Source organism: Urocitellus parryii, chromosome 13 (genome assembly GCF_045843805.1).
Source record: "Urocitellus parryii isolate mUroPar1 chromosome 13, mUroPar1.hap1, whole genome shotgun sequence".
Lineage (NCBI taxonomy): Eukaryota > Metazoa > Chordata > Mammalia > Rodentia > Sciuridae > Urocitellus > Urocitellus parryii.
Window position 1 is genome coordinate 45,426,261 of NC_135543.1, and position 144,179 is coordinate 45,570,439.

Genomic DNA, 144,179 nt, shown 5'->3' on the forward strand with positions numbered 1-144,179 from the left:
TACTTGTCATCACAGGTGTCCTTATAAGAGGGAGCAAAGGGAGATTTGACTACAGAAGAGGAGGGAAATGTAATCACAAGAACAGAGATCAGAGTGATACAGCCAGGAGCCAAGGAGCACAGCCTTTGGAAGAAGCTATTGAGGCAAGCAACAGAGCCCTGGGGAGGAACCAGCCCTCCTGACACCTCTACAGCAACCTAGTGAAACTGTTTCCATGTATCTGGCCTCCAGAACGATGAGAGAATATATTTGGCTTGTTTTACACCACTTAGGTTGTTGTCTTATGTCAGAGATGCCTTAGGAAAATTAATAAACCATTTCACACCAACAGCCTACGTTCCTTCCAGATGAAGCCTCAGCTATGAAAGTGTCATCCCATTTTTTTTAAAAATCGCAGTATATATTTTTAATTGAGATGGCTATGTGGATGGCTCTCCATCAGATGTACACCATTATAAAAATGAATACACTCCATTTGGCTTGCGTCAAGTTTTTCAAAGGAACCATTGGCAAATGAGCCTCTTGAGATTTAGGAATTCCTATCTGTGCTAGAGTTCCAGTCAGCCTCTCCTGGAGCTTTTGGATAATCAGGATGGACTGCACTGGGCCCCTGGAACTGCTGCAGTGAGCCAGCACTGGGAGTAATTCAGAGACCCCTGAGGACCTGTGCTGCTGGGTGGAGAGTCTCTCAGCTCCCCACGCTGCCCACCTGAGTCCCAATGGGATGTCCCCCTTTCCTGCCACCACACACATTCCTTAGACTTCTCATTTGGGGGATATTTTCATCTTCAACTCAAAACTGCCCTCAGAGTTCTCTTAAATCTGACTGCATCTTTGTAAACATGTTGGGAGTGGGACACTCAGTGTGATTTTCCTCAGGCCCCATGGACCCTAGGGATACTCTTGGATCCTTCTACTCTTGGACTACACATAATTGTTTGAGTTACGTAGCAGCAGGAGAATTTGCAAAGTTATCAACAAAAGCATAGGGTCAGGGAGGAAGAATGCAGCAAAGACGGGGAACTTGGGAAATATAATCTCCCTTGATCCTTACAATATCCATACGTTGAGGATAATATCTCAAATTTGCAGATAACTAGGACCGGGGAAGATGAAAGCTTCGTGCTCAAAGTTACCCACGGAAGTGGCAGAGTTGGGCTCCCAAAGCACACTGGATCCATTCCAAGGCTCTTGTTTTTCACTACATAATTCTGAAGTCAGCACAGGTTCCTGAACAAAATGTTCTGGGCAAATCCAGCCTCACCAAAGAGGAGGGACATCCATTTAGGACACTATTCTCTAGTGACCGGCAGGCAGAGTCCTTTTGGAGGATAAAGCTTTTCTTCAAAGCTATGCTCTCCACCCAGTTCATTCCTGAAGAATGGCCCTTGGCACATGGGATGCTGGAGGGTGTCCACATGGTGTTGTCCCAGTAATGACACTGACACAGAGACATGCCATCTCTAGCAGCTGTCAGAAAGCTTCACCTCTGTTTCATTTCTCCTTTCTATATCAAGTTCTGTCCTCCATCTCTGTCTCACCCTTCCCTGTTCCAGACAGAGAATGACAGAGCTCAGAGGTACAGAAGAGGGGAACAGAATGAATTCTGTCTCTCTGGGTGTATGTGTGTGTGTGTGTGTGGGGGGGGCACACGGGTGTTTTCCATCACATTGATCATAATGATCACACCAGAATGAATGACTCAAGATGAATATCCAAAGATGTATCAAAAGTTGGTCAGCAGTGGTGGGGGGAAAGCAAGCCAGCCTGAGCTGAGTTTATGAAAGTTTTCCACTAAAGTCAGCAACAGCTTAAATTCAAACCAGGCACAAGATGCTTGAATCTCCATATGAGTTGCTCATCAAAGGACTCAAAGAAAAGAAATCTGAGCCCAGAGCAGGGTCTGGCCTAAAAGCTTTCAAGTGATTCCTTTCGGTAAGGAAACTATTTCCTTTGTCTGTGCATGCTCAGGAAAACTGCCTTTTTGGAATCTGGTTCTCTCTTAATTCAGGTCACAGTTCTTTTGACCAATTTTCAAAAAAAAAAAATCAGTCTGGAAAAATCTACTGTTCACACTCGTGCATATGCACGCGCGCGCGCGCGCACACACACACACACACACACACACTCACAGTTATAAACAGAGGAACTCTGTTTACTCATGCTGGAATAGTATGACTTAGACGTTTAATCTGGGCTGGTTTAAGTTGGGTTTAGTAAAGTCGATGAGGGCAGGGGTGTAGCTTGGTGATAGCTTGGCAAGCATGTGATGCGTGAGGCCCTGGGTCACATCTTCAACACTGTCCCCCAAAGAAAAGTAAGCAGGCAAGTGAAGCTTCTGGCACAATAGCTGTTTGAATTATCTATGTCTGTGCATGCTAAAAATCAGAGAAGTTGCAAGTTGCAATATTTCCAATACTTCTTTAAAAAAATTAAAAAAGCAAGCTCAGAGCTGAAATGCAGACTTATCTGTTAAAGAAAGCCGGCTGTTGAGACAGAATTGCATTGAGTTAAAGGCGGTGTAGCCACGCTCCAGAGGAAATGGATCTTAGCTGCCACGCTGCCTCAGGATGCCTTTCTTTCAGCACTTTGTTCAGACAGGCGGTTCTCAAGTTCTCAGGGTTGTTCAGACTAAACTGAGAAGGGGTCTCACCTCTGCCCACCTGGTTCTCCACTCCTTTTCCTGTGTTCTCTTAAGAAACCCACCCTTCCAGGGCAGTGGGGATGGGTCGGTGGCCAGATAACAATTAGGGACTTACCAGTGTTTTCTAATTTTGTGCCTTAACCTTATTTTCTCTCTTGGCATTTGTTTCCTTCCTTTCTTCATTTCTTTTTTTCCTGTTCCAAATTTTTTTCTCTTTATTTCCCTTTGCAGTCTAATCAGATTCTTAGAAATTAGAGTTGGAAAGACCTCTTAAACTTGTTTCCTCTGTCCCCTGCCAGGGCACAACGGTTTCCTATGGTTAATTTTCCATTGCTCCAGCCAGGCCTCCTTCTACAAGGTTCTAATGTGGGGTTCCCACCACTTATCTGGGGAGCCTGTTCCGGAGCCTCAGAGACTTGAATGTGAGGAATACTTTTTGATAGCCAGTCATGAAATCTCTCTTCCATATTTTCATGCTGCTACTAAAGGTCTTCTGTCCTGAAAGTGGATTGGGTTCCTGTGTCCATTGAACCCTCTTCAGGAGACACTGGATTGACATCCTGGTAGGGCGATGGCTATTTTTAAGTGGCTTCTTTTCTGGGGCGATCCAAGTCTGATTCTGGATCATCCATCAGCTGAGCAAAAATTATAAGGTACTCACTTCAGGAAACTCTTTTACATTTATACTCAAAGTAGGGAAACTCTACAAATGAAATCAAGTAGTAATTTTGCGTATTAACTCATTCTCTTTTGAATAAGTTAGTGGAAAACCAATAACATTTGTAGTCATCCTTTCTGTTTATTCACAAGATGGTTGGATTTTTCAGTTCATTCAGTACATGTTTCTCTCTGTTTCTAGGAACTAGTCCTAGTGATGTGGGTGGGAGGGATGGGGATGTTTATCCCTGGTTGTCTGCAGAGACAATCCCACTGTCCATTTTAGACAAGGTAGAATGTTCTGACTGGTGGCCTGTACTCAGACACCACCAAACCATCAGTGGAATTTGGCTTCAAGTCAGCTTTTCTCCATGAAACTTGAGACTCAGGAAACTTTCAAATAGCTCCTGGAATTTTGGAATCAAGAAAACCACCCAAAATGAATTAATAATAAATATAAAAAGGAGATTTAAGGCTATTTCTGAAATCTTACTGGAGTAATGTAGGAAACAAGTCAGGGTTTGCCCAGAGTGCAACAAATTGTCTTTGCAAAGTTATCAACAACCTGGTTGGGAAGAAATCCTGGTTTTCCATTCTTGGAAAATTTACAAGAGATCTGCCTGATTACAAATTTACAATTTCCTTCCTCATTGCGTTCAATAAAAAAATATTTTAATTAAAGAAAAACTTCTGTGAGATTTCCTGTATTTTTGTCACACAGTGCATATCAACGGTGTAACTATTCCCTGTCTTTCTTTGGGTTTCATGGAATAATTGCAGAACCTAATAAAGTTTGGGGAGCCCAGAAAATTACCCAGCGGAATAGAAATGTCATTTCAAGGGAAACAGTTTGACTCAACAGACTTTTCTTCTCTTATAAGCCACCAGGCTTCCCGTTTTGTCCTGTGTCTCAGTTTTGCACATTTTTCTTTAACAGTTACTCTCATTTAAAAACATCCTTTCTCCAGTGCTAGGCCCTGACCTACCCATGTGGGAAAAAATTCTTGCTTTTAAATATCTTGCTACACCAACAGTTCTTTTCCCCCTAGCAATAATTTTCATCTTCAAACTCATTTTGGGCATGAGAGTGATTCCCAGTAAGGGGTCTCCAAACACCTAGAGGTCCTGAAGGTGGTAATGGGAGTCTATATATTTTACATATTTCAAAAAGCCTAATGGAAATCACATATTTACTCAGAATAAGGCTGCAGAAGAAATTGGTAAAATGTCTTTGATTTGGCTAGAAACAGAGCAGGTCTGTGTGTTAACAAAGGATAATTTATGTGGATGAGAAAGATGTCACCATCATCACAGGGATCCACGGGTATGACCAGTAGATCTCAAGCTGTTGGTAGATTTAAAAACCTTTGGAGTAAGTCACCTGAGCCAGGAGGTAATGAGAGCCAATTTCTACAAGGAAGTTTGAGTCTAAGGAGGTCAAGAATCATTACTCTGCAGCCATTCTTGAGGGACCCCCTCAAGCCCCTGTGAGCCAGTGCCTGGCTTCTGCTGCCTTCCAGCCAGAAAGGGGGTGGAGGGGGACCCCGATGGCCATGGGGTTTGTTAGGACATCTTGTCTGACTTTCCTGGATTCTGCCTTCCGACAGAGCAGAAATATGGTACAAATTCCAGGGAATGGCTGGTTCTTGTTCATACACATCACTGTCTTCTTTGGTGCCTGTTTTTCACTTTCCACAAGGACTTCTGAATGTGTTCCTAGAAATGTAGCATCATTTCTTTCTTTTTTCACTGCAGAAGAGAGAGAATAAACTGAATATTTCCAGTGTTCAAATTCTTGGAGTATGATGCTCTGTAAATACAAGTTATTATTATCCTACTAGTCTCAGAAAACCAAAAATGCAAAATAGATAATAGATAGATAGATGACAGATGTCTACACACATACATATGAAGATACCGTCAAAATGGGCTGTGTGTATTTATACACATAAATAGATGCATATCATGCATAGGCACATACATGTCTAATGCATATGTCTATTTACATGCACATATGTACATACACATATAAGCACATACACATTTTTCCTTTATTTGGTCTGATTTATTAATAATTAGTGTTTTATTAGAAAATGAATTGCATGTAAATCACACACATACTCCTGAAATTGCAGATCATATTTTACCACTGGGGTTTCAGAAGTCGCTGCAGAGCACAACGCCATCTCCATATTCATATTTCAGATCTGTCAAGACACCCGGATAGTTCATCTGATCACATGGATTTCCATTCTAGGCGTTGAGAGACAAGAAATCCGGCCATCACAGAGAGCCAGGGCAATTAAACTGAATCAGTGCTCCGGGTCTCAGCGGATGTCTTCTGGGTTACCATGGGGGACACGGGTTGGTATGAGGTTTAATCAGGCACTAACAGCACCTTGCTGGGAACTTCATGGTTGATAAAGGCAGCCACATCAGACCAAGTAGCTCCTACTTTTTAAAGAGAAAGCAGCCTCTTTTGAAATGTAAAAAAGGCAGCCTTTGTTGCAAGGTGCAGTAGGCAGAGCATCTGAGAAGAGTTGCAGTTGATTTCTTTCTGCTTCCAGCCTTCTTCCTGGGTTCTAATCAAGTGAAAGACACCCTTAAGGCTACATTTTTAAAAGACCCTCTATGAGCTCAGGGCCTGCTTGCCCTGTGGGTCCCATTGCCGGGCCTGCTATTATGTGGGGTTTCTGCTATGACACTTGTCCTTGTCACGCTGCTTTGTGAATGACATTGGTCACAAACAGGTTCTTGTGCCATTGAATAGCTGGATTCATGCACCACTGAGAGAGAGAGAGAGAGAGAGAGAGAGAGAGAGGAAGAGAAACAGAGAGAGAGAGAGAGAGAGAGAGAGAGAGAAAGGAAGAGAGAGAGAGAGAGAGAGAGAGAGAGAGAGAGAGAGAGAGAGAGAGAGAGAGGCTGCCTAAATGCATGAAAGGGGCCTCTTCTGAGATCCAACTGCTGTCTCTGCAGAAGAGAAGTGATCTTGGAGGAGCTCTTGGACTTGGAGTTTCATTTTGCACTAACTCTTTTTAGATAGCTGCTCTCAAAAGGGGTCGGGGTGAGGGCTAAAAGTTCTATTTTTTTTAAAAAAGGCTTTCCTTTGCCCATCTGACTATGTAATTTCTCATTAAAACTAGAACAGGACACTCTAAAGAGTGCAAGGATTACTAAACCAGGATTACTGCAGACAAATGGCAGCTCGGCTCCTAGGGTGGTCTTGCAGGTCCTGGCAGAAGAATGCAGGCATCCTCACAGATGACCCCATCCTAACCTTGGAGGCATATCTTCGAGAAGCACTAGCTAAGAGAATAAAATGACATGGGGAAACCCAAGCAGGGAAACAAAGACCTTTTTGTTGTTGTTTTGTTTTAAGACATCTAAGAATGTATGATTTAAGAGGGAGAGAGAGAGAGAGAGAGAGAGAGAGAGAGATTTTGAGAGAGAGAGAGAGAGCACAAATTGCATTAACTGTGTACTCTTTTCCAGAATTCCTGACTAACTGTGGTGTTATTTTTAAGCCCATTTCCTCTTCTTCCTCATCTCCCTTTCCTAGCACTGAAATATTCAGCAATGTCCATGTCTCTTGGTGGCCACAGCAATCTACGGTTACACGTGTGTTTCTTTGCCTGTCACTGCCTGGAGCCTTCAGAAATACACATTGAATCTCTTCTGGCATCTGGGTGGGAGGCTCAGCCCTTGCCCTTCTCATCAGACTCTTCTGCAGTGGCTTAATCGCAGGGTCATGGCTGGGACCCTCGACAGCAAAACTCACTCTTCCACCAGCCAATCATCCTGAAATACATTTTGGGGCTGGTGGGGGTCAAGGAGTGGTAGGGGGGCAAATCACCAACAAAACCCACTTTCGCTATTTACATAAATCTATCCATCCTTGCCAGGGTCTTTAGCTCTGTCCCAGAGCAGAGGAAGATGCCAATGTTCCCTCTCAACTGGGCTTGGTATGGTCCCAGGGTTTGTGTTTTCTTCCCCCACATTGCAATTCCATTTAGGTATTATATGCCACTTCAAAGAGCACAAAGAGGAACCAGAAAAGTGAAGAAAGAAGGGGACCATGAAGTGCTTCTAGGGAATAGTCCTGGGGTAGAGTGGCACAGGGTGACCGTTATTTCGAGGCAAAGGGGAGAGGGCACAGGCAACGAGGGATCTGATCAGGATAATGAAATGTTGGTGACAAAAGGTCCAGGAATGTAGTCAAGTGTCAAAGGGCCCTTGAAGGAAAGAATTCCCTCTTTACCCCTCACAAGTCTTTTTTTTTTTTTAAAGCCAGTTCTTAAAAACTGAAACAAAACTTTGTATCTGTTGTCACACTTTCTCTCCAGCGAGAAACATGACAGTATTTAAACCTTCATTGACACATCCGTAATGCCCCAAAGAGATAGAGGTTAATTGAAAAGGTTGCAAACCTTCCAGTGAAGCGGATGTACGTGTGCGTGTTCGTGTGGATGTGTGTGCATTCATTCTGGGCTTTTCTTTCCAGAAGGTTTTGACGGTGGCTGCACTGTATCTTAACTGTCAAGCTATTTTTTCCTTGCTAGCTTTCATTTGTGTTTTTCCTCACCTTTCCGAGACCCCTTACCTCTCCTCTCTTAAATCTACACTCACCACAGAGAAGACATAATCCCAGATTTTCAGTAAATCAACACTATATGCTCCCCACTGACTGAGAGAATTTGATACTGACAGACTGTTATACCTAAAAGAAAAATACTGCCACGGTTTCTCACATTCTTCGCCTGCAAAAGAGGGCAGGGAGGAGTGTGTGTGGGATCCATTATAAATTAGGTAACATGGAGCCCGTTATTCTTAATGTGTATTTCATAAAAGTGGGTGCATATGTTACCCTAGCCTGGCCCACGTCTTTGACCAAACGAACCCCAGTTCCTGGAGTATTTCCAAATGCAATTGATTCCCTTAGGTATGAGGGTCCTGGTGATTTATCCCAATTACAGCAAGGGTAGAGACCACTGTCTCAGAGATTGCAGGCTCTGCGTGTGAGACAGAGGCAGAAATGTGGAGACTTTGAATGGAACACATTGACCATTCTGGCCTCTGTCTTATGAAGGCACATTCTAACCTTGGGGTTGGAAAAGCAATTGTCTTTTGTTATTCAACCACTGGGTCAATGATGAGCATGGTGGCAGGATTCAGACTTTACGTTGCTGGGTCAGAATTACTGAGAGTGGAATTGGCTTCCAAGTTTGGATTGTATCTTGACTTTAGATATCAGGTCACCAGCTCACACCCAGACTTAGAACGGACTGCCTCTGGGATGATTGGGTCTTCCACCAATATGTTGCAGGCTGCCCAGGGGAGGAAATCCAATCAGTACACACTAGAGGCTGATGAGGTAACAAGTATGCACTCGGCAGGGTCTGTATGGGCAAAGATGCATTGGGATAAAATAACTGATAGGCATAATTTTACAGGGATCCAAATGACTCTCTCAGGCTGATTAGCATGGAAGACTGAGTTATTGCTTGGTAGATCTTGCATGGAAGTGACCATCAGGAGACTGGGAGTTGCTCAAGGGCAGGAGCCATGCTTTTTCCAAGGAACACATCCAATAAATGATCAATTCATGTGTGAAGGACGGGGAGAGGGTTTTCATTACCAGGTATTCTCAGGAAAGGATGCAAAACTCTCCCCTCCTTGGAAATTCACAAACCACACTCAGAGAAATCCTTCTGAAATAAAGCTAATTTTAGCATTTCCCATATTTATTTGGTCAAAGAACTTCCTTTGACCTATCCCTTCCGAACACTGATTAGTATTTCACAGAACTGCTTTGGGAAGGGCTGATCTATACATCTCTCTGTTCCCAAGCCTGTCACCATGCCCAGCATGGAGGAGAATGTGGCGATATATGATCTCTTCTTTTATCCCACAAATATGGATTGGGCCCCAGACATTGTTCTAGGTCCTGGGGCAAAAGTAGAGGGAACCAATATACCATTCCCATTCCAATGACTCTGTGTTTGAGTCTGTTCTTGTCACCTCACTTTGATTGATGAGGTTCAACATCACCTCAATCCTTCAGAGTCACCTGGGCCAGGCAGGTGAACAAACACTGACTCAGCCTCACTTACAGGCCATCCTTAGCCTGTGCCATGTGCACATGGGGTTGTTGCATTCAGCAGTCTGCACCCGGCCCCCTTACCCCAAGCCTGCTGGTGACTCTCTTCTTTGCAGAGCATCAGGCTTTGGTCTGTCAATCCCAGCACTGTGGCTGCCACAGCGTGTGGATCTGGAGGTAAAATCACTCATTTTCACTTTTCCTCAGTTTCTTAACATGTAGCAAATAGAGATGATTCATAATATCCATCTCCCATTTCATACCCCCTTTGGGAGATACCAACCTCTCTGTAACACATGATATAGTGCCTAGGCCCTCTGGGCATTCAGGACTGCTTAAATTATTTCATAAAAGCAGAATTCCATTCCCCTTCTTTCCTCCTTTTCAGCCTTTATATGTATTTTTTTCCATAGGCAATGTTTCTCTTCTGGTTTCTGTTTTGTTTTCTGAGGGCAACGGCTGATGAAAGAAACCCGTCACCCCATCCTTTGTGAAGTTGAAAATCCCCCAACTTCTCCTTTGGTGCCCAGCAATACCACTGAGTGTCAGCATGCATCTGTCTCCTCCACTCATTTTCCATGGACCCTCTCTGTGTTTTTAGTAATTGATTAGGGACCCTGCAGAGGTCTCCTGCACCCCCTGTGGTCTGTTTCATTTGTGATGGCCACACCTCCCCCACAACCCACTGAGATGTCAAAAGCTGCTATTCAGAGGCTGGCTGATCCATTGAAGTAGGTTTTGGCTGAGAAGACTCCCCATCCCCCTCCACTCCCCACCCCCTCCTCTCTCTGAGATCCCGGATTCCAGGGAGCTTGGCAAGCAAGGAGCTCCAACTCCACTTTTGTGGGAGCAATGATGCCGGGTTTGTCCTGGCTCCTGACCTTGGGACCCAGGACATCTGACCTTGCTGGGAAATATTAAGCATGTCTCACTCACGGAACGAGCTTCTCATGACTCTGTGTTGCTGTACTGTTTGGGAATGTAGGTTTTTCTCAGCCTCTGGGTTGAAGCTTATTTGCTTTGCAGGGTTCCCACCCGTCTCCCCACTCACACTGGGTCCAATCACAGGTCATCCAGAGCATAGTACCGAACCTCTGATCCCCTTCACGCTGCTCATATCGGAACTTCATTGACCTGTGCTCTTGAGTGATGAGTAGACACACACACACACACACACACACACACACACACACACACACTGAATGAATAAATGCTGATTATCAGATTCTCAGATCTGGAGAAATATAAGCACTTCAGAAGCTACCATGAATGGACCCTTGGGAGAAAGGTATTCATCTAAAAGTGTTAAGTAGGCTAAGATGCCAGATAGTCTTATGCCATGTATCAAATGCCAGTTTATTGGAAAATATATGATGACACAAATGAGATCTGACATTGACATTGGCACCACCTCCTGGTTTAGGGCCTTTCTGTATTATTATTATGAGTTCTTATGAATCTATAATGACTTCAAAATAAGCAGTTTTAGATTTTGTATAGTCGTGAGACTAAGCAAACATTTCACTCTCAAAAAAAGGAGTTTAGAACTTGGGGCTCCTTCTGTATCCTATCCACTTTCAAGCTACATAAAACTGCAACACCCAAGTTCTCCTTGATAGACAATTATTGTGGGCCTGCTTAGGAGCAGGTACTGAGGATGTGTTTTCACACACATGGTACAGGTTGGATGAGTGATTGGAGGGATGTAAGAATGAATGAAGAACTTCCACACCTACTTGGTAACAGGAGAATCACACTTGCCCCTCTAATAGCAAAATGGCTTAAAGGTTTGAAATGGAAAGGAGACCCTAAATGTATAGTATGGGTGGTACATTTGATGATAAAAATTTGGGTCATAACAATACACCAACCATGATAATAGTGATTGTGAGATATCCAGTGCTGAGATCCTGAGAGTATTTTTTATCTCTGTATCTCCACTCTAAAGGGCAGGTGGGTAGTTTGGAAATGAAGGGGAGGGAGGCCACCAGATCTGTACATAAAGCCTCTTTGAGCCTTTGTGGGCATGGGGCTGTCTCTGGGAACTGACACAGGCCTACAAGAATAGATCTTTGGTGCCAAGAATAGAATAATTCTACTGGAGTAAAGAACATCAGACTGAGAAATTTAATTATCAAGAGGACTCATCCATAGGAGCTCTTTCTAGAAGGTGATTTCCATACTTCTACAACCTCCAACCTCCTCCAAATGGCAGACAGACCTGCCTGCCCCAACCAGGCTCACCAACCCAGCCTGCAGAGGTGGGGAGGACTTTTGCTCACCCTTGACAGTGTTGGGAGGGGCAAGCCATGGTGGATGAAGTGACTCTCTCCTCTCTGCTCAGGAATGAAACATGGCACTGTGGCCCTCACAATATCACTAAAGAATTTAAGATCAGTCATATGGAAGAGTGGTTAAGCTCCCTCTGTGTGGATCCAAAAAAATTCATAAGAAAATGGTGAAAATCAACAGAGGCTTCTCCAGAAAGATCCTTAATAATATTAAGGATGCCCTAATCATTAAATCTCCCATGAAAGGAGGGAATGTGTTTCCTATCCTGAGCACATCTCTGCTGAAACTAGATGGTCATTTAAATGATGTGGAGTGAGACTCAGAATACAGACTTGAGTTAGAAGTATAGTCCATCCTGACCATCCCAAATCTGAGACCACATTCTTCAGTTAAGGCTGGTAAGGACTCCTGAGGAAAGTGTAAGACTTGAGCCAAGGCCAGAATTATGTGAAATGGGCAATGAGTTGTTAAGGTTTAGATGTGAGATGTCCCTAAAAAAATGCATGTGTGAGACCATGCAAGAAAGTTTGGGGGTACAATGATTGGCTTATGAGAGCCTTATTCTAATCAGTGCATTAATCTCTTGATAAGGATTCACTGGATGGTAACTGTAGGCAGGTAGGGTGTGACTGGAGGAGATGGGTCCTTGTGGACGTGCCTTTGGGATATATATTTAGCCCCAAGTGAGCAGAACTCTTTCTCTGCTTCCTGGTGCCCTATCTGGAGGTGCTTTCCTCTACCACACTCTTCCACCATGATGTTCTGCCCTACCTTGTGCAACAAGGAATAGAGATGGCTGTTCATGAGATCTCTGAAACTGTGAGGTCCCCCTTAACCCCCAAACTTTTGCTTCTTAAAATTGTTCTTTTCAGATCGTTGGTCACAGCAGCGAAGTGGATGACTAAAACACAAGTGTTCCCCTATCATCTCCATCCTTCTTTTCCCAACAGAATTTGGGACATGGCCCACTTATGCAGTGATGAGAGGGAGGCAGTAGAAAAGGGTAGACTCCCTGCGTAACCCCCAGGGATGACAGTGTGCACCCAGAGTCTGGTGAATAGGAAATCACACACACAGAGATCAGCATTTGGTCCAAAATGTTGACTGAATTCCTTGACACAACAAAAGCACTTATAATTTTCTCTGGAAAAGGATGACAAACTCTTTCCAAAAATTTAATTCATGATATCATGAAAACTTTGGAAACTATATCAGAGTCTAAATTTAAAAAGCACTCGGTTTCTGAGCACCTACTGTGTGCCCCAGGGTGGTGCTTGGTGGCTTTACATCCTCGTTACTGTGATAGGTATACGTACTGTATTGTCTAACAGTAACAACACTTTTTTTTTTTTTTGCAGATTTTATTCAATATAATAACTTCAGTATTGTGCAGTAGCTCCAGTGGAATGATTGTTTCTGGATCTATGACTTTTCTTTCTTCCACGAGCAGATAAAGATTTAAGAGGGAAATGACTGGGAAACTTGTGTGGGGGTTCATGTAAATAAGACACAAGGTTTTCATGCCCTTCTGCTTTCACTGGGGACTCATTTCCCTAATACAGTCTTGTTGTAAAACAATCCACTCCCGAGGAGGTCAACAGTGAAAAGTTTGTCTTCTGAAATTAGTAATCAAAGAGTGAAAATAATTAATAGAGAAAACAGCGCAGTTCCACACTGCGTTCCCATGTAGATGTCTATAGAACAATAAATCAGTAGGGGAAAGAAACAATATAGGCATTTACAATTAGGCCTCATGCATAATGCCCTGGAAGGAGAATTTGTGTTAAAAAAGACAACATCTGCTGCAAGTTGGTTTATAAATAATACAGTTAGATATTCAGGTAATGACATGACAGACGGTCTCTTGTGTCTTTGTCCTTTTGTGTCTGGTGCTGAATGTGTTTACATCCCGCAGCTTATGACATACATGCCCGGTCTGTTTGTGCTTGGGCCAGGAGCTTCTCTCTTCTCCAGTTAAATGCTCCTTTGCCCAAACCATAGCATTCCACATCCCCGACCCAGATATCCAGAGAAATCTGCTCCATTTGGTTTTAATTGATCCCTTACTGTGAGAAGGTAACTGCCTGAAAGAAGTGTGATCAGATGCACATTCAGTACTTTCATCCATGAACCAATTTCTTTTGTGTTGACACCCAGGCTTGACAAAAAGAGTGATGGTTAAGGTCAAGTGCATGAGAGCTAATTCTAAACGGTGATGGATGAGCCAAGGCGCGAACTCTCTCTTATCTAGGATGTTCCGCTAAAAGGTTGGGTATGTTCCCCCCATTTTTAAAAAAGTCTCCTAATTCTGAAATTAATGAAGTTATCACAGATCCCGTATTTGTAGGGGCTCTTTTTCTTTTCTTTTATTATTCAGCCCTTCGCCACTCTGCTGACAGCAGCGTGAGTGATGGCCTTCAAGCAGATGATTCTTCTTTGCCATGAAGGAACTGATAAATATTGCCTGTCCCTGCAATAAATTGTGCATGAAATAGTCCACTCTGGTAATCTACAGAGTTATGGTAAGGAAATGGCATTGTGAAGAAATACAGCAGCCCTGCAATTAACCAAAGCCCAAATGAGCAGAATTCTCAAATAACTTGAACGATATTTTTGTTTATTTGCTACTGTTCATTTCTATTTACACTCTAATTCAGGGGAACATGTCACAGCAAAATAAGGTGCTATCTGGGGCATAAGCAGAAAGTTCATTTTCAGGGTATTTAAAGTATTTAGTAGAGATTTATTCTAGCCTCTGATACCTCTGTCTTCAGTCCTGTACTATGAGATTTCCCATTTGCAACAATGGCCCAAACACAAAGCAGCACTCAGAATTCGCAAGTAAAAATAAGCTTACTATTTTCCCATCCCTAGGGGAAAGAGAATTTAGGTATTATACATGGTTTTCAATAGGAAAGACTCAATTCAACGTTTGAAAATTTACAGATTTTATGTTATGTATCTCAAGCTCCAGTTATAGTATATAGTTTTTTCACCATGATTATAAATATACAATGCAGATATAAAAAATTTTAAATACGTTGTTGGGCCAATTTTTTTTTAGTTTATTTGGATGCATATAGTTTTTTTTAGCTTATTTGGCATTAAAAGTGGTTAAAATACTTTCTCTGTAATATACACATATTCTTGGATGTCTTTCTCTAGGACTATTATCAATTCATAAATATTGCCTGGCTTGCAGACCAACTAGATGTCTTCTCTTTCATATCCACACATTGACCCAATATGTGTAGGAACCTGTTCATAGACCTAAATACTTTGTGTTCTTTCTACGGATTTCTGTTAAAATGTTCTCTGTTGTTAAACCGAGTATAAATTTAAATCAATGTGATTATCCCAGTGTGAGGGTTATCTCAAATAATGAAATAAAAATGTTTTTACTTATTAAGCAAGCATCAGTAAATATGCATATTATCTCAAATAGTGAAATAAAAATGTTTGTCATTATTAAACAAGCATTAGTAAGTATGCATTGTTGTGGAGGACAAGAATCTCTTAAACCGTGCTATTCTTGAGTTAGAATGAACCTTGGAAATTATCCAGTAGTCCATTCGAATGATTTAAGTTTGGCTTATATTGAAGCCCTTCTGTATGTCAGACAGCATACTGTTTTCTGAAATCATATTATCTCCTTTCATCTTAAAAAAGTACATATGAAATTGGGATGATTATTGTTATTTCATAGGTATGGTAACTGAGACCCAGAGAATATGAATTTATGGGCTCAAGTTCATTTCTATACCTAGGATATGCCAGAGCTGGTATTTAAAACCAGGTTTTCTGGCTTCCAAACTAGAGGTTTGTCAGCCATAAGTCTAATTGGGAAGCCTATTAAAAAGAACAGAAAATATAGGACTTGCCACTGGTGTTCATAATGACATTCTTTGGAGAAGGGAAAAAAGAAAAGAGCAAGAGAAAGAAAACAAACCTCGGTATCATTAGCTTTGTAATGCGGTAACAAACATCCCCAAACCCAGGGGAACAGAACAACCATTGGGTACCTGTGGACCCACGAGGAGTGGGATAATCAGGGCTGGGCTCAGATGGGCTTAGCTTCAGGCTGTAGTTTGGGACCAGGTCTGCTCTACGTGTCTCTCATCTTTTTGGCCCACTGGCCCATTTCTTATCACAGTAATGTCAGAAGCACAGGAGAATAAGATAAGCACATAAGAACATTTCACACCCCTGTGTCACTTCTATTGACTGTAGGGGAAGAATACCCTCATAGCTTCTTAGTCAGGAACAGAATCCTATAACAAAAGAGAGATTAACAAGAGAAAAATGAACAAATTTATTAGCATGTATATTTTATATACACAGGGGAAATACCTAGGGAATGGATAGTTTTCAAAGAGGTGGTTTTGAATTCCAGTTTATATAGCATCTTTATTTATAGTAAAATTTTTAGAGAAGTGATAAGACAGTGGATAAGGTCTTCAAGTCTCTAGGTTAGCAACTTAGAGGAAGGCAAATGAATGGCAAATTAAGGCTAGTTAGTAAAGTGTGTTCACATGGACTCCTCCAAGACCATCTTCAGGCCAAGTAGAGTCTAAAGTGGTCTTGAGTGGTAAATCTTTGTTCTCCCTGGTAGAAGGAGGGAGGGGGCAAAGAGTGCTTCTTGCTTTGTAAATCCATGTCCTGCTTTTAGGCAAATAGAGGGAGGGCAGGAGCTATCCTGCAACTGCTCCTGAATTGCTCTCAGCTCAACAATGCTTTATGTTTTGAGTTGCATATTCTGGTTCACCATATGATTTAAGCAGATGGAAAGGTCAAATCCAATCCCAAAGTTAAATATGCTATTACTGGGAAGAACATCCTTCTGAGACCCTCAAAAGCCTCATCTGCTCATGTCATTGAGCTCAAAGCCACTTAGAATGAGGTTCTTGGTTAGACTACATCCAGTCAGAATTTAGCTGATCTGGAATTAAAGATCAAAGATCTAAAAAGGCAAGTTATATGTTCCCTTGTAGAACACGGATGGGCACACTTCCCTTTGAAACAGGAAGAATGGGAGACCTATAGATGACACTAATTCATAGCAACTCTGGAAGTCTACCAGGCAAGTGGTGATGTGTCCCTTCCCTGGAGGTCAGGAATGTTCCTTGATTAGACTGCAGTTCTGCTCCTATGGGTCCATCTTGTGTCTGTTGTTCTACATCACGCTTGGCTTCATCCTCCATGAGATTCTTCCTTTTCCAACGTCCACTCTGGCTACTTCTGATGAGCCTAATAGAAAATATACTGCCTTTAAAAACTGGGCCACTTGCATAGATTGTTTCATAGCTCTAGAAACTTGGGGGAATCCAAGGGCTATTTATAGATCAAACAATCAACAGTGCTTTTGCCAATATAGTTTTCTCAAAAACTATGTGGATTTTCTACATATGATTTTAGAAAACTTCATGTAGCCCAAAAGGTACTCATAACTATTGCCAATCCTCTCTCTCTAGACTCAATTATAAATATTTTGACCTCATCAGATATTTGTGGGACTATGTCCTAATCTTTATCCAAGCTTTTTTTTTTCCCAGCTGAGAAGGCACAATCATACTCCTTTCATAGGTCAAAAAAGAGTGTGTTAAGTCCATCCCATTAATTCGATATTTATATGGAGAATGTATCTTTCAAATGGCACCATGGATTTTATTTTTCCACAGGTATCTATAGTAATGGCCACATCTTGGATTTGGTATAAATCAGATTTTTTTCTCTAACATGATATTTCTGAATTTTCTACTTTGCCTCAAAATTCTGATTGCAAAAATAGCCAGTTATCTTCTAAGTTCTCTTTCTCAGAGTTTATCAAAATGCAGGTAGTAGCGACAGCTCAAGCTTTCAACAGTTTGCCCCATGTCCCCTACCTCAGTTCTACAAATTCATTAGGTACATAATCTACATCCCAGATTATTCCAGGCAATAGTTTACCAATGTTCACCACAGTGATAACCTGAACACACTGTGCCATATGTTGTTTATCAGTTTTTCAGTTTCCTCTAACAGGTATTGGTTCATTTCATTTCATTTTTTTTTGTTTTATTTTAACTTTGGCTACTTTTTTCTAGCTACCTGGAGTTGTTTTTATACCATTTTCTCTCTTGTTCTCAAATAACTGCCACATATTTTAAGTTTTTGATATGGGAGTAATCTATTTCCAGTACCAATGTTTGTTTCCATCATTTATCCACCATATTGTTCTATAGCAAATCATCTCAAAATTCAGTGGTCTTAAAAGGTAATCATGTTAATATTTATACAACTATGGAGTACCTGTGGGTTGGCTGGACTCATATAAGCTCAACTCAAAGTTGCAGATTGGGTTCAGGTCTGTTATCTGTGCCTCTCATACTTTTCAGACTGGCATGTTAACTGGTAATGACCTTATGATTGTAATAATAGGAATCTAGGCACACTTAATGCCTTTACTTAAATCTTGTCTCTTAACATTCCATTGGTAAAAACAAGGAAGACCCAGTATTAACTTTCTATGACTGCCATCACAATTTCCCACAAATTTAGCAAATTAAAACACTGATTTATTTTATTTTACTTCACTGTTCTATGGGTCAAAGTCCAAGTCCAAAATAAGTTTCCTTGAGCTAAAATCAAGATGTCAGCCAAGCTCTGCTCCTTACTGGAGGATTGGGGAGCTCCCTGCTTCAAAGTTCATTCAAGTTGTTGGCCAAATTTAGTTCCTTGAATTGCAGGCCTGAGGTCCCTGTTTCCCATCTTTGCCTCTAGAGTATGCTCATATTCCTTCTCATGTGCCCTCCCATCCCTCTATCTTCAAAATAATCAAGGACATAATAAGTCCTTCTCAAATTCCTCCAACTTCTCCTTGGGCTGTATCTCTTTTGCCTGCCTCTTCTGCCCCATTTTCCAATTGACCACAACAAGAGATATTTCTCCATAGGAAGGGCTCTTTGATTAAACTGTGTCTTCCTGGATAATCTAGGCTATTCTCCATGCTTTAAGATCTGTAGCTTGGATGCATTGGCACAGTCCTGTCATATACCTACTCATCATCAACCTTGAGTTGGGTCCACCACAGCTCCCAGATCAAGAGGCATGGACATGCACTCTGCCTACTATGAGGCTAAAACAAGTTGCACTGCAAACCAATGTCAGTAGGAGAGGTGAGAGAAAGCATAGTCCTATCAGAGAGAAAGCAGGAAGAAAGCTAACATTCAAAAAATTTAGAATTCAAAAATTCAAAAAAAAAAAAAGTAGAGAGTGGCAAACTTTTTCTACAAATGGCCAGATAGCAAATATTTTCATTCTTGTGAAATGTATGTTCTCCACCACTATATAACTCTGCCATGGTAGCTGAGAACAGCCGTAGACCACACAGAAATGAATGGGCATCACTGTGTTACAGTATAACCTTATTTACAAAAACAGGTGGGGAGCTGGACTTGGACCACAGGCCAAAGTTTTCAGATCCCCACAGCCCCTCTGCCCCTGAGTTCCTTCCCATAACTACAAGAGGCTTTAATGATAGATTATATCTTGTAATATCAAGTGAACCTGGAAGTGAACAAAACAACAGGAACTGATTCTACTCTGGGCAACCTTTATCCTTCAAGTTGGTATGGTCTACCATTTAAGGGGAGACTTATAGACTGAATTATTCCATTCATCATCTGTCAATAGACCACACTGAGTGACTTTGCACCATGCTTTTATAGGCAAATAACACAAATTCTCTGGCTGTCTGCTATGCATAATGCCTACCTTTGTGGCTGAGGTAGGTTTAACCTAAGGTAACAACCACATCACTTGTTGCCATATGGCGGTAGTTTCCCTATGTAAGAATTGCTCCCTACTCTCCACAGGTATGATGCAGTAGGTATATATTGATCTTATTGAGAATTTTTATCATACTCCCTCAGGAATGGAAAAGGCCCTCTGAAATCTAGAAAAACTTGCCTTGTGGAGAGATACCTGTCTAGAACCTTAAGAGTCTTTCCAGGGTTCAGTTCAGTCCAGCCTGGCAAACACTGAACATCTACTGTGTCCAACATGAGACTGATAAAATACAAATGACCATTGGGTCCATTGCCTGTAACGGCAGCCTTGCTGGGTCCCATCAGATGTGCTTGGGCCAGATGAACTGGGCCTCTATGTATTGATCTCACTAAACAATTTGACTTTCTTGAGCGTTTGCTTATGGAGTATTAAGCATTTTCTTTGTAACAGCTGATTAAAAGATTGTCATTACTGAAGAAAACAAAGATTTAAAAACAAAAGCAGTTAGTAGCTTTTATCCATCATCAAGGAATTAACCAATTGGCAACAAGTGAGACAGCTCAATTTCTTTAGATATCTGAGACCTACACAGCTTAATTGGGGATGCATGTTAAAAGGAATGGAATGACATTCATTATGGATTAAGTTAATACATTTCAGACCCATCACATGGCTTAATTTAACAAATTCCACATCTAACTGTTTGGCAGGAAATGGCATCTCATGAACATCATTACCAGTCGTTCTGACTTGAATCAGTTGAAAAGATTGACTCCATCTGAAAACTGTTAATCTTAATAACACTGTGCCTTGCCTTGGCAAAATTCCCTGTGTGCTTGGGAAATTTAGGACTTGATATTGTAATGCCAGCCGCCCCAAGGTTCTACCCTCTGCAGTGTTACTCCAAGTAAGGAAAGGAGGGATGCTCTTTACACATTCCAGTTAAACCCATCTGAGTGGTGTCCGTCTATTATTGGGAAAACCAGATGTATGCTTCCCACTAGATTTTTTTTAAACAGAAATAATTGAATTATAATATGTTCGTATTTTACGTCATCAGATCAATTATGAGATCTTTTCATGTGGGAAAGGGACAATGAGAAAAATTGGTGAAAATAGTACAGATTGTTATTTTTTAATTATTGACCATCTACCCTGAACTAGAGAATCCGCATGCATCGTTTCATTTACTCTGCAAAATAACTGTGCAAGATTGCTATTGCAACCCAAGTTTGCTGATGAGGAATTTCTCTCAACAGAGTTAAATGATATACCTGTCGTCATACCTGGTGGAGGAAGGATTCCAACCAAATCATATTGATTCCAGTCCTTCAGATTTATACCTTCCAGACCACTACATTGCCTCTGGAGAATTGGACTTCATTCACAATGGCTGAAGCAATCCATTTCCCTTCCTGACCCCAACCAAAAATTGTCACTTTTAACTTGCATGAATAGTACTTGGTTGAGATATCTTAAATGTTACATATCATTGAGAAGAAATCCCAGCCATTCTCCTTTCCTTTGTGAAAATACATGCAGGAGGAATTCTGCAAGCTTCATTTGCAAATAGAGGTAGGCTGCACCTTCCTCTTTCCTACAGGTTGAGGGCACAGGAAATTTCTGATCATCTCTTGGAGCAGCTCTCACAAAAGTATAAAAAGGTAAAATTAGCCTAATTCAGCATCTCCAACTCTTCTTTAATTACCCATTTATTTATTCAATTGTGCTACATTAAAACAGCCACAGAACCTCGTTGGTGGCAGCAACAATAAGCACTTATTTTGTGTTTATTTATCTAGTCTTTTTGCCTTGCTCTGTTCCGGGGAATGGGTCTAGGTTTTGGCTGCAACTAAAGTGAGCTGGGCTGGTCTCTGGGACCTGGTGTGGATCAGGGGATTGGCTGGATTTTGCTGATCACAGTTTACTTTAAGTAGATTTCCAGTCGGCCTCTCATTATTCTGGTGCCAAAGGGGGTCTTTCAACTCATGGAGATGAACTCAATACCAGAAAGGCAAGAGAAAGAAGCAGATGCACTGTCACTTCTACCCATAATCTGTGGGCCAAATCAAGTCACAAGGACAAGACCATTTCAGTGGAGGAGGGGTGCAGGAATGAATAGTTTCTGAAAACAGATCTAGTGTACGCCATCTTTTGTTTAAATAAGCGTCGACTAAAATAATTTGCCCTATGGTAAACATGATTGATAAAGATTGATATTTTACTTTCTTAAGTACCATTATATTACAACAGGGTCAGGGAGCCTTGAAACAAAAAATAGAGTTCAAACTGTGTAATTTTAGATGTTAGTGGAGCTAGTAAGGGGGATTTAGGGAAGGGGAATATATTAATTAGAATTTGTTTAGATGCAAATAAAAGAACAATCCTCCCAAAGTGACTTAAACTAGGTGTGAGAAATGAGGAAGTGTGATGGTTCATTTTCAACACCTAGAATTCAGCCTTGATTGGATCCAATTGTAGCCCTTCCTTTTTGCCCGCCCTAATTCTAAAATTAGCCAATCGCGTAGACCGTAACCCGACACTCCTCCAATCAGAGTGAAGGGCGGGGCTGTTTCCGGTTAGGGATGTAACCTAGCGAGCTACCCATACTTGCTAGCCAGGTTCCCATCCTTCTTCCTGAAGTGAAGGTTGTCTTGCCCATCTACCTTGGAGCACATGTTTGATTTCTTGAGGTAAATCTTTACTTCCGGCAGAAGGGTGCACCATGGGAACCTGGCTAGCAAGCGTCCCTGGGTTGGCAGTCCCAGAGTTTAGATCACTAAGCCAAAGCTGCCCTTGACTCTGATTGGAGGATTTCCTGGTTACAACCTATGCGATTGGTTAGTTTTGGAATTAGGGCGGGCAAAAGGGAGGGGTTACAATTGGAACCAAATAAGAACCAGCTGACTTTCTAAGTGCTTGTGTCAGTACCCATCTTTATAAATAAAGTTTTATTGGAAGAGAGTCACAGCCATTCATTTATTTACTGTAGAGCTGCTTTTACACGAAAATGGTAGAGTTGAACAACAGCCACGAGGACCTACAGTGAACAAGCTGAAAATATTTACTTTCTGTCCTGTTAAGAAAATATTTACTAACCTCAGGCTTAAACCACCATAAGGTAAGGACTCTCAGGCCTGCCTCTTAGATTTGTAACTCCACAATGTCATCAAGGATTCAAGTTCTTTCTATCACTGTGCCTTCTCTTCCTTTGTGTGTTAGGTTTTTTGTCGTTATGTTTGTAGTCTCACAGTTGCAGTATGGCTGCTACAGCTCCTTAAGTATACTTAAGAAAGGGAGGAAAGTGGTGCTAAAGAAGTATCTTGCACCTCTGTTCCTAACAAGAAAGCAAAAACTTTCTTAGAAGTCCCCATCCAGGAGACTTCCTCTTGCACTTCATTAGATATAGCTGATCATAAGGCCATTAGTCATACAGGAAACTGGAAAAGTGATTATTTTACCCGGGAAAAAGGAATATCTTGGGAGTGAGCATATCACAGACCTGAAAGTGAAATTACAGTTCTATTGGCAGTGAAGGGGAGAACGGAGATCTGCACAATCACCTTTTCCACTTACTATGACACTTGTACTAGTAAGGCAGAGGCAAGCTCTCCTTCCCCAATCCCCCAATACAAACTTGAGTTATTTACACCTATTAAATATACTCAGGTTAGTACAGCCAGGTGTGTTGGAGCACGCCTGTAATCCTTGGGAGGCTGAGCAGGAGGACTGCAAGTTATTAAGACTCTATCTCAAGAAAGGGGCTAGGAGAGCTGGGGGTGTGGTTCAATGGTTAAGCACCCCTGGGTTCAATCCCAAAATAAATAAATAAATAGATAGATAAATAAATAAATAAATAAATAAATGCCTTGGTAAGTACAATAAGCACAGAGTAACAGCAGAGGGCTATCTTCCCAAGTTGCCTTGTTTTGTTTTGGAGTAGCTTTGGGTTTCAACACTTACTCATGATGGAGATTGCATCTTGGTGGGCTCAGAAGGATATTCCCCAGATGTGACACTAGTCTAGCTTCAGGACTGTGGACCTTTTCCAGAATAACTGGCCTGGAGTAGGTCACTTAACCAGAGTCACCAAGGTAAAAACAGAGGAAATAGCTTCTAGCAAGAGTTTTCTACAATGTTCAAATCACTCACAGACAGTACCACAAATGTTATTTTAACACCACAGTCAATGCTTACCTTTATTTTTTTGCCTTAGGATTTGCAGAACTTCAACTATTCTTTAATACTTCTCTAGAACTTGGAAGTAGAACAACGCCAACTTCACAAGTCAAGCCATTTGGATAGCACCATCTACTTGTTAAGACAGACATGTAAAAGAATAATGATTTTTTAAATGAACATTTATTAATCATCGGTTACATGCTATACATTATCCCAAGTATTGGTTTTCACCTGTCAACTTATTGAATCATCAGAACAACCTATGACTTAGGTACCTTTCTTTCTGCTTTTAACAGATGAGGAACTGAAGCAGAAAGAGAAGAAGTCACTTGCCCCAGATCACACACCCAGTAAGTGGGAGAGCCCTGATTTGAACCCAGGGAGTTGAAACCACAGCCTTTGTGCTTAATCACCGTGACGAGTTCCCATCAAACTGTGGTAAGTGCTAACAGATCTTCAAACCTGGTGCCTGTGGGAGCCGAGAGATGGAAGAACATCTAACTCTGCCTGCAGAGAGTTTTACAAAGAAAACAGTTCTTGGACGGGGTCACGAAGGACAGAGTTTGCACATGTAGGTAATTGAGAGGACAGCACTTCCATCAGAGAAAGTGAAGGCCAAGTATGGAATCAGGAAAAGGCGGAAGCCAGAGCTCAGTGTGGGAGCAGTTGAGAGTAACTGAGCCACTTCTTCTTGGCAACATGCACTGCCTTCAGATGCATCTCCTTTCCTTTACCCTTCTAATAAGTTAGGGAGAACCTCAAATGCTAGAGAGCTGGAGGAAGAAGGAAATGAAGATATACAGTTGATATTCCAGCGGAAGAGTCCACTCATAAATATAAGGATTGAATACATGGGTTCTTCCCTTCTGTGGAGAAGTGCCCGAATGCAGCCTGTCTTGTTATGGTTATATGGGTCTTAGCCAAGAGTGGGTCTTTGCCAACCATTTAGGTGCAATCGAATGCAAATTTATCTGTGATTGAGCAAAACAGAATAAATAAAATAACCAAACCCATTAGAAGGTACTTTCAAGAGATTGAGTCATCACAGAACAGTGCTGAGTTGACTAAAAAGTAGAAACAGTCATCCAAAATTAGTTTCCACTTAGAGACTGGCTAAATAATTTAGCTTTCTTGGAGGTGACTTCATTCATTCATCCATTTAACAAATATATTTTTTAAATGTTGGCAAGGATATGGAGAAAGGGCAACTCATAGATACTGTTGGTAGGAATGTAAATCAATAAAAACATTATGGGAAACAATAGGGAGGGTCTCAAAAAATGGAAAATAGAATCCCACATTATTCAATAACCCCACTACTAGACAGGCTTCCAAAGAAATTGAAAACATTATATCGAACTGAGAGCAGTTCTCCCATGTTTATTGCAGCACTATTACAATACCCAAGATATGGAATCAACCAAGACGTCCACTGACAGGTGCATAGACCAAAATGGTAAATATACACCATGGAATATTATTCAGCCTGGAAAAGATAAACTCTTATCATATGCAGCAATACAGCTGGAACAGGAGGACGTTGTATTAAATGAAATAGACCAGACACAGAAAAACAAGTACCACGTGTTTACAACTTTTTTAGTGGAAGCTAACAAAGTTGATCACACAGGAGCAGAAAGTAGAACTGAGGTAAATAAAGAGTAAAAAGGAAACAAGTGAGAAGGGTCATGATTATGGATTGTGTACCAAAGGACAGTCAGACTGGGGAGGTAGTTCCAATATTCTATATTACAGTTGGGTAACTATAGTCTACATTGATAATTATACATTTCAAAATACCTGGAGAAGAGTTTGGAGGTACCTAGAAATGGTACTCTTTGATGAGAAAGAAATGCTAATTACAGATTTGATCATTACACGTTGTATCCATCAAATGATAAGACGATAACTCATAAATAAGTACAAATATCATATGTCAGTTAAAAAATAAAACAACTGACAAACCTATAGCAAAATGTACTCAAAAAAGCAAGCAGGGTAAATCTTAAGAATGAACAGTGCTCCTGGTGTTAGACAATGAAAGGTGGTATGAACAACCACAGAAGTTGGTCAGCATTTACTCTGATTCAGTCACTCCTTCCAGGCTCTGGGCACAAGGGCCAACACAGTGGGACCAGCCCTGCTCCCCTGGAGTTTACATGTAGTAGCAGGGATGGACTATGCCAGGGAACCCTTGGTGGGATGGACATCCATCAGTAAATGGACTGGGTTCAAAATACAGGCGAGTAAAGTGATGTCTCTCAAAGGGACAGATCTCTCGAGCCATTGCATGATGGAGTTTGTGTGAGTGCTTCCCATGGCCTTTGAGGATTTTTGAAGGAAGGGGGACCCAGTGCTAAGAAGTATCCTGTTCACTCTTTCTCTCCGTGGCATGCACGAGACCTGGACTAATGAGAGAGGTTCACGAAGCCATTGGCCAGCTGTGGCCATCAGCAAAGCCATCCCAGAGTGTGAGAGGCTCAAGGTTCTTTTCCCTGAGGTCCCTCTCTTAAGGTTTGGACCTACCAGGAGATAAACACAGAACTTAGGTGGACAGAGAGCAGCAGATCAGCTTTGTCTCTGAAAAGGCTGTTTGGGGGATCCAGAGTACTCTGAGGTGTGGGCAATATTAGATTTCTTCATCTTTTTCCTCTGAACAGAACTTACTCAAGATGCAAAACACCCCACCCCACCCCCACACACTAACTAGTTCAGGTGGGGGAGGGCCCACTTGGTGAGCATGGTACAAAGAGAAACAAAGAATGTGTGCCACAGGCCTCTTCAAGAGAGGGAGGGATCCCAGAAAGAACTGAAACAGGACTACCTAGTTTCTTCTCCCATCCAAGCCTCTGGCAGTTAGAAGGAGAGTGTGTGTGTGTGTGTGTGTGTGTGTGTGTGTGTGTGTGTGTGTGTTTATTTAACCTAATAGATAGTTTTGTCCTCCCTTGAAAATCGTCCAGAGTTAGAGCTGCAGGGCCATGGGTCCTTTTACCTTTCTACTCCATCTTCCTTAGTGTGTTCTTGTCCTCATGGGCACAAAATGGCTGCTAGCCCTCTTATTATCATGCCCAGTTCTAGGCAGGAGAAAAGGAGAACAAAGAGCAAAAGCCCATGGAGTGGGTCTCCTTTAACAAGCTTTAACCCAAGCACCATCCGGTGACTGCCTTTTATAGCCCAGTAGCCAGAACCCAATTAAATGGCTACTTACCCTTGGCTGCCAGGAAGTCTAAGAAGGGGGAGATATTTTACTAGGCATATTGACCTCCACCCCCAAATCAGTGTTCTCCTACTAACAAGGAAGAAGAGAACATATATTATAACAGGCAACTAACCACATCTGGAAGCCTCAAGGAATTCCTGAAGCTATTTTGCCAGTGTTTTCTCTTTGAAGACTGTACATTCCCTCCATGAATGGAAAGTTCAGGAATGTGGGATATGGTTCCCTCCCTCCCCCAACAGACTGGAAAAACCTTCTCTCTCTCTCTAGCAGTGTCAGTTCAGGCTCCATTTATCAACCACCTCCCCCCAATCCTTTCCCTTCCATTTTATCTTACTTCTGTGGCTGCCTTCCCCATACATCTCATCTCTGGGAAACTGCCCAACCCTCACTCCTTTAAGCTCTCCCTGTGTCCTGTCTGACCACATGGAGGCCTGTTCTCCTTCAAGGTGACTGGCTAAAGAAGCTGGTCAACTAGACCTCGTGAAGTGGGGCATGTCTGGGGTTCAGTTAGTGAAGTGCACCTTCCAGAGAAGACATTTGAACAGGAGAATGCTCCAGGCCAAAGCAGGAGTTAGTAGTAGGATTTCAGGCAGTGAGTTAGGCAAGTAGTAGGCGAGAATTTTGAGCAGGGGCACCTTAAAACACTCCACTTACATGATTCATATAGGGCTCTAAAAGCATTTATATAACTAGAAAATAAGACCATAGCCTCTGACCTTGTTAAAAAAAAAAAAAAAAAAAAAAAAAAAAAAAAAAACCTTTGTTATTTTTGCAGAGCTCAAGACAGTAGGAGAATCGTTCTCATGAACCAGAAGCTCTTGCGCAGTGGGAGACGGTTCTTCATGCAGCTCCCTTGAGTCCTGGATACCCCACGTCATCCTCCCCTGTGGTTCTTCCATGGGATCCCACACTGGGGCTATTGGAGTCTGCTCTCTGTATTTGTGAGAGACTGAAGCACCTAAAGGTTCCATCCTCCCTGGGGCATTTCTCAGCCATGACTGATGGGGGTGGAAGTAGGAAAGCCCCTGGCTCAGAGCAGCACAGTTCTGAGGCATAACGGAGGCTCCAGAATTCCCAAGAGATCCGCTTGAAGTCATTCTCTGTGGGCCTTTGGTCCAGATCACCTGCGGCTTGGTTTCCTTCCCTTCCCTAACTTTTCTCTTACTAGGTTCACTGGGAGCACCTAGAATATCAATTTTACCTAAATTTTTATCACAGGGTCTGCATCTAGGCATTGGGTAACATGAATATATCCTTTTACTCACTAATTTCAGACTTTTTTTTTTTCTTTTTGGTACCAAGGATTGAACCCAATGGCCATTCATGACTAAGCCACACCCTTTTAAAATTTTTATTTGTTTATTTTTGAGACAGGGTCTCCCTAAGTTGCTTTAGGACTGGCTGAATTGCTGTGGCTGGCCTTGAACTTGAGATCCTCCTGCCTCAGTCTCCCGAGCTGCTGGGATTGCAGACATGCTCCATTGCACCCAGCTCAGACTTTTTTTTTTTTTTTTTAATACTCTAGTATGACTCAAGACTTCTACAAATTGCCTTCAGGTCAACAGAAACAGGAAGCTGTCTGATTCCCAAGTGAAGAAATGGGGAGTCTTGCAATACCCAGAGAAGAAATTTTTGTAACAAAGGAAGACCCCAGAGACCTATTAGTAATAAAGTAACTAACTCAAGTGTGTTTTAAAAGGTGCTAATAATGAGATAACACAGTATTCCAGCAGTCAAACAGTATCAGTTAGAATGAAGTCACTCTCTGTCCCAGTAGTTAACTATAAGTGAAGCTTACATGTAGAGGCTGATCTACAACAGTAGATGAGGTCCTGGTTTATGACAGGAGATTTGATCCTGGTTACTTTTAGTAGTGTGGACATTCAGATGGTGAGTCTCAAGGGTCCCTAGTTGGTTACAGATTTGCATTCAGCACTTATTCTGGTCTAGGTGCTCTTCTGGGCTCTGAGCACACCATGGTGAACAAGTGTACACCAAACCTGCCCTTGCAGAGCATCTCATGGGACCTAAATGGTCCTCTCTCAGATGCCTCCTTCTGTCCTGCTAGTGGGGTGAATAGGGAGTTATGCTGGCTAAAACAGTGGTGACACAGGGACAAGAGAGCACATGAGCAGCCGGAGGAAGAATGGAGGGGACAGGCGCCTTGAGTCCTGCATTGCTTCTCAACCAGATCTACACGGTGAACTCGTGTTAACTGCAGAGCCGTTTGGAGATGAACAACACAAACCACAGGTCAGCCAGGCAGAGCCACTGAAGGTAAATGGCACTCACTGGACTCAAAGGCACAGCAAGAAAGCAAGTCACGTGCTGCCCCCTCTCTGGAGGATAGTGCTGTATTTCTTAGTTTTACGAGAAAACTCCCTGTGATTCTGGGCTCCACAGCCTCATGGTACTACTTATTCCTTCAAAGCTGCTCTTTCCTCCTCTAAAAGGGAGCTGGCTCTGCAGCTGTCTGGTACTGTACAGCCATGTGTGATTGCAAACAGACAGCTACCTGGTCCCTATCACCAGGTCTAAGAGGGCTCATGGGCTCAAGCATGGGATTATACATCAGCCTTAGCATTCTGGGTAATTTGTAAGGGAGACACCACTTGACTTCCAGCCTGCCTGGGATGTGTCACAGGAAAACCTCAACCTGCAGAAATCAGGGTTTGGTAAAAAGATCATCCTGAGATTGAGCAACTTTTGCAGAAACCGTGTTATTGGAGCCTAAAAAGCACTGGATTGTGACACATCCTCTCAAGCATCTGATTGTTTTCTCAGGACTCTGGAATGAGACAAGAATAAGCGATCCTGTCAACCAGTGACCTGGCTTGATGCTGCCTGAACAAAGTGGCCTGAGGCCTGGTGGTGCACACTTGGGCTGTGGCAAGGGCCTCTCAGGGTTTTTACCACCCTCAGAGCGGGGAGGAGCTTTCAGTGGAAATAATGAAGTCTTTGTGCCTTGAGTCAAGAAGCTCTGTAAAAACAAGGCTCCAGGAATCCCAGAGGCCCCAGAAGTGCCTTTGAAACCCCAGGGCTAGCAGTACCCTATGCCTAATGGAATCCATACCCCTTCCCAACCCTCCCAATCCATTGCTCCTCCATCATCGTAGTTCATAGGATGCCTTTCGGTTCTCAAAACACATGAAAATGAACTTCCCCTCCTAATCACTCTAAATGTGGGCAAGTTGGGAGGTTAGGAAAAATTAATAGAAGTAACTGCTGTTATTGCTATTAATAACATTTATTAGGCACCAACAGTTCACAATCATTGTTCTAAATGCTTTTCATGTATTATGTCATTCCATCAACATATCTAAAAGGGAGAGAGGTATTAGTATTGCCTTCATTTGATGGAGGAGGAGACTGACTAGGTCACATGGGATGTACTTATTTGGGACACCTGCAGCCTGCTCGAAGTGACATCTTTTCTACATTTCCTCCCCTTCCCAAGGTATAACACTCTCATAGAAATACATTGGGAATTCTCCACCTTTGTTTGAATTTAAGTTCTCTCTTCCAAGACCAATGCCTTTCCTTTATTAAGGATGTACCAGATCTCAGTGAGGATGGGAGGCCTTTCAGAAAAGGAATCTATCTACTCTAGCCCCTGGAAATCCCAATGCTGAGAGACTGCTCCTCTGCCTTTACTGAAGCAACTGCTTGAATCCCATTCCCTAGGATGCAGTTCCAGCATTGGCAGGAAGTTGGCTAATTGTGGCTGGGAAATAGGGTTTTTGATGCTGGACTGGATCATGGAACACAAACACCAACTCCCCATTAAGGGGCATGTTTTATAGGATGAAGATGAAGAGAGGTGGGGTTCACAGCCCCCAAATTCAGAACAGGACTAAGTAGGTGGTACCTCCGTGAAGATAACCGTTAGTTTCTAGGGTTATTTTACAGCTCTAGGAACATCCCACATTCTGACATAATCTTGCCTGAGAACTGGCTTCTCCCAGAAGCAGTAAGGTATGATGGTTGAAGGCACAGCCTTTGGAATTAGACCTAAATTGAAATCCCAGCTCTATCACTTAGGAGGCATGTAGATTCATTTCCCTTTTTGAACCTCAACTTCCCATACAAGGGCAAAGACTAAATGAGATAAACACAAGTGAAAACATGTAGCAGAGTGCTGGGCAGATTTTAAGCACTTAAAAGAATAATAGCTATTACTATTTATAATTGTTGTGAAGTACAACACATTGCAATGTCCTATAACAAGTGCTCAAGAATAATAACTTATTTAAGTCATAATCATTTATTTAAGATTCATAGCCATGTATTTACCTCTTTACTAAGCTATTAAAAGTAACAGGATTTCATTATGGGTTTTACAGCTCGGCTACACCTAGCTAATAGTTTGGGAGCTCACAAACTTCTTTTTTAAATTTTTTTTAGTTGTAGATGAACACAGTACCTTTACTTTACTTATTTATGTTGTGCTGAGGATTGAACCGAGTGCCTAATATGTGCTAGGCAAATGCTTAACACTGAGCTCTACAACCCCAGCCCCTCATCAACTTCTTAATTGATAGTTTAGAAAATAACATGGGATCAGGCATCATGCACTCGGTAACCTCTGCTCTATAATATTGACCAAGCTACCATGAAGAGGGGGAAATAAGTGGAATCAAGAGGCTAGGTCTTAGGAATCCATGATAGGTTTGGATATGAGCTGAAAACTCCTATGTTAACACAAGGATGTTTGGAGGTAAAATTATTGGGTTGTGAGAGCTAAAACACAGTTAGTCCACCCTAGCATAAATGAACTAACTGGGTGGTAACTGTATATAAGTGGGGCATGATTGGAAGGGCTCATCTTCCCAATGACCCCTTCCCCCTTTCTCTTCCTGCTTCTTGGGTGCCAAGAACAGAGCTGCAATCCTCCATGACACCTTTCCATCATGACTTTCTACCTCACCTTCCATCCAGTGCAATGGAATCAACCCACCAAGAACTGAATTTCTCAAACTATAAGCCAAAACAAACCTTTTTCTCTTCTAAGTTGTTCTGGTCAGGTAATTTGGTACAGTACGCAGAGCTGACTAACATAGTCCAATTAGATGAGTGGTTCTGCTCTGGAACAAGAACATCAAGGATACTATTATTTGTTGTATTCACCAAGTACCATGTTTTGCATAGGTTTGCTCATTCAATCCTCCAGGTAACCCTGAAGAGAAGTAACACAATATTTATTCTTCAAGAATCTTGGGTAATCTTGGAGAAAGTAACAAGTTTGTCTAAGGTGGGACAAATATTTGAAGGGTAAAGCTGGGATTAGATCCTAGGACTGTATGCCTCCTTTCCGTTATCCTGAGCTACAGGATTATAGTACAAATAGTGAAGGACATGTGCATGGAAAAGACAAATTCAATGGTGAAAAATTTCTCATGCCCTCTTGAGGTTTTCCAAAGATGATTTCCTTGTGTGTTGGGTGAAGCATCAGTAGATTGTCTCACTTCCATTGAATTCTCCCAAGTGGTTTGACAATGGGATAACTTGGAAAACCCTAATCCTGTTTCCTCCCAACATTCTTGCCCATTCCCAGGATATAGAACCAGTATTTGGACAACAAGGAAGGGTTGTGGATTTTTTTATGATCTTTAGCTGTCAAAGGCCATGGCAACGAAACAGACAATGTCTCTATTGTCTCTTTGAATTTTCCTTCTTTTGGAAAATTTTCATACATGTCTCCCTTTGAATTGAAAAATGAATGTCAGAGCATTTGGGGGAAATTGGCCCAAATGCTAATATTTTTATCTGACAGTGCAAACTGTCCTGTGCTCCTCTTCATTAAAAAATAAAAAGAGAAAAGTAACAGAGATATGTGAACACAGACCTTATCCAAAAAGAATCCTGGATTTCTTTCTCCTCTTCCTCTTCTTCAAAAGTATATTCAACACAGTTCTGAAGCCAGCCAAAAACTACTTCTTCCATTTTTTTTCTGTGCTATTATTTTTTTTCATGATTTGGGTTTGGTTTCTTCTCTACCATCATTTTGAAGGAGATTTTCTTTTTCAGGCCCCAATTCTCTGGCATAGACTCAACTTCTCCTGGAATCTATATATCCTTGGCTTCACAGAAAACCTACTCACACTTCCTAAGGCCTTAAAGATTTTCAGATCCCTTTGACTTCCCCCAGGAGAGCAAGAGCATTATTCCTCCACATCTGCAGAGGGTTAGGCTGTCTGTCAGCAGGGGCTGGGGGATTCGCCTATTGTCATCTGCAGTCCAGTCATTCTTTTTAGAAGCCATCATTTGCCTTTCTTCATTTCAGAATTCATTCATCAATTTGGCAAGAGAAAGATGGTGTTTACTAATGAACTTCAGCCTTCTTGGGGTCAAGAGCCCAATAAAGCAATTTCCTGGAATTGAGAAAGTAAGGACCAATTTCTTCTAGGCTGAATTCTGAGGTATAAGGTGGTCCTTAACCTGCCCTTTGTTAAGTCTCATCTTCCCTCCTTCCCCTGTACTCTTGGGTGACCACTGCCACTTTTACCAATTGTATTTCCCACTCAAACAAGACACTAATCCTACTGAATTCTTTCATTGAACTGATTTTTAAAAATTATTATTATTATTATTATTATTATTATTATTATTATTTAGTATATACTACATGCCAGTATCTTTGATAGGACCTGAGGATTTCAATAAGAGTAAGATACAATCTGCACTTTCAAGATACTCCAGACTGGATCTAGCTGAAGAGGAATACATACACAGAGATTAATTATAAAGGCTTAATAATGCCATATGAAAGGTGCAGCAAAGCTTGATTTCATTTGGGCTTAGTGAGTAAGAAAGTCTCAACGAAGAAATTCTAAGTAATTAATCACTCAAGAATTACTCTTTCAAGTGTTAGCGACCTAACACTTTGTAATAAACTTAATTAAGGTGGTAAAAAGATATGTACACTGAAGATCATTTAAAAATTGATTAAAAATAATTGAAGATACAAATAAATGGAAAGATATTCCATATTCATGAATTGGAGGAATCAATCTTGTTAAAATGCTATAATACTTAAAGGGGTCTATAGATTCAGTGCAATTCCCATCAAAATCAAATGACATTTCACACACACACGCACACACACACACACACACACACACACACATACACAAAATAACCAAAGTAATCTTGAGTAAAAAAGAACAAAACTGGAGGCAACATATTATCTGACTTCAAAATATACTACAAAGCAATAGTCATCAAAACAGCATGTGACTGATATAAAAAGAGACACACAGACCAATGGAACAGAATAGAGAGCCCAGAAATAAATCTACACATTTATAGTTAATTGATTTTCAACAAAGCTGCCAAGAATATCTTGGAGGAAAAGATACTCTGTTCAATAAATTGTGTTGAAACAAATAGCCATGGGCAGAATAAAATTACATCTAACTTTGCACCATATACAAAAATCAGCTCAAAATTATTAAACAATTAAATCTAAGGTTTGAAATTGTGATTCTTTTAGAGGTCAAAATAAGACAAAACCTCCATAATATTAGTCAGTGTTTCATAACATTGGTCTTCCCCCAAATATAGGCAACAAAAGCAAAAATGGACAAATGGGACATATCATACTAAGAAAACAAAACAGTCAAAAGAAAAAAAAGATAACCTATGGAATAGGAGAAAATCTTTGTAACTCATATATCTGATGAGGGATTAATATTCAAAATATATAAAGAAATCAAAAAATGTATAGCAGGGAAACAAATAACCTGATTAAAAAGTAGATAAAAGACTGAGAGATATATTTCAAAAGAAGACATACAAATGGCCAATATGTTTATGAAAAAATGTTCACCATCATTAATCAGGGAAATGAAAATCAAAAATTTACACATATCACCACCGTCAAGTGTTGGCTAAGATATGGAGAAAAAGGAACATTTAAACACTATTGGTGGCAGTAGCATTAACACCACCATTATGGAAAACAGTGTGGAGGTTCCTAAGGAAAAAAAAAAAAAGAAGAAGTCAAAGTGGAAGTATTTATGATCCAGGCATTCTGTTACTGGGTCCAGAGGAAATTAAACCAATATGTTGATAAGATACTTGCACTCCCATGTTCACTGCAACAATATTTACAATAGCCAACACTGGAATCAACCTAAGTATCAATGAATGCACAAATTTTAAAAGGCAGTATATATACACAATGGATAAAAAAAATGTGGTATATGTAAACAGTGAAAAAACATTCAGTTTTTAGAAAGAGGAAAATCCTGTCATTTACAACAATATGGATGAAACTGGAGGGTATTATGTCAGGTGAAATCAGTCAGGCACAAAAATACAAATAGTGCATGATCTTATTTACATGTGAAATGTAAAAAAGGTGAACCCATAGAAGTAGAGAGTAGAATTGTGATCATTGGGAGTTGGAGAGGAGATGTTTAAAGCACATGAAAATTCAGTCAGAATGAGAGTTTTAGAGCCCTTATATACTATATGGTGACTATAGCTAAAAACACTGTTATATTTTTGAAAATCACTAAGAGAGTAGACATTTAGGGTTCTCAACACAGAGAATGGTAAGTATGTGAGGCAATATTTACAATAATTTGCTAGAGTTAGCCATTCCATGATGTGTATGTGTATTTTTTGGCAAAACATGTTGCACATGATAAATAGATACAATATTTATGTCAATTAAAATACAATTTTAAAAATTTAAAAAGGGTTAGGAGCAAAATCCATGCTAGGTCTCTTGAGTTCACCCAGGTATATGATTGCATGGGTATTTAGCATTTCTGGGAATCATTACAATGTAGAAATGATCTTGTTAGAAATTTGCTGTCAAGAATACTAACTAATAAAACATTCTGTAACGGATACACTGAGAAACTAGTAAGTAGATTGCATGTCTATAGAGAATATCTGTGCAACTTGAGTTTACAGAAGCCTCATTAGTTACACTTGCAACCACTGACCCTTTATTACTTTACTTGAGTGGAGATTTGATGTTTTGGTGTCTACTTGTTTCTATGTTGAATATTTGAGGCTGTATCTAGGATTCTATGGAAAAAAATTTTTTATCTCTTTGATAGTCACATGATTCTTCTTTCAGGAAAATACAACATTATCTTATAAGTTCAGGGTGTTTATTTCACAGATGCTGTTTATACCAGATTGCAACTATGAAAATTAATACCTGATTCTTAGCAAAGGTGACTTTTTTCTTCTCTGGATTACGCTATATAATTAACATGTTGTAAGCATACTTTGTGTCCCTGAATGGTGTCTTTCTATAGAATATTTCATGTATTACTTCCTGGGTTCCTATCAAGTAGGCTTTAGTGTCCTTGTTTTTGAGGTAGGAAGACCAAAGCTCCTAAGGGTGGAGTCTCTTGTTTGAGGCTCTCAAGTGAAAAATGGCAGAGTTGCAACTGGAGCCCAAGTGTGCTACACTCTGCCACCCCAACAGTATTGTGCTAACCTTGGAGTTTCCATAGAAACATTACAGGAAAACCTATAGCTCCTCTTGTTGTGTGATAGCCTAAGTCTAGCCCTGAGTAGTGGCACCTCCTACTGAATCATTAATTCCAACAGTACATTCAGGAAGAGGTTTCTTGAAGGAATTTAAGGCTTTCTTGCTCTGTCTTCCTTTATTTGAAAATGACTTTTTCTAGTAGTTGGCTTTCAAGTAGCACACTGGACTTATAACTTCTTGAGCCCAGATATGCTCTCTTGAGGACATGTTCTTTATTTTAATTGAAGTCTTCATCATTGGCTGGCTTCCAAGTGGTCTACCAGATGTCTTTTTCTTTGCTGTAGCTGAAGCAGATTATGATGTTCCAGTTCATTTTTCCAATTTGCTGAACTGTGCTGGCAGCCTGATTTCTGTAGCAAACTACAGTTGAAAGGCCAAAATCATGGAGAAGGCAGCAACAAGTGCATCTTCAGGGACTCCAGGGCAAACTGCGCGCGGGTGCGTGCGCACACACACACATACACACACACACACACACACACACATTCTTTCTCTCTCTCACCTTTTATTTCAGTGGTTAAGCTTGTGTTTTTCTAAATTTTTCACATACATGGAACTTTCTCAGGATATTCAGCCCCCAGATTGATTCTCAGGGGACTAAAGAATTCCCCATCTGGGACCTAAAGAAATCTCTTTTCATGAAGATTTCCCATTCTCTTGGAAGCTTGTAGAAAAATGCCCATTGCTTTTCTTGATTCTTCTCTTCAGTGCTGGTTTGCTTGGACCCTTGAAATGAGTGTATATATATATATATATATGTGGTATAGGAAAAGGGGATTGCCTTAAATTTTATTTCAACTTTTGAAACAAATGCAGACTTCATTTTTATGTGTGACAGCATCTATTGCTTCTAGAACAGTTTCTAGGACTTAATAGAGGCTAAAACAAATATCTATTGAATCCACTAACTTAACAGTCAGGCATCAACTGATTGGCTGAGGCAATTTGCGGAATTTAGTCTTTTCTTATTTTTCACACTGACTTTTAGTGTCCATGTGACCTTTGCCCCTAACTTAAGTGGCACATGATGAGGGGTTTCATTTTACTTTCCTGTTCCATAGAGAAGCAAACCAATTAAACATATAATAAAACAGATGGGAATTTTGAGTTTATAGGAATCTGGGAGGGTCTGAGGGCCTCCTGGGACTTGTCAGTGGAGTGAGGACTAGAAATCTCCATCTCTTAGCCAAGTTTTGTTAGCCTCAGGTGACGGTGTTAACACAGTGTTAGGCTGCCTTTTCAACAAAATACAAACAAAACCAAACAGAAGAAAAACAATCAAACCAACCCCCCACTGGCCACTGGCTGGCTGAAGCAGCAGGGTTGTTGTGTGGAGGAAGGGGCCAGAACAGGAGGAGGTGGCAGTTTTCTAACAAACTGTATTGTTTGAACAGGTTTTTTTTTTAGTGTGGAAAAAAAAAAAAGGTCCTCATACTGGAGATTTATTTAGAAGTTCTGGGCAGATTAACTTTTGGTAAGAGTTGGAACTAAAAAACTTTATTGGGAATGCTACATACACTCCAAAGACCAACAAGAGAATTTAAGTTAGATGTGATTAGTATGAAGAAAGTTACATTTATTGTACTCTTATGTATAATTGATCACATGAAAGGCCTTTTGTAACTATAAAAGAGACAGCCCATTAAATTGTTTTACCCCGAGGATTATACAAATTTGCAGATATCGGATTGGATCACCAGCCTATTGGTTTCACAGCAATGGTAAATCATTAAGATGCTTATTTTTATTCATACATCTTTCTCGTAATTTATTATTAACCAAATAGCTCCTCCCAGTTTTAGCTTTGGTTTCAGACATCTGAGCCAATCATTCTGCCTCTTCGCCATCAGCAAATGATGGAGTTGTTGCTGGTAGCTGTCTAGGTCACCTTTGAGCGAGCTTAAAACAGAAAAAGAACATATTTGGCAAGAACATACCCATGTTATTAGTGACCAGCAGAGAATTTATAGAAAAAGCCAGAGGACATCTTTTCTCTTGACTTGAGTAGAGGGGCCCTGACATTCTTGGCATTGTTCTGTGCAAATTAGTTGAGCTCATATCCCACTCTTCCATTATCCAAATAAGACTGTCTACAGAGAGTTAAAGGTTATGTTATAAATATTACCTAACATATGGGGAAAAGCAAATTGGCTCCTATGTTTATGCCAGAAAAAGTGGTTGAAGTTGGTTGCCATTCTTTATTTATTTCCAAAGGCCCAGAGAAAATACAAATCGAACTCTCCCTGTAGATGGTTTGGGAGGGTATAGCCGTAAACCACAGCCTGTACCACACTATGACGGAACCCAATTCGTCATTGTCTGTTCCTTTGATTTAAATTCTTTTCATTTGGAGAAACACATGGCAGATATCAATCACTAGCAATGGAGGTACTTGGAATCAGACGATTGTGTTGACATATAGAACTTCTCCATTTCAGCATTTTACATTTCTTCCAGGCTGCATAATGTGTAGTAAACATTCATGAGTTTCAGGCACTGCAGAAACTTTGGGATGTACCTGCTATCAAGGACACCACCACTGTCTACCGTTTCCTTTATCCCCAAAGCAATCCATGTACTGTTCTGACTTTTGCTTTGCACCAGATCAATTACACTTAGAATTTTAACTGGGAAGGTCAGAAGGTGTATGTGTATCTATAAATCTAAGGTTCTGTCAGCCTATTGCAATTTAACGGGCGGGGCGGGGGAGGGGCTCTGAATAAATGGTATTCAGTTTTAAATGAAGTCTCTCAATTAGTTTCAAACATTTTTCTTAAACAATCAAGATATTAAAGCTAGAAAGAAGTTAATGAGCCTATGGAGAAAGTAACTTCTAAAGATCATTTTATGCTTGGGATGGTAATTGCTTTATGACATTTTGATGTCATTACAACATGAAATTAGGAGGGCAAAATGTTTCCAGAGTGTTTCTTTGGATACCCTGTTAGGAAGCTATTAAAAGGCAAGATTATGCTGGCAAAATGATTTCAGTGTGTGCCTTTGGATACCTGCTTAGGCAAACATCATGAACTGAGGCTACAATGCAAAATGATTCCAGTGTGTGTCTCTGAGAACGCACCCACTCTGATGATGTTATATCCAAATTACAGTGGAAGATGAAACTTGCAAGCAAAATTGTAAGGGAAAAAAATAGGTGGAGATTAGTCTCAATTATGATGTCAAAATGAAATGAGACAATCACAAGCATCAAAATTGAACCCACCTCCCCAAACCCAGCACCATCTGAATGATGATGTTCCTGAGATGCTAAGACATTCTCATTTTGCTCACTGGAGTCCTTTATCAAAGCACCAAAGTAATTTTATGTTTTAAGAAGTTGCAAAACAATATGGTCTGAGGGAAGGAAGAAGGTCAATTTGCAGCTAGAATTCTAAACCTGCACAATGCAAGAAAAATCTCTTTTCTCTCGAAAATTGAAAATTCGAAGATTAAAACCTCAAGAAGAAATATTGACATACTCTTTTGCTTATTGAACCCAGAAATTATAAATGATAATCTACAATGGAAGCTGCATGTAAAAGAAAAAAAAAATTCTGAAACATATCCAAGAATCACAACCAGGCACACACTAATATTTTAAGGCTCTCTCACCATCTCTCCTATTTCCCCCAGATGTTGCCTCCTGCTGTGCAATCTTCTTGTCCAAAGAGGCCCTAAGAAGCACAACATCTGGGAAGCTCCATTATAGGTGTCGGTACTCAGAAGAAAAGAGGGTGAAAATAACTAATGTTCCTTTCTGTCAGTCCATAAAACAATGCTTACTTTTCAGATGATGTTTGCCAGTAGGTTGGTGTTTTGCAAAATTAAAAATATTTTAAAAATCTCTCAGCTGTATTTTCTTAAGTATTAGTAGGTTGATTTGAACTCCTAGTTGTGTTTTGCATGTGTTGCTTGTGTATTTGTGTATGCCTATGTGTGTGTGCATGTTTCTGTGAATTTGTGCTACGATGGCTTCAAAACCATGGTGGCTGTTAATATGGTTGTTGTGGTATGAAACTGTGTAATTCTATTAGCCCATACTCAGATATAAAGAAATTAGAAATTGGTTGAGATTAATATCTCCCATCACAAACACAGTGGGGAAGTTGGTTCTCATCGGCTCCCAACAGCAGAGTGCCAAAAGAACCATTAGGCACCATGCCACCTTCTCCTCTCATGGTACCACATACATTTTCCTCAAGTCCTCTCTTTCTGTCATAATTATGTGACAAGGTGTGGAATCTACATTTTTTGTCAAATGTGAGATGACCTGCAGGTAGAATGAGTGGGCTGTGGCCCGCCCTTCTTTATCAATGATACGGGGGACACGGTGACCTGCATGGATACCTGCTGTCTTGTTCCCCAACAGCCCTGCTTTCCTCCAAATATGTTTTGTTTAAAACCAAATGATTGTGGTTTTAGGAAATCTGAACATGAATCCCCATAAAGAAAGAGAAGGAGCCCTATTCAATTTCAATCCAGTTATAGTCAAGCACCACATACCAACATTTTGGTCAAAGATGGACCACATCTACAAAGGTGATCCCAGAAGATTATATGGCCTAGGGATGTGGTAGTTGTCTTAGCTTGTGCAAGCACACTCCGTGATGTTTACCCAATGATGAATTCAACCAATGGCTCATTTCTCAAAGCATATCCCTGTGGTTAAGTGACGCACAGCTGTGCATATTTGGTGTATCTCCTAACTCTAGGGCTGTGGGTAGCTGCTTTGAGATTCACTTGAATTTTAGGGGAAATGCCCCTGTTGGAATATTTATGAGGTTTTTCTGACTGCATAAATGGCTTCAACCTTGCTTAATGATGCTATCAAAGCCCTTGATGAAATTTGAGTTTCAGTTATTGGCTATTTATGTAGTTTATAAACTCCTCAGAGAAAGTGGTGTTATAACTGTTCAGTGTTATTATTAAGGTTATTATATGCATATGCACTGCCACTTACTTTTGAAGAGTAAATATTTGTGCTAATTATATCAGTGTCATCCACTGTGCTAATTATATCAATATCAACATGTTGATATTGATATAATTAATTAGCACAAAGATTTACTCTTCAAAAAGTACATGGCGGTATCTCTGATTCATTTGCCGTGAGGGGTGCATGAGTGAAGTGCAGTTCTATAGCACTATATTTAGGCTCTGATATGCAATCAGCTTTAATAATTACCTAATACTGTAGGTGGCCTTAGTCAAGTAAAATGGTTTTTTCCCAGGTTTCCTGGGAATTGGATGCTAAGATGAAAAGCATTTGAGTAGCTTTCTTCCAACCGTCTACATAGTGATTAACCAACTCTGCGAATACAAAGCTGCTCCTAATTAACCCTGAAGACCCCAATAGAAAGGTAGGTAGAATGAATTAAAGTGTTAAAAAAATAGGAAATATTTTTCCTGAACTAACTGTTCTTTTTAAAAATTATATTTAGCTCATTAGATTTTTAAAAGGAAGAAAAAAAAACTACCCAGCAGTAAGAATCAGAGAGAGAAGGGAAAAAAATATTGGAATTCTAAACAATCAGAGCAGAGAGCCCAATTTAATTTGAGGCTATGTAATAAGGATCTTGGAATTGTATTAGTGACAGTGACATTATAATAAGAGTTCACATGCATTGTTTTCACTCCTGTAAGATATTGAGCTAAGGGTTTTCTGTGTATTATTTAATGGTCACAACTCTACCATACACAACTATTATTCTTGTTTCATAGATGAGAAAACTGAAAAGCTCAAGAATTCCAAAACCTCTGCCCCTGACACACATCTGGTATGCAGGAGGGCCTAGCCTGGCTGAGCCAGTCTTAGCTCCACCACCCTATGCCCCACACTGCCTTCCCAGTGGGTGTGGCAGGTGCCCCAGAAACTCAGGAAGAAGTGACCTAGAGGCACTTGAGAAGTTCCCTTACTTTAGTAGGACCTTACTTTAGAAGGACCTAAAAGGAGGGTGCCTTGAAGCATTCTTCAAGGAGACTATTTTGGGGTTTCCTAGAAAGAAGCTTAAATCTCAGTCATGTTTTCACCAGGAAATTACCAAAAGCAAGATTATTTTAGTCAGTGTTGCTTTGCTGTGACCAAAAGAACCGACAAGAACAAGGTAGAAGATGAAAGCTTATTTGGGCTCACAGAGTTCAAGGTTCAGTCCATGGTTGGCCAACTCCATCCCTCTGGGCACAAGGTGACACAAGCAGGACATCATGGTAGAAGGGTGTGGCAGAGGAAAGCAGCTCAAGACATGGCACCAGGAAGCAGAGAGAGCGAGCTCCACTCACCTGGGACAAGATATATACTCCAAAGACACATTTCTAGTGACCTCCTCCAGCCACCCTACCTGCCGACAGTTACCACCCAGTTAAACCGTATCCGTGGATTAATCCACTGATTCGGTTACAACTCTTAAAATGTAAACATTCCACCTCTGAATGTTCTTGCATTGTCCCCATGAGCTTTTGGTGGGGGCACTTCATATCTAAACCATAACAAAGCTTAATTTCACCTGGTTCTTTTTCTCCTGGATTCATAAGCTATAAAAGGAAAGAAGCTTTTTGAAATAATAATCACAAGAAAAGGAAAAAGTCCAAACTCCAAAATTTCACTAGAAAGTTGTGATAGGCTGAATTAGAAAAATGAATGTTTAGAACAAAAATGAAGAAAATGGAAACCCAGAGTCTAGTGAGAGACCACAGCTGAATCTCTAAGGAAGAGGGAGGAGGAGGGAATAAAAGAAGCTGAAGCTTTGGTCTCCCACTTCCACGTCCTTTCAGCCATGCCACATGGCCTCTTCGTGGCTCCTTCTGTCAACTTTATAAGTAAACCTGAGACCCATCCTTATGTTCTTGAATCAGTGAGTTGAAAGAAGGATTTCTCTGAACTGCAAGAATGCAGTCCCTGCCTTTTATCCAGTGGTTTGGTCACAATCTTCTAAGTCTTTGAATGTTTCTACTGTCACCTTAGAAATCTCCCTAAGTGAAAAAGGAAGAAACACCCATGGATCCCTGTAAATAGGTTTCTACGGTTGTTTCATTTGGAACGCCATTTTTTGTCCATCTCACCCCGCGCCCCCATCTTTGACTATGACCCATTGCCTTTCAGCTAACTTTGGTCAGAGTCAGAGACATGGTGGAAACCCAGAGAGACCCAAGAGACAAAGACATGGAGAGCATGTGGGTGTACCCGTGGCAATCTGTCTTTCTAGAACTGCTCAGTCACTTCTTCTTTCATTGCTCTGAGAAGTCAATAATAAAGACTTAGTGCTTGATACCTTTAAATGTGAGTAATGTCCCTTCTCTACAAAATTAATGAATTATGCTTCCGCATGATGGGATTCTTTTCTCTTCAAGTGGTCTGATCTCAGAGCAGCTGTGGTTTGCTCTTCTCAGAAGCTTACACATGACATTTCACCTTCTGCCCTTTCGGTCTCTCCCCATGCCCAGCACCTCCTGCATGAAGGTATCTGTCCCATCCCACCCAGTGGTCCTGCCTGTCCCTCCCATCTCCCTCCACCCCTTCAGACTTCTCTTCATTTCCTTATACATGCCTATCTGTATTTAGAGGACACTGTCTTCAAAAAGACACTCATAAGTATTATAACACATTTAATATATGTTTTTATTTCTTTCCCTGTGGAGTTAACAGCATTCATGGTCATCGTCAGAGTCAGGACTTAAAAGTGCTTTTCATCTTCAAAGAACTCCTGAATTAGATGAGCCCCTAAGGTGGGCTTAAGTCTGAAGCTCCTTTGGTCAGGTAGCTAAATGCATTAATTAAGCTACACATGCTTTGTTTCAGGCAAGGGGTCACAGGCAGATTTATCACTTCCTTTGATTCGCTTTGACCAGTTTTTTCCTTCTCCTTTCTACAAAAGCTATAGTCCACGACATACCTTTTTGGGGAGAGACACTTCAAAGACTGTACATCCTTCTGGTGGGAAGTCCTCCATTTTAAGCCTTTGACACCTACAACACTCTTTAATTTGGTCCTACAGGGAAGCCATTCAGAGCTTTGGCTCACCCGACATTTTCCTTTTCTTCCCATGTCTTTCTTGTCACTGAATTTCTCAGGAACAAATTCAGCTCTTGCTCTGCCCTTTTCCTGTAGGAAGTCTCACTTAGACCCTTCCTCCTTTTATTTGCTCCTATTTCAAACTTTCTCCTTCTTGAAGCAGGGTCCTGGTCTTCTGCTGGGATCATGGATTAGAGAAAATGTGCTTTAGAAAGCTGTCCCACCTGTCCCGGGACCTGTGGTGACTTAGCCCTGCCCTCCCATTCACCCACCATCCAGCTCCTCCATTTCTCCACTTTCCTCTTTTCCCCAAAACTTAATCTTTCACTTAGCCCAATGGGGAAAGAAGGAAAAACATACAGCTTCATTTATATTCCAATAAGTAGTATCTCTTAACCCTCCTTGTATAAAGTAACCGAAGGCAAGGGGAATATTTTGGAGCTAGAATCTTCCCATGCTTCACAAATAATGCTTATAGGCAGTTACCAAAGGGACCCTGTTCATAATGTCCTTCCCTGGAAAAACATCCAAGTTTGCACCACTTCCACAAATAGGACCAGGAAAATTCCCATGGTGCTGAAGCACTTCTTTCCAGGGGGTTAGGGGGTCAACTACTGCTCCCTTTTCCCAGTGGAGAAGTGCGAGTTATCCCATGGGCCACAGGGCTAAAGGAGAGCTGATGTAGTGTGTGGGAAAGAACATAGGAGTCGATGGTCAGACCTGGACTCCCCTCCCAGTTCCACACCAGCCTGTTGGGATCCTGGGAAAATCATTCCACCTGCCTGTGATCAAGTCATTCAGCGCCAGCCCTCCCACCCCCCTGACGTGCATCAGAATCACCTGGGGAATGAAAAAAAAAATGGAGTGGGGCCCAGACATTAGTCATTTTTAAAAGCTTGCCAGGGGATTCTAACATGCAGCCAGCATGGAAAACCCTTTGGTTAGATGAGATTCCATAATCTTCTAGGTTAATCTAACTCTGTTTTTCTCTAAATATAGGATTGAAAACTAAACCTGAACCAAGATACTAGGCTATAATGGGATATTCTTTTTCATAAGCTACTTGCCAACTCTTCTTTGGTGGAGAATTAGTACTGATTCGTGGATCTGAGAAGTCGCTACCATGTGCCAACTATGTGCAGACTGCTTGAAGATGCCCACAAACAGCTTGATTCACGAGGGCTCAGTTGCCTCGAAGAGCAAAAGTCTCCCCTCATCAAATTCACTTTATCCTCTGGGAAATGGTCAGAAGCTCGAAGTACTTTTCCATCTGGAAAAGTCACTGGGGAGGACTCCTTTGCCGCTGAAGCAGATGAGGAATTTGGCTGACCTCCCTGTCTTAGCTGATAACTGCCCAGGGACTGGGTGAGAATCACCCTTCTTTGCACCCCCAGCTTTATCCTTTCTCCTCCAAATCACCCCACAGTTCCAGAAGGTGAGGGGAGCCATAGCAGAGCAATAAGCGAGGTACAATAACACTAGACATTTGCTTTGGTGTTGACTCCAGAGAGGAAAAAACACTCTTAGGAACTCAAAAGATTTGCATCTGAATAAGAGGTAATGTTTTATTTTTCAGAGATGTTTAAACTAATTCCTCCTAAATCCAAATATTTATTCATAGCCCCTCACTTTCCACAAAAGAATTAAGACAAAGGATCAAAATTTGGCTAGATACCAAAGCAGATCTCGTTTAGACAGAGGCCCCTTTGCTGAGCCACTCCCCAGAACTTTCTAGAAGAACAGCCTTCCTGTTTCCATCTGCTTAACGTCGGTGTTCTTTTCTAGACTTTGCTTACAATGCTGATTTTCCCTTCAGGCACTCTTTCCCTCCCACCCCCTCTTCAAACAGCCACGCAATTTTTGAGATCTACTGAACATTATGGTAGGAGAATGACTTATATTCTGGGAACCAGGAACAGGAAGGTGTGGTAAAACAGAAACACAGACATAAAACATGGAATCGGTGAGGAGGGGGCATTGTCAGAGAACCTTCTAGTCCTTGACCCCAGGATAAAGGAGCCCTCCCTAGCAAGACGACATTCACTGATGGTAAGACATTATTTCCATATTAAAACAGATACAGATGTATTATCAACATTATATTAATTGATGATATATGATATTAATATATCTTTAATGTAGACGTCACACAAATTGTTAAGACAGATGATTTTCAACACTTGAAGAACATTTCTTGCTTGCAGAGGTCCATACCGCCAAACTCCAACCAGAGTTAACATCCTCTCTGCTCTGCTCCGAAGGCTACCTTGGTGAAATGTCGAGAGCATTGGAAAAGTCTAGTTACCTCACTTTACAGATGAGGAACCTGGAATCCAGAGATGTTTTGTGACTTGCCCAAATGCATGTGGCTAGTCAGCGGCAAACCTGGGGACAGAACGTGTATCTTCTATCACACATCCCAGGGCTCTGCCAGCATGTAGGGGGACATCACCAGTGGAAGCTGAGAAGAAAATACTATAAACTAAAAACATGAATGGGAGCTCTGGAATTGGAATCAGGAAACGTGGGCTTGAGCCCAGCTCCGTCACCTAGAAGCCCTGCAACCTTGAGTTTGCCTGTGATCTTCTCTGGCCCCGGCACACCTAGCTGAGGATGCAGATGATCCATGTCCAAGGGTCTTTCCAGGATTATCATTCTGGTGCTTGACACTTTTCTGTGTTTGATTGTCCTAGGTGCTATTACTGCTAGAAGTGACCAGCCTGGTGCTGAATAACAAAGTCAATAACAATTTGACTTGCCGTTGGCTGGTAAAGTGTGGAAAAGTCTAGCAATATCAGTCTTTTTGTGTGTATTGGTCTGATTTCCCCAACTGAACTAATTGTTCCCCGAGAACAAAATCTATGACTTGTTTGCCTGTATGTCCTTGATAGCAGCTATGAGTATTTGTTCTGTGAATGAATTCTTGGTCTTGCTGACCCTCTAGGGGAGGGCAAAGAGGAGCCACAGGGAGCACTATTTTATTCATTCATCAGTAGTAGTAGTAGTAGTAGTAGTAGTAGTATCCATTTGGTCAGACTGTACCAAGGATACAGTCAGTCCTCAGTAACTACTCATTCCAAATTTGTGGATTCAACCAATTGTACTTCTAAAAAAAAAAATCGCATTTGTATGGAACATATACAGACTCATTTCCTTGTCATGATCCCCTAAACAATACAGTATAACCACAATTTACATAGAATTTACATTTTCTTAGGTATTATAAGGAATCCAGAGATGATTTAAAGTCTAGGAAGGATATGGGTAGGTTTATGCAAATGCTGTGTCATTTTACATAGGGGACTTGAGCATCCTCAAATTGTGATATCCACAGGGGTCTTGGAACCAATTCCCCAGGAACACCAAGGAATGACTTTATTTCAATGCTGGTACACTTAAATCTCTTTTGCTTCAGATTGAAAGCTGAAAATATTTAGAGGCATTTATCTGGATAATGAATGAGGGAGATGGCTCAAACTTACAACATTAGAGGAAGAGAATATTTTTGAAAGACTTGCTGTGGTTTTTTTTTTAGGTAGACACCTACCAAATATTTTCTGTGTTAAGTAATGCTGAATGTTTTTATAATTCTTTTTTTTTTAATTTAGAAAAGGAGCTATCCCCACCCATCAGAGAATAAATAATGTCTTTTCATTGTTTTTTTGTTTTTCTGAAGTCCCAGGAAAATTCTTTTGAAAAAGACTGAAAATAATCGATAAAGAAAAAGCTCTGCTCCTGTTGTAAACCTAATCCAAATCTTGTTACTACATTTTCCCACCGATGAAATTGTTCTGTTCTGTGGAAATCCTTCCTCTAGCTCTCAGCTGCATTTCTCCCTTCCCTTTTTGGTGGATCAGGAATCAAATCGTGCATCCAGCATTTGCCACATTCTTCCTACCAAAGATTGAAGGAGGTGGAGGCTTTAAGGAGTAGAAATGCTTCACTTTGCATTTCTGCTCTTTATCTCAAGATCACTGAAGGTCACAGCTTCCGAGTGTAGGGGAAAGCATGTCTCAGGCTGCTCTGGATACCTCCTCCTTCCACCTTTGGTTTTAAGCTTCTTACATTCAGTGATGTGTGATGTCTCCATCTGATTAACCAAACTGAATGTCTCCAAATCTTTTCACTTGGCCAGGCCTGCCTGAGCTGATCTCACCATCTTTGGAGTCCAGGAGAAAAGATCACCATGGTTTGCTGACACTGTGCTCTGTCTCGGGAGCTCCTCTGTGTCCTGACAGAATGTTCTGTGACTGCAGTAAACCCCCTTTTAGCCCTTCCCTCCATATGTCTGCAAAGATCTGCCCCATTCTTGACCTCCTGAGTACAAACTTGACATTCAGAAAGGAAATGAAACCCCCTCCTGATGAGGGCAGGCTTAGCAAGCTAACTGCCCTACAAGGATCAGCAAACATAGCCGGGCTAAGGAGCAGCTAAGGAAGGGCCACTGGAAGTGGGGGGAAGGGGCACCAGCCTTCCTGCCTCAAACCTTGTCTGAGTCAGCTGACGGGGCTCTCAGCCAATGCCAGATGAAGGGGAGTTCTATGACAGTGACTCTTGGCAACTAAAAACAGACTGAGCTTGTCAGTTCATTGCACTGACACTAAACCTCAAGCAAAAGAATCATAACTTTAGGTCTTTATGGCTGCCTTGCAAATGGCATCCACTGCAAAGGAGGCCTCCTGGGAGCATGGAGCAGCAGGTCAACTAACTGACAGTTTAGATCATCCCTGCGTCATTTTTCTTCTGGGTTGAAGTGTCCTGTTGTGATTTCAATGAAATGTCATGATTGTGGGAATCCACCATGTTTTAAACTAAATAATGAAATTGGGCTTTGAATAACTTCAGGAGAGACTAGAGTGCTGGCCGAGTTTCCTCCCCCACCTCTCTGTGCAGAATGTCCCTTGCTGTGCCCACTGGGTACAGTCAGCAGGCTCAAAGCACCACTCTCCAGGAGACATGAGATAGGGAGCCCATTAGGTATCTGAGTTAAAAGGCCTCCCTTTCCATCCACCTTCTGATTCAAGTTTCCTTAACCTCAACAAAAGGGTTAATTCAGTTTGGTTAATCAGATTTGGTAAAAAAAAAAAAAAAAAAAATGGACAAACTAATCTACTTTTCCTGGAAGCAATCCCTATCACTTCAGATCTTAGAATTTGAAGAAAGTATTTGTGAGTCTCCATCAAGTTATAGAATGGAGTTTCCACCCAAGCACATACAGATCCTAAATGAGATCAGTCTTTTCTCCAAGTGGGTATCAGAAGACTAGGTACAAACAGCTGAAAAGTCTCTGGGCATGTGTACATTGCTCCCAGGACAGTCCTTTGAAAATACGCCTTATGTGTATCTTGTCATATCATGCGCAGGGTTGTTAATCTGAAATAAGAATCTGTGTCAAAATAGCATCATTCCCAAATGTTACCTTAGCAAGATGCTCGTTGACCCCCCAGACCTGCCCAGGCTTCTCAGAACAGGCTATGTTGGGCTCTGTGTGCCAAGCAGAAGCTCACATTTTAAGCTGTGATAATTGGAAGTGAACATCTTATAAATAATCCATGCCTACAATCTTTGACGTACAGACACATTCAGCAAACCAAACCCAATAGATTATGTTTGGAGTGGTTCAACAGGAAGGCCAGTGACATCTGTGACCTTTTATGCCTAGGAAGACAAAGGGATGCAGGTGTAAGCTGGACCATGTTTTCCTCGCCTCCTATTCTGGTTAGGTTGAGTTCCAATAAATATGTAGATTTTAGGTATAGCACTTTTCCCTCTTCTCTCCCTTCATTTCATTTCATTTCTTTTCTTTCTTCCTTTTCTATATTTCTTTCCTCTTCTTTCCTTTTCTTTCTCTGGAAAAAGTGAATAGGATGAGGAAAAAAAAAAGAACTTGGCTTTCATGTGTTTGGGGGGCCAAAGTAGGTTTGAGTAATTGGAACCAATTAACTTAAGTGAAAATTTCTGAAGCTGTATTTCATTTGAGTGTTTGGCTTTTTCAGGAGAAGGCTGTAATTATGTTGCTTAGAAAAAATAATTGGTGGTTTGGAGCCACACAGATGTACAGTACCCCTGAAAATCTATGCGTTTTCTGAGAGTGATAGGAAATGTGGTGATTCTTAGGACCCATTCCCCAAATTCCTTTTATACTTATTTTGTCTCTTGCATCTGTTCTTGCAAAACCACGAGAGCTTAGCACAAGTTCTGCAGTGCTGTTCAGGGAGTGTGTGTGTGTGGGGTGGGGAACTGGAGTTGAATTTTCCATATTCATGCCCTCAAATAGACCCTCAGAGGTCCCCTGTGGGAGGGAAAGAGAAACTCAAGCCCAGTACAATAACATACGCTTCTGGGGTCTCCATGCTCCTCAAATCTATTTTTAAAAGCATGCTTTAGTAAATTATATATAACATATAGCACATCATGAATGTATGTGTACAAAATGATGAAATGGAATCACTTCGGGCTGTGAATGTCATTCATTTCCTTCCTTCATATGAGTTTGCATCAAGAGTGAAGCACACATCCTTGCCTTGAAAGATTGATCTCCTCTGCTTTGTGGGTCACTGCTGCCTGTCTCCTTGCTGGCTTTTATGGAGAGCCATGGTATGGACCATCAGGTACCCTGGAGACCACCATGTTAGGCTGACAGATGCTGCTACTGTATTAGTTGTCATGGAAGAGCTATGGCATGTGGAAACCACCTTGGTCAGCCTACTTTACTTCGCCATCATCCCCATGATATGGTGTGGGGGTTGATGGTGAAGTAAAGATCTGACTTCTCCACCCCAAATCTTGAGGGTGAGGAATATAAGAGACGGGCTAAAACTGAATTTTCCCAAGTCACACTGGAGCAAAGTAAAACAAAACAAAATACAACATGAGAAGATGACAGATGCAATGTCTAGCTTCTCAGTACCTTAGCTAGGTACCTATATTTATTGTATCCTCCTGAAGATGTAGTAGTGTCCTCCCTGGAATCTCCTTTTGCATAGAGCTACCACCTCTTTTAGAGCAGCTGATTAGTTGAAGGCATCTGTATTGATGGAATTACAGTTTCATTCATCCAGTTCTTTTTGACCAGGCCACAACCCAACCCAAGTCCATGTGGTTCATCCAAGTCATGGAATAGCAAGAAGGGAGTAAAGTGAGATTTTCATGGTTGGATATTTGCTGGTAACTGAATGAAGACACTGGCCCCAAGATGATGTGATGAGTCAGGAATGAGTCTTTAAAAACCCTCAAGACCTAGAAATCTCTCAAACAGATCCCAGGTTGAAAAATCAGCTTAAATCGATAGAAATGTTAGATAGGAAGAGGACATCTCTGTCCTCCTTTCTTGCACAAATTGTTTCAAAGATGAAGGAAAGGATTGCACAGTAGAGGGGAGTGATGTCCAGAGTGATGATTGGGCTCATTGAAGTGTACAGAACATCAGCACCATTCCTGGTTCAGTCTCTCTGCTGGAGCAGCCAGAATCCATGCAGGTTATGTTTCACTAGCCACAAGGCACATAAGTGAATCAGGAGAGCCAAGCAGGCAGCGCATTGGAACTCAAAAAGGCTATTGACATTGGTCTGCTATCCTTTAGACAACAAAATGCTGTGAGACTATAGTATCAAGAAGTTTTCTTAAAAAAAGTATGCATTTTAAAACCAAATAAAATGCTCTGGCTTAATTCCAGAACATATTCTTATATTCTTCTTTTTTGGGGAAAGAGGGACCTAAATTTCATTAGCTAAAATCTTTCAAAGCATCATTTATATTCAGCTTTTGGAAATAAAGAATTTGTCATTTAATGACAAATCTGCATTTCATCATGAAGATAGGACATGACATCCTTGGCTCGGTTTTCTCCTGAGAGGGAGGCCCTCCGTTGGTGTAGTATGCTTAAGATACAGTAGAGGCAAAGATGATAGCAAATTTATTTCAAGCACAAGACTATGGTGCATATAAATCTAAGAATCTAGAGCCATGAACAATGTAGCCTCTATTCCAAGTAGTTCAAACTTCATTTCACAATATTTTTGGAGTAAAATTTCATCGTTCTATTGTTTTCCACCACAGTTCTATAAATAGGACAATCCATAAATATAAGAAATGTTTCAGAATGACTGAAAAAAAATTGATTAACATTTTTGACAATGTTATGTAAGAATTATTGTATTAGGAACAGATATATCAAAATCAAGTTGAAGTACTTAAATAGCAGACAATGAGCAAGAATTGGGTATTGCATGCTTTTCTAAATTCAGAAGACAACACCTTTGAAACTATAATAAAATAATATAATAAAAATTGTATTTTAGGAAAAGTAGCAGAATACAACAATTACTAATTGGGCATTATGTAAAATTGTGGATGTGTAACCGACGTGATTCTGCAATCTGCATTTGGGGTAAAATTGGGAGTTCATAACCCACTTCAATCTAATGTATGAAATATGATATGTCATGAGCTTTGTAATGTTGTGAACAACCAATAAAAAAATAAAATAAAATAAACTGAAAAAAAATTGTATTTATATAAAATTAGTATAAATAAATTAGCAAAGACTAATATTTGCAAATATTTGCATTTACTATTATATGTCTATTATAAATTAGTATTTGTAATATATCATTAGTATAATAAAATACTCATAGTATATTTTTGATAATGCCTTTTTTAAGATTCTGAATGAAAAAACTTTTGCTACTGTAAAGAATAACTAAGCCAAACTAAAGTGATAGGAATTGACTGAAAAACACGTAAGACATGGGTGTGGCCATGACTTAATTACATCAGCTCCATCCATAAAAACTCATCCCAAGGCCATCTCCCCTGTACATGGCACTGGATTAGAACCCATGAAGAAAAACCCCAGGAAAGGACCTTCTGCAAGACAGGGTAACAATGAGCTAGAACTGGAACTGGCTATTTTCACATAAAGTACCCAGGTAATAGAGGCAAAGTTATCAGTGGCGTACCCTGGACTGGCCCCAGATTATGTTTCCTAGCCCTTTGGCATTGAAAAGGGTTTTGATATTCAAACAGACAAAAGCAGGTATACACATACTCCACACTCTCTTCCTTTGTTTTCTGTGGTGACCTTGGAGATCACATGGTCAATATGGTGGTGACAAAAGGTGGAAGGAGCCTGGATCCCTGAATGACTCTATGGTTCAGTCTCATGTTATCATCCCAGTCATGTTAGAAATACAAGTGGAGGAAATATGCGACTTTATTCCGTTAAGGGCGCTGAACTTGTGTTGCTGTTCATTTGAGCCATGAGAGTTACTTATCCTAATACAGTACCCTCACCCTGAATCCTTGAGATAATTAGTTCAAATAACCTCTTGTCTAAAACTGTGGACAGAGTCGAAGTGATTCTTAATCCAAGTCAAGGTATATTTATCAAGTGCCTCTCTATGCACAGCTCAGCTATTTGTGGCTATCATTCCCCAGTTATTTTCCATCTGCTGCTAGGATTCCTTACAGGGAATGAAATTCATGAACAACCAAGGCACAAAATAATACATAAGACTATATTGAGAGAAGTCTGATTTCTCTCCAAATGAAGTAGAACATGTGCGTGCGTGTGTGTGTGTGTGTGTGTGTGTGTGAGTGTGTGTGTGTGTATGTGTGATTTTAGTTACAATTCAAAGAGTTTTTGCTTTAGAACAAAGGTTCATACTTTTATTTAAGGTCTGATTCAAAAGTTTTAGGGGGTTCTTTGAGATGCATTCTCCTGAATTTAAATTTAGGACTTGACTATAAGCCTCTCTGTACAAAAATCATAAAGGATATCAAAGCTAGATTTTCCTACTCTTCCAGGAAGGAATCTCATCAAAATTATTTTCCTGTATAGTCAAGTTCACAGCTGGACAGTCAGCTGATAGATGCCTTTTCCACAGCAAAAAATAAGCAGTAAAAACTCCACTCTCACTCCAAAACCATCCCTGGTCCCCAAACCAGAACAATCTTGCACTTGAACCATTCAAAATGCTATGTACATTAAATCCTGTGCCTGGGCCAGACGGCTCCCAAGACAGATGGTGCACAGTATTCGAAAACTCGGTATTATTTAAATGAAACAAACATTCCATTGCTCTCCATCACACTGAACAATGAAGACTTTACACCCAGAGATTCCATCCAGAGGAGCTCTCTCTGTCTCCATTTGCAGTATTGGACAGATAAATAAATACTCTTTAGATCAAGTTATCTGCCTGATGTTGCTTAGAGAAACAGAGACTCTAATGATCAAGTTGGTGTAGCACTGGGCCATTACCATCTTCCTCTGAGACCCACCGTTGGAGGGAGAAGTGTGCAATATGCAGGCAATATGACTTTAAGAAAGTATTAACATGCCTAAGATGACTTGGAATTGCCAGCCTTCTGGGTTGTTGTGGGGGACATTGGAAGGAATCAACGAACATTTCCAGGAGATTACAGATATCACAGGGGAAATTGTTAGTTAGCACTGTGCACACAGAGCTGACTTTAGACACCTGCAAAAATCAGAATCACTGCAAAAAGAAAAAAAAAAAAAGGAAAAGAAAGAAAAAAGAAAGCCAGGATGCTGTAATAGCAACAGTGCTTTCCCCTTCTGATGCCTCTATACCCTTTTCCAAATCTGAAACCCCCACGAGCCAGGTTCCCCTACAAACTGGATGTTTTCATTTCATCTGGTTTATACTGAGTTGCCATATTGGCTGGACCTCAGGAATGGCCTGCAAGTGGCTTGGTTTCTGTGCTTAAGAAAAAGGCAGCAAAGAACAGGGCGGAGGGCAGCCACTGGGCACTGTCTCCAGAAATCATTCCCACTTCTTCTTGGGACAAATATTGAATTTATTATTCCTTCCATGGTACTCCCTACCCCTTGGGAGGTGGGATTAAGAAGCTCTGCACTTTTGCTCATTCCTGGGAGGAAGGTATTTATTAGGACAAAAGAGGAGCCTGTGCTCCCAAAGGCTTCCATGGGCAGGCATCACATGGGCTTGCTCTCTGTTCTGGAAACCGTGACTTCTGGATGGCTTGGGCAGAAGTGACAGGAGCCTACGAGAACCAGGCTGTGACAGCCGGGAAGCTAAAGTATGTTACCACGGAATCCACCAAGGGGAAAAACTTTGAAACATTTTAAAAATGCAGGTGCACAAATTACTCATGCCAGAAGCGGCAGTGGCACTTTGTAATAAAATCTTATGTTTATTTTCCACTGTTGAATACACATACCTTAGTGTTCCCAGAGAGAGAAGCCTACAATGCTATCCAATGAACAGTTTGCAGATGGATTAAATACATGTACCAATGAAATAAAACGTGCAGATTTGGGGCTTTTTGCCTCCTACCTTTGCTCTGGGCCCAGAGCTCCCCAATGATGACACGGGAGGTTTGTGCAAAGATCTGAAGTCGAGAAGGATTAGTTTAAAGAGTCAGATGGAAAAGGACACAAATGAAAATGCCTTCTGCAAGAGCCTGAAAACCAAAACTTAGCAATGAGCGATTCTAGCTTCGGAGGCTGTGACAAGTGATTGCAAAGGAGGGAAGTTTCCAGTCGCTTCACAGCAGGCAGGGCAGTGGCTGGAGAAGCACTGTGGGATTTCTTACTCAACAGGACTTCCTGGTTCTTGAGGAAGCTTTGGAAGCGGGGGAGTGTGGGATATATGTAAGGGTCTTTGTTGCATATATATATATATATATATATATTTGAGATTTGGAGTTTGCAGGGGCAAATCTTCCAGATGCTGCTTCCTTCTAAGTCATTTATTTTGGTGACAATGTATTTCAAGGCTAATAGTTGAATAGCACTATTATTGACAAAGTATAGGACACCAAAATGTGCAAGACAGGGTACCAGAGCTCCACTGGTGGAGTTCACAAGCCATACAGGGTACAGCAGAAGTATGAAATATTCAGAAAGAAAAGTCCCTTGAGGGAAAAGACAGATCCTTCTGGCTAAGGTCAAGGGAGAGATAATAAAGGGAGGGTAGGTTGGTCTCTAGCCTTTAGATACAACGCATGAGCTGGTGCTTAGGGAGAGGGGAGGAGAGAAGAGTTTGGGAAGGACAAGTTTGAGAAGGCTTCCATTGTTGCTATAGGCTTTGGTTAGGAGAATCTTATAAATGCATGGAGTGTGCCCTGCTGGCACAGGAACATATCCCAAGACTCCCAGGTCCTCTCTATTCCACATACGGCCATTTGGACCCTGGGACTTTTCTTATTTGCTGGGTCCAGCCAGTTCTCCCTGGAATCCCCCCTCAGACAGCTATTAGAACTGATCATGTAAAAGACACATTGATTCATATACACGCACACACACGCGAGGACTAAGCTGGCCACTGTCCCACCCCACCGTCCCCGAGTCTGGATGGGGCTGGGCTGCCCATGGACAGTGGATTCCAGCCTGCTGTGCAGGGAGCTAACTTCCTGCAATGTCTATTATCTCAAGGAGGAAGGAAAAAGAGGGCACAAAATGAATCTCTCTCCGTGTCAGAAATCCTAACAAGGATGCACAATGGCCTGCTTTCCCCCAGCCTGGTGACAGAATTTGCATCTGCCACAAAGGGGAACGGGATCTCCTGTCTATCCAAAGCTTCCAATCTGTTCTGGTTCTTTCTTTTCTCCTTGGAGGCGGGCAGAGGTGGCACTACACATCATCTTCCTGGGAGTTGCATACAAGGTGGTGCAGGAGGGGAGGAATGGCCCTCCCTGTCCCCTGGCTGTCTCCTATGGGCGGGGGGGGGGGGACAAAGAGAAGAGAGGGGCATGGGGAAGCCCCCCAAGAGCTGCTCCTCCCTGCACCGAGTCTCTCATCTCTGTGTGCCACCCCCAGCCCCCTCTAAATCAAGTAATTGGCATGTACAGATTGATCAGTAGCAGCGTGTGGCACGCTCAACAGACGGATCAGCTGTGGCATATGTACAGCTGGGCAAACCTGGCACGTAGGTGTTTCAGCCGGTGTTCGGGAGCTAGCCATCCATCAGCAGCCATCTTGATGTGTTTGTTCATTTAAGCATCCGCAGATGAGAAGAGAGAGAGAGAGAGAGAGAGAGAGAGAGAGAGAGAGAATTTCAACATCCTCTCCCCTTACAGATCTGCCCTGAGGGTTACAATCTTCTTTCCCACTCTAAGCACTCTCGGCCATATTAGGTTCTATTTTTGCACCCCCTCTTCAACTGCGATGAGGATTGCTTTGGCATCAGAGGTACCACCTGCCGTATGCTCTTTAGTTCCTGTTTGCTGTAAAGCTTGCTTTGGGTCTTGGGTACCTTCACAGCTCATTCTCTGCAAGGGAAAGCAGCATTTCGGTCTTGAGGTAACTCCCCATAGGTCACCAGCTTCTTCCAGATGGAACTCTGCCCTGTTGGAGCCTCTGTGAGGATCTGCTGCTGCCTCTAGCTTTAGCATTTCTCTGTGCCTAACAGGCAACAGCCTTGAGAACACCGATCCTGGAGGAGGGAGAAGAGTCTAGCTGAACATTGCCATGGGGGGGGAAGGGGGAACCATTTTCAAGTCTTCCTGAATGTTCGGTTGCAAACTCGAGATTCTGATTGTGGTGAAGCTTCAAGCAGGTGAAAACATGAGATGAAAGGAAATGAAGTGACTACTGACAGACCAGACTGCTGAATGACTTAATCAGGAGAAAAATCAATGCGTCCAAGGCGGCCGCCCCCAGCAAAAATCAATGGGGGAGAGGGCTGCTGGCCTCCATCCCTCCTATGTTTGTATCTGCCCCCAGACCACCCAGAACTCTTCCTGCCCTACCCACGCCTTGTCCAAAATGCTAACTTCGTCTGTCGTTTAGCTACTCCTTGAATATTTTATGGAAATCTAGCCTCTTACCCTGAATTAATAAAGACAGGACAACTATGATATCGAACAACCTCAAATTGCATAGGATTAACGTAGCTAAAAGTTGAACTCTCCCCTCTACTGAGACGAGTATGGATATTTCTCTTCTGGCAGGTTTTGTGGGTGGCTCTGCTCCAAGTCATGACTCAGGGATCCAGGCTTCTCTCATCTTGAGATGTCTCCAACTTTAGCCCAGAAGCCTCCCCGGTGATGACTGTAGAATAGAATCGAATGGAGAAGGCTCATTAGGTACTCAATCATCTTGGCCTGAAAGCAACACTTACTACTTCTGTTCACATTTCTTCGGCCTGTGTTCAGCACTTGGCCCCATGTAGATGTGAGGAGTTTGGAAAATCAAACCCTTGGTAGATATCTTCAGAGTCTAGATGGTTGGTTCTGCCACATCTCCCCTCCCCTAAATAATATCCTCATCCTCTGATGAACCAAACAGACTCCTAGATCCTCCACCTAGAAATGCTTCTACATTTCTACCTACTCTGAGACTTGTTCTTTTTGAATAAGACTAATTTCTACTTGCCCTTATCTGGTATAGCCATTCCACTATTTCTTTCTTCTTATTGTCTTTAAACGTTTTAGGACCTATTTTCCTGTGTCTTTGTTCTCTTTGGTTTTTCTCTACAACTTTTCCAGTTTCTATGCTTAGTACTATTGTTTCTTGCCCTTAAGGCAAATCATATGCCTAAGTTGTTCAGGACCATATCCTATTATGGGCAGATTTAAGTTCTAATTAAATAAGATTTTGGAGATTAAAGCTACAGGTGTTATTAAAGTTATTCTTATTTTTTTAATTTATTCTGCTCTTCTAGGACTTCGAGGGTACCTGCAATGTTTTGTACCTGAAATCTCAGGGACGAGCAGGTGACCTGGCCAAGGCATGGTACATGACAGTGCTCAGCTCAGATCTCACCCATGATCTTCCTCTGTAGATGCTCATTGGATTTAAAGTGGTAGGATGCTGGGGATTATTATAGAAGTAAGAGGTTTTATTCCTTTAGAGAGAGGCTATAGCCTTCCTACCTGTTCAACAAATCATCTTTATTTTTCATTAATTCTTTCTTTATAAATTACTTTAAATGAGATCATGATACCCCCCTATCCCCCTATTGAAGCTGTATGGGTCTCATGAATAGCATCACAACAGCCATACTCCTCTGATGTTTAGGGACCTTCAAAAGCTAAAAATTCTCTGCCTGTGAATCATTCAATCATCTACTGAAGAAATGTGTCCACTAACCACTCCTATGTGTACCCTTGTAGGAACCAAAGAAATGAAGGTGGTTAAACAGGGTCTTTGACTCAAAGAGGCCATCATCTCATGAAGGCAATAGATAGAAGTGAAGAGATACAGTTTTGATAAAATGTAAGCTCTATCTTTTTCCTTTGTTCAAAGATACCAGCATGGTGCAAAATGAAAATTGCTTAGTTCTATTTAGAAGGGAGGAGATTGGAGAACAATTTGCTTTGTGGGGAATTTGATGCTTCAGTTGGGTCTTTGGGAAATGAGAATTTTTCTGTATAAACAAGATGATATGAAAAGAACAATCTAGTCCATAAGAATAGCATTTGCAAAGAAAGACAGGCATAAATTAGTACTGAATAATACAAAAATAATTTTAAAAAATCTCCATGGAGTAGAAGTTTACGGAGTAGATGTGGCCCCAAATGTGGAAGGCTGGGTAGTGACAAAACCAGATTAGGCAGAAAGAAAGAGTCCTGATTGCCATGGGTTAGGATCCAAGGAAGCTTGACAAAGGGGCGGAGAAAGCAAGCCACTCTTCGCAGTAGCTCTTACTATGAAGGGAAAGCCCAGTGTGACCCTCCAGACTGTTCTCATGCTTTCTATTGTCTGCCCATACCTGCATCCCTTTTGATCCAAAAGCCCTTTCCTATTTTATGCCTTTGCAAGTGTCTGTGGTATCTTCTCTGCGTCCCAAACCTTGCTGACTCTTTCCCACACATTCCATCCCATGCTGATCACAGTTAAGGAGCCCACAACCTACCTGGTTACCATGCACTCAAACTCTAGCTCATGGAGAACAGGCCTGCAGACCACCTGCTCCTGACTTGTTGCTAATTGTTTTGTTTGAAGAACTTTTTTCTCCCCAACTATATGAACATTCTTCAGTGCAGTGGAGTGAGTCATCCTCCACAAATTGTGTCTCCCACCAGACTTAGCAGAGTGCTGACCACTTAGGAAATTTCAAGTACATAGTTATTGATTAATTTCAAAGGAATACTTGGAAGGTCATCTTGGGCTTACCTACATTAGAATTGGCTTTGGTGGTTGTTAGAATGCAGATACCAGGGGCCCTGTCCAAGGACTACTATGTCAGCTTTCTTAAGGGACATTTATATATATATATATATATATATATATATAAATTTATTTTTTAGTTGTGGTTAGACACAGTACCTTTATTTATTTATTTATTTATTTATTTATTTATTATTATTTTTTAGTTGTAGTTGGACAGAATACCTTTGTTTTGTTTATTTATTTTTATGTGGTGCTGAGGATTGAACCCAGGGCCTCGCATGCGCTAGGCAAGCACTCTACCACTGAGCCCCAACCCCAACCCACATCTGCATATATTTAATAGGGGACCTAGTTGATTTTTTTTAACATGGCAATTTGAGAATCAGTGACCTATAGTAGGGGTTGGCAAACTCTTCCTGTAAAGGGCCATATAGTCAATAATCTCAACTTTTGGGGTCAAATATAGTCTGTGTTGCAGATTCTTCTTTCTTTTACAACTTTTTTAAAAAATGTAAAAACCACTCTTAGTTTTTTAGGCTGTATAAAATGGGCCACAGGTTGGATTTGTCCCATGGGCTATAGTTTATTGAACTCTGGCCCCAAAGAGGGGCTCGTTCACCTCCAGAGACTTCAGAGACATGGGAATTCTGGTGGCTTCAGGTGTGGACCATCCAGAGAGAAAGCTCCCCATTGGTTCTCTGCAGGGTGCAGCACCTCCTGACTCTAGAATTTCCCCCTTGTATCCTGGCATCATGGGAATGAGCCTAGCCTTCCTGGGGGATGTCCCCTCATGGACATTTGGTTCTTTCTGCCCGTTCCTGGGACCCACACCCCTTGGCTTGCTTGTGTTAGGTCTTTAACAGGCTCTCCCAGTAGGGCACTAATATGGGTTGGTAAGGCACTGAGGCTGGATCGAAGGCTGGGGAGCTGTCATCTCCCAGCCTGCACAGTGAGCAGATTGCTTTCTGCAGAGGTCTAAATGTCTGCTTCTTAATGGCTCAGGTCTACCTGTCCAGTCCCCCCTCCACCTGTCCCTGTTTTAGGTTCACCCTGGGCCTTTTTTTAGGTGAAATTAGAAGCCCCACCACACCTCCTCACTCCCAGGAAGAGGTTGACAGTGGTGAAGAGATCCTTCTCCTCATCTGGCTCCTTGGTGAGGTGTGAATTTGCACAAGATGATTCAATATCTTTTCCTGTGTGTTCTTCAGTACATTCCTGCTGCCCAGTGCATTTCTGACATTTCCGTGTGCTGCTCTAAGCTGCCCGTGACCCTGACCCCGACTGTGGCTTTTAAGCCAGGAGAGCCAGAATAAACACATACAAATCGTCCTTTGCAGAGCACGTCTGTGCCCGGGCAGCCCTCGGTTGTGGGTCGTGTTCCGTCCTCCCCAGGCTGTGATGAAAGACTCACCGGCTGTCCTTCCAAGTTGGTTTATAAGTCCTGCCTGCAGGCAGGGGTGGACAGGATGACCCCTCCAGTCCCATCCGGTCTTGGGATCCTGTGATTCTCTCACGTGAGTCCACTTGGTGCTCGGGGGCTCATGCACATCAATTAAAAACACAACAGTGTATGCTTCTACAGGAGGGAGGAAAATGAACCATAACAGTCTTCCTATCTGAACCAGACCTCATTTTTCCAAGTCACCACCTTACTCTCATCTGTAAAGCGCTAAATAGCCTGAGACCCAGTTATCTTTGTGACAATCTCTCCCCAGGTGCCCTATCCTGGTAATTATGCTCAGCGGGAATGCTCTAGCTGCCCATCTCTGGAGTTAAACTCATTAAGACAGGAGGCTGAGAAATCTCCACAGAGGGTCCCCACCTTGAAATGATGGGCGCGTTCTCCTTCCTAGGCTACCGGGATTGGGGTTTGGAGTTTGGGGTCCGGATTGCCACAGAGCTTGCTTTAACCTGGATTTGCTGCCCTGAATTGTGCTTTGGGGAAGATGCTTACTACGGGGTCAGGAGAGAGGAAGAGCAGAAAGGAGGCCACAAAGAGTTGCCATATTATGAAATGAAATGCAGATGGGAACAAAGCCAATATGTTGCTTTTTCCAAGTTGTGAATACAACAACCATGTTGATTTTTCTCAACTTAAAAGCCAATTCCCCTCTACAACACATCAAAAGATGGGATAGTTTCCCTTTGTGCTGAGAAAGTATACATCTTAAGACATGGGTAGGTACTGATGGGGCTGGAGGCAGAAGGTCACTTGAGACCTGGAGAAGGGACATGGCTCTGCATCAGAGAAGGGCAGGGAAGGGAAGATTCTTACAGAGATGGCCCTGACTGGAGGTCATGGAGCAGAGGACAAGGATAGGGAACAAGGATAGGGGCTGGGAGGGAAAAGGAGAGCAGGAAGGAGTGCAAACAATATCCAGGGCCAAAGCTCTCAATGGAACAGTAGGATTGGTATGGTTAACGGGAGATATTCCCTTCTAATTAATTAGTGAAAAGGAAAGGAAGTTGCTAGAAGAAAAGCAGTGTTAGTTAGCTTTCCATGACTGTAATTGAAAACCTGAGATCAATTAAGTTGGTGACTTAATAAAAGAAAAGGTTTATTTTTGGCTCACAGTTTTTGAGTCTTCAATCTATGGGCAGTTGGCTGTGTAGTTTTTTTGGGCCAGGCAGACCATTGGCCCAAAAGGGGACAGCATGGTGGAGCTACCTGCTCACCTCATTGTGGGAAGCAACGAGAGAGAGAGAGAGAGAGAGAGAGAGAGAGAGAGAGAGAGAGAGAGAGAGAGAGAGAAAAGAGGTAGTGTCCCACTACCCCTGTGAGGGCTTCCACCCCAGGCCCTCACCCACCCTGTTCTAACTTCCTTCCACAAGGCCCCTTTTCTTAAAGTGTCTACCACCCCTCCATAGTGTCACGCTATGAACTGAGCCTTTAAACCCATGGGCCTTTGGGGACATTTCAGATCCAAACTAGAGCAGTTTAGATACAAGAAAAATCAGAGCCCAAATTTGCTCTCCATTTGGTTACAAAGAGCAAAATATGTCCAAGGAGGAAACTGTGAGAGAAAGAAAGAGCAGAACTAACTAGAAAGAGATAAGGTGCTCTCTAGGAGAATAAGAACATTCTAGTGTCTTGCAGTTTTATGGAGGATTGGGTAAAAATTTTTAAAAAGACAATAAAATAATTCTCCATTTGTCTCATCAAATGGTGGAAAGTTGAGCAAGATATTTTAAGAGACAATAAAATAACTCCCCGTTTGTCTTTTCTAATGGATTGAAACGTCCGAGTGCTACAGATGCTACAGATGAGACAAAGTAAGAAATGTGTTCCTGATCATGTGACAAATAGCTTTTCCAGTCAAAAGTAAATCTCGTAAATTCCACACCCCATTTGTCTATGTTGGACAAAAAAAATTATTATTCCTGTAATGGGCAGGAAGGGACCACCCTATGTTCAAGTATATGAACAGTGATAATACCTGGAAGAATCTTTCAATGCTAGACTTTATGAAGATGATAAAAAAACATTAATTGAAATGACTGAACATATGCTATGAAATGAGAACTATATGTGGTACACCATAAAGTATAATTATATGCAAGAAGCCATAAATGAATCTATACTGGGGTTCTGTTATCAGGTTCCGCTGGATCGTCACAAAAAGCAGCAGTAATCAAAACAAAACAAAATGAAAAAACGCTTGGATGTTTGTGAAGACGAGTAGAGTCTTTGTCCTGATCGGGTTGAGATTATTGATTCATGTATGGATTTGCTTATTTATTTATTGGGCATTGTCCAGGTGCTTCTAAGACTCTTGATTCTGTCCCATAGAGATTTTAGCTCACAGAAAACAGGAGTCTACACTGGAATGATTGCTCAGTCCTGGTCTCTGAGCTTTGTAACTTGGGGCGGGAAGAAGAGAATGCAAGGTATTTATTCTCTCTCTTTTCTACTGCAGGTGACGTTCCTGCCAGGTCCTTTGTAGTCCCAGATCCTCCATGCAGGTCTTCCCTCCGTGACTCCAGATGCCATCAGACAGCACTAGGGCTCTGGAAACATCACGCCTCCCTCAGACTTGCAAGCCCTGGAGGTTTCATGGTGTTTGAAATCTCTCTCCACCTGTTTTTCAATTGTGGGTTTTGTTGTTGTTGTTGTGTTATGTTTTGTTGTGTTTTTTTTTTTTTTTTGCTCTTCTGACACCTTTGTCATCAGGACCTCATATAAAATATTCCCTGTTGTTCCCTTATTGACCTGATACAAGCTTTGGTTTTTTTTTTGTTTTGTTTTGTTTTTTTTCTGATGGAACTTTGGCTGACAGAGACACCTCTTGCTATTTGTAGAACCTGACTAGGCAAAAGATGTGATTTTTCAATTAAAAAAAAAAAACAGGAACCATACTAACATATTGCTAAAGGGCATTTGATTTTCTTTAATGCCCACTTTAAAATATGTGCTGCCAGATCATCATTACTAGAGAATGGTTTCTTTTTACTTTGTAGGTGGTATGTGTCTCTTGCCTCTGCATAGAGAAGACGGAGCTACCTGGCTCCTTCTGCTAGAAGAACAACTTCCAGCAAGGCCCAGGGCCCTACCAGGCATGTTTCGTTGAGAAGCATGGAGTCTCTGGCTTTTTCTGAGAATCACTATTAAAATCCCCTCGGGCTGCTGCAGATCGGGGTTTCGTATCTCCTATTTTGACATTCACAGGGGAAAGCAAGCTTGGCCCCAAAACTTCTCAGTTGACTTGTTGAGCACAGGAAACAGAATTAGCCTTGTGGTGAGGAAACATGAAAAAAGGAAAAAACAAGGGACCCCCCAACCCAGGAGCTGAGGATTTTTTTTGAGAACCACCTCCCCAGGAGAACAGAAGTTAGCCACTGAAAGCAGGTAATGAGTCACGAAAGGGCAATGATTAAGACCATTTCATCAAGGAACATCCAGGGGATGAGCTCCTGCACGTGCACGCGCGTGCACACACACACACACACACACACACACACACACACACACAGTTTTGATCAAAAAGGGGCCCCAAAGACTCATTTGTTAAAGATTTGGTACCTGGTCCATGATCCTATTGGGAGATGATGAAAACATTAAGGGATGGGGCCTAGCAAAAGAAGTTTAGGTCATTGAAGGTGTGAAAGTGTGACCTTGAAAGGGATATTGGGACCCTGGCCCCTTTTTCATGCTCTTTCTTCCCCACTACCAGAAGGTAAATAGACCTCTTCCACCATGCACTCCTGCCATGAGGTTTTGTGCTGTCATAGGCTCAGAGCAACAGGGCCAATTGACCATAGTCTGAAACCTCTGAAACCATGAGTCAAGATAAACCTTTCACCCCTTTAAGTTGATTATTTCAGGTATTTTGTCACAGTCATGAGAAGCTAACTAATATACAAGTATTCAATAGAAATGAGAAGTGATGATAGGGGATTGCATTCAATAATTCGATTCAATAAACACTTTTGGAAACACCTTCTATATGCTAGAGACTGTGCATCTGGCTCAGGGAATAGGGAAAAATAAATGCAACTGTCTCTTCCTCCATGAAGTAAATTAAAAGTGGGCTGAAAGGAATCACAAAGAATTAGGTGGAAAAAAATGCAGATGGTGCAAACATATTGTAGAAGAGAAGGTGTGAAAAAGAGAGTCAAACCGAGGTAGGAGCTAGAGATGAACTGCATATAATGAAGACCTCAGAGAACAACAGAAGCTAGAAGCGTGATTCTTAATAGTGAGATGGCTGGGTCAGGTGGCGAGTTTCTGACCCCCACCCTGACATATTTCACACATTCTAACAAAATCAGATGTCTCTGTTCGCATAGCCATGCATGCATAGCATTTTGCTGCAACTCTAATGGAACAGGATGTGGAAGGACACACATACACAAAGGAGTGGCCTATTTGAGGTTCAAAAACTCAAGTTCTGTCCCTTGGGGAAAAAGAAATCAAGAACATCCTCATGTCCACTAGCTATTCTGTGTTCTTGGGCACGAACCTCATATTGACATTGCCAGTAATTAGAGTTAGCTTGACATGGAAATTGTGTGTATTTATCAAGGACTGAACCGAATAGAATTTACTCTTTAGTACATAGGCACGGTAGGTCACCCATCTCCATAAAACCCTGGTTTGCTTTGTGTGTAGATTGTAGCGATTTAATTCTTAATTGTGAGTTTCTTTACTTTGCAAGTTCCTTTTCTTAATGTGAGGACCTTTTGCATGTAGTTTCCATAGACTATTTTTATCACATATTTACATCCTTAGGAGTTACTTGTTAAAGAGGCAATTAAAGTAAATAGCGTAATCATGTGTTTATAAGGCTTAATTATAGACCCTCATATATAATGACACAATTATGACATCTAATCTTATTGTAAAATTCCTGCTTGAATTTTCAGGACACAAAGAATTTTCCTCTTGAGTTTCAGCGTCTCAGGTGTTTTCAGATTTACTTGGCAAATTGCTAAAAGGAATGTATCTGCTTTTGAGACTCAATAAATGGGAATTTTGAGAGCACAGAAGTGCATGAATGTTCGATTTTCAACTTATTTTTAATTTATATAGCTAAAAAAAAGTGACAGGCCTTTCCTGGAATGGAAACTCACTTCCACCAGAACTCATAATACAGACTATCAAAATCAAGCCAGCTATAGTGAATTTTTCTGTTATCCAAGTTCATAGTCATGATGGGATGGGTCCTTTTCTCCATCTAATTTATAACCTTCAGAATTTGGCTTTGCTTTCACATAAGGCTGCTCTGTGAAACAATTATACATAACTGTCACAACAATAATGAGAACTACCCTGTGTTCCTATTTTGAGGTCCCCAATTGTTTTAGGTACATCCTCTCAAGGTTCCAAGAGTTCAAGGTTTAAAAGAGTGGTAGAGTTGGCATCTGAACACGGTTCTGACCGACTCTGGGTTGCACCTGTACCGGGGATGCTTCTGCATTTTGCTGATTTGTGATTCTCCGACAGCTCCAGTGTTTACTTCTCATTATGGAATCAGTATTTAACATTCTCAGCACAGGAATGCCAAGTGAAGTCTCGTTTCTTCAGTGTCAGATTCCCCTCACCCTGGCGAAGGCCTTTGTTGAAGCTGATTGACTCTGAAGGGAATTTGCCCGTGTGTGGTTTTCAAGGGAGAAAGACCTGGGTAACAGCAGCCAAGCGCAGGACGTTGTGAGAACAAAGTCGGTAAAGGTGTCACTACACCGGTGACCAGAGATGACAGCATTTTGAGCCGATGTCTGCTTCTCTTTTAGGCTGTCGATGGTTCTCAGAGAAATGCACTTGGGCTGATGGCAGGATGTCCAAGCTGGTACCTTCATGGAGGGTATGGTCCAAACCCCATTGTTCTCATGAAACAGTCCTGTAGTTAGCACCACGCCTGCATTATGTCAAATAGAATTTGTCAGTCATCAACTAACTGAATGCAGTAATTGATCATTATTCCCTGAGAAAGACAAAAAAAAAAAAAAAAGCAACAATTAAAGAAGCCATGAGAGAATTTATGAAAGCAAGGAGGAGAGGAAATTTCCAAAACCCTTTCATCAAGTTAACTGGAAAGAAATGGGGAGAAATACAGAAATGGTACTCCAGGTCCTTCATTGATTTGCTCGGAGGCAAAGCCCTGAGAAAACAACTGATCAATTCAGGGAGGGATCGGCTGGGCTAGATGCCCCGTCAACATCCCCCTCTACAAATGGCAGCCTGTTAATTGCAGCCGTGTTTGCTGTGAATGAATTTCTTTAATGTTCATTCATTCATTCACTTGCTAATTCATTATTAAGTGTGTTATTCAATGATAAGGGCTATATTACCTAGCTGCTGCTGCATTTGTTCAATTTGTATTGCTAATGCTTCAGAAAACAGAAACAGGGAGAATAAAAAAAGCACATTGAATTTTCTTACAGTTGTAGATTGGGGTGTAATATCAATAACTTTAATGGAAGCAAAGTCGGTGCCCTGATAGGAGCCCTGCTGCTCCTCAAATAAATGGCTTGGCTCCACCTCAGCATTTATCTGCCAGGGCTCGGCTTTATCAGGGCACCAACTCAGATTCCATTAATGTTATCTCTTAATTAGCTATGCGATTAACCTGTGTTACTCCTGCGCCGTAATGAGTGGAAGACAGAACCAGAGAAGTTCAGCTGCCTTATAATTCCCTCTCCAGAAGCCAAATCATTCTGGAAACCATTCCAGGAAAGGAAGAAATAAAGAAAAGAAAGAAAGAAAAAAGAAAAGTTCTGATTCGTTCTGCACTTGGATCCCAGGGCGAGTTTTGTCCTCCTTGGAGGGGGAATCAACTGGGACCTTATTGGTGATACTTAGACACTCTTCTAGTGCTTTCTACTGATGACTTCCTTTCATCTTCAGAGTAGCCTATAAGGTAGGTCTTATTATTATCCCCACTTTACAGAGGAGGAAACCGAGATCCAGAAAGGTCCAATAACTATCCCAAGGTCACACAGGTCAGGGAGGGCAGAGCCAGGATCCAAAGGCAGGAAAAAAGACAAAGAGACTGTGCACCCAGCCATCTCCCTGGGATCCTGAGTACAGGATTCCAGGGTAAGGCATCATTAGAGAGCTGCAGACGCCCCACGCCCACCCTCTCTTTGAGGCTGGCTTTGGAACCCCAAGACAGCCTCCTCCTCCTTACACCTCTGCGGCAGGGGCGCTCCTGGCTGCTCGCTGCTGAGAAGAGCTCTTTCTGCTTAGATTTTTCTGCCTGTAGAAATTTGCTCTCCAGTAGCTCTCAGGGGAGCCGAGGTTGCGCTGGTGGACTTGGATGGCCCTGAGCAAAATGTAAAGATGGAAAAATACCTTGGCTTGTCTGCCTTCCCATCTCCTTTCTATGTCCTTTGTCCCCTCAAAGCCAGATCCCCTCCCCCACTTCCCCCTCGCACAGAATCGCGGGTCCTCTTTTCTTCTGAAATTATCCCCAGATCATGAGACGTGTCCTGCCATGACAAACAAAATTGAAGAGCGCCTGACGTCACCCAAGCTGCCTCCAGCAAAGACCAGCTGGAGAGCAGCCCCTCTCCGGCTCCACCCCTTTGCCTCCTGGCTCCTCCCCCTTCGCTAGTGTATGGGGCAGGGTGGAGGGGCCCCTGGACCCACAGACTTTTAGAATACAAACCTCACGTTGGTGAGAGAGAGGACCCTTCCGGTGAAGCCCCCAGATCACGTCATTACAGTGTCTCTTCCTTACCCTGCCTCCAGGAACCCCACACACCTAGAACAACATGGAGATTTGTTCTGGCTGCAAAGCGAAGAGGCCCTTCCAACCACCACCCTTTCCCCTCCTCCTCCCAATTCCGCTCCTCCCCAGCCTCTGCCTCCTTCTTAATGGAAGTTGGGTTTTCAAATAATGTTTGGCCATAGAACACCCCCCTTTCTTTTTAGAACATTCACTTCCTTTTACTCCATTCTAGAAACACGGTACTACTGCACACCCTGGTGCACTTCCAGAACCCTGGGGTCTCATTATTTGCAAGATCAGATTATAATGCTATAATTTAGTCCCATTCCTTATAAAGGGTAGACAGAGGAGAGAAAACCCTGTGAAGGGGTGGGAGCCTGAATGTTCCATTTTCTGGATAGATGTCCATCCATCTGCAATCCCTTAAGATGCCAAAGTCATCGGTAGAAATGAGTACTTCTTTATATGAGTGGGTTCACTTTACAGCATATTGCTTATAGGTGATGGAAGTGATCACTGCAGAGCTTCTTAATATGAAATATAGAAAAATTGGAAATAATCATCTTCTGGCCAAATGCAAAAGCAATCACTAAAAGATTTCAGAAAGATCTTTTGTTGTTGTTCTGTTTAAGGGAACACCCAACAGTTCTGCCAGGAATTTATCTAACTCTTGAATATGTCTCTATTGCCTTCTTCTACTTATGTTCCCAGGGAAAACATGAGAACCATTTCCACTTTACAATCGGTAGTTTGCAGCCTTTGCAGGCAATTCCAGAAAACAGTGTTTCAATAGGAATTTAAGGAGGAAGAGGAAAAGATGAAGAAGATAGAGAGGAGGAAGAAGAGGAAGAAGCTGGCTTCATCACACTGGAGAGAATATCCAACACAAAAAGGCACTTCAGTTCACATTTTGATTCCATTTCTGCCAAAGTTTGCGGGTGGGGTAGACACATTTGATGATATGGTCAAGATGGATCAAATTCATTTCTAGCTAATGGAGAACTTTGAATAAGCAAAGTGTTGCCTGTTTGAAATTTGCATAGGGCATTAAAACCCACAACTCTTGTGTGTGTGTGTGTGTGTGTGTGTGTGTGTCTTCCCAAAGACTCAAAGAACAGTTTATCATCTAAGACTTCATTTTCAAAATAATGTCTTGCCTAGGCAAAGGCATTTTCTGTGAGAGCCTGAGTCTGATTTTAAGGAAACATTAATGACTAATGGTGAGTCATCCAGTTTTGTGGCTTGGTACAGTAGTTTATATTTATGCAAGAGCTTAAAATTCAACTTTGAGCAATGTCCACAGCAGGGAAGAACAATTAGTAAATTCATTAATTGTGCTTTTGTGTACACTTTTATTCTCAAGGCTAATTATTTGTTTAAATTATTTTGCTGCTATCAAAAGTGTTACCACATGAAAATATTTCAGCTCAGGTTTCTGGTATGAAATAGAAAGCTTAGGTAGTTCAGACATTCTTTATGAAATGTAATCAGCTTGCATTTGCTAATGACCGGTACTCAATGTGGAGCCTTTTATTTTAGCAAATGAGCAGTTAGTTTGGGGATATAAGTGTTCAAAGAATAGTGATTCATGCCACTGCTTATTCTTCCTCCCTGATGTGGACAATGGATATCTTCCATGTGTGACTTTTAAATATAATCAAACTCTGGTGTACCATAAGTTGGAATCATGCAGTTTTATGCAGAGTGATGCTATAAAAGGAATATATCAGTTGCCAAGCCAATATTCCAGTATACATAATAAAAGTAAGGGCTTCACTCTTCGTGGAAAGGCACGAAAATCTCCTCTCCTCTCTTTTCTTAATTCTCTATGTGTCTGGGTTTAGCTAGAAGATGAACCAGCTGCCAGGGGATCGGATTCCTCTCAATCTGCAGCTCCAGGTGTGTGGCCTGAAAAGAGATTGATGACTTTGACTTTGTGTAGTTGCAGCCAGTTTCCTCCATCAGGTACAAGGGAGGGGCGGTGCAAGCCACGTACAGCCAGCCTGCTCTTGTCCAGCATCTTCCCGGTCTGACTCAACCCTCAGGGAGATGCACAGAATTGTCCTAAGGAGAATGACATGGACTCATTCAACATCTCCCAAGTCCTGGTTCTGTGGTTGGTATTTAACCAATAGGTTTTAATCACCATCATTATTTCCATTTATCAGAAGAGAAAATGGAGGCTCAGCACATAGATTGCCCCAGAACGCCCTGGCTTCAATTCCAGTGCCTTCCTATTATAGTGTTGCTTTCTTGGCATCTAGCATGGAACCTGGCCATAACGGATGCTTCATTCACACATTCATTCATTCATTCAACAAATACTTATTCAGGGGTATACTATATCTGGGGATTTAGCCCTAAACAAATTGGATAGAGATTCTTGCCTTCAGAGATTTTGGTGATAAACAGATGAATGTAGCCCATGTTAGTGGTATTTGTTGCATGCAGGAGATTTGAACACATGCAGGCCAGGCCTCTTGCAATGGAATGGTAGACTTGTCACCCACTCACAACCACATGTGTGTACCTGCTGTGGTAACAGTTTCCACCCCAAGAGAAAAACAGCCAAGGACATGAATCAAGCCCTCAAGGGGGAGAAGCAGGAAGTCTTTGGCTCCAACTGTCCCAATTATACTGAAAGCCACTATAGAAAAAGTGGGAGGGGTGGCCCAGATCCATTCCTCTTTACACATTCATGCAGGATTACAGTACCAGGCTACCTATAACCCCAGCACATGGGAACAATGAACTCTGGAATGTTCTTCTGCTACCACCCAGGAAGTCACAGCTTCCCCCCAGCCAAGTGAACTAAGGAAGGGCTGCTGCCATCCCCAAATATCAGGCAGAACAGACGTGGTTTTGCAGGCTGAAATTATAGAGAAAGAAGATCTGTCCATAACTCCACAGGGGCTGGTTTATTTTTTAAATGTTTGTGTTCTGAGTCTGGTCACAGCTTCAAGTCAGTTCTGATCATCTCAGGAATTACAGATGGGAAGGACCTATGAGGTCATCTATCTGAGCACTGCCTGTGGAGGATTCATCTCCACACAATACTTCCAGAGCACTTTCCCCAGCCTAGTTGAGATGTCCCAGAGGACTGTGCTTCCTCCCTGTCCCTCAGGAGCCAATTCCAAAATCCACACGCAGTACATTTTAGACTAAAGATGCGGCCTGGATGGGGGTCTATTTTTAATTATCCAAAGCATTGAACAGAAGCCTAGTGTCATAAAAAATTGCTGAGGGCCCTCTCCTTCTCCCCACGGTGCCTTCCCACCCTGCAAGGTGCCGCTCTCAACTGGGAGGCCCCAGCCCTGTGGCAGGTTTTGGAGGACATGGGGAGGTGCCAGGTGTCAGGACTGGCGCAGCTCAGCAGGGTGTGCCACAGTCTCGGGTTGGCCGATCATCCTCAGCACACGCAACCAGGGAAACGACTCTCTAAGCAAAGCTGCCGTTCATGTGGATGCCGCCTCGCAGAAGGTTCATTTCTGAATCCAATCTGCCTGCTTGCCACCCCTCCTAGGCTTACAGCAATCATCTATGTGCCCAAAGATTCAGTTCCAACATGTTCATCACAGTGTTGTTTATGAATGTGAACAGCTCAAACATGATCCCTGCCCAGTGGTTTAAGCATGAATAAGCCAGAAGATGTCCAGAACATTACAGAAGCCATTAAACATGCTATGTCAGAAGAGTCCTAGTGATACCATGTTTACACACAGAAGTTGAATATCCTTTATCCAAAATGGTTGGGACTGGAAGTGTTTTGAATTTTGGAATATTTAAATATATACGTGTGTGTGTGTGTGTGTATATATATATATATATATATATATATATATATATATATATTTCTGTGTGTGTGTGTGTGTAAAATGAGTGATATGGGAGATATGATCCAGTCTAAACCAAAAATTAATTTATGATTCACATATACTATATATATATATATATATATATATATATATATATATATATATATATATAAACTGAAGGTAAATTTCATGCAATATTTTTAGTGCTCTTATGTTTTAACTGATACCTGTTACATGAAGTTAGGTGTGGAATCTTCCACCTGTGACATCATGTTCGTGCCCAAAAGGTTTCAAATTTTGTAGCATTTCATATTTTGAGGAGTGAGGTATATTCAACCGGTACTATTAAGTGAACAAGATGGGTTACCTATAGTGGGTATCATACCCTATTTTTTTCTCCATATTTTTCTAAAATACATCCATGAAGAAGAGAATATTGCCATGATTATCTCTTGGTAAAGGACGGACACGTGATCTTTTCTTCCCTACTACTTTCACCTTTTTCTACAGTGAATGTGTGTGACATTTGCCATTAGATATAGAAATGTTGCTTTAAAGTATAAGTGTCCCTTTCTTTTTAATTGCTTCATTTCTCATGTTCATTGTTATGAGGATCCCTATAATCAGAGGAAGAAATGAGAAGACAATTAGTCCCTCTCTCGAAAGCTAGCTGCTGGTAGCCTGGGTGTGAGCCCATCTCTGGGAGTGCGAAGCTGATGACAACAGCCAGCTGTGATTCAGTCCCGTGGTAGCCCCAGTATTCATTTATTAAATGGGCTTCTGGAAAATTCAGAGGGTGAATGCCCTTCCCACTTCAGAGAACACAGTTTCATGCTCATCCAAGGAAATGAGAAAATTAACCTAGGATTTTCTGCTATAACATCAAACATTCGGAGCCAAAAAGGATCTCAGTGAGTTTCTATATGTAATTTTGCAGCATATTTTCTCTGCAAAGGGGAAACAGACACCTTAAGAGTCCAAGTGTCTTATTGTTTTACATAAAAGTAATGTTGGCTGAGCCAGCATAGACCCTGAGGTTGACCCTACCTCCTTCTTCCTCTGATATCCTCTCTCCTCTTTGCCTCCCAAATTTCTACTCTTATTTTGTGGTCTGACCCAAATATCACCATCTTAGTGACTCTCCACTGACTTATGGGCAGGTTTGCTCATGCTTCTCTCTTAACATTGTCTCTTATACTAATCTTATAGTTCATTTTCTACACTACATTGTGATTTTTTTTTTTTTTTGATCCCGAGTCCGGCTCTCTTACTGGGCTCCAGAGCAGGACTTATCTTGTAATCATCAGCAACTGGTATATTACAGGCATTCAAGAGTAAGGACTAAGCTTTAATGCAATCACAAAAAATGTCATTTTCCACTGTTTCTTAGAGTTAGGAGATGGAGGAAGAGGTTCCATGTTTTTAACCATGACAGAGTGCTCATGTGTCCTGGACTTCAGGGGACTATACCGTATGACCTGGAGATGAAAATCTCTTTACTACAGTCAGATAGATGGTATGAAAATATCAATGCTTTCTATTAGAGGATGCCTGGAAAATAAGGCATTAGGACTAGGTGTGGGTGAGTAGACACATGACATTCTAGAAAGACCACAGCCTTGGAATGAGATATGCCAGAATTTGAATCCCAATTCTACAATTTAGTATAGAATTAGTATGATTTAACTTTAAGCCCCGCTTTTATCACTTGATATCAATAATTACTTTGCTGGGTTGTTGATATCATTGAAGATCATGATGACACTTGTCCCTGGCACATCAAAGTGCTCACTAAATCAAGGCTTTCATTGTTAGAATTTCATGACTCCACAGATGGTAAGTCATGACCACATACAGTGCCCATGGTGTTGTTCCTCCACTGGAAAAAAAAGAGGACTTGAGTAAAGAAGGCACATGAAACCCTCAATTGACCTTCATGGATTGGGGAACCCAGAAAAGAACTCTAAGCCCCTTAAGTTCAGGTAAACAAGCTTAACATAGCATATTAGTCTCATTATTCTTCCAGAAATAGAGAAAAGAAAAGGGTTCTCACTAATAATGCCATCATGCTCGCACCAATTCAGGAGGCTGGGTCAGGGAGCAAATTATTTCTTTGAAGAAAGATGGCGGCAGGGTGGCCCAAGAGTCCGGGAGGCAGCCTTAGGAATACAGGGTGGCACTGCCCATTTAGCATGTAGCAGAATCCTGAAGGCCACAGCCACTTAGACAAGTCATGGGTGTAGAGGTGGAGAAAGACTACAAACATGAAGAGTAATACTCAGCTGCATCCTCTCCTTCGTAGGTTGGGGAACTCCAAGTCTGCAAGGGCACTGGCAGAATCTACTTGGAATTCATCTTTACCAAGTTGGACTGGCCCATCCATCACCAGTTGGGAGTAAGGGATGAGGAAAACAGAGCCTGGAGGAAAGAGCAGGACAGGATCTTCCTTGGAAGGGGAGCACACATACCTCTCTTTCCCTTACAGACTGGACCAGACTGGTGGTGGGGCCTTTCACCTTTAGTCTCTGCTTGGGCAATACTTCCTTGGAGTCATTATCCCTAATACCTGGAGTAACTGTCCTTCCCAAACCTTTTTTCATACGCAGTAGAGTATGAAACAGTCTATGAATACATGCTCAGTAATAGTTCATTTATTTTTTCCCTTTTATATTATAAACATATTCAGGCAGACACCATGTCTACATCTCTGGTTTCTACCAGTGTGGCTAGTTCATTATGGACACTCAAAAAACAACAACTGAATTATGAAAGAACTTTATAACGTGAAAACTCACTGTTAGTATCATTGTATCAGGATTAACTATTTAGGGCATTATGGCACAGAAGGAAGCATGCATTTTTGCTTTCTTTTTCCATTCAGATGCACATACATATGTACCCAAATGCATGCAAACGTGGAGTCAATAATTTAAGAATAATAAATTATCTAATTAAACAAATAGTAATTGGGCACTTACTAACTGCAAAGCACTTTTTATAGGCACTTAGGACACATTAGTAAACAAAACAACAAATATGCAAAGAGATCAGCCAGAAGGAATGCACTTTGGTAAAATATGAAGTCTATAAAAATCCCATGGTAATGACCACATACTGTGAGTTTGTATTTAGAGTTAGACTCCTTAAAATTCTGTTTTGATTCAGACATTTCCAGCAGTAGAGTTCATCATGGAATCTCGAAAAGCAGACCAACTGGGAGATGATTTGCCCTTCACTATAGCAATGACAGCGACTTTCTGCTGACGACATTGATTGTAGACATCCCCAGAGGCATCTCTTTACAAAACCACCAGACACACCCCCTTGACTTTCAATGTTCTCTTCTGAAGTGAGCATAAACAATGGATTCCTTTTTTCCCCTCTTGTATGTTTAACTTTTATTAAATGAAAGCTGAGCTCACCTTTCTTTTTTTTTCCCTGTAACAATGGAAATACATACTATGAACACATCTTGAGTTTCTCATTCAGCTTTGAAAGAAATAGATTGAATCTCCTACTTTCCCCTCCCCTGGCTAAGTTGCCTTTACTACAGCGGGTCCAGCTACTGAGATCACTAAGTTGTTTTCAGTGATTCAGTTTGTCTTAGGTACAGGTATAAATTCTGTCCCACTCCTGCTGAATGAAGATGTAATCCCAATTCCTCATGGTTTACATGGATAGCATGGGTCAAAGGGATGATGGGATTAAAGATTTTCTATGGTCTGTGACCATTTTTGTCACTACTTGGGAAATTTTTCAAAAGTATCTGTTCTGTTCTTGCAAGTGAGTAGTGCTATCTTGTGAGTGAGTTGTGCTATCTTCCCAGAGTCAAGTCATCAGGAATGTATGGTTAGTTAAGTGTTCAGTCTGGGGTGCACTGCATACATTATAGACGGACCAAAAGAAGATGACACAGCTCCTGCCTTTAGAAAGAGACTTATAGTAAATCAAGTTGAGTATCCCTAAATTAAAATGCTTGGGACTAGAAGTGTTGCAATTTTTTTCCAGATTTTTGAAATATTTGCATATATATATATATAATGAGATATCTTGAAAAGGCTAAACACGAAAGTCATTTCTGTCTCATACATACCATGATGCCCCAAAAGTTTCTGATTTTGGAGCATTTCATATTTGGGTTTTTCAGATTAAGTCTGTTCAAACTGCAGTTAAGTAACTGGGAGATACAAAATGACTTATGGAGCTAGTGTTACGAATTTGGGGAGATGGAGGAAGAGGTCTCAGGGTTAAGGCAGCTCACAAAATATACCTCAGTGCAGATGGGACTTCAGCTGCTCCTTCCAGATGGAGAAGTATGGGTTGGAGTGAGCTTCCAGAAGAAGCAAGACCGTAGTCCAAAGGGTTGTGTGATGGGTGTCAGGGATGGTGCCTATGAAAAAAAGAGTGGGAAATAAGCTTAGAAAGAGAGTTTAAGTCAAACCGTGGATGTTATTAAATGCTGGGATTAAGGGTTTAGATTTCATCTGATGTGCCATAAAAGGCCATTGTGAGTCGTGGACGGAGAAGCAATATAATTAAAGGGATGGTAGAAATATTCATTAGGCAGCAACCTTCATAATACTCTAGAAAAGAGACTGAAGATTTAAAAAAAAATCAGCCAGAAGGAAGGGCTGTCAGGAAGTTCAGTTAAAGTCACAGTATTGTGATGTTAGGACACATGTAAGACATTGTGAATAAAGAAAAGGTGATTAGCTGGACTTGGTGACGTGTCTGTAATCCCAGCAACTCAGGAGGCTGAAGCAGGAAGATGGCAGGTTCAAAGCCAGCCTCAGCAACTCAGCAAGGCCCTGTCTCAAAATAAAAAATAAAAATGACTGGGGATGTGGCTCAGCACCCCTAGATTCAATCTGTCATACCCCAAAAGATAAAACAATAAAACCCACAGGTGATTAAAAAATAGGGTCTTAGGGTTGATTAAGAATGTGAAAGGAAAAAAAAAAAACATTTCTAGAAAGAGTTAATAACGAACTCCAGAAATACAATATTGCAACATATTCATAACATAGCCTCAGTACAACACCAGGCCCTTATAAATCAATAACAAAATGAAAAACAAATTAGAACCATGAACAAAGAATTTGAAAGTACCATTTTTCAAAGAAATCCAAATGGCTATTAAACATATGAAGTTTAACCACCCTAAGGATCGTAAACAAAAACAAGGACAAGATACATTTGATTGTTGATTTGGGTAAAAATAATAATGATTTCTCAATGACAGTGATGAGTGTTTACAAGGAACATGCTCATGGGAAGATTATTTGGTGTTTCCCTTCTGAAGAGCTATTTGGCAATGGCCAAAAGCTAGCAATATACTTATTCACCTTAGACACAGATCTCATGTCTGTGTACATCAAAACCTCACTCATGGGAAATATAATTGAAAATAAGCTAAATGCCTAGTAATAAGATACTGGATGTAAAAACTATGGACTATCATGTAGACATTAGAATTATGAAAAAAAATCTTTAATGTATTAGAAAATGTGCATAATATGTTGTTAAAAAGCAGATTAGAAACAGCTTGCACAATATGTTCCTAATTTTAAAAATCTGTATATATAAATCAAGTACAATATGTAGTCTTTGGAAGCTAATTCAAACAAACAAAGACACATTTGAGACAGAGAAACCAAATACGGACTAAGTACTCAATGAAACCGAGGATTTATTGTCAGTTTTGTAAAGTATAATAATGACATTTTAGTTATAATCTTTAAAAGTGTTAGAGATACATCCTGAATTGAAGTCTTACAGAGTGAAGTTTTATGAAGACTTGGGTTTGTTTAACAATGCCAAAATATAAAACAATTAAATAAGAATGAGAAAGTGTTGAGAATTATTAATTATACACTTCTATTCTGAAAATCCCCATAACACAAATGTTAATTTAAAAAGGAAAGCAAAACTTTGCCACATTTTTTAAAAATGTGTTTGTATGCACAGATAGAAAAAGTTTGAAATAGTATATGCCAAAAATAGTTGCAATAATTATTGCTGGTTAGCCAAAGAAGTGGGTTTTAAAAAATTGTTCTTATTTTTTAAATATACTTTCAAGCTATTACAATGAACATATAATATTTTGTAATTTTGTAATTGGAAAGGAACTCTAAATGCTATTTTAAAAGTTTGTGTGGTTTTGATATTAAAAAAAAAAACTAAAGGAAATTGTGACACCAAGAGCTGAAATGGAGAAAGCTTGGGAGGGAATATATTCAAAATTGGGCTTATCTGGGGAAGTCTCAGACTCAGGAAGAGGAGTTGAGAAGAGGAAGGGGGTACAGAAGGCAGTGGTTTGAGTTTAAACATCAGGAGCCTGATGATATATTCGACAGCTGTGCAGATTGCCTTGGAGATAATAGTTTTGAAAAATCCAAATGGTTGATTCTCTTATTCCTTTAGTCTACACAGCCAAGGAAGGTGCTCTCAGAGCCTGGAGCAGAGAGACTTGAGCCAGTCCTGAGGGATTCTGAGAAACTTCTTTAAGGAATGTTTGTCCCTTGGAGATTAACATAAATTGAACAAAGAGTGGGGCCCCGGGGAATTTAAACAAAGAGATGACCTCACCAGAAGGCTTTCATGCTGAAAGAAACATGATCATCTGAAGGACTATTATGATTTGTATGTAAAGTGTCCTCCAAAAACACATGGTTGAGACAATGCAAGAAGGTTCAGTGGAGAAATCACGGGGCTGAGAGAGTCTTCACCTAATCAGTGAATTAATCCCCATGGGATTAACTGAGTGGTAACTGGAGGCAGGTGAGGTGTGGCTGGAGGAATTGGTAAATGGGGGTGTGGCTATGGGGTATATATTTTGTATCTGAAGGGTCGTACCTCTCTCTCTGCTCTCTGATCACTATATGAGCTGCTCCTGCCCTGCATGACGTTGAGCCTTGCTTCAAGCTCTGAAGAATGGAGCCAGCTGTCTATGGACTAAGAGCTTGGTAATGGTGAGCCCCTAAATAAACTTTTTCCTCCTAAAATTGTTTTTGTCAGGTTCTTTAGTCATAGCAGCAAAAAAAAAATCTGATTAAAACAGGGACCAAGAGAAAGTCAATATGCTCAGAACAACAATAACAACAACAACAACAAAAGAATGATAAAGATGTCTGAGATGAAATTGAGGAGGGAAGCTATGAAGAACAGACAGAGCCTCCTAGAACATACATGGACGATTGCTACTATGTTGTTTCTCTCTAAGTATCTTGGGAAGTCATTAAAGGAGCTCAGGTGGGAATCACTACCATAAGTAGCATGCATGGGAAGAGTGGTCATGCCAACCGTGTGCAGTTGAGATAGAACTAGTTGAAATGGAAGCAGTTAATGCTTTGGACTGAAGTTATGGTCTTGGAGAAGTGGGTATATTAAAGAGACTTTTAAAATCCTCAAAGGGGAGGAAGAGCTGGCAAAGGAGACTGAGAAGTAGCTGTAAGGAAGGAGTGGTCCAATAGGTTGCATGCTGTGGAATGAGACCCATTGGATTCAGCAAAATCCAGGTCATTGGTGACTTAGGAGTGGCACTTTGGGTTGAATGGTGAAGTGGAGGTGTGATGAAGTGGCTAGACACTGACTGGGGTGGGGGTGGAGAAGGGATGAAAACAACGCCTATACAGATGTTTCTGGAAAAATAAATAGATGGAAGGGAGAACTTTTTTAAACTGGGAGAAAGTTGAACTAGTGTATAGGAGAAGTCCTGGAAAGAAATCAGGTGGAAAAACATGAGAAGTAATAGCATAGAATTTCTCAAAGGTAAGAGAAGATGAGAGTCAGAGTCTAGTGAGGGACTGATCCAGACAGAAAGGACTCCTTTGGCATAGCGGGAAGCAAGGAGGTGAAATGGTGACAGAGGCAGGTAGTTTTGAAGATTTATTGGCAAGAACGTGAGGGAGTTTCTTCCTGATTCCTTTTGATTTTTTTCTGAGAAGGAAAGGGATAATTGCATTTCTTTGTCTGATGTTCACTTAGCATTTGCAGGGTGTGCATGTGAACAGGTTTCTAAGGGTAGAGGGACAGGAAGGATGATTGAAGAAAAAGCCCTAACAATTTAGTGAGACCCTGTCTCAAAGTAAAAAATAAAAAGGGCTGGGGATGTAGCTCAGTGGTAGAGTTCCCCTGAGTTTAATCCCTCATATATATATATAAATATATATGAGATATATATATATATATATGGCACAGAATAGGAAGAAAACTAACTAGAAATGAAGAGGTGACTCTGAATCACAGTCAGAGAAGCTGGGTTCCAAATTTGGGAGGAAGACAAGAATAGTGACATCCATTTCTAAAGTCATAATGGTAGGACAGCCAGAGCTGTTGCTTGGTCACCACCACAGCTGAAGGTGCTGGATGAGCTGAATGGTGACAATAAGAGTAACAAGGGGCAGTGCTTTTAGGGTGGGACATACATACCAACCACTACAAGTATTTACCTGCATTGGGTTATGCTCCTTGGTCATAATCCTGTTGGGTTATGCTCCTTAGTCAAGATCACATGACCTGAAAGTTGAGCTAGAACTCAAATCCACTTCATTCTGCAGCTTTCCATAAAGCTCCAGACCTACCAGAAGCTGCAGATGTCTGAGATGATTTTTTGTTGTTGCTGCTTTCCTTACTTTTGATTTCTTGCACTGAAACTCAAATGTTAAAAATTAGCCTGTTTACATCTCAATCCAACAAAACATTTGTAGTTTAGTTTAATTTTATTCTGGTCCTATCACATTCTAATATTGCTGCTTACTGCAAGTAGAAAAGAAGATAGTAGGCAGTTAATATTTTATTCATAAAATATTACATTTAATTTTATTTTGAACTAGTAAGTTGTATTTGTCAGCTTTTTGTCCCTGCCATCAAAATATTCGAAAAGAAAAACTTTGAGGAGGAAAAGTTTATTTTTTGGCTCATGGTTGCAGAGGTTCAGTCCGTGGTCAGCTGACTCTATTGCTTTGGGCCCAAGATCAGGTAAAACATCGTGGTGGAAGGGTATGGCAAAAGAAAACGGTTAATTTCATGGCAGCAAGAAAGGAGAGAGAGAGAGAGAGAGAGAGGAACCCAGGACAAAGTGTAATTCCCAAGAGCATGCCACCAGTAACCTACTTCCTCCAGCCCTGCCCTGCCTGCCTATAGTTACCACCTAGTAATCCACTCAAATGACTATAATCCATCAAATGGAATCCACTGATTAGATTATAGGTCTGGAAATGTAGGGTTTTCACCTCTGAACATCCCTGTAATGCCTAACCCATGAACTTTTGGGGAGACACCTCATATCCAAACCATAACATAAGTAATGAATTAATGCATGATCTTGCACTCTTTTCCCAATTGAAATGGGGATTGGCCATATTATGAGTATAACCATTTACTTGAGCCAACCTTATAACAGTGAAACCAACTGCTCAAGAAGTTTCCTGAAAATGAGCAATTTGGTTATCCAGAAAAGTCTGGGTTAATATCACTCTTCTATAGTTACCAAGTTTTATCACTGTTTACGATACCTTACATCTGAGTAACACTGTCAGACAAATGACACGATGCATGCTTGATAAAGGAGCATGTAAAGCGAATGAGTCATTGTGCAGAATCCTAACAATAACCCAAGGGGTGAGACTGGCTACGTGCATGTATTGCCCTTCCCCCCACCAAATTAACCTGAGTCCATCATGAGCAAAACCAAGGGAGGATGAAACTCAACCTGAACTTTAGTTTTTGTTCCTTCTATCGTTCACTTTAACTTTTGTAATAGCGCCCAGGAATCTTTCAAACTTTCAGAATTTAGACTTGGGAAACCAAACTAAGACCAGATAAAACTCATAATGATTCTGGGCCTCTGACCTTACCACCTCGAGAGCTACTCTCCGAGTAAACCTGTTTCATCTGTCACATAGGCACTCAGATTCCTGTGTGCATTCATTCATTGGTTCATTGAATAAAAACTAATTGAAAACCCACTACATGCCAGGTGCTGCTAGAGACCCTGAAAATATGTGGCAAACAAAAGACAAAACCATTGCATCATGGTCCAGAAGAACAAAGATTTTTGCTTAAAATTGATACTAATAATTAATTTCAAATAGAGCAAAATTTCCTCCCAAGCTCCCCATCCCCTTCCTGTTATAGTTTTTTTCTATTGCATTTGTCAGTCTCCACCATACTATATTGTTGGCTTATTTGCTTTAGCATCTAACTCCCTTTTGGTTTTCAAGCCTAGCCACTTGTTTTGGGTTTTTCTTTTGGAACTTTTTGTTTATGCTGACTATGTCCCTTCTACTTACTTAAGGCAACTCATAAACAGATCCAATGTCAAAGGAACCCATCACTATGAAGATACCTATAGATTTTTATTGAATGTGTGTGATGAATTTGGGGTGTTAATACTTGCAAAATGTAGCTGTTCTTAAGAAGAATTTATCTTTTCCTGCAGGTCTGGCCATTGTCTAATCTCTGGGCAGTTTTCTCAACTGTAAAATGGATATAATAATCCCATCTCATAAGACTGTTGGAAAAATTAACTCAGTGTGTACCAGGGTCCTGGTATATTGCTAACTATTTCTCCTGCTTGCTATTTGGCCTGCTGTTACCAGCTCCCAAAATAATATGACCAGGAATGTTTCACTCATTTCTTCTCTACTGTCCTGGAACAAAGGGGACATAATCAAGAGCAGAAACATTATTTGATATTGGCTTTAAAAACATACTATGTTTGATGTGTGATGCTGATGTGTAATGCTAAATCTACTAGATATTAATAGTAGACTCCTGGCTTTGTGCTATTTGTATTGGTAACATGACCCTGTTCAGAATCCCAGCTCGGAGAATTCAAACGTGGGCTTTGGGTTGTAGTTGGGTTTTTTTCCCCTCCTAATCCGCCAGGTGGAGGTTGAGCAAGCTGATGATATAGCAGCCTTTAGCTGAGATAGAGTTTGCTGAGATATTCAAATTCAAGAAGCAGGGCCCAGGGAGCACAGGCTGCCTCCTGCCTGCAGATGACCTTGAGTGCTCCTTGGCTTCCATCTTGTCTCACAGGTGGGTTCACTGGTCTCTCCTTGTGCCAGACTCTCTGCAAGCTCACAGGGGCTGTTCACTCTTGAAAATTGTGCAGGAGAAGAGCAGAGAAGAGGAGCCGTAGTGGAAAGAGGGGTGTATAATAATGACAACAAGAAGAAAAAGAATGAAAGCAGGAAGAAGGAAAAAAAAAAGGAACAGGAAAATCAGGAAGAGAAAGAAAATAAGAAGAAAAAAAGAGGGAGAAAAGGACCTAATATTTGCTAAGCATTTTACTACGTGTTATGAACTCCTATTGTTTAGTTTTACTTTAGGTTTGTTATGAAAGTTAAAGTCCTTTAATAGCATAAAGTAGGTCTTTCAAATGTTCTCGCCTTTTCTTAAGTAATTTTTGATCATTGGACATATTTTCCCACCAATCAAATCCAAACTCCATAGCATGCCGCTCATTGTCCTCCATTAATAAGCCCCCAGAGTTGAGGGGATGATGTCAACTCCAGCCAGATTCAGACTCTTTAAAAGATAAAAGGGGGTGTCATTCATGTCCAACCTATAACTCCCACCTAAGGTCTATTGCAATTCCCCAAATCTACCATGCTTGCTCCTACACCATGGAAAATGAACCAAACCACACCACCCCAAACTGGGAAATGCATGCTTCAATGACTAGTTCAAAAATAGCAACTCTGTGAAGTCTGTCTCAAGTTCTCAAGGCAAGTTTGCAGAGTGCTGGAGCCCAGACACTGTGCCCACAGTCAAACCACAGGTTCAAACCCCAGCGCCTGTGTGCTATGTGATCCTGGACCAATCCCTCAAGCTCTGCTGTGGCTCCCTTCTCTGTAATTTGGGATAATAATGCACACTTCATGGGGTGGCTGTGAGCACTCAGTTAAATGACAGGGACTGACTCTGCACAGGGGTGTCACGTGTATGTTTGCTGTATAAGCATCTTGTCAAACCTCTGGGCACAGATGTTCACATGCCCACACCTATACATACATGGGTTGTAAGACACTGGTTTTCTCCTTTGAGACAAAAAAAGTAGTTGTCCAATGTTCAAATGAAATGCTAAATACTAAAACACTCAAAGTCCACTTTGTCTGAGGGAATCCCTAGTTTTGATTATGGTCCTTTTGACATCATGTCACTCAATATAACATGCTAAAAGGTCTAAGCGCCTTTCCAGAACCCACACCATCCTATGGGCTATCTCATCTAGACTTCTTGCTGGCTGACTGGAATGTGGAATGGTGTCAAAATGGCTCTTACAAATACATAGAATAGGTTCCCACCCATGTGAGGCTGTTGCAGAGATCACTAACATTTATTTTGCCTAAGACCTGCCTTATTAAAATGCTAATATCCCTGAGACAAGTAACTGGTCTGGTCTATCCTCAGTTATTTTTAACCTTAGTGTAAATGCATTTTGAATTCTTTATGACTCGGAAAAGACGGGATATTCATAAGGGTTAGAGGAAGAAGTGCAGAAGATGAGAGAGAACATGGAGAGACAGGAATTCAAGGGCCTAAGATGAATTCTTTTCCCATCATAATTTGGTTCAGAGCAAAATGTCCTTGCAGGGGGAGCAAGCTGAGGCAGGGGATGAACGTTCACCTGGGAATGGCCAGAGAACCACCCCAGGCCCCAAACATGCACACCCTTGGCTCATTTCAATGCCATCTGCCTGCCTCAAGTCTTGGTTCACAGTGACTTTCATTACTGTTGATATTCTCTGGCTGTCATTTTGAGGCTTTTTTCCCCCCACACAGATTTTAATTGAATGTTCCAGAGGGGAGATATTTCTAGTATTTAGTTTTGAACTTTTGCTTCATATTGTGACCAATTAAAATATGACTAACCACAGAATACACTTTCTTTTTCTTCAAGCATCACCCCCAACAGAGAGAATGGAGTCGGGACACCATAATATTATTTTCCATGCTGTTTTGACTTAAATAAGAGAATTTTTCTTTTTTTTTTAAGTTCTTTGAAAACTTTTCGACAACCCCCTTTGTTGCATTTTTCCCCCTATTCCATGTCTATACTGGATGGAATGTTCTAGTCTGTTTTTTTCTCCTCCGTCAAATCTCCTAATGTAATATAAAGCAGCTATCCGCTCTGCATAATTGAAAGTCACTCTATGCTGGGTGATTTTGAAAGATAATATTAATATATAGATAGAGGATGCAAATCCCTCAGAACTCAGCCGGACCAGCAGCCCTTCACTTCTGCTCTCTCAAGGCTTCCTTTCCCTTTTCCCACAATCCCTGGCACATTCCTTGGGCTCCTTGCCATCTCTTCATAAGAGCCTAGCCTTCTACCTTGCAAAGAAAATAGAGCACTTCCTTACTCCATTTTTGTGCTGTTATAACAAAATACCACAGCCTGGGTAATTTGTAAACCATAGAAGTTTATTTGGCTCACAGTTCCAGAAGCTTTTGGAAAGTCTAAGATCACAGGCCCCATCTGAGAACATTTTTTTGCTGTGTAAAAAATGGTGGAAGGATAAAGAGAGGGATAGAGAGAGGCAGAAATGCAACTTGCAGCTTTGAGCCCTTTTAATCAGCCTCAACCCATTCCCAAGTGAGTGCCCTGGTGACCCATCACCTTTAAAGTTCCCATCTCCCAACATTGTTGCACTAGGGATTAAGTTTCCAACATGTGGATTTTTTTTGGGGGGGAGGGGTGCCTGGGATTGAACCCAGGGGGCACTTAACCACTGAGCCACATCCTCAGCCTTCATTATTTTTATTTTTTTCATTTTGAGACAGGGTCTTGCTAAGTTGCTTAGGGCCTTGCTAAATTGCTGAGGCTGACCTTGAACTTATGATCCTCCTGACTTAGCCTCCCCACATCCTCCTCTCCACCCCCCCAACCCCCTACCCCGAGCTGCTGGAATTACAGGCTTGTGTCACTGTGCCTAGCCCAACCTGTGGATTTTGAGGGACACATTCACACTATAGCAGGGATAGCATTGATAAAGATCCCAGTGATTTGCCTCTCCATAGTTGAAATGCATCCTTACCAGTACCCTTTCTTCCCTCATAAACTCTTCTTCCCAAGAACTACCCCCTCCTCCTGTGCTAGTGACTCCTTTTCTTTCCCTTCTTTGGCACTTGTCTGAAAATTATTTCCACTTCTGCATTGACTATTTTCACTCTCCCTCCCTTCACCATTTCTCCAGCTAAAAATATACGCCCAGTTCCTCCTAAGAAAGCTCTCTGCACAGCCCTTGCCCCATCGTCCATCTTCCTTTTAACCACCAGCTTTCTGGAAGGACCAGGCCCTCTGCTTCACTATCAGCTTCATAACTTCATTTGCATCCTGACCCACTGAAACTCACATCCTTGCACATTGCATCTCCCTGATTGTGTAACAAGGATTCAGAGGCTCAGGCAGAAGTCCAGGAAGGCCCTTGGACTCAGGCAAGGACTTTTCTAATAAGGACAATGTAGCAATTGAAACTAAAATTGGAGCTTAAATTTCAACTTTCATTTTGGAGAGGAGGAATTTCGTCTGTTTCCTGAGCCACTGTTCTGGAAATGCCTAGAACCAGGTATGGTAATACCTGGTAAACTTTAGTGGAAAGTGGCAGTGGATGACGTCAGTGTTTATGCCTGTCCTTGACATAGACCCCATGAGGGAGATCCAGAGCAATGTGACAGAAACCTTGCCTTCCTGCAGGAATCTTGGGACCTGCTGGGAGGGAATCAGGCAGAAGAGAAAGGACAGGACATCGGCCACCTGTTTCTCTAGATCTTCAAAGCCCACATGATTGTGTATGTGTGCAAAGAGGAAATGAAGGTCTCTGCCTTGCTACATGTTCATCCCTGTTCTACTCTGTCCTGTTCCCCTTCCTATCCCCATGTTCTCCAGTCTGGCTGTCTCTAGTTAAGAGAGCAGGATTCCTCAGCACAACATTACATGCATCATTTGCTTCTGGAAACTGTCCCCTTTCTTATGCTGAATCAAATTGCAAAAGCGAATGATAAATCAGGAAGTCCACCTCTTATCCAGAGTCTGAAAAAAGGCATCTTCTTTTTTTGTCAAGAAAGTGGAAAAAGAAGACAATGACTCTGTCCTTTCCCAGTCAAGCCTGCCCTTCCTCCGACGCCCCATGCCTTTATTCTGTGGAAGGTAATTGCAACACCCCAGAGATACAGTTTCCAATTGAGGTCTTGGCCTCTGGGCTGAGAATGCCAACCCGTGTCTGGCAGTGCCCATTCTGACGTGGACTGGAGAGTGAGCTGAGACCATCCGTTCATTTCACATAAACCACAAAACAGCCAACAGATGGCAAGTCATTAGACTTTCAGTCACTACTAACCCAGCCTAGATTTGAACCTGTGACCTCTAGGTAAAGGGTTTGATGTTGCAATATTAATGCCTGAAAGGTGGAGGGACTCTCAGAATCCTTACTTTTTAAATTAACACTTTGTAGTTCAACTGAGGGGGGGGGAGAGAAAATGAAAGAAGACACGAAAGGAACACCTGATGTCCTTCAGGGAAAGAGTAAAACTAGTGGAGGGAAATGTCGTCTTACATGACTCAATGAATGAGGCGGTTGCTCTTTAAAGGATGGTGCCATTTGAAAGGTTGCTGCCTCTCACCAGCACTCGGCAGTGTGATTTGAAACACCTGCCTTGGCCTTCGCTCTGCCTCATTGATCGTCTTCATTTGCTCGCTGAGCAACTGGGGGTGTTTATACCTTCGTGAGAAAACCACTTTTCTGAACAGAACCGTGATAATGAAAGTCAATTCTCTTACCCCTCAAAACTCTCCAGAGTCTAAGACTACTGCTTCATTCATTTATTCTAGCTAGCTAGGAGGTTGAAAATAAATCCTATCATACCCATTTGACAGACAGAGAAGATGGGAAGGTCAAAGATGTAATGCAAACTCTGTTTCCACATATCAGGAAATTGAATCTTAGCAATCCGACAGTCCTGGATCTACCTCTAAGCTGTGTCATGAGCAAGCCCTGTGACCTTAGGAAAATTATGCATGCTAGGTTTCTATTTCCCTATTTGTAAACAGGGATAATAATCTGAACTTTGCAAGGGTGAGTGAGATAATACACATGAGATTGTTGCACAGGAACTACCTACACAGAGAGGCTGCTAGGCACAAATTCAGGCCACCCCCCTGCCATGCATTGAAAACACTATGGAAATAGTTTCTCTGGAGCCGTCAACTCAACAGCCACACCAGCCATGATCTGACACGTCATGCTTTCTCAGTGGATATTAGGGATATTAGCTATCATTATTAGTTTGAAAGTTTTCTTCCGGGAATAGCAGAGTAGGTGGTTCAGAACAACCCTGTCTTTGACCACAAGATGATATGTGGAAAAAAGAAAGTCAGGTTGACAACGCTGGAAAGCTTCCAAAACAGTGAGCAATCACACAGCTGAGATCCCAGAGAGAACAGAACACCCGTTTTTAAGTTTATTGGTTTTTTTGATTGACATGTAATACATATCCATATTTGCGGGTGGAATGCAATGTTTTGATTCATGTGTATACTAAGTAGTGATCTACGCAAGGTAATTAGCATATCCATCACTTAGAACTTTTTTTTATTAGAGTTTTATAATTAGACATAGTATTTGGGTTCATTTTGACAAAATCATCCATGTCAGGAATTTGGTTTCAATCCCCATCCCCCTTTTCCTCCCTCTTCTCCTCTCCCCCCATCCTCCCTCCTCTCCTAAATTTCTTTCATATATATATATATGTGTGTGTGTGTGTGTGTGTGTGTGTGTGTGTGTGTGTGAAATTTCCTTTGGTACCTTTACATGTGAATATAATAAGATTTTGTTAAATTCATTCCATTTATCTTCCCCATTCCCTTCTTTCCTCCCTCACCCCCATTCTACTTTTTGGGCTCCATTGATCTTCCCTGTCTTGTTATGATATTTGATCTTCTCCCCGATAGCCTTCTTTTCCTTATTTTGTTCCACATATGAGAGAAAACACTTGACCCTTGGTGTTCTGAGTCTGGCTTATTTCACTTAGCATGATTTTCTCCATTTCTATCCATTTACCAGCCAAATGACATGACTTCATTCTTCTTCATGGATGAGTAGAACTCCATTGCTTCACTGTGAAGTTTTATCACTTCTCTATGGTGATTACATTCAAGTTCTTCTCTTCCACCCATTTGAAGATGCATTCCTGTTCATTACATCTACCCTGTTGTGCCATCAAATACCAGGACCTGTTCTACCTAATTACTTTCCCCAGGGAACCATGGTTCTCAGAATGTGGGCACTGAGTAAGCAGCATATTCTGGGAATTTGTTAGACATGAAGATTCTCAGGCTTCCCTCAGATCTACTCAACCAGAAACCATGGGGTGGGGTCCAGCCGTCTACACTTTCATGAACATTCTAGTGATTCCTGTGTATCCTGAGGTCTCAGGACAGCAAACCTATAGTCTCCTGTCATTCTGAAAGCAGAGCTGAGAGTCTGAGAAGCTGGACAGGGATTTTGATCTTCTCAAAGATCTGGAAATTGGAGTTCAAGACCAGCTGAGACAAAGGAGTCCTGGTAAACACCTGGAAATATGGTCCACACAGGTCCACGCCCAAGAAGAAACAGCAAATTGCAAATCTACAAGCTTCATAGGGACTGCAGTTCCTTATCTCAGTTCCCAGTGGGATGAACACACGTGGGATGATCAGTGCCTTATCGTAGCTGCCTGCAGAGTCAAAGGCAAGTCTCTAGAGGAAGAAGCATCACTAAGTATCTCAAATTTAACTGAGTTCTCACTCCCATCTCACACCCTTATGTCACTTGCTCTGGGGAAGCCACTTCCATGTCAGAAGGCTCTTAAGCAGCCCTGTGGAGAGTCCACATCTTGAGAGACAAAGCCTTTTCCCTTCCACCTATACCCATAGGAGCAGCCAACTTGAAAGGGGCTTCTACAGTTCCAGCCAAACCATCAGGTGACAAGGGCTCTGGCTGAGGCCAAGTCCTAGCTTTTAGGAAGAGATTTCTTAACAAGAGTCACCCTAGGAAGCTGCTCCTGGACCACAGAAACTGTGAGATAATGAATGTTCACTGTTACAAAGCAATGCCTGGACAGTCCATCAAAAACACTAGGCATATGAGAAGGCAAGACTTGACCAACCACCAGGAACTTGAATATGGGCAATAGAAACACACCCAAAGGCATGCGAGCTTTTAGACATAGGCTTTAAAAGTAACTCTGCTTTAATTATTCTGGGCATTTGCTAATGTTTTGCTCTCAGCATCGCCCACCTTGAAGGGGCCATGGAGCCTGTCCAACAGTCTGTATGTGTGTTTCATCACCTCAGACCTTTGCTTTCCAGGACAAGCCATCTCTGTGCCGGCTCCCCACTCCCTGTCCCTCCTTCCTCCCTCACTTTTAGCAGAAGCCCTCTCCCAGCTCTCAGAGAAAACTGGTGTCATCCAGCAGAACGCCTTGGCTTCTGATCTCCCTGAACTTTCCTCCCTTCTTAGGGGAGAGGACTCCTTCATCTCCGCACTCAAAGTCGATTCTTTGGCCTGCACTTAACCTCCCACCCCTCCCATCTTCTTAGCAGCCGTACTCGACGGGGCATTCTTTTTCTCTCACATATGCAGACTCTCCTGCTCAAGTAAACCCTTCCCATTGGATTTGTTAAATCATCTGAAGTCACATTTTAAGACCTTCACCAACATCAGTCCCACCTCTCTCTTCCTTCTCACAGGTACCGTTTCTTTTTTGTACCTCCCGTCACTCAGAACTCAAAATCCCCCAACAGGGTTTCTAATCCACCTCTCCAGCAATGTCTGCAGCTCTTGACGAGGTCTCGGCGGCTACATTCAAGGAACACTTGTTGGCTTCCTTCTTCCAGGTTGCAGCCATGTTCCAGAAAATCAAGCATCTCTCCTTCCTAAGGTTTCCTCCTGGCTTCCATGGTGTTCTCCTGGTTTTCCTCCCCCTTCCCATTTCTCATTGTTATTCTCCTTTGCAGGCAGATTCCTTTGTGTCCGGTCACTGAATATTAAATTCTTTAGTTCTTGATTTGGGGCTCTAATTTTCTGTCCCCTTTCCCCAAATCAGCTCATCCAAACTCGCAGGTTTAATTACCATGTGTATACAACTTATTCATTAATGTATATATCCAGGTCAGACCATCTGTTTGCACTCAAGACCCAGAGACTCGACTACCTATTGGCTCTTCTTTTCTCTGTCTAAAAAGCCTACTCTTAGGCTCAACAGATCCAAAACCAAACTCGTCACTTCTCTCCCCAAATGGGGCTTCAAAATGGGTTTCTTCTCTCCATAAATGTCTCCCCACCCCCATCCATCTAGTCATATAAACTGGAAGCCCGGATGTCATCTTTGATACTTTTTATCCCATTATTCACCCAAGACCAATGTATCAGTCATCTTTTAGCTATTTCTCCAGTGTCTCTTTCCTGCCTTTGCCACTCTCAAACAACCATCCTCTGAACTCCCTCCAAACCGACAGCTTTCCCATTGTTCTGAAATAGAGACCACCTTCCTGGGGCCTCCAAGTTTTGGCATGGTTTGGCCCCTACCTTCGTCTCCAACCCCACCTCCAATATCACTGTATTCCTTCTCCTCAGTCCATTCTGGGCTGTGTTGATTCCCTTGTACTTGATAGTTCCACGCATCACAGGGCCTTTGTATGTGCCTGGAATATTCTTTTTTGCCCTCTTCCACTAGTTAAAGACAATTCACTCCTCCCGTCTCAGCTTGATGGATTGCTGTTTCCTCCAAGAAGCTTTATTTCCCTAATCAAATCACATCTTATTATTTCATGGAACCTATCCTTCCGGGCCCCTCTTTATGGCACTCAGGCTAGTCCAACTTTATATTGTTTTTGAGTTATAGGAGTCATGTCTCTTTTTGCTGACCACTGTGTTCTTGGCATATGTTTATAGCATATGTACATTTTAATCGAATAAAAGAATAAATAAATGACTAAATAGATACCATATCACCATTATTATTATTCAAAAATGAGGAGGTTGGCCTCTCTGGTACTAAAATAAGAAACGTCCCAGGAGACTGCCACACTTGTGACTCTAAGTTGACATTCCAGGTCACTGATTCATAATAAACTTTTCTTTTCCCCTCTTCCTATGTTTGTAACCACTTGAAAAGTAGACACAGGAGAGAGACTGGTAGAGATCAAAATATCAACTTAATTACTAATAAAGCTGAATTGGAGATCCAAGCTTGACTAATGGCCACAGCTGAATTTCCTAATATATCCCCTTGGATTGGAACAAGTTCGTTCAAACTGCTCAACTCACCTATGCAGGGGCAGATCAGGACCCGTGAAACTTTGCTGCATGCATTAGCAGAGACATTGACATCCAGAGGTCAAGTTGCTCCACCAGGGACAGAAGCCAGAGGCAGGCTGGATGGGGTGTGCCCAGAATGTTCTCCTCAACTCACCTATTGGGTAACTCACTCCTGTCATAGGAAGGAATGAGTAAGGGCAGAAGGGCCAGGAATGTCATTTTGGCAGAAGCTCTCTCAAGGTAATAGAAGGCTAAGGGAGTGGAGATTTCCCTAACAAATATTAAAATAAAATTAATGTCTAAGTATTAGCAGAATTTTTATTGAGTTAAAAATGTGATTGTTTAAAAAAAAATAAGCCAATGCACTTTTTTTTCATTTAGTAGGATTAACACACTCTTCCTACTTTTTTCTCTTATTTTCTTTTGCTTGATTGGCAATTATTTAATTCATCATTGTGATTAGGAATCAACATTTTAAGCTTTGTCATCAAAACATTTTGTTTACATTGTAAATGGAGTATTATACCTGGATGCATATGTTGCTAATTTTCTGAACATGTCTTTCTTTTAATGAAATACCACAACATCTTCTGTATGGTTTCAAAGAGTTTGATTAGTTAAACAATGTTCGATGTTCAAAGATCTGGAAATATAAAGCTGGTTGTACCAATTAGGAATGCTGAACTGGTGCAAATAAGTTGCAAGTTAATAGAATATCTAACTAACATTGGCTTAAGAATCACAGATATTTAGTCGTTCCCCTTTAACAAAGACACCAAGGACACAGGTTCTTCCTGTCCTGTTTTCCATGTCTGTCTGATATATTGACAGATACCATTGCCAGGCTTGTTGCCTCAAGGTTGCCCCATGATCAGTAAGGGCTGGAAACATCCTGATGGCCATCAAGGCCGGTAGCAGTGACAGGATCAGCAGCAACAAGCTTTCTCCTCCAACACTGTGGGCTTTATCAGGAAACAGAGACCTCCAGAATTTTCAGCAGTATAATGTTGCATGGCCACTCCTGGCCACAAACAAAGCTGCAAAATGGGTGTGTGACTGTTGTGACTGGTTTATACCGAAGGTGAAAGCAGCTAAAGAGTCTGGAGTTGATTCACTGGGAGGAGAGGAGCTGCACACAGTTGGTTTTATAAGCAGACTGATGACATAATGAAATCAGACTTTGAAAGAACTAACTTGGGAGAAGGAGCAGATGAGATTCCAGTGTTCCAGTGACGGGGATGAGGGGAGAGACTTTTGCCGTGTGCATGGAGCAATGGAGGCCTTGTGAGAAAATATCTCTAGCATTAAAAATGGACTGAAAAAGGTATTTGTAGAAGCACTTTAACCTTCTTTTAGGGTTCCCCTAGTAGAACACAACAGAAGGAATAGTGAAAAACACCCTTGGCAGCATCCAAAGGTTTAATTCCATTGTCTCCAGTCTGATTACTAACTTAAAAAAAAAAGTTAATTTTTAAATAATGAAGGGAACCATCAGGAGGTCCTGCTTATAATATATATATTTTTTTAATTTCAAATCATTGCTCTTCTAGTTAGTTACTCATGGCCTGATTTCTCATAAATGGGCTGCAGGCATTCCATCAAATGAAAAGTGATTAATGCAAAAGCCAGGTCTCCTCTGATGATCCCTCCCAGAAGTGTCTGTTTCCCACCCACAGGGAAGCTTTTCACATGGGGGCAGGTAGGGAAGGCCTCAGTTGGGCATCCATGGGCCAAAGCCCAAGTTGAAGCCTCCCACTTCTTGCTCTTCACTGTTGTTGCTGCTGCCTCTGAAAAGACCTAAGAAACTTCAGCCCTTTCAACCAAAGACTCTAAAGGCACCTTCATGCCCAAAGATGCAGCAGCAGGACCACCCTTCCCTGAAAGCCCACTGCCTGCCTATATGGGAGGTGAGATTTCATTACTTGCAGCTGAAAGCATTCCTGATTCAAGAACTTTGCATTCTTTCTCCTTCTGAATTTGCTCCTCAATTACAGGGCATCTGGAGCAGACAGGGCTCTCTGCAGAGATTTGTCACCTGAGTATACAACATAACTCTTTGCAGGGGCTTTTGTTATCCCTGCTACCAGGTATTGGGTTAATTATGGGCTCAGGTGCAAGACTTCTGTCTTCATGCTGTCACTCTGCCACTTACCTGCTCAGTGACCTGGGACTTCTTTATGTTGGAGTCTTCTCCTCTGTATAATAGTTATACATATATATTATAATAATATATATTATTATATATATATAATAATATATATATATATATAATATATAATATATAATAATATATATAATAATATATATAATATATATTATATATATATATATATATATAATATATAATAATATATATATATTATAATAATATATATTATTATAATAGTTCATGCTCTACAAACGTGTTTTAAGAATTCAATAAGATTATGACTATGAAGTGCTTAGCTCAATGCCTGGTTCAGGGTTAACACTCAATAAATGTTAAGCACTGTATCTTTTACAGATGAGGAAACAGTAATCCAAACAGACGAGCAAATGGGTCCAAGGTCACCCAGATAAACGCTGTGCATGCTGATTTTCATGGACACATCTTTTCCAAGTAGCGTGTCAACAAGTCAGCAAATATTTATTAAGTGGCCATGAGGTGCAGAGTTCTGAACTAGACATTCGGAATTTATGCTCAAGGATGGGAATACTTCCCGCCTTAATGGAATTTACTATCTGACAAGGATGTTTAGTTTTTCAGGGTCAGCCCAGCTGCATGCAAGGCTGGTCTTACCAATAAAAGAAACAGACACCTCCGTGGTACAGTGTGAAAGGATTTAGAAAGGCCACTCACACACCATACACAGCCTGGTAATGGGGACAAACGGCACAACAGCTTTGCAGTGGCCTGGGGTTTTGTCTTCCTAGAGAATGGATTCACCCAAACCAACTCATCTCTCTCTCTTCACTTGTCATTTCTCTGCAGATAAACTAGTTCCACCTGAGGCCTTCAATGCCTAAAATGTCTCCAACCAGAACCAGAACCATGAATGTAATATTTCTTCCTATTACGTAAAAATCTTTCAAAATACAGATATCCCTGGGAAAGAAAAGGCTGTTGTCAATGACACATATTTTAATAAATGAGTACATCGGTTTACATGTGTTTTGATAGGTATGTATGGGCACATAAGTATATATATATATATCTCCTTTATGTCAAGTGAATTTCCCTTAAGAGAGGAGTGGGGTCTCTGTCTCTGGGACAGGCTTAGTCTCAGGGGCAAAAGGAACACGGACTTGTAGCTAATAGAAGCAGCAGGAGACCATGGCGGGTGGGTTCTGGCCTGCACTTGACTTCTTGGTGTGGACCTCAAGCCTCCTCCTCTCTCTGCAACCTCCCTCTCCCCTCTTCACTTGTGGCTGTATTCTGTCCCTGGGGCAATATACCACAAAAGCCTAGTGGCAGAGTGGGACGCAGTCTTGGTAGAAGCCCTCTGAAGAGTTCTTGTGCAACACACTCAGTAGAAACAGACAAGGGATCAAAACATTCACCCTGCAGGCGTGTCACTAAAGTCTGATTTTTACAAAATTCTTATGGACTATGGAGCCTGATCCCCCCCCCCCATTTAAGATGAGCTCATTAAGTCGGGCTCTACCTTCTGAAAACCCTCTGGATGAGGCTCATCTGGGTCCTCTTCCACAATGATCCCTCGTTCAAGAAACCCAGTCCAAGACCAGTCAGGACAAAGGTAGCACTGGCTTGTGATCTCAGGGGAAATTTTGCCTCCTGAGTATCTGCAGAATGTCATCACCTGATCACGAGACCACGATTCTTCCCACTACATATGTCCCTTGGACATTTCCTCAATGGATACTTAAGTAGGATGGGTCACGTCCTGGCTGTGGGACACCAGCGTCCACCCTCTTCACCTTGCTAAATTCATTCACATGGAACTCTCCATGACTGGTAGGAACATTTTAAAGGTTCCCACCCAAAGAAGATAGCATTTTGGAGCACCATTCTCTAACATATTTTTAAAATGCGGATGGACTTTCTAATCTGTGGATTCTTTTGAAAGGGAGGTTTGTTTGGGCCAACAGAGCTGCATTCTTGGTGATCTATTCCACGACGCAAAGACCGGTTCTCATAGGTGCCATTAAATGCCTGCCAGGTGCCATTAAGTGGATTCTACTAAAGGGCAGCCCACCAAACAGCCCGAGTGGAGGAAAAAAAAAGGCACAGTGGAGACATAGGAGGAGCACCTGTTCCCACCTTTGGGGAAGCAATCACCTGGTTGGCCGCTGAAAAGTGAGACAAGCCAGCCCTTCCTGTCAATGGCTATGCTGTGGCTGGGAACATGTGCTTCCACTGAGCCTGGCTCCAGGTTGCCAAGAGCCTGCACCTGACAAGCCACCAGCGGGGATGCCTTCCGGTAGAAACAAGAACAGAAGAGATGTCTGCATTGAGAACAAGCCCTGGCCCAGCCAGTCGACTGAGAATAGAGACCCCATTCACTGCTTCTGCCTATAAAAGATGGAAGAGACAAAGTCTGGGTCCTACGGGCTCTTCTGCAGAGTCTCAAGTTATCCCACCATTCTGATTCTGCAATACCTCTGCCAGCATGGGCTCTGTAGGGCAAAATTGCATTTGAGAAAAAATGGGCGCAATAAAATAAGCATGTATGCCTTTAAGGAAGAGTCCCCCAGATACGTATTATTCAATTCCCAGATATATAACCCATAAAACATAGAAGATATTTGTGCCATGGCTGAGGTTCGACCCTGGTGCTCAGTAAGGCCATCATCACTAATAAGTCAATATGTGACATTAGCCAGAAGAGCTATTGGATGTTAAAAGAAACTCAGAAATCCCAAGAAATAGCCACTTGATGAGCCAGTGGCTTAATTTCCAGTGTCACTCACAAGACATAGACAATAGCATTATTAAGGTCGCAACAGTGTAACAAATTGCCTTTCATACGAATTTCACATTAGACCGCCCTCCCTTCCAGCTAATGTTGACTATTATTTGTAAAATACATAATCTCACCAATGTAGTGAGCATTTACCATGTGCAGGGCACGGTGCCACAAGATTTAACAGCATTCTGTGACTTAACTACTCGAGTGAACAGTCACATACAACTTGCTATGTGCTCAGACGTTGCATTTTATATTTATTAACTTACTCCTTACAAAATCCCCAAGAGGTGGGTACAGTGGGACACCCTACAATTTCTCTTTCTGCAGGTTCTGTTAGGTCAGCAGCAGTCTGAGGATCTTCCAAGTGCCATGATGAAATCTTCACTGTCCTGCTTGGTCCCACCTGAGATGTGAATCATCCCTTTGCCAACATGTCCACCCTGTATGCCCACCCCGAGTCCCTGAGTAATGACCTCTGTTATCAGATGGACTATCAGGGTATAGAAGTGCTTGTGGTCAAGTAACCCTTATTTTACTAAACAATGGCCACACAGCACAACAGTCATGAGGTAAAGGAGATACCAGGGCATAAAACATGAAAGGACAGATAAACTCTGTTTCTATGTGGAAATACTGCAGGATGCATGTATTATCTGTAACTTCAGGCACCCACTGGGGATCTTGGAATATATTCCCTGCCAATGAGGGGAGGTGTGCTACTTACTATTATTATTATTTTACAGATGAAGAAACCAAGGCATAGCAAGTTTAAACATACATCTAATCAAGAGGCAGAGTAAGAATTTAAATCTATGCAGTTTGTTCAAAGCCCAGGCACCCAATTGTTACTTCAAAATTGCACTATGAAATATTTACTATAGTTACCCTCATTTTTTATAAGTAAGGAAAGTGAGGAACAGAATGGTTTAATTAATTTCTTCCATCACATAGTCAGGAAGTGACAGAGCCTGGACTTGAACCCAGATCTTTCTGGCACTAAATGCTGGGCATCAGATGACTATGTCATTTCTTGTGTTAGTTGTGTTAGTTTCTATAGAGATGTAATCACACTTCCCCCTCAAATATCAGGTCAATGTATTTAAATGATGATTGCTGCTAGACATTGTACTCAGGGCTGAAAACTATGTGGTCCAGTCCTTCAAGGTGTTTACCCTCTAGTTATAGAAGCACTGATAATGCATTGTTATGCAGCTACATGGAGATACCAGAGGGATGACTTCCTTCTCATGCACTTTGTCACACACAAAGTCTCCATTTTGTTGGTGGCTATAGCTATGGGTGTAAATAAGTACATCAGCTATGTCCCACACTCAGTTACTTACCTTTGATGGCCCATCAATCTTTCTGCTACTGCTAATTAGCCAAATTCTCTAAGCTATCTTCTCCATATTGCTTGAAGCTACTGTCCACATCTTTCTGAGGTGGCCTTTCTCTCTTCTGCCTACCCTGAGAAAGAGTCTTTGCCACCCTCTCCCTTTGCTGTCTGTGGTTATGCATGCTGAAAACCATTGAGTTGTGCATTGCTTCTAGAATTCACCATCCTCCAGGATCTCAGCTCATAGTATGGAGGGATAATAACACAGCGATTAAGGAGACTAACAGATACATAGCCCTTCCTGACTCGGCCGATTACAGTCTTGTGTGGCTTAACAATGGGGACACACTTGGAGAAATGCATTAGATGATTTCATCACTGTGTGAACATCAACAAATATATTTACACAAACCTAGATAGTATAGTTCAGTCAATCAAGGGTGCCTCTCAAAACAATCAAGGGATACAGTAGTGTAGAAGGTTGTCACCAGCTACCACAACATACTGTTTTACCATAAACTATTTATATCTAACTAGGAGGAGTATGCTCTAAAATAACAATAAAAAGTGTAGTAAATACATAAACCAGCAACATAGTTATTTATTATCGTAATCAAATATTATGTACTGTATATAATTGTATGTGTTATAGTTTTATATGACTGGAAGCCCAGTATGCTCATGTACACCAACAGAATCACCTCAAATACATGTGTCATTCATTGCGCTATGACTACTGTGTCACTAGGCAATAGGAAATTTTCAGATGTGTTATAATTTTATAGGATCCTGTTGCATATTTCAATTCATTGTCAATTGACATGTCATGCAGCACAGGAGTGTGCTTAATTTCTGTGTGTTGTGTGGATAACAATATGATGTTCCCCAAGGGGGACTCACTAAGTGTGAGGACTCACTAGTGTAAGGATTCACTAAGTTAAATCGTATCAATACCGGGTAGTTGACCTCAATAGACACTAGCTGTTGTTTCTTCCCCTCCTTCTCCTCTAGCTCTTCCTCTTCCTCCTTCTCGGTATTATTGTTACTTATTATTATAATTTCATACCAGTTCCTTTCAGTGTTTGCTGGGAGCTGGCTCTGTTGTAAGAGTTGATAATTCACCATCGGTACCACTGTTTCAAGTCGAGTAAGAACATGCCTGTTCCTTCCTTTTATTTTTATCAACACTCAGTGCTCCTGAGCACATCTTAATAAAGACATATTTTTCTACTCTATATTGTCTAAGCAGTCATCTGTCTGAATGATTAAGATTTTTGAAGAAATTCTTTAACACCTTCATCAGGAAGGTGGACTTAGAGTAAATTCTGAGCTGCATGTGGTTTGGTAGAAGTATGATCTTTAACAAAAGAATGGAGACATGGCCACTTGTGTTCAGTGCTGTATTCCCATGGACTTGTAAAATCAGAAAAAAGTGAGGGGGTGCAGAGGAGGTGTGTGAGATGTCCCCCCAACGTCTATGTGTTTAAGGCTTGGTTCCCAGCCTTTATGGATCTTTTAGAAGGTGGGGTGTAGTAGAAGAAGTTAGGTCACTGGGGCATGCGCTTAAAGAGGATACTCGGGCCCTGGTCCCTTCTATGTCTTTGCTTCCTGGATTCCATGAGGTGAACAGGCCTCCTTTGCCATGTACTCCTGCCTTGATGTACAGTACTGCTGCAGGTCAAAGCAATGAGGCCAAGGGAACATGAACCGAAACCTCTGAAACGATGAGCAAAAATAAATCTTTCTTCCTTATAAATTGATATATTTTAGGTATTTGTTACAGCAACAGAAAGCTTACTGATACAAGGTGTGTTGCTAAGTTTGTTGATAGATTCTGGGTGTGATCAGCAAATGTCAATCTCCCAGTATCATCCATCAATAATATCTGTTCATCTAAAGAAAGTGAAACAAATTTAGCAGCTCTATGGTTTTGAATTAGACATTTGTCCTTGATCCCGGCTTTGGGGGTTTTTGTCTTTGGCCACCCCATCTTTACTAAAAAGCCTCTTGTTCTTACTGACCTGCATTAACTTTAGCTATTACTTCATCCCCCTATGGCTCCAAGCTGTGTCCTAGACCACAACCCTGTTGTTTTACATCATGAAAAATGGTCTCTCCTGTCATAACTGTGGTAAGAGAGAGAGGTTTTAGTATCTTCTTGATATGATAGCACCTGATAAAGATGCCATTAACATGTATCGATACTGGAAAAGTAGCAAATGCAGGATGGTCTTGGCTCTTTTGTTTTCTAAATTAATTGGCTAGCATCAGAGACTATGCCTTTGGACTCTAAATCAACTGAAGATATCTCTAAGAGGTTAGTTACAGCACAGCTTCTGATAAAAGGAAGCCTGCAAAGAAATTATTGATACAATTCTACAAGGTCAGACTGAACCTAAATGAGTAATAAAAAAATAAAGGAAGAAAAGAAGGAGAAAAAGACTGTATCACTTACTGTTAGCTGCATAACAAATTCCTCCTCCAAGACTTTCAATAAGTTGAGACCAGAGGGAAGCGGTCCTCCCTGAGGGTTTATAACCTTGAGAGTGACTGGCCACTTAAATTTTCTGCCTTAGGCCCCTAGCTTACCTCACCCTAGTACTGGTTCTCTAAAACAGAAACATATATTTGTAACTGCTCAGTTTTCATGGGTCTAGAACTTGGAGCAGCTCAGCTAGATGTTTTTAGACGGTTCCAGTTCAAGGTCTCCTGTGAAGTCACAGTGGAGATGTTGGCTGGATCTGCTGCCACCTGAAGGCTTGTCTGGTCTGGAGGAGGCACTTGCAAGATGGCACACTCATTATGGCCGCCAGTTGGTTATGACTATTAGCAGGAGGCTGCAGTTTCTCTATACATGTTCCTCTCTACAGATGTCTTGGTGTCCTCAACTTCCACCAGAATGAGTCAAGAGGAAAGAAGATGGAAGCCATGATGCCTTTTATGACCTAGTCTCAGAAATTCACACTATCATTTCCATCACATCCCAATGGTCACACAGATCAATCTTGATACACTGTGAGAGGAGATTATGCAAAGGCATAAATGATCATTTACTGGCCACTATTTTGAAGACTTGCTACTATCTAGAAGGAGGAGAAGGAGAAGAAATGAAAGAAAAATGCTAAGAATCTTATTTTCAAAGGTCGGTTTGAACTTTGGGGATAAAATCAAGTCAAAAAGGCAAGTTACAGGGGAGAATTAGCATTGACCGTATTATTGGATAATCCAACTCTTCATTTGGCAGCTGTGTATATGTGTAGAAGAGTGAGGGTTGATGGACTGAGTAGGAAGACTTCATCCCAGAGAAGTGTGCTCATCCCATCAAATGTGTTCATCTAGAAATGACAGCAGGCCATAAAAATCCAGCTTTTGCCATTGGGGCACTGAATGATTTGGCAGTAGAGGGGTACAATAACTTCTGTTTAAGATAGCTGCTTTGGCATGGATTTGTTCACAAGCTCTAGGACTCCACTGACATATTCTTTGATGATCTTTGGGTAAGTACAGCCTCTACAGATGAGTGACATATAATGGTCCATCCATTTCCCCACCTGAGTTACATACCAACTTGCCACAAACACGTGCAATACAAGTTTTCTCTTCCCTGGAAGATTGCTGTGATCATTTCTAAGTCCTTTTTTTTATTTTTCAATTCAACCTTGACTTCTTTTTGGGAATGTGGTGGGCCTAGTCTGGAAGAGTTTTACTCTCTTTATTTTGTGATCAGCCTCTTTTCCTCCAACACGGATCTTCCCAGAAATTATATCATACCCAACCAAGTCTCTAAAGTTAACATATTAAAGTTCTATTTGCCCAGGATACTTTTGCTATTTTTAACACAGAGAATGCAGACCTCAGGGACTTTATCCCTAAAGACTCCGTAGGTCTCCAGTCTTGCTCTCCTTTCCTTCTAATGAGTGGGTCCTGCCATCCTTCAAAATGGGATCTTTCCTACCACCTACCACTGTTCTCCAGCCGACGTCCCCTGAAAGCCCTCCACAAGAATGGACACGGTGTGCCTGTCTTTAATCCCGAGACTGTCTGTCAGACAAGGGAGTCAGTGTGCACCTGCCCTTTACTGCTCTTTTGTCTCTGCATCTTATCCTGGCTCTCCAGCAGGGCCTTTGATTTCCACACCTCGATGGGGGTGTCCGGGTTACTTTTTAGCTTGCTTCTCTGTTTGCAAAGATCTGTATCCAATTCCACACACAATGAAAGAAGAACAACAACACGAATTACCAATGTTATGATGCATTATGCTTTGATTAAATAAGAAATATGATCCGGGCTGAGCCCAAAAGGATGGAACTTGGATCCCGTCAAGAGAAAAGATGAATGAACAGAACTACAGTGACATCTGCTGGTCCCTCCCATAGAGTTGTTTGGTTTCAGTGTCACCAGAAATGGGTGATAGGGGGAGGAAAAAAAAAAAAAAGATGATGATAATCTCATGTTGAAAATGAATCCTTAAAACGTGCCTTTAGGTAAAAACGAATTAGGTTCCACTACTTTAATCAGTATGTCACAAATGGGGAAACAAAATTCTTTGGAATAGGAGTTGAAAATTATTTAATGTGCAATTGCTTCTTAGAAGGAATGGAAAAGACCATTTATGCCATCATTTTAGCATATGATTGCCTCTGCCTACACACCACAGTAGAGAGACAGGTCAGTCTGGGGAAAGAGGAAACATGCAAAATGAAAGCTCAGAACACTATTTGTTGGTTTCAAGAGACTGAGGTTCCAGGGGGCATGAATTACCCTCCTCACCCAGAATGTACAATGTCTTACATGGTTTTTCTGTAAAGAAGTATCTACCGCTGCGATGCTGAGATGCATTAGAAAAACATTAAGATGTAATCAGGCGCTCCCTGAGGGCCTGGGTTGCAGTGGGATCAATAAACTTTGCCACCCTGTTGCCTTCCGTTTGGGCAAATCTTCAATGATCAACATTCGTTGTCCTCTCTGCCAAAAATTGAAGTGAGATCCTGTTCTGAGGTTCTGCATCCTTCACACAAAATGCCTGAAGCTGCCTCCCCAGAGTCTAAGAATCCCCAGCATAGCATTCCCTTGAGCAGTTCTCAGCCAATCTCCTTTGTAGAAAGGGCAGGGGTTTTTGTTAGACCCTCCTAAGCAGAGTTACAAAGGGAGCTGTCATCTGGACACTAGATAATGACCATTCTGTTTCCAATGAAATACAAACACACATGGATGTATATATATTTTTTTCCTAAGCAAAGCTCTAAATACCTTCAGTGTCTGGTACCCACAACAACACAAGATAAAGCTTTCTTAACACCATTACTTACACACACATACACACACACACACACGCACACATGGAAAAAAAAAGAAAGAAAACTAGTAGTGATTGTGTCTTTCAGAAATATTGAAATTATTTTAAAACGGTCTGCATGTACCTTAGCTTCTGGGGCCTGAATGACAAAAGATGGGCATTGCATTAAGAACAAAGGAACTTTTCGTTTCTGTCTTGCGCTTGGACTGTGGGGCTTCCTCTGAGTGGGGAGGCACGGCTGTCATCTCGCGGTGCAGAAAGCATCCTTATCCCACATCTGAATAAAGGACAAAGAGACCCCATCCAGGCAGCGTGTGGAGATGTGCACAACTAACAATAACCATATATTGTGTGGAAGTGCAAGTGTGGACAGTCTGCACTTCTTGGAAGCTAAGCTGCGTTACAGCTATCTGGGTTCCTTTTAATGACTCTGAGGGACAATGTATCACCTACAAGTCTGAGGCACATTCGATAAAACATCTTGGAGTCAGTGCCTGTGGAATTCATTTTCCAGAGACAGCCAAGCTTGGGGATTTGGTTTCAAAGTTTTTTTTTTCTTTCTTTCTTTTTCTTTCATTTTTTTTTTTTTTTTTTTTTTTGTGTGTGTGTGTATAACTGCAATGCTACTGATTCCTCTGCGTCTCTCAGCCCTGGATGAGTTGGTACGATTCATCATTGTTAAAACAGGTTTTCTACAAGGAGATATTACTAAACTAATTGATTACTAATTGATTATCATAATAGTCCCATTCTATTTGTGGCAATTCCTGAAAGCAAGGTATGCCCTGGGTAGTTCTCTTTCAAGAGTGAGGGATTTGCAGACCCACAGCCAGGTTGGTGCAATCCCTAGGGATTCATCCATCTGGCTCTGACAGTCCCACATCCATTATTCCCACAAATAATGCTAAGGGAGGTAGTATTGGTGGAACTCAGAGCCTCCTTTTCTTCCATTTGCAAGATGTTGAATGTTTCTTCTTTCTGCACAACTCCAGCATGACACCTATGTGTGAGAAGAAGAGGAATGCATTTCCAGAAACTTCTCCATCTTCCTGTGGCCACAGACTTCTGTCCCTCCCCAGCCAGTGGGGTGTGTTGAGGGTCTTATCTATTAAAACTCATTCAGCCTGTGGCTCAAACTCCCTCACAATGAAGGAGTGGCAATGTCACATCTACTCATTCAGACCTGCATTTGGTCATCAAGAGCCCTTTGCTGAGAGTTCTTTTTCTATGCCAGACCTTGGTCCAGTCCCTGGAGGCATACATCCAACAGTGCACAAGGGGTGCCAAGGACTAACATGGCTGAAAGACAACTACCTTGACCTGATGAGCAGGTATCATTTGTTCTATGGCAGCACAGAAGACAAATGTCTTACATGAGTGGCAGGAGGTAGGGAAAGCTTCTCAGAGGAAAGGACCTTGGAGCTGACTTTTAAAGGGTGTGGAGCTAAATGGATAAAGAAAGAAAAGTGCATTCTAGGCAGAGGGAACAACACAGAAGAAACATGGAGGCATGAAACCATGGCCAAGTTCAAATAGATAGTTTCCCCCCAAGCAGTCGGAGAGAAGGGTGTCTCTGGGGTGGGGCAAAGACTTGACTCAAGAAACAGACAAAGCCATAGGTGGGGTTCAGTGGTTTCTCAGAGGTGTAGCTTTGGAACCTGCTTTATTCAACATGTGTCAAGCACCTACTGTGTACAGGGGACGGTCTAACCTGCTGCACCTTGAAGGGATTGAGAGGAAAACCATCTCTACCCTCAATAACACACACCTTCTGCATACCAGGCACTCACTTCATGCCCACTGCATACCAGACAGTGAGTGCCCACTGTATACCAGGCATTCACTGAGTGCTCACGGCATACCAGGCAAGCTGTTAAGTTCTTTTTTTTTTCGCAGTTGAATTCCATCCCCACAGTGAATGTGCAAAGGAGGTTATCACTGTCTCAATTTGACAAACAAGGAAACTGAAGCACTGAGAGATAAAAGTGACTAGTCCGAGATGAGGCCTCTGGTTTGTAGCACAGCTGGAATCAGATCCACAGAGATAACACGAGAAGCTGATGACTCAAGGTTTCCATGGACGAGCACACGGAAGAGGAGAGAATAGGAGCAAGTGTCGAACTTTGGGATCAGTACTGCCCCTGGTCAAGGCCATACATCCAGGAGCCCTGGGCCCAGACTTTCTGGAAATTCCTGTGTGGATAGGCTCTAGGCAGAAAGCTCCTCAGAGGCCATGTGACACAGACCTGTAATCCCAGCAACTCGGGAGGCTGAGGTAGAAGGGATCACAGGTTCGAGACCAGCCTCAGCCACTTAGCGAGGCCCTAAGCAGCTTAGTGAGAGTCTGTCTCAAAATCAAAAATTTTCAAAAGGGCTGGGGGGGATGTACCTCTGTGATAAAGTGCCCTTGGGTTCAATCCCCCTTACCAAATTAAATAAAGAAACAAATAAATAAAATACTACAAATAATAATGATCAAGAAAACTCCTTAGGACCATGTCTTTGTCTCTCATGTCAGCCCCACCCCTAAGACCCTTGGCCTCTTAAATGCCCTCTCCTCCCCTCCAGTAGCCCTTGCTTCTGACAAACCTGGCATGAGCGAAGCTTCAGCCTTCTCTGGGGTCCTGTCAACCCCTATGGCTCTGCATGGGTAGCAATTCTCACCTGTTCCCACACTGGGCATTCCTCAAACTGGGCAGAGGGAAGAAGAGAGCAGAGCGTCACATCCGGGAAAGACAGGGAGAAAGGGCATCAGTATGACTCTCCACGGGGGCCTTGTGGTTTTCTTTGTAGGATGCTTTTTTTCATCTGGATGGTCCCAGATCAGCTTTCACAGTATTAAGAGCCTGTATCTCCCCCTGTGAGGGCCAGCCTCCGCCAGGGCCCTCATCAGGACTGTAAGCTCCATCTTTCTCCCTCCACCTCACCCTCATCTTCTCCTGGGCTGCAGAGGCCTCCTCCTCACAAGAAGGGGAGAAGTGTGTTGCCATCGATAGAGACAGCAGAGAAAGGGAAAAAGAAAGGGTGTTCCAAGACCTAAAACAGCCCGAGGTGACACAGTCAGCTGGGAAATACCAGGTTTTAGGGCCTGGGACAGTAGCTCAGTGTTAGATCAGGTGCTTAGCATGAGCAAGGCCCTGGGTTCAATCTCTGGCACAGAAATTAAAAAAAAAAAAAAAAAAAAGAAAAAGAAAAAGAAAGAAAGAAAGAAAAAGGAGGAAAGGAGAAATAGAATGTTTTATAAAATAGAGACATTTTATTAAGAAACGATGTTTGAATAAAGGTTATAAACATGTGAGAAAAGGCCACGAAAACTGTGGAGACGGCTGTAAAAAGGTGAAGCCAGCAGCCAGGAAGAATGGCTGGATGTTTCCAGAACACCGCAGAGGCCTGATTTAGGCCTGGTTTCTCCCGGTGAAATGTCCCTGTGCCCCATCTTCGCACCCTGTGCCCAACAGGGAAGGAGGCGCCTCCCAACCTGGTGTGGGCCGCCATTGTTTCAGCCAGCGGGTGGTGTGTCTGCTCATCGCCTCTTTGGTCTTTGAGTCCTCCAAGTCTTCATGGAACATTGCGTTTCTGAAGCTGTAATACTTCACATCACAGAGGGAAATAGAAAAGGAAGACGCTGGAGGGAACATGAAGGGAGAAAAAGACAGGAGACTTTGTCGGGGAGTTTTAAACTTTCTTATTGAGTTAGGAGCAGCCCTGGGGAGAAGACGGTTTAGATGTTCGGGCCTTCTGGGCTCCCTGTTGTCGTAGAGAAGAAAGAGCGTGATGATTTAAAAGTGGTTGGGACACACCAGGGACTCCAAGAGACAACTGGGGAAAGGTGACTGTCTCACAATTGCTCTTTTATGAGGGCATGGAGGCTGTGACCCATATTGTCATCGTTTACAGGACGCGCTTCCTTCAGAAAAGCATGAGAAATCTTGGCCCTTTCGACTGTAGAAAGAGAAAGCTTTCCAGACTTTTCCTACCATCCCTTATCCCACGGTTCTCGGCATTAGGAGAGGACTTGTGCACTTGGGGTGAGGGATTTCTCATGCAGGCTACACTCCTAGTTTGCTTGTAAATCTTGGCAGGTTTCCTTACTTCACTAATTTTATAATATTAACCACTTTCAGCTGGAGCATGAATTATGAGGAAAGTCATAAATAATGAAGTGGTAAGCACAGTCACAGCCTTGTGAGGCAAAACATTTGAATACAGTCATCACTTGTTATGCACATGGAATTGATTCCAGGACTCCCCCCTCCCCCCCACACACACACAGATTCCAAAATCTGTGGATGCTCAAGTCTCAGGAAATGGGGTGGCGTTTGTGTCTAACCTATACAGATCCTCCCTGTGTCTTAAATCATCTCTAGATTACTTGTAAGACCCAATACAATGTCAATGCAATGTAAATAGTTGTTCTACTGTATTATTTAGGGAATAATGATAAGAAAAAAGTCTGTATATGTTCAATACAATACTATTGTTAAAAATATTTTTGGTGTGTTATTGGTTGACCTACAGATGTAGAGACTGCTGGATGTGGAGGACTGAGTGCAGAAGGATCTTGACATTCAGGACAGGTCACTTTCTTTGGGTTTTCTGAAGTGAGAGACTCCACAGTGGTTAGAAGTGCAAAGTGGAGAATGAGATGAATAAATGATCTCCTCCTGCTAATTAATGGTCCAAGGAAACTGGGGTTTCTCTTATGCCTCTTCCTCTGCTGTTAATACTTGTGAATCAGTGAAGAGGGCAGTGTGTGATGAGCTATCCATTTGGGGAACACCCTTGGGTTCAGCTGCAAAATTGCACATTTTATCACCTGCCATGATGTCTGACACATAGGAGGTACCTGCTATGGACTGAACTGTGTGTGCCCCAACTCATATGTTAACATCCCAACCCTCAAAGTACTTCAGAATGTGACTATACAATTGATCTTCCATATCTATGGGTTCTGCATGTACGGATTCAACAACCACAGATTAAAAACATTTGGGAAAAAAAATTGTGTCTATAATGAACATTTAGATTTATTTCTTATCATTATTCCCTAAATATATTATAATAACTATCTATATAACATTTACATTTTATTAAGTATTAGAAGTTATCTAAAAATGATTTAAAATATATATAGGAGGATGTCCTAGGATATATGCCATTTTATATATGACACATAAGCATTCTGTAGGGAGTTCCAGAGCTAATCCCTTTGGGATATGAAGGAATGATATTGTATTTGGAGATAAAGTCTTTAAAGAAATAATTAAGTTCAAAGGAAGCCTTTAGGATGGGCTCTATGTGACTGGTGTCTTTGAAGAAGAGGAAATCGAAGACCTTGTGAAGACACAGGAAGAAACCTGGCCACTTGCAAGCCAGGAAGAGAGGCTTCATCAGAAACCAACCCTGCTGACACCTTGGTCTTGGACTTCCAGCTTCCAGAACCGTGAGAAAATGAATGGACTGTCTCAAAAAGTCATTCTCTTTTTAATGTAAAACCCCAGTAAAATTCCAATCTATGGTACTTTGTTATGGTACCCCTGAAAAATTAATGCAGTGCCTATAATTTTGTGCTAAGGGGCAAAATTGAATAGGCCAATAAACAATGACTCCTTAAAAATCTGAAATCTGTGCATATCCTAGTGAACAGTTGACACTATAAATCATGGCCAAAGTCTGACTTTCGCTCTCCCCTCCACTCATTTGACCTCAGCCAGGTTTGCTAACCTTTCTAAACACCAGATCCTATGTGTTTGGAAGAAGTCCTCTGATAAGTTCTTGGTATACAAAAATGAATCACATTGTCTCTGTTCTTGATCTGCTTATGTTGATCCTAATTAAGATAGAGAAAGAGATGTTTATAAATGAATAAGCACAATTAAGGGTTACTGCTTCAATCAAAACATGGACTTAAGCTTGCATGGGTTGAGGTGGCAGCAGATTGACTTTCTAGAATTGACATCAGGAAAAAACTTCATAAAGGCAACAAGCTGAGCTTAAAGTTTAAACAACAAGAGGGCTTTGGGATAAAGAAGCATGTCGAAAGGCAAGGGTGGATGGATGGGCAAGAAGAATAAAGGGCTTGAAGAACAGGAAGTAGGTGTGTATCATGGAGACTGGCAGAACTTGAGTCAGAAAAGCCAGCTTGGTACTGAAAGAAGCCATCCAGGTTTTATTCAATTAGACATTAGGGGTCACAGAAGATTTTCAAGCAATGAAGTGGCATGAACGTACGCATCTTTTGAAAAACATACTTAGAAGGCAGCATGGGGATTGATTGTGACCGGAAGTGCTTGGGAACAGAACAGCACATGAGCCGCCATGCTATATCCCAATAGTTCAGGTACTTAATGAGCTTCCAGGAGTCAGGAGGATCATATTGGATAATCTATGTGAACTCACTCTTTAAATAATAGCATTAATAGTCATGATTATTTTGGAGGGAAAGAAGATGGAGGGCCAGAGCTTGTCATTACATGTCAATGCTAATTAAATTTTCTGGGCAGTTGTGAGAAACCAGTTAATATTGTAACAAGTAGGTGATAGCAGGTAATTTTCTTAGTTGTGAATATCTTTCTTTGTTTAACAGGAAAATAACCAGTCATTTTGATTCACGAAGGAACCAATGTAAAGGCAGAAGTAGAGTCTCACCAAAATGACTTAAATTTATTTTTATCTTATTTTAATCTTTACCGTAACTTACAGTGACTTTCACTAGCAGCATGAACAAATAAACTGATACACTCCGTGGAACATCCAAGGTTTCAATCCCAAAGGTATTGGCCTTGAAATTCTATTGATTATAAAATACAAATCGCAGTCATTTTCCAAAACACTGAATAGTATAGCTTCTTACCCATATGTTTGCCCTCTTTCTCTGTGTCCCTCACCCCAACTGCCTAGCAGAATTACCTGCTGCCTTTTCTGAGCCCCCAAAGCCCTTCATTTGTGCGGCATGTATCATACTGCAAAAAGTAATATATACAGGCTTCTGTTTCCACTGTTGGATCACAAACTCCTTGTCTCCTAGACTTTGGATCCCCAGAGTCTAGAACACTGCCTGCCTGGCCACCACGGACACTAACTCTTCGTGATTGAACTTCTTCAAGTTTTGTTTGTTGTTTGTTATTGTGTGTGTGTTTGCTATAAACCTGAGTGAAAGGTAATGAAGTCATATAGATTCTAGCCGATGGCCTATTTCATAAAGTAATTCTCTTTTTAATATAAAACCCCCAGTAAATGTGCGGACACATGTCAGCTAGGTACATTTTCAAAGCTCCAACTTGTCAGCCAGCTTTGGGGCGCCCAGCTCTCCTTGAGTGCAAGAGTCTGATTCATAAGTACTCGGCCCACTCCATTGTCCTGGTGTGAATCATGCTTATTTGTTTGACTTGTGCAAGACCATTGTGTATACATCTTCCATGTGGGATCTTATTATACGAAGGCAGAAAAAAAGGCTTAATGCACACTTTGTACTCTTGACACCTAAATAATCCAGTTATCACCTTGACATGGGAAATCGGAATGTCTTGGCTTCTGTGGCCTGATATACTCAGGTTAGAATACATATATAAACATTTTCAATGCCTGGTAGGTTCCACAAACATCAAAACTTACGCACTATGTTGCAAACCATGCAGCTAGGGACAGTTCATTACACAGAGATAGGAAAGTACCCTTGTTCTTTTTGTTTTTCTCCACTTGATCATGGAGGCACCAATAAAATGGTCAGGTGCTCCGAGAACTAATGTTTACAAGGGCTATCCACTCAGTGCATGGCCTTGATGTCATTTGTTATTTTTTTCTTTGGGTGTTATCAAGCCATAGTACACTTTAAAAAGAGTCATCTTTTTTTTTAATATTTACTTAACTTACAGTTTATACTGGGAATTTTTAGGAAAGCATTTACTTTCAATAACAGCCGACATTTTACTAATTTATTTATTTTTGGAGGACTTATCATTTGAGAGATGTCATATTCAAATCATTTAAACACACCATCCCTCTATACGCCTCATCAGCCCTAGAGGGTAAGTCAGATTTTTATTTTCTTCTATTTACAGAAGTAGAAATCAAAGCAGAGAGTCTTTTTTGTTTGTTTTGTTTTGTTTTCAGTTCCTGCCTTTGATGGAGTGGAGAGACTAACTTGCTGACTTGAACTTGGATTCAGACACTGTGCTATCCTGTCTCAGCCATCAAGGTGGCACATAGCCTCTTCTCAGTTCACCAAAAGTCTGCAGGAATTTCCAGCATGAACAGGGCACTCCATATATGTCAATGATGACTAATGAAGCACTAATCACTAACTGTAGGTCCAGAGAGGGAGATTTAGAAATTACAGAAATAAGAATATATTTGCACCTGTATATCAATAACATCAACAATAGTAATAAGGGTAATAACAATCTAGTTCGCTTGAGGAGAAAGTAGGATAAACTAATGTCAAGGTGTGTGATAAAATTAAGACAATTAATATACCTAATTAAAATGAATAAATAAATTTTAAAAAGTTTTTAAGACAATTGATGGGTTCAGGGTAGCAGCTTCAAGGTCTTCCCTTTGGTAATGTGCTCCAGCCCAACAAAGATCCATGAGACTTCCCAAGCAATAGCCAAGGGATAATGACAAATGTTGGATAAATCATTCCAAAGCTATTACAGAGAGACTCACTCTGCCATATGGAAAAAGTGGTTAGGGAACAATTAACTTCAACAATGTATATTGCCCCTGGAAACAAAACTGAGTTAAGCCGCTCCGGCATGGCTGACTGCAGCCTCTATAAATTAGTCAGTAATAATGGCCATAGTTTGAAACCATAAAAACTTTGAAAAATAGAATAAGTGCAAGCCATGAAATCATTTATAAATGATCCAACAACAAATTCTGAGAGAGACGCACCAAGCACCTCTTTTCTACTTAATTTCTCATATTTTATAGCTCAAGTAAAGCAAAGATTTGATGAGCATGAAAGCTCTCGGGTAGTGAGCCAAGATAGGGTAATTGGCACTAAAATTATTGCAAACGTTTAATAAAAGAACCCCTGTTTATGAAGTGCAGAAGATGTAAAACAAGTGAACATAAATGAGACACGATGCTTTCATTGCTACATGCTACCAACAACCTTGTGAAAGCCACTAAGATGATTCATCATTTACTAGCCTTCAAAAGCAAGGAATTAACACAGACATGGATTAAGACCAGAAACTAAGTTAAAAAAAAACTAAATATGATATACACTAAGATAGAGGATAGAGCATATGATATACAATGAGATAGAGGATAGAGCATATGATATACACTGAGATAGAGGATAGAATCATGGTCACAAACCAACACTTGCAGGATAAAAGATCAACACTTTGCTACAATGGTAAAAATTAATATAGTAAATGCAATCCTGGGCAGGAGTAGATAAAGAGATTAAGAGGAAAACATGTGTGTTTGAAAGAGCAGCCCTTAGCCAATTGGGGACTTAATAAAACCAAGTTTACATTATTTACGGATAATTCAGAAAGTGATGGAATTGGACTTCTTTCTACTCTAGCAAAAATTATCTTGAGGGTTTAAAAATGAAGATTTAGTTAATATAATGATTACACACTGAACCTAAGAATCTTAACCATTGTTTTTAAGAAGATACTTTGTTCATGTGAGTGTTTACATGTGCTTTAAAGAATATGATTTTTGAACAAATGCAACTTTTATTCTTTTTTGGGGGGGGGTCAGTACCAGGGATTGAACCCAGGGGAACTCGACCACTGAGCCACATCCCCAGCCCTATTTTGTATTTTATTTAGAGACAGGGACTCACTGAGTTGCTTAGGGCCTCGCAGTTGCTGAGGCTGGCTTTGAACTCACGATCCTCCTGCCTCAGCCTCCTGAGCCGCTGGGATTACAGGCGTGTGCCATCACGCCCAGCCAAAACTTTAATACAACACAGCAGATGAGGACACTGAGGCTCCAGAGCAGGATAAACACAGTGTCTGGTGGTTGAACTAAGATTAGGACACTTCTTAAAACTACTCTACAGCTTTTTCCTCTCATGTAATCAGTCCTCCAAGATTAAAAGAGATCTGAAATGTAAAATACCCGTTGATTATAAGAAAAACATGTACCCAAGTTGGGAGATACATTTAAATCCCATTAAACTAACTGAAAAATTCATGAGCAATACATGGATAATTTGTTTCTTATTAAAACATTAAACTTGTAGAGAATATTTAGCTGTTCAAATGTCAAGTAACAGGATAGCTATAGTAAGTTAATTAGGTACCAATTCATTGCTAAAGATACTTAATTGACATTTAATAAGCATATTAAATACCAATTAACCAACTATATTTAGTGCTAACTATATTTAGTCAAAGCTGTTTTGTTAATTGCTTGTTCAGTGCCTTAGTATCTATGGTCAATAGATTATAACCCAATTAAATATATACATTAATGTGTTTGCATATATGTCTCCCCAGTGGGGCGTGTTGCTCAGATGCCCATGTGTGGGTTTAACCATCGCCACCCATCCTGGTGAAGGCAGCAATCCCCCCAGTTCATGAAAGACCCTCAATAAAGAAACGATTCAGCTGAGGGGGGTGATATTGACACAGCATTCTTCTGTCACTACTGAACCTGGAAACATGAAGACTTAACAGGTTCTAGGGAGAAAGGACACAGGGCCCTTTGGGACAGGTTCATATTCCCTTTGAGACCTCTGCAGAGTGGCTTTCTCCATGCAGAAGCGACAGCCTGGATGCTTCGCAAATACCATTCTATAGGAGGGAGGAGCACACTGATTGTGATAATTGCCTCCAGGATCTCGTGACTTTCCTGGGCTCAAGAGATCTTGGCTGGCATTCTTTTGGACCACTTGCTGAATACTGTTGTCAGTCACATGCTGTGGGATCTGTATTGTGTATTCTGGTCACAGCTCCTTCCTGCAGACATGATGCTTGCAGCACAATAGAGAAGAGACACGTCAACAGAGAGCAGGGACCGGAGCACATTAACCTTGGCCACTCTTCCCTGACCCCATGAAGGCATTTAATGTGTTTTGTAGGCCCTGGTGTTGGGAATCCTTCCTGAGGTTTAAATATGCAGCAGCACAGAACAGTGGTGTGAATCAGTTACTCAGGGGATTGAAGGGCACTGCTGGTGGTCACTTAGATGCCTCCTACAGGCAAGATGCAACAAACAAGATTGTGGTAACATGGCCAGGCCACTTAATAAGCATCTCCTAAATGAAGGTGAATAAATATCATAGAACTTCTTCTAATCTCAAAGTTTGGGAAGTGCTTTCAATTTTGCAAGGCAATCAATCATACCCAGTGTGATTCCTGAGCCTGAACAAGAGTAAAAGTTTGGGAATATGAGCATTTGGTTATGAGGTGTCCATGATCAGATTGATTCTGCAATCCACGAAAGACAGCCACTTGAATAATGAGCTGAGCTGTTAGTTTTGAAATTTCCTCCACGTGGGCAGAACTGTTATTAGGGCAGTCTGAAATCCAAAGTCTGGGGAAAAGCCATGTCAGGAATTGACAGTATAGATATGGGAGGCAGGAAGCAGTGGACAGACAGGGTGATTTAAAATTATTCCAAGAATACCTTTCTTAGGGTAGTAATTCACCCACTTCTCTGTGGGAAACACATTCTAAGATCTGCAGTGGGTGCCTGAAACCGTGAATAGTACATAATTCTGCATATGCTATATTTTTTTTCTATGTCCTGGGTGTTGCCACGCAGTATCAGAATTGGTCTGTCCTTCCATGCTTTATACCATAGTGCCTCTTTCACATCACTGCTCTTGTGCTTTGGGGCCATTACTAAATAAATAAGATCACTTGAAAACAAACACCGTGATACCATGACAGTCAATTTGCTAACTGAGATGGCTACTAAGTAACTAACGGGCAGGTAGCATATATAGCATAGATACTCTGACAAAGGGACAATACACATCCCGTGGCAGATGGAGAGGGACAGCATGAGATTTCATCACACTACTCAGAACGGTTGCAAATTTAAAACTATGAATTGCTTATGTCTGAAATTTCTCATGTATTTCCAGACATTGACAAGTGTAAGTGAAACCATGAAAAAGAAAAACTATAAATTAAAGGGAACTACAACACCTCAGATGAATGAAAAGCCCATGGCTTTTGTCGGTGATCATCTTAAGGCACTGCTGCCCCATCTCTGTCGGCATAACCAGCAGAAACTCACTAGAATAACTATAATTCAAACATATTATGGCTGGAGAGTTAATTATGATGAGGCTGGATTTCTAGATGATAGAATAAAATGAAGGGCACAACATAGCAAGAGTAATCATTTAAAATACAAACAGATATATCATGGGCATAATTACAAAAAGAAATAGATGGTTATATTAAAAAGACCAAGAAAATACTGATTAACTACCAGTTGAGAGGTGCCTTGTCACAGTGGTCCTGATTTTTTTTCCCCCTGACCTTTTGGGACACTCCTCCTCCTAGGTCCACCAGTAGTTATCAGCAAGACTGCAACTGTGCTCGGCAGGGTGGTCCCCCTCTTTCAGTAACTGCTTTGGGCTCTGATGGGAATATTCCCATCATCTCAAGACTTGGCAGCATGTTCATATGTAACACTCTTTTAACTGTCCCAGGGCGGGTCAAGCAATGCAATTTACCTCATTTGGCTTTTGCATCGCATTTTCCATTGGACGGACTTGTGCACTTTGCATGTTTTCAGTTAACAAAGGATTGCAGTGTGCATTCTGAGCTTTGTTTGAAGAGGCTATAAAATGGGGGAGAAAATTAGTATCCAGGGTGAGATCCTGGTTGCCCTGGCTAAGTCTGATCAATGGGGGAAAGGAACAGAGATGGTTCATGACATGTAAACTCTTCACCATGAGGTGTTCTTTTTTTTTTAATATATATATATATTTTTTAATTTTCGGCGGACACAACATCTTTGTTGGTATGTGGTGCTGAGGATCGAACCCGGGCCACACGCATGACAGGTGAGCTCGCTACCACTTGAGCCACATCCCCAGCCCCACCATGAGGTGTTGTTCTTGGGTAAGCAAAAACACTCAAGCTAGGATCAGTGATGAATTAGTTAACACAAGAGGACCAGAGACTCAGTCCACCAAAGGAGCCAACGTTTCAATTTTCAGCTTGGTTGGCAGTAGAAGCAAGGCTGACGAGGAGTCTTGGCATAAATCATGAATTCCAGGATATTGTACTATTGCCTTCTTGGGGTGGGGGAAGCCACAGTTGACATATAGGTTTGAGCTTCAGAAATCTAGTTACAGTGATTTTGAGAGAAAAGAAAAATAAAGACAGAGCAAAGTCAGAAGGTAAGAACACTGCCGGAAATTTAAGATCATGTATTAAATAGAGGATTTTCCAATTGAAGAGAAATAGACAATATGGAATTCCATATGTGGTTCTAGAAGTAGGCGATTAAGAAGTTATCTGCGTGAAGTATTAAACTCACTATATCGTATAAATTTGTGGTTGATGATCAATTTGAGCTTATTAGGTAGATCAGAACAAAAGGACATAAATGCAAATCAAGGGGGAAGGTATGTAAAAGAATTTTAAAAGGATATTTTATGAAGAAACTGATAACATTTAGGATGAATTTGATAATGATATGGATTTCAGTAAATTAAATTCTAAGGGGTTACCTGTGAAAGAAACTGCCCTAATTTCATTGGATCTATATGTTCCTTCAGGAAAGAAGACAGTGCGTTTACTTTAAATTGCAGAATTCCAAACAAAATTCACTACCTCCAGGCTACTTATTACTACTCCAAAGACACTCTTTTCAAGGACACTGGAAGAGGCAAAGAACAGTCCAGAAACAGCTCTGTTCCATGGCCTCAACCCTTAAAGCCTAACTTTGCAAAGAGTGGTCTACAGTTGGACAATATCCGTATTTGGTTGTAGGAACTTGTTGCAATGCAGATCCTTGGGTCCCTGCTCTAGTTCTATGGAACCAGAACCCACATTTAACAAGATCCCCAAGGAATTCATGTGTAAAGTTTGAAAAGCACAGGACTTAAAGCATTCTGGCTAGGGCTCCCCTCTAGTTAAAGGAAGGTTTCAACAGGCTGGGCTTTGAACCCTGGTTCTCCCACACACTAGGCAATCTTCATTATTTAATCTCAGAATCTCATTCTCTTTATATATAAAGTGGGGAGGACAACAATACTGCCTACTTACTCCAAAAACATCAAATTAGCATGAAATGAAATTAGCCAGGCTCTGAAACCATAGTCTGTCCCCAATGTCAATTCCATCACTCTCCAGTATAACTTTGTGACAAGTCTTTTAACTTCATGGGGCCATGGTTTTCTCATCTGTAAAGAGAAGGTAATAAAAGGACATATATTATACGGTTTTTGTGGGATTCGATGATATCACATATGTTCATTTCTCAAAACATGGCTGGCACCTAGCACCTACACCCTTGTAGAGATGAGTTACATGCTTGTACAGGCGTGCTCTATAAACACTGGCTAGTATGATTGTTACAAAGGTGGTATCAGGCACACAATAAGTTTTCAATAAATGTTAGCTGTTCTCAATAGTATTGCTTTCCCTTCCTAACGGCTTATTGTTATAGAACCAATCGGATTAAGGGAGATAGATGGAGAACAAATTCAAAATTGAAATAATTATAGGTTTGTCGTAGTGCTTGTCTTTAACTTGTAATAGAATAACTTTTTTATTTTTTTGGCAGAACAAATCATAAAAGTACTGTGGACTTACATGTCTATAGAAGCAAGTTGGAAAATCGGGCAAGTTAATTAATACAATTTAGTGTAAAAACCAAATAACCTTTGCCAAACAAAACAAAAGAATCTAAACCCCACCATCCCACCCTAAAACCCTTTAGTCTGAATTAACTTCTTTTTGTCTATGTAAATTGAATTTACCTAATTCAATCTATGTTTCTTTAAGCCTGCTATTCTCTGTCTGTGTAAGAACAATCCAAATCCCAGTCAAGGGCCAGGGTGGTACTAACTCAGTTTTCTCTTTCTTTCCACCTTAACCTCCTACAACCTCCCTTTAGGACTCACCCTTCATACCCTCTCCCTCTAGCTAGTTTCTGGAAACCTCTTCTTGGAAACCTGGCCACCCCCTCCTCCTTGGTGACCTGGTTTCTGGCTCCAGGTCTCCCTTTGACCCCAGCTCAATCCCTTGCACTTCTCCCAGCATCATTTCTGAGACCTGAGGTCACCAAGGATGGGAGCTTCCAATTCCACTGCCTTTTACCAGCCTGTGCAAACCTGAAATCATTTGCCTGGAAACCAATTCTTGGAGAGAGAAGCCTGGTCAGACAAATGAGGGATTGTATTGTATTTCCTGCTTGCGAGCGAGTGCCTGCGGCAACCTGTGTTTGTAACAACGTGATTGGGATGTTGTTTGTGCTTTTTTGCTGCAAATTCTGGTTCTTTCCCTCTCTCCTGGGTGCATTGCCTTCCCCGGAGGGGTCACCTCACAGGGTTCTCTCAGCCTTCCGATCTGGTGTTCGGGTGCTAAGAAACTCGTAACTAATTACCATGACTTCAATTCTTAACTTGACCAGCTGTGTCGAAGAAAGGAGAAACCCTGGCCTCCCCAGTGCTGCGGATCTATAATTCATCCTCCATAAAAAAGTCAATATTGGAGCAAAAAATGACATTTAAAAATCATAAAATAAGTAGTCTGGTATTTACCTAAGATGTTCTTTTCCTCCTTCATTTTTATATGGCATGTGCTGTATTGTTTATTTTCTTTTGAGACATGGTTCTCCGGTTTCCAATGATTTCTGGGTAGGGGACCAAACAAGACCACAGAGGAAAGCTAATGGGGACAGTGAAGGAAGAGCCTCAGTGGACACTCTCCTTGCAGATATGATCTTGGGAAAGAGGTTAACTTTAAGGGACTGAGTTATACAATTTAGCTTTTTTTTTTCTTGATTCTAAAATTGTGCTGTAAATTTTTATAGCTTTACAGATTAAAGAAAGATTAAAACCGCAAAGCACACGTTAATTACAAACAGCTCACCAGTGGCAAATATAGTCGCATCTCTCATCAGGGTGGTGAGAGCTCTCCTGTTCCTCCTGAAACCCGGGAGTTTCCTTCCCTTCCTAGCAGCCCAGGGTGGGCAAGCAGGAGCCTCTGTTCCTTTGTCCAGGGAAACTCTGCTTCAAAGACCCAGGGCCATTAAAGGGACTCGGCCAGGCTTCAGTGACTGAAACTGGATTGATCCCAATCCCCGTTCAAAGTAGGGGAAATATTTATTTATTTATTTTGCTCCTTTAGACTTTATTCTGAATACCATGTCTTGCAGTGACTGTCACATTTCTTTGACTTTTGTTATCGCACCTACTTTTATTCTGTCACCTTTTTTTTAATATCTTTTTTTTTATTGGTTGTTCACAACATTACAAAGCTCTTGACATATCATATTTCATACATTAGATTGAAGTGGGTTATGAACTCCCAATTTTACCCCAAATGCAGATTGCAGAATCACATCGGTTACACATCCACATTTTTACGTAATGCCCTATTAGTAACTGTTGCATTCTGCTACCTTTCCTATCCCCTACTATCCCCCTCCCCTCCCCTCCCATCTTCTCTCTCTACCCCATCTATTGTATTTCATTTCTCTCCTTGTTTATTTTCCCATTCCCCTCACAACCTCTTATATGTAATTTTGTATAGCAATGAGGGTCTCCCTTCATTTCCATGCAATTTCCCTTTTCTCTCCCTTTCCCTTCCATCTCATGTCTCTGTTTAATGTTAATTTTTTCTTCCTGCTCTTCCTCCCTGCTCTGTTCATAGTTGCTCTCATTATATTAAAGAAGATATTTGGTATTTGTTTTTTAGGAATTGACTAGCTTCACTAAGCATAATCTGCTCTAGTGCCATCCATTTCCCTGCAAATTCTATGATTTTGTCATTTTTTATTGCTGCATAGTACTCCATTATGTATAGATGCCACATTTTTTTATCCATTCTTCTATTGAAGGGCATCTGGGTTGGTTCCACAGTCTAGCTATTGTGAATTGTGCTGCTATGAACATCGATGTGGCAGCATCCCTGTAGCATGCTCTTTTAAGGTCTTCAGGGAATAGTCCGAGAAGGGCAATAGCAGGGTCAAATGGTGGTTCCATTCCCAGTGGGAAAATATTTATAAAATCATGGCCTCTCTAGTAGGCTCAGACAGCTCATATACATGGGAAGCCAGACCCTTTGCTGAGTTGGAATAGCTAGGTTCCCCAGCCTCCTATGCAAAATAGCTAGGCCACCCTTTAGTCTCCTATGCAAAAGGTTTCAAAGAGCCAAAAGAAGAAATGGTGAGATTACAGAATCCTAGGTCAGCAACTCCAAACCAGTTTGTTAGGAGAACCTTCAGGAAGGAGGAGAAACCCACATAGGTTGCACTGTGCAATTGCACAGAAGTCAGAGAATTCAATAGAATTTTCTTTTCTTCAACAGGATTTATGGAGCATTGTGCCAAGCAAGTAATAGGCCAAACAGAAGTGTGCTAAAAACAAGGTGAGACAGGTAGGATGAAAACATACCTATTCTTGTACACTGAAAACTTTCTTGTCATTTAATATTTAGTTTAGGAAAATATACATCTGTGAGTGTGTGTGTGTGCGCGCGCGCGCATGCACAGTTCATTGCTAAGTACAAAAGCATCATAGCAAAATTCCAAGCCCTTTCACCATGATGGTTATTTAATAGTACAACATAGGAAGAATCAAAGGAGTCATCACACTATCACTCCCAATGTGTTCCTTCAAGGGACAAAGTAACCAAAGGAGAGGTGGGCAGATTTAGAACACAACAATAAGCATGTATTCTAAAATCTATCCTATTCACTTGGAACCTTTGTTAAAAGATAGGTGACACATGCGCCATCCTGGACATCATTGGCCTGAAATCCAGACCTCCTCCGGCAGCTGGGAGACATGCATGAGAAGCAGTTGTAAAATACACAGTGCGAGGCTTCTCTCAATAAAGCCGAAGCTGCCCACACAGCTGGCCAGGAACACTTTTCAGGCGCTGCAGTCTGTGGAGCAAAACTATCAGAATAAGTGCCATTCCCTGTCTGCACAGATTTAAGGACAGTAAGTTTCTAAGTTGGGTTTTTGTTTCCTTGTTGACCAAGAGTTGTGAAACAGCACATTTAAAAAATTTCTAACAGTAGAGTGTTTTTTTTTCTTTCAAAAGTGCAAGCTCTCTTTATTTTTTCTCAAGCCCTCCACTTACAAGGCAGACCCTGACCAGGTCCTGGGCCGAGGCCTATATACTGTAGTTTTGACTCTTTTTCCTCTTACTGTGCGGTCAGTGCAAGATCACAAGCGCGTGGGGAACACCCAGAGGCCAGCTTGCTTTTGCTTTCCTTCGTATCATTTGTTCAACTGAGAAAACTTTAGTGTCTCCTATTTAGTATGATCACATCTTTTTCCATTTAATTAATCTGGATTTCTGCTTTACCATCTTGAGACTCTTATTCCATGCATAGATATCACCAGCTCGGTGTCTTCATGAGGTGTCCTTGTACACTTTAGTATCAGAAAATCCCTTGTTTCACTCAGAGCTCTGTGGCTTGTGCCAACCTTGGCCAAAGTCAAGATCTCAATCATTCTTTCTTACTGTCATCATTTCCCAGTAGATTTGTGCCCAGTTATTTATTTTGAACTTTTTTGAGTCACTCGATTTTAGGATTGTCTCTTGTCCAGAATCAGGTATTTCCTTTGAAGTAAAGCTGCAATTATTATTTTTTTTAACCAGAGCGTTAAGATCATTTATATGAATTGATGTAGCAGCCTTTGTCTTGCCATATTATTTTATTTTTGTTTTCAGTTTATAAAAATAGTTTTCAGTTAAATGCAGTGGTACATGCCTGTGATTCCAGCAGCTCCTGAGGCTGAGGCAGGAGGATTGCCAGTACAAGGTCAGCCTTAGAAACTTAGAGAGGCCCTAGCAACTTAGCAAGATCCTGTCTCAAAAGAAAATAAAAAGGGTTGGAAGGGCTGGGAATGTAGCTCAGTGATAAAGCACCTCTGAATTCAATCCCTGGTATAAAAAGCTTTACATATATATTATATAAAAAAAGGTTATACATTAAATTTATAAATTATATATATATATATACACTATGGAAGACAAAAAAAATCAGAGAACTGGAGTCTCCAAAGTAAAAATCATACACACACACACACACACACACACACACACACACATATATATTCTCATATAATATATCATATTATATAATAATATATGTTACTTCTCATTAATTGGATTTTTTACTTTGGAGACTCCAGTTCTCTGATTTTTGGATTGCCCTTTTTTCGTCTTCCATATCTCTTTCTTTCTCTTTATTTCACGACTATGCATGTGTATGTGTGGTACCAGGGGTGCTTAGCAGCAGAGTCACATCCCCAGCCCTTTTTAAATATTTTTATTAAGAGACAGAGTCTCGCTCAGTTGCTGAGGCTGGCTTTCTACTTGCAATCCTTCTTCCTGCGCCTCCCAAGCCTCTGGGATTACAGATGTGCACCTCCCCACCTGGCCCTCTTCATTCCTTTTAAACTCTCACTTTGTCTGTTTCCATTTATCTGTTTGCTTTGCTCTCTTCTATTTTCCATGTTTCTTACTGTATTTTCAGTGGTATCAATTCCTTATGCTTTCTCTCATTTCCCTCCTTTTGTGTGATGGTTTTCTTTTTTTCTTCTGCTTCTTTCCTGCTGGCTTGAGCTAAACCCCTGGTGTGTGCTGCCATATCTTCCCTGATTTCTTACATGCTTGTTTTGGAGGTTTTCTGCATAAAAGCAATTGTCACACTTTTTAAAAAATTTGTGACAAAATATTAATTCACTACTTTTTTGTGTGTGTGTGGGGAGAGTACCGGGGATTGAACTCAGGGGCACACAACCACCGAGCCACATCCCCAGCCCTATTTTGTATTTTATTTAGAGACAGGGTCTCACTGAGTTGCTTAGCACCTCGCTTTTGCTGAGGCTGGCTTTGAACTCATGATACTCCTGCCTCAGCCTCCCGAGCTGCTGGGATTACAAGTGTGCACCACCACACCTGGCTTGAATAGTAATTGTTAAGTACTTGATAGCAACAGATTTTGAATGCACGTCCTTTCTATTATTATGTTTCTTCAGTTTTCTTACAGTATCTTCATATCAATATTATACTAATATATTTTTATTCTTCTTTATTGAATGGGTTAGATTTCCCTGGAACAACTCTATCTAGGAGTTTCTTTTAAAAAATTGTTTTTTAGATGGACACAAAACCTTTTTTTTAATTTATCAAACCCAGTGTGCCTCACACATGCTAAGCAAGTGCTCTACCACAGAGCTACAACCACAGCCCCTATCTAGGAGTTTCCTGCAGGTGAGAAAGAAGACAGATTAGCCTTCCAGTAGGCAGGTTTTGGTAACCAAGTCTTCTCCCCTGGAGATGGAGGTTCCCTGCCAATATAGCACATCCAAGTGGCTCTTGGTATGGTCCAATGTCCTCAGCTTTTCTGACCCAATCCAGATCCAGAGAGAAGACACATAAATTTATAATTCAGGGAAGGAGCTTCATGCAGTCCAGAACCACTTCCTTTGCCCTGCTTCCTGAAGCCTGGTCTCGTGATATTTTCTCTTTGTTCTCTCGAGACCTTCTCCCTGTTCTCCCTGATTCTTCTGTTCACATTCTTCCTCATGGCTTCGCTGTATCTACCTCCCTTCATCTTCTCTTCTGTACATTTTAGAGTTTGGAGACTGTTCCTGTCTTCCAGTATCACACAAAACAGGGGAAATAGCTGAACTGCTTTTCCTTTTCTGTGCTACTACAGGAGATGACTTCTGAGAAGGGATGGGAAAATGAAGCCATGTCTACACCAGAAGTTCCTAGAGCTAAAGGATGAGCAAGTCAATGCAGTTCAACAATTTGAGCTCACAAGAAATAGTTTATGTATTGACAAAATTCACCGGCTTCTTAATATCATGTAGATAAGGACAAATTAGATACTTAGAACCTTCTTAGGCATTCTCCTCTATTGTCATGCTTTTAAATGCTGCCTTTATGCCAGTGTTCCTGAATTTTTATTTCCTCCCCAGTTCTTCACAGTAAACCAGCAACATGACATCTTTCCTCAGTATCTAAAACATCTCAAACTCAACTGGTCTCAATTTGACCTCTTATTCTCCAGCCCTTAATTTTCTTCCTCCCTGTATTAGTCCATGTTCATGGCTTGAAACATTATAAAGAAAAGAGCTCATAGTTTTGGGGGTTGAAAGTCTATGATCGGATAGCCCCACCTGTTTGGTGAGGCTCCCTTTACTGTGTCACAACATGGCTGACAACATCATGGTAGGATTGAGTGTGAAAGGGACAGATCCCATGGTGAGGCAGGAATCCAGAATTATTCAAGGATTTTTTTCCCAAACAACTCATTCTTGTAAGAGCTAATTCATTCTTCAAGAATAGCATTAATCCTTCCTTAGGGTGATGCTCTCAATGGCTCACTCACCTCTGGCATCTGAGATATCCTGAAAGGCCCATGCATTAAAGGCTTAGTTGTCAGCCTATGGCACTGTTGGGAGATGGTAGAAGCTGGAGCTAGAGGAAGGAAGTTAGGTCATTGGGGTCATGCCCTAGGATCCCCCTTTGCTTCCTGATTGCCATGATATGAGCAATTGAGCTCTACCGTGTGCTCTTTAACATAATGATTTGCCTTGCCACAGGCCCCAAAGCAACAAAGCCTTCAAAACCATGAACCAAAATAAGTTGTTTATATCAGGTATTTTGTCACAGCAAGAGAAAACTGACTAAAATAGCCCCCCACCTCTAAAAGGTTCTACCATTTCAAACACTACCTCACAGGGGACCAAGCTTCCAGCACATGACCCTTCAGTGAACATACTCAAACCATCTCCAAACCACCGCACCCTCTATATCTTATCACCATCAGTAAAGAACCTCTCTATACAACCACGCACTTGAGGCAGAAAGCCAAGGCCTATTCTGATGCTTTTATCTCTCACTCTGTACATTTATAATCTAGAATAAAGCCTCCTATGGTTAGCTCCAAAATCTCTCTTGAATCCATCCAGTTCCCCCTCTTTACCACAACCCTGGACACTAAGGCTCCTTCAGGAATCTTCTAAGAATATCCCATTCTTTTTAACACATTCTCCAGAAAAATCGTCTCAAGGTTGTAACTATGATCATGTCACTCCCACACACAAACAGCATCAATAGCTTTGCTTGTTATAAATTCCCAAGATGGTCTACAAAGTCTCCTTGACCATCTTTCAAACCTTACCTTCCATCTACCTAGCACCCTCACTGACCGACCCATTCTGCTCAAGAGCTTTGCCTTCATTAAGTTCCACCACCAAGATGAGCTCATTCCTCTTCAGATCCTTTGTAGGCTGGTGCATAATCCCAACACCCGACTTTTCCTTCCCCAGCTCCTACTCAATTTTCAGGTTTCAGATCTATTTGGACTCCCCAGCATCCAGCCTACTGCCTCCCTGTACTAGATTTTCAATATGCATTTTTGAAAGAAACAAACTGAGCCTGTTCTGGATATTGTTAGTGAAAAGTACCTTATTTAAAGGGAATTTTTTTTTTGCAAGTTTTATTTGATTTAAAGAAGTTTGTTTTATGGGCTGGGGATGTGGTTCAAGCGGTAGCGCGATCGCCTGGCATGCCTGAGGCCCGGGTTCGATCCTCAGCACCACATACCAACAAAGATGCTGTGTCTGCCGAAAACTAAAAAATAAAAAATATTAAAAGTTCTCTCTCTCTCTCTCTCTCTCTCTCTCTCTCTCTCTCTCAACTGGCTCTTGGTCCTTTAAACAACAACAAAAAAAAAGAAGTTTGTTTTAAAAGTTAAATATTTCAGACATTATCAGCTTGAAGTGTATATGTGGATTTGATTGGTCCCAGGAAAGTGAGGATTTGGGGACTTTTGGTCCACAGGCTCAGGAATCATGGCTCATGAGAACCAGGGATGGGCCTGCTGAGAAGTCTTCAGGCCAGTATCCCCATTAATGGCTCATCTGCTATCGGGGGGAGGCAAACCTAAGGCTGTTCCACTAAGGAAATCCTGCTGGAGGCAGAAAGGCTTAGATATAAGAGGTGTTCTCACTAGCCAGCCCCTGCACAAAGACCATGGCCACAGGCCATGGGGGAGAGGGGTACATGCTGAAGGGCACTGTCTTCATCTATTTTCTTGTGCTGTATTAAAAAGAAAGAAAGAAAGAAAGAAAGAAAGAAAGAAAGAAAGAAAGAAAGAAAGAAAGAAAGAAAGAAAGAAACTAAGTCACTTATAAAGGAAAAGGAAAAATGCAATTTTTTTTCTTATGGTCCTAGGGGTTGGCAAAAGTCCAAGATGGGGCACCCACTTCTGTTGAGAGCCACAGGCCCATGACTCCTAGGTGAACATGGAAGGACAGGGAGTCCTCTCCAGAAGAGGCCACTCACAAGATGCAGCTTCACTTGGTAACACCCTGCTCTCATGGGAACCAATTGGGTGCTTTAGGAGCATCCCACTCAAGCAGAGATGCACTAATCCACCATGGGGGTTCCACCTCCATGACACACGCCCCTCCCGGAGGCCCCCCATTCCCAGCCTGGGTGCATCAAGGAATATGAACTTCAGGGGACACTCTCCAGCACATGGACTTCAGGGGACACTGGCAAACACTTACAGGCACTGCGTGAGATCAAAGGAGAGTCGATAAACCCACTTGAGACACCTCCCTTCTGCCCATGCCCCAGGGAGAACTAAGAGGTCCTCGGAGCTCTCCCCGAGCCACAAAAGACTGGGCGCCTTTGAACGGCTCTCAGAGGAAAAGGGGGCGAACAGTGAGCGCCATCACACTTCCCAGAGATGACATGGTAAGTGGAACTTCTGGAGGTAATTCTGGAATCTGAGGAATGCTGGTTCTGACTGTGAGATCGTGGGCTATTGTGGGATGTTCAATTTCAAGTGTAGGCAAGACATGGAAATACAGATATCCTGGAAGCCAGAGGAGAAATGGACCTGGAAGAGAAATGAGTCATCGGAGCAGCCGAGATAAATAGGAGCCTTGCTCTGAAGCTGGCTGAAGCGTGGCACCTTAAAAGGACAGATGGACCTTTTAAGGGACAGCCACTCGATTAAGACATTCGAGAAATGTTGTCGGTGCTGATTATGTTTCCTTTCTTTCTCTTAAAAAAAGGAAGTAAAGCTGCTTCAGGAAACAACTAAACTGTGCTGTAATCAGTAAAAAACATGAACAGAGAATTCTCCAAAGGGGCATTTTCGAATGGATAGGCAGGATTAAATTTCTCTCACGGATTCTCAGTTTTGAACTTTTTTTAGGTGCTAAACCCCCCAAAATTGAGCATCCAGGTGGCTTTTCTCTTTATTAAATATAGACATGAAAATATATAGCACTTATTAAAATGCTACACAGTAACATGCCCTTTTTGCCTTCCAAGAAATTATATTGTTGTATTTCGAAAATCACATGAGTTACTCTCCCTTCTGCGATCTTACAAAAATTCAGCTCTATTCCTGGCATTACATTCAAGTAAATTCCATTGCATCATATTTACAAAACAGCATTCTTGAATTGCAAACCAGAAACAAGGGAGATCTTATGGCAATGGAGACTGATTATGTTCCTCCAAAGCTGAGTTTAGTTCGTGAAGAGTGATGTTCAGGTCCATTCCTTTGTTCACAATTATTGAACACCTACTATGTGCTAGGTTCTTCCCTAAGAACTAGGGACATAACAATGAACAAATCCAAAGATCCTTCTCCCAGAGAATTTAAGCTCACGGGGAAGACAAATTAAGCAAGTAAACGAACAAACCAGGTACCCTGAGATAACAGCAAATGTCAGGGAGAAAATTAGCTCTAATGATGTGACTAAAACCTGGTACAGGGCAGCCCTCTGCATTCGATGAGAAGAGCTGTCTGAGAAGGAGATGTGGGAGCCAAGATTAGGACTAGACAAAGGAGTCTGCCCTTTCCGGAGCCAGAGACAACAGTTGTAGGCAGGCAGAACAGCAAGTGCAAAGATCGGATGCAAAAATGAGCCTCCTCCTTTTTGAGCGAAAGGTCCCTGGGAAGGAGCAAGCAGGAGAGCACAGGCTAGAGGTCAATGCTGCAGTGATGATAGGTCATGGCAGGGAGTGTGGATTCCAAAAGGGTTCCCAGAGCCACCCTTGTTAACTATGAGACCCCACCTGGGCAACCTGGGCACCTCAGTGAGTCTTTCTAAATTCTGGGCAGAATCAAAAATGCTCGTGCATATGGGGTGCATCACTTCAGACCTGATGAGGGGAATATGAGCATCTCCAAAACTGCCCTGGGCCACCCTCCCTGAGGAAAGAAGTGAAGGCTGTCACCTGGCTGGACTCCTCCTACAAACCTAAAAAACCAATCATAGCCAGCAGCCGCTGCAGGTGGTCCATAGGCCTTCTCTCTCCTGGCAGCTCTAGGCCCTCCTGGTGACCCCACTTCCATGGTTCATACACATGGCCTGCGACAGAGGACCCCCTGCCTGGCTTCCACACCCAGGCTCATGCCCAAGGTGAGCTCAGCCCCAGGAGCCGCCCCTGCCCCACCCAGCTGTGGGTTCTCACTGTGTTCACCCAGCAAACATTCCCTGAGCAACAACTGGGTGTTTTCTGCTGCACTCTCTCTAACCTTGGGGTGGGGGAGGTGGTCCTTACTCTCAGATTCATCCCCTTGATCTTGATTTTATAGGCAGACAGTGATTGGAGTCCTTCTCGTCTTTCACTTACGCTAGAACGATGGTATGTGATGGCAGGCCTGTCTCCATGGCCTTCCCGAAGGATTCCACCCCAGATCACAGAACAACAACATGCTCTTTTATGGGGATAGAGTACAGCCATGTGATTCTGCCCATTCAGCTGGGCCAGCTGAAATTCCAGTTTTGCTACTTACTGCTGTGAGATGTTGGACAAGAACTCCAATTTTACTGAATTTCAGCTTCTCTCTACAAATTATGGAGCTATGATTTCAACCTTAAGGGGCAGCTCTAATGGTATATGATAAGCTACAGAGAATCCCCACCACATGGCCCAGCACTAGAAGCACTTGATGATAGGTCACCCCCATTTCTGTTTCGTTGCAGTCCCCAAGGTTTGAAATCAGGGTGTGGCTTTCATTTGTACCCATGCTCATTCTTTGTTCACTACATATATCATGGCTAGGAAGATGTTCTATGCAGAGGGGTGAAGCCCTAAATACTTGATGCTAAGCAACCAAAAAACACACTATGCACAGTAAAAGGTAGGTGAGGGAGGACATACTGGGAAAATGGTAGGAAGAATTCATACCCACAGACTGCAAATTGGTGCAACCACTCTGGAAATCAGCATGAAAGTTCCTCAGAAAACTTGGAATGGAACAACCATTTGACCCAGGTATCCCACTCCTTACCATATACCCCAAAGACTTCAAATCAGCATACTACAGTGATACAGGCACATCAATGTTTATAGCAGCTCAATTCCCAATAGCTAAGTTATGGAACCAACCTAGGTGCTCTTCAACAGATGAGTGGATAAAGAAAATGTGATACATATACACAACGGAATATTACTCAGCCATAGAGAAGAATAGAATTATGGCATTTGCTGATAAATGGAAGGAACCAGAGACTATCATGCTAAGTGAAACAAGCCAATTCCTAAAAACCAAAAGCTAGATGTTCTCTTGATATGCAGATGCTGACTCATGATAGGTACAAGAAAGGGTGAGGGTGGAAGTTCACTAGATTGGACAGCAGGGAGTGGAGGGAAGGGAGGGGAGATGGAAATGGGAAAGACAATAAAATGAAACAGGCATAACTTTCCTATGTTCATATATGAATATACAACCACTGTGACTCCACGTCATGTACAGCAACTAGAATGGAAATTATACTCCATGAATGTATGATATGTCAAAATACATTCTATTGTCATGTATAACTAAAAAAAAACCAATTGTTTTAAAAATGAAAATAATTATTTAAAAAGAAAATCCATAGCCACAGAGGGTACCCTACTCAATGTGGAATAGCCTTCCATACACCTAATCATCACACCAACCCCAGGAGGTAGATATTATGAAGTCCAGTTTTGCAGAAGAAAAAATTAAGACACGAAGAGTTTAAGAAGTTTGGACAAAGTCTCCTGGTCAGTAAGAGGTAGGATGGAGGAGACGTGAATCCCAGCAGTCTGGCTCCAAGTTCATGTTCTTATCTAACCACTCTGCTAAGCAAGAGCCAAGGTCATTTTTTAAAAAGGCAAAACCCAGGGGTTAAGAAGTCTGCAGTTTGATTTCTTCCAGCATCAACATGAAGATTTAAGATCACTTGAAAATGTTGCTGGACACGGGGGCCCAGAGCAGAAGACATGAAAGTATCCCAACCAGAGAAGGTATGGCAGGAAAGGGAAGGTGGGTGAGATAGGCTCAAAGACTGGGCTAATCTAATGCACCAGGTTAAAAGGAAGGAGCAGAGCTCTTACAAATACATCACAGAGAGAGAGAAATATCAAGGTGAAAGTGGTCCATTAATAAATAAGGAAGGCAACATAAATCAATGCAGATCTTCCAGGGGTTGAGAGCCTCAACTTGCTTTCCAAAGTTGAATTTTAAGAAGAAAATAAAAGAGGTAGAAACGAGATGCAGCTGAGTGATACTTTGGTACAAGCTATCAGAGGGAGCAGAGTCAAGGGCGAAGGAGGTGCTCTTTTCCTGCAAGGGGGAAAATGTGATAGAAGCCCACAGGCCACCCATCACCCAGCAGGAGCAAGTCCAGAAGGCGGGGACTGTCCACCTGTGTGTGGCTGTCTCCCGTGTCAAAGAGAGTTGCTCCGTTTCCAATCCAGTCTCTGTGGAGGCCATCTCCCTGTTTATTCATTTGTTTATTACATATTTATCGACTCAGAATGATTAAACCTCTTCCTTCGCCCGTGAGGATCTTTGCACGGTAATCTTATGGGAAAAGTGGATGTGTAAAGGAATTATAAATATGCAATGTGAGGAGCCCGATGGAGAAACATGGCAACGGAGAAGAAGAGAACATGAACTCTGCCATGAGCAATCGGGAGAAGCTGAGATGTAAAGACAGAGGAGGGTGCCACAGGAGTGGCAGGAGGCATGGCACTGGGAGAGTGTGGCTTATGCAGGGAGCTCCAAGCATCGAGGCATGATCCAGGCAGAGGCAGAGGGGAGAGGACAAGAGGAGGACGAGCACCTTGTGCGCCTTGCTAAGGGTTTAGAACCTGTCTGGGTGGCTAAGGAGAGCAATGGACAGATTTTAAATGGGAGAGTGACTTTGTCACATTTGGTTTTAGAAAAACAACTTTAATAGCAGTAGGAAGAGTTAGGTAAAATGGAAGACAGAGAGGCCAAGGAGGGTACTGTTAAAAGTGTTCAGGGGAGACTTGAAGAGGACCTGACATGGCCACAGGGACAGGAAGAAAAGATAGGATTTGAGATGAATTTAGAAGATCGTGTCAAGTGCAGCCTAGAGGCACAGGGAGGCAAAGGCTTGAAATCACCCGTTGGGTCTGGCAGTGTGGAGGTCCTTGGTGACCTTCGTAGGAGAGGTTGCCGGGAATTGGTGGTGGGAGGGTAGGGCAGGCAGAAACCGGACTGAAGTAATTTAATAGTGAAGTATTAAATTATTTATTTAAATTATTAAATTAACATCGGAAGGCTGAGCCTGAATGTGAAGGAGGGAAGAGCTAGCACACAGGACAAAAGGGAGAGGTGATATTCTGGTTAGTTCTAGGTGAGAGTAAGAGTCAGTAGAAAAATCAGGTGAGGTTGCTGGGGGTGAGGCTCAGGGGTGAGCTTTATCCAGGATGCACCAGGCCCTGGGTCCACCCCCAGCACTGCCAAAGCAAAACAGCTATAGCAGTGACTACATATCACAGAGGGATGATTTAATAGAACAGGAAAGAGGAAAGTAAGTGTGGCTGAGGGGAAGGTGTAGATCGCTTCCTTCCCTGGAAGGAATGGAGAGTTGCAGGAGGTTGTGCCCCTGGTTTCTGTGATTTCTGTAAAGTAGGATGTGATGGAAAGACCGTGGGAAGGTTCAGATTCACTTTAGGTGGCTGAGCAACGAATGGCTAGAAATGAATGGAAGGATTGTTGAACTCCACCCACTGGACTCTGGAAAACACACTTTGTAATGGGACCTTTGCAAAGTCCCATGGCAACGGCTGTGCAATTATCCCTCCAGCCTTTTTCAACTGAGTGGCTGTAGCATCACGGCTTCCTATTCCTGCGGGTGCATGAGTGATGTGGGGAACAGCCATGCATAGGCCTCATGGCTACCTTAGGCGCCACATTTGATTGGAAAGAACCCAGTCCAAGCTTGGGCTACCAGAATCCCTTCCCCAGGACTGTAAGCTGCACCTGGAAGCTCCCATCTCAGTCAAGCCTCAGCTGCAAATTCAGAGGTTCCTGTTGGTTGCCAAGCCCACCATAAGGATAGAGAATGGGCATTGGGAGTCAGGGTGGGGCATTGGGATGCAACACGAGAAGAGAACAGAGCAGATGCCTGGAAGGAAAAGGAGATGAGGATACAGAGGATGAACAAGGTGTTCTTTAGCACCCCAGCTTCTATTTCTAGGCCTCCCAGAACTCTAGCTGACCTCTGCAGCTTTCTTATAAGAAATGTCTTCTAAAATTTTGTTAGATTGTCTGATGGGAGTTTCTGTTACTTGGAACCCAAAGATTCCTCTTTTTAGTTTAGTTTGAAAAGACTCCTTTCTTGTTTAGTTTAACAACGGTGCAGGCAGAGAGCTGGATTTACCCATATATGGATGCATTTTCAGGAAGTGGCACAGCTATAATTTGGATTGGAAATGTCCCCCAAGGACCTATGTGTTGAAGGCTGGGTCACCAGACTGTGTCAGTATTGGGAGGTGGTGGAGCCTATGGTAGGTGGGGCCTAGTGGGAAGAAGTGAGGCAGTTGGGAGCACGCCCTTGAAGGAGATATGGGGACCTCCAGCCCTTTCATCTCTCTCTTTTCCTTCCTGCCTGCCATCAGGTAAGCAGTGGACCCTGGCACCTCCTTACACCATAATGTTCTGCCTCATCATAGTCCAAAAGCAATGAAGTCAAGTGACCATGGACAGAAACTTCTGAAACTGCAAGTCAAAATAACCCTTTCCTCCTTTTAAGATGTTTTTCGTGGGTACTTGTTATAGTAATGGAAATCTGACAAACACAGGCAGTTCAAGGATGAGAGAACAAGGGAGCAAGAGAGGACAGAGCTGGAGAGAGGAGAGGATTCCTCCCCAGGGGTGGGGGAGTCCAGGCTATTTCTGTGCAGTGGCTCTTAAAGTTGTCTGTGCATCAGAATCCTCTAGGAAGGTTTTAAAGTCAGTGCCTACCCCACTCCATCCCTCCCCCAAGGGATCATGAATGTTCAGCAATTTGGGATAATAGAGATGATTCTAATGTGAACCTGGCAGAGTCAGAATGGAGCTAATAGACCTGGGAAGAAGGGAGGGCCAAGAGATGGAAAGACTTTGGGAAGAACAGATACTGAAGGAGTAGAGCAAGGAAGGAGCTGGAGAGGGAGAGGAGGCTGGGCAGAGGGCTGGCTGCTGCAGGTTGGCATTTCAGAAACAGATCTCTCTTGGGTAAGTGAAGTCAGTGATGTGGGGTGGAGGCCAGAGGGGCCAGAGGAGAGGCTCATGAGCAGGAAGGCCAGATGAATCCACTACGTAGGCAGAAAAGCCCCAAGTAGGTGGCAATTGGCAGAGCCAAGAAGAATGCAAATTAGATACCAAAGTGTGGTGGACACTCAGCTGACAGTAATCAGAAAACAGAAAATTAGAGCTAGACAACAGGCCATGGAATTCTTTTTCCTCTTAACATAAATTTATACCCGCAGAGCATTTCCTGGGGCCTGCCCTAAAGGAAAATTTTGGAATAGAGGCCAAGAACACAGGCTGTGGGTCTGGATCAGAACCCCTCTCCCACCACCCCCTGGGCAGCTTACTTTAGCTCTCTAAGCCTTACTTTCCACATAGGTAAAACCTAAGTGCTTTATAATGTATGAAAAGTAAATCAGGTAATATATGAAAATAAGTGCTCAAAACATGGAATCCATTATTATTCATTTTTAAAAAAGGTTTCAAAGGGCAGAATTAGAAGAGTTCTCATAGAGGAACCGGGTGAGGTAGCTGAGAGCTAAATGGGGTTGACTGTCTAAGAGGAAGGAGTCAGTGAGAGAGTCTTCATTTTGGAGGTGACTGCAGAGGACAGGGGTGACGGGCATGTGGACGATGCACAAGTGCACCTCTCGGTCTAATGGGATTTTTTTTTCAGTTGCAGCTATAACACACTACCACAAACTCAGTGGCTTAAAACAACACAGGTTTATTGGATTACAGTTCTGTGGGTCAGAAATTCAATACAGGTCTCACTGGGCTAAAATCAAGATGTCAGCAGTACTGTGTTCCTTTCTGGAGGCTCTGGGCAAATCTTTTCCTTCTCTTTTCTGCATTCCCCAGCTCCCTCCCTCCAAGACCAAAGCCAGTAGCATTGCCTTTCTCTGGCCCTTCTTCCCTAGTCAGGTCTCTTTCTGACCACAGCTGGGAAACATTCTCTGCCTTTAAGGACTCTTAGGACTCCACTGGGCGTGCACAATACTCCCCCCATTACAAGGTCCTAACTTAATGACATTCTCAAATTCCTCTTGCCATGGAAAGTAAGTGTTCACAGTTTCTGGGGACGAGCCGATGGGGGTGTGGGAGACGATGAGCCTTCCTGCCACATACTTGAAAATTCCAGAGTCTGACTGCAACGTCTGTATGCATATCCAGATCATCCGCAGTGTGGATTAAGTTGGAAATTCTAAAGGAAATGTAGAAGAAGCAGGGTTGTTTTGGTGTCCGTGCATTGGTCACCCAGATAGAGGGCAGGCAGGTTAGGAAAGAGGGAGGCAGAGTTAGCCTTGGTTTTTACCTTAGGGTGCATCTTGGACTCACTGGCTGAAGTGGGCATGGTGCATAGGGGCCAAGAACTGACTGCAGAACTGGCCAGGGCCAATACGCTGCTGAAATTGAGCATGGACTTGTCCTTCACATTGTCTGAGCTCCTCTCCAGCAAGTACCTTCTGCTGCCCAGAGAAGCAAGCTTTGGAGAGAATATGCTCTTGCTGTCGAGTTGACTTTTTCCATCTACCATCTGCTCCAACCACAGTGCCATAAAAATTTGTCTTAGGGAGCTGTTGCTCAGAAAGAATTCCTTAAATATATATCGAGGTGAATGATGCTCAAGTATATCATATTCTTTTTCCCAGGAATATTTTTATTTTAACAGGGAATCATAACTGAACCCCAGGAAAGGATTGCTACTGTTGGACTTTTTAGTCCTGCACAAGCTAGAGAGGATGAGGAAGGCTACCAGAAACATATCTTCTCAAACCATAAAGGTAGATACTTTCACCAATTAGGACCATGCAAGAATAGAACCAGCTCCAAGATAAATAAGACACTGCACCTCACTGTCTGCCTGTAACAGCATCTTTGAAGCTGTGGATTCCAGCTGCTCTGCCCCCAGCAGGTACTGCCTCGCTATTGAACTTCACACCAACACACCCTCACTTCCACCTCTCATGTTGCTGATTTAGGGAACCACTCTGGCCAACTTCCATTCAAACCTCACCAGAGAATGCAGCAAACAAGGAAGCCCTGTCATAGGCATTGTTTTAAACCAGACCTGACAATTCATCCAAACAGGTAGAGAAGAAGGAGGAAGAGACAGATATTGGCAGTCCAGAGATCTGAAGGTTTCATAGCTACTCCCCATATTTAACTGTTAGGATTCTGCAATCCTTCAAACATTAATAACCTATCTGAAGACATCTGAGATCCCCAGCCCCACCCCAGCTCTAAGAATCCCAACGCTTGAAAAGGGGCCTTTCAGGGAATTGACAAGCCAATTTTTGTTCTTTTCTTTGACTTTGCACTCCTCTGTGAGACACAGAGACAGGCTTTCCATTGCATAGACAAGTTTTTCTCTCATTGATTGGAACCTTTTATCAGACATTATCAGTCAGTCCCCAGAACAGCACTGGACTTGCTGACAGCCAAGTCGTATTCTGATGGTCAGCACACCCAAGAAATCAGGGAAACCCACCTCTGATTTCCTCCACTATGGCTCTGATGAGAAAGAAGTTTCAGGATTCCAGCTCACCTCATCTCAATGGAAAAGCAAGCATCTCTAGTCTCATCCTGTGGGGTCAGGCCAGTCCAAGGGTTTTTTGTTGTTGTTGTTTGTTTTGTTTTGTTTTTTTTTTAATCAAGATATGTCATCAAGGAGTCCTGGCTCCCTGAGCCACCCTCCAGATGGTTCTTTGGACACTTGCTAGAAACCATGGGGTAACAGTGGGCTGTAGGGAATGAAGGGAGTAGCCCTGTCTATGTTGGGTCCCCTACTTAGGAGTAGCCCTGGTTAAAATCATGGCTGTCTATGGAGGGGAATGCCCATAGTTCTATGTGTCCATGTGTCCAGGATACAGTCAGCCCACACACATCAAGGCACAATCAGTTGATGACTGAGATGATTACCTCGGTATCAAAGATGAAAACAAAATGTTACAACCAAAGGAAAACAGAAAGGAGAAACAGTGAACTGAAACAAGGAACTAGAAGTACCTACAAAATAAATGAAACCAAGAGGCATGCCCAAGAATGTTAAAAACCTATGTCCACACAAAAACCTATAGAAGGACATTCATAGCAGCATCCCACATAATAGCCCAAAAGAGGGAAAACCCCAATATCCATCTACTGATGAGTGAATTTTATAAATGCAGTATGTCCATTTGATGAAACATTAATCAGCCATAAGAAGATGGAGCACTAACACATGCTACAACATGGATGACTGAACTTTGAAAACATGAAGCTAATTAAAAGAAATCGGACACAAAAGACCACATATTGTATTTTCCCACGTGTTTGAAATGTCCAAAGGACACAAATCCATAAAGACAGAAAGTAGATTGGGGGTTGTCAGGGATGGTGGGGTGTGTAGATAAGTGACTGAATAAAAGGTAGGGGGTTTCTTTTTTGAGAAATGGAGATGTTCTGGAAGCAAACCATGGTGGTATCTGTACAAGTGGGTGCATAGACTGGAAAATCACTGAATTATGCATTTCAAAATGGGTAGATTGTATAGTATGTGAATTATATCTCAAAAAATATTTAATAATTTCAAAGTCATTGCCATACAAGGAAGGACAGGCTAGGAGAGAGATATCAGGAATGTGGACTAGGTGATAGGGCATTTTATAAGTACCTCGTATGCCCAGCTTTGTTCCAAATAGCTTACTTAGGGTGAAGGAGAGTGATATGATTTGTGCACTTTTAAAGGATGCATCACCCAGCCGCAAATGTCTGTAATCCCGTGGCTCAGGAGGCTGAGGCAGGAGGATCACGAGTTCCAACAACTAAGTGATGGGCCTAAGCAATTTAATGAGACCCTGTCTCTAAATAAAATATTAAAATAAGCTCGGGAGGTGACTCAGTGGTTAAGCATCCCTGCATTCAATCCCTGGTACAAAAAAAAAAAAAAAAAACAAGATACATCAGAGAGTGGAGATGCACATTAATACAACTTCACAAATAAGTAATACAAGGTTATAAAGGATAGATGGATAGATAGACAAGAGATAGATATGGATAAACCGCATATCTATTTAAATTTGGAATCCTCCTGCATCGCACAGCATAGCTTAATAAATTCCTTTCAGTAAGACTTGTGGAATATTACAAATGACCCTTTAATAACATCCTAACATCCAAAGACATTTTGGGTTTTCTGAATCCTTAAGTCAAGAGCATTTCTCTTTGAGGCTTCGAGTGATAAAGGAAGTAGCAATTCAACCGTCATTCTCATGAGGGAGGGTCAGGCCAGCATGGATGGTCACTGTCACGTTGTGAGCATTGGCAGAATGAGGGAGGCATCCACCACGCCGCCTGCAGACTCTGGAGATGGAGACAATCAGGCTGTGTGTGAGACACGAAGCAGATTGCCCATGGGCTGGCACCTGGGAATGGTGGAACTGGAACTGGAACTCAGGAAGCTTGTGCTCCAGGGTCTGAGCTCCTGAATGCCACTGAGCTATGCTGTTCACCTCCTTGAAAGGAGCCATCGTAGAGAAGTAATCAATAAGTCAGGTGCAAATGCCTGTACTCCCAGCTACTTTGGGAAGCTGAGGCAGGAGGATTGCAAGTTCCAGCCCAACCTCAGCAACTTAACCAAGTCCTGTGTCAGAACAAAGGGCGGGGAAGGTAGCTCAGTGATAACACATACCTCAGTTCAATTGTCCTACTTAAAAAAAAATAATAATAATAATAATAATCATGGGCTAGGTACCTTCCCTCAAGGTAATGTACTTTCACTTCAATAGTAGCCTCAAAATGGAAAAGTATAGAGCACATCTCAACAGAAGATTCACAATGATAAAAATCAAAGGAAACTTAAAAAACAGACTCTATGTCATGCTATACCTTTGCCCCTCCACCAAACCATACTGGATGCCCCAAGGCTACCTGTTGCTCATCTCTCTAAGTCAGTATTACCTGCCCAGCTGCCCAGCAGCCTACACATGACTTCCGGTCAGTGCACTTGTGAGGTCTTGCTCACTTGAGGCTCTTTTACTGAGTAAAGGCTTGAAGACTCCTGGCATCAGCCCACTTTGTGAATTCTTCCTGAAGTTGGGCAGAGGAGAGAGAGGACCACCAGAGACCTTGGAGCCTGGACATTGCCTTAGCCATCTCTATAAAGAGAATCCCAGCCTATGCCTCAGCCCAGTTCCTGGTCATCTCAAACAAAACATGGCCTCCAGGTTTTAAATCTAGACTCGAGGGACTGGAACTCTTTACTTTCTAAATATCCAACCCAAATATCACAAGCCCAAAGGCCATGTCCAACACTTACTCAGTCAGCTTTCTTATGAGCTCCAGGGACCTTGGCTCTTAACCGCTGGCTGAAAACCCTGCCACGGCGGCTCACAAGAGCCTGGGGCTCTCCTTCCTATTTTCTCTCCCCTTCCCTCTTTTGCTTGTGCACTCACCACCCATGACCTTCTTTTTCTTTCTTCTCACTCATCTCCCTTTGCTCCTCTTCCCTTTTTCTTTCTCAATCTCCATTCCATATCTCACAGGAGGTATTATATTATTTAAAATTAATATTTTAAAATATGTGGCACACAATGGTATTCTGAGTATAAATAAATGTATAAAGAAATGCTACATAAATAAATGTGCATGCACAGCTTGACCCAATTTCTGCAGGAATCTTCCTTGGGCTCAGCCTTCCGGTGAGATGAGGCTACTGAGAGCCTAAGCATTTTCCCCAATGAGTGTTCTACTTTCTGTGCCTTTGTTGTGTGTTTTCCTGGTATCCTTAAGCATGCTCTTTGAGAAAAATACACAGAAGAATAAATAAAGGTAGGAAGCTACAATAATGCCTAATGTGTATGTTGTGCTTTGTTATCTGCAAAGCTTCACAAATGTTGTGCTACTTTTAATCTCACAATAACTCCATAGACAATGGAGGTGTAATGTGGCCATCTGTATGAATCCACCCATTTAGAGGACGAAGAAAATAAGGCTTCCACTGGTGGACCACTTCCTCAAGGACATATGACAAGGCAGAGGCAGAGAGAAAATCAAGTTCTCTGGCCTCGAGGGCAGTGCTTGTTATTACTTTATTACAACTACATTGGGGGAAAGGAAAAGGAGAGGAACAGAGGGATATAAGGTGGATGAGGAAGATCACCAATGTCAAAAAAGAAAGTGGAGGTGGGAGAGAGAAAAGAATAAAGAAAATCAGAAAGAATATCCTGAGATAAATATAGGGGGCAGAAAGCTACTCTTCAGGCCAGGTTTCTTGGGACCATACTAGAGGGGACAGAAGTACAGTCAACCCTCTGTGTTTGGGGGCTCCACATCTTCAGATTCAATCAAAGGTAGATCAAACATGTGAGCAGGTCCAATGATGGTTGCATGTGCACTGAACATGTACAGATGGGTTTCCTTGTCATTGTTCCCTAAGTTATATAGTATAGCAACTATTTTATAGCACTTACATTGCATTAGATATTATAAGTCATCTAAGGATGATTTGAAGTATATCGGACGGTATGCCTAGGTTAATGCAAGCATTCAACATTTTATGTAATGGACTTGAATATCCTCAGGATTTTGTATCCGTGGGGATCCTGGAATCCTGGAACCAAGCCCTGTGGGCACCAAGGGACAATGATACCCCCACTGGGCCCTGCCTCAAAACCTCTGTGGTATTGATGTTATTAGCCAGGCCTGTGCACAGGGATGAGGGGAGCCAGGAGATGGGGGAACTTGGCCACAGCTCCCTTCCAGACACTAATTCTGCTCAGCTGGCTTCAAGGGCTAGCACAAGTTAATGAATGCTTTACCGAGCACCTAGAGTGCACAGGAGTTATTCTGGTTTGGAGGGAGTACAGAGATGACTCCCCCACTACCCTCAGCAAGCTTCCAATGGTAGAGTGAACCATGTCCACTTATAAAAATGGTAAAAAAGCTATCAATGAGCGTAGACACAAGGTGGTCTTCCCATGAAGGGGACGGTCCCCTCCTTATTGCACACTTCCTCATTCACTGGCGATGCCTTTACCATTGGAACACTCGTCCTACAAGGTGCTCTGCATGAAAAGCAATGTGTGGTCAAGTCTGACTGGTAAATGTAATGTCCACTTGTAAAAATGGTAAAAAAGCTATCTCCCCCTGGCTGGGGGTCCATCTCCTACTTCTGGCTGCTCCATTCATTAGTTGAGCTGAGACCTCATGTAACCAAATTTTTATTTTTGTTTCCCAAAAGCTCTGCTAGGAAGTTCGTTGTCCGGTGCTCTGGCTGTTGACCATCTAGGCAATGCCCCTGTCCCCTGCCTTTCTCCACCTCCCGCTCCCTCCCTGCCACCCTGACTCACAAGCACAAACTTCCCTCTTGAAAGGAATAACCAGCAACCTTCTGAATGAATTGCTGTCTCAGTCCCAGCTGTGAGTTGACAGAGATGTTGATGTCTGCTGGGCTTTCCTACCTGAAGCCACCCTTTTTGATCTTGCAGACACCTCTTCTCCTGTTCCCTGTATCAACTGCTCTGAAATCTTGGCACACACTTTCCAGCCTCTGCTCCATGGTCAGTCTCAAGAACTTGTAGAGTGGTCCAGAGAGCCATGAAGAGCATCAGACTTTAGGAAGGCGGCTTAGGTCAAAGTCACTTAAATTCTCTCACGTTACAGTCCTCATCTATAAGATGTGGATAATTGTTTATTCAGTCAACAAATAGGACATTTGGGCATTGTCCTAGGCTGTTTAGGCTACTGTAAAAAATGCTGTAGATTGGATAGCTTATAAACAAGTGTATTGTTTGGATGTGAGGTGTCCCCCAAAGGCTCACATGTGAGACAATACAAGAAGGTTCAGAGAAGAAATGATGAGGCTATGAAAGATTTAACCCAATCAGTGAATTAACCCGCTGTAGGGATTGACTAAGTGGTAATTGAAGGCAGGTGGGGTGTGGCTGAAGGAAGTTTGGCATTGGGGGTGTGGCTTTGGGATATATGTTTGTATCTGGCAAGTAGAGATCTCTCTCTCTCTGCTTCATTATGTGAGCTGCTTCCCTCCACCGTACTTTTCTGCCATGTTGGTCTTCTCACCTTGAGCACCAAGGGATGGAGCCAGCTGTCTACAGACTGAGAGCTCTGCAACTATGAGCCCTCAAATACACTTTTCCTCCTCTACAATTGCTTTGGTTGGGTCTTT